The 141,282-nt window shown below is 37.6% G+C and overlaps 15 protein-coding genes, 5 long non-coding RNA genes and 1 other non-coding gene across 28 annotated transcripts; 7 read left to right on the forward strand and 14 right to left on the reverse strand.

Annotated features, from left to right (window-relative positions):
- Positions 1–3,347: 3,347 nt before the first annotated feature.
- On the reverse strand, positions 3,348–4,685 carry LOC106451476. 2 transcript variants are annotated; one of them, XR_001289587.3, is made up of 4 exons: positions 4,524–4,685; positions 4,178–4,293; positions 3,778–3,866; positions 3,348–3,556 (listed from the first exon to the last, which is right to left on the reverse strand). It is a non-coding gene; the product is annotated as an uncharacterized LOC106451476 (long non-coding RNA). The 2 variants fall into 2 exon arrangements; XR_002659396.2 differs by lacking the exon at positions 4,524–4,685 and having other exon boundaries at positions 4,178–4,449.
- A 1,818-nt stretch (positions 4,686–6,503) lies between these two features.
- Positions 6,504–11,090, forward strand: LOC106454914 (mechanosensitive ion channel protein 4-like). Its single transcript, XM_013896993.3, has 5 exons — positions 6,504–9,089; positions 9,174–9,297; positions 9,618–9,911; positions 10,001–10,203; positions 10,767–11,090. The coding sequence occupies exons 1-5, from the start codon at positions 7,465–7,467 to the stop codon at positions 11,071–11,073; spliced, it is 2,553 nt and encodes an 850-aa protein (XP_013752447.2). The 5' UTR covers positions 6,504–7,464; the 3' UTR covers positions 11,074–11,090.
- Positions 11,091–11,568: 478 nt separating this feature from the next.
- LOC106451478 (E3 ubiquitin-protein ligase CCNB1IP1 homolog) lies at positions 11,569–14,424 on the forward strand. 5 transcript variants are annotated; one of them, XM_022704853.2, is made up of 9 exons: positions 11,569–11,677; positions 12,392–12,499; positions 12,582–12,654; positions 12,749–12,794; positions 12,900–12,930; positions 13,110–13,365; positions 13,461–13,630; positions 13,746–14,040; positions 14,138–14,424. In XM_022704853.2, exons 2-9 carry the CDS (start codon positions 12,430–12,432, stop codon positions 14,142–14,144), a joined length of 948 nt encoding a protein of 315 aa, XP_022560574.1. In that variant the 5' UTR covers positions 11,569–11,677; positions 12,392–12,429; the 3' UTR covers positions 14,145–14,424. The 5 variants fall into 5 exon arrangements, with proteins under 5 accessions (XP_022560574.1, XP_022560576.1, XP_013748862.1 ...); XM_022704855.2 differs by having other exon boundaries at positions 13,776–14,040; XM_013893408.2 differs by lacking the exon at positions 14,138–14,424 and having other exon boundaries at positions 13,746–14,044.
- LOC106451477 (trifunctional UDP-glucose 4,6-dehydratase/UDP-4-keto-6-deoxy-D-glucose 3,5-epimerase/UDP-4-keto-L-rhamnose-reductase RHM2) lies at positions 14,277–16,967 on the reverse strand. 2 transcript variants are annotated; one of them, XM_013893406.3, is made up of 3 exons: positions 16,837–16,967; positions 14,992–16,560; positions 14,277–14,904 (listed from the first exon to the last, which is right to left on the reverse strand). In XM_013893406.3, exons 2-3 carry the CDS (start codon positions 16,543–16,545, stop codon positions 14,461–14,463), a joined length of 1,998 nt encoding a protein of 665 aa, XP_013748860.2. In that variant the 5' UTR covers positions 16,546–16,560; positions 16,837–16,967; the 3' UTR covers positions 14,277–14,460. The 2 variants fall into 2 exon arrangements, with proteins under 2 accessions (XP_013748860.2, XP_013748861.2); XM_013893407.3 differs by having other exon boundaries at positions 16,752–16,844.
- A 1,075-nt stretch (positions 16,968–18,042) lies between these two features.
- Positions 18,043–21,368, reverse strand: LOC106451480 (mitogen-activated protein kinase 18). Its single transcript, XM_013893409.3, has 10 exons — positions 21,065–21,368; positions 20,592–21,000; positions 20,385–20,512; positions 20,241–20,300; positions 19,761–19,910; positions 19,502–19,657; positions 19,213–19,424; positions 19,039–19,140; positions 18,801–18,955; positions 18,043–18,717 (listed from the first exon to the last, which is right to left on the reverse strand). Exons 1-10 carry the CDS (start codon positions 21,086–21,088, stop codon positions 18,296–18,298), a joined length of 1,818 nt encoding a protein of 605 aa, XP_013748863.2. The 5' UTR covers positions 21,089–21,368; the 3' UTR covers positions 18,043–18,295.
- A 1,721-nt stretch (positions 21,369–23,089) lies between these two features.
- Positions 23,090–24,753, reverse strand: LOC106451481 (fatty-acid-binding protein 3, chloroplastic). The gene is made up of 5 exons (XM_013893410.3): positions 24,433–24,753; positions 24,046–24,150; positions 23,761–23,916; positions 23,470–23,684; positions 23,090–23,382 (listed from the first exon to the last, which is right to left on the reverse strand). Exons 1-5 carry the CDS (start codon positions 24,674–24,676, stop codon positions 23,224–23,226), a joined length of 879 nt encoding a protein of 292 aa, XP_013748864.1. The 5' UTR covers positions 24,677–24,753; the 3' UTR covers positions 23,090–23,223.
- Positions 24,754–25,291: 538 nt separating this feature from the next.
- On the reverse strand, positions 25,292–29,234 carry LOC106451482 (heat shock 70 kDa protein 14). Its single transcript, XM_013893411.3, has 10 exons — positions 29,029–29,234; positions 27,570–28,769; positions 27,246–27,473; positions 27,069–27,164; positions 26,799–26,978; positions 26,519–26,713; positions 26,271–26,417; positions 26,035–26,178; positions 25,809–25,939; positions 25,292–25,716 (listed from the first exon to the last, which is right to left on the reverse strand). The coding sequence occupies exons 2-10, from the start codon at positions 28,737–28,739 to the stop codon at positions 25,557–25,559; spliced, it is 2,451 nt and encodes an 816-aa protein (XP_013748865.2). The 5' UTR covers positions 28,740–28,769; positions 29,029–29,234; the 3' UTR covers positions 25,292–25,556.
- Positions 29,235–34,631: 5,397 nt separating this feature from the next.
- On the reverse strand, positions 34,632–35,721 carry LOC106451484 (60S ribosomal protein L18a-like protein). Its single transcript, XM_013893414.3, has 4 exons — positions 35,365–35,721; positions 35,127–35,202; positions 34,914–35,028; positions 34,632–34,829 (listed from the first exon to the last, which is right to left on the reverse strand). The coding sequence occupies exons 1-4, from the start codon at positions 35,570–35,572 to the stop codon at positions 34,767–34,769; spliced, it is 462 nt and encodes a 153-aa protein (XP_013748868.1). The 5' UTR covers positions 35,573–35,721; the 3' UTR covers positions 34,632–34,766.
- Positions 35,720–37,756, reverse strand: LOC106451483 (persulfide dioxygenase ETHE1 homolog, mitochondrial-like). Its single transcript, XM_013893413.3, has 8 exons — positions 37,336–37,756; positions 37,011–37,139; positions 36,796–36,903; positions 36,573–36,707; positions 36,420–36,461; positions 36,263–36,322; positions 36,104–36,182; positions 35,720–36,022 (listed from the first exon to the last, which is right to left on the reverse strand). The coding sequence occupies exons 1-8, from the start codon at positions 37,573–37,575 to the stop codon at positions 35,928–35,930; spliced, it is 888 nt and encodes a 295-aa protein (XP_013748867.1). The 5' UTR covers positions 37,576–37,756; the 3' UTR covers positions 35,720–35,927.
- Positions 37,757–49,446: 11,690 nt separating this feature from the next.
- Positions 49,447–50,635, reverse strand: LOC125588754. Its single transcript, XR_007324888.1, has 2 exons — positions 50,059–50,635; positions 49,447–49,750 (listed from the first exon to the last, which is right to left on the reverse strand). It is a non-coding gene; the product is annotated as an uncharacterized LOC125588754 (long non-coding RNA).
- Positions 50,636–51,285: 650 nt separating this feature from the next.
- Positions 51,286–54,625, reverse strand: LOC125588755. The gene is made up of 2 exons (XR_007324889.1): positions 51,803–54,625; positions 51,286–51,585 (listed from the first exon to the last, which is right to left on the reverse strand). It is a non-coding gene; the product is annotated as an uncharacterized LOC125588755 (long non-coding RNA).
- An 883-nt stretch (positions 54,626–55,508) lies between these two features.
- Positions 55,509–58,593, forward strand: LOC106403754 (pentatricopeptide repeat-containing protein At1g53600, mitochondrial; the record flags this gene model as incomplete). Its single annotated transcript, XM_013844548.3, has 2 exons — positions 55,509–57,711; positions 57,926–58,593. A coding segment is annotated over one exon (2,163 nt), but the record flags the coding sequence as incomplete, so codon positions are not given.
- LOC106403756 (cold shock protein 2-like) lies at positions 57,961–58,305 on the forward strand. Its single transcript, XM_013844549.2, has one exon. The coding sequence runs from the start codon at positions 57,961–57,963 to the stop codon at positions 58,303–58,305; it is 345 nt and encodes a 114-aa protein (XP_013700003.2).
- A 1,775-nt stretch (positions 58,594–60,368) lies between the features above and the next one.
- On the reverse strand, positions 60,369–61,887 carry LOC106404594. Of its 2 annotated transcripts, XR_001281030.3 has the most exons (3): positions 61,436–61,731; positions 60,845–61,151; positions 60,369–60,737 (listed from the first exon to the last, which is right to left on the reverse strand). It is a non-coding gene; the product is annotated as an uncharacterized LOC106404594 (long non-coding RNA). The 2 variants fall into 2 exon arrangements; XR_001281029.3 differs by having other exon boundaries at positions 60,369–61,151; positions 61,436–61,887.
- Positions 61,888–85,115: 23,228 nt separating this feature from the next.
- On the reverse strand, positions 85,116–87,304 carry LOC106402808. The gene is made up of 2 exons (XR_001280839.3): positions 85,831–87,304; positions 85,116–85,415 (listed from the first exon to the last, which is right to left on the reverse strand). It is a non-coding gene; the product is annotated as an uncharacterized LOC106402808 (long non-coding RNA).
- Positions 87,305–95,228: 7,924 nt separating this feature from the next.
- On the reverse strand, positions 95,229–96,999 carry LOC125588756 (glycine-rich protein 2-like). Its single transcript, XM_048760493.1, has one exon. It carries the CDS (start codon positions 95,682–95,684, stop codon positions 95,385–95,387), a length of 300 nt encoding a protein of 99 aa, XP_048616450.1. The 5' UTR covers positions 95,685–96,999; the 3' UTR covers positions 95,229–95,384.
- Positions 97,000–101,894: 4,895 nt separating this feature from the next.
- LOC106403758 lies at positions 101,895–103,787 on the reverse strand. The gene has a single exon (XM_013844552.2). It carries the CDS (start codon positions 103,785–103,787, stop codon positions 101,895–101,897), a length of 1,893 nt encoding a protein of 630 aa, XP_013700006.2.
- An 8,094-nt stretch (positions 103,788–111,881) lies between these two features.
- On the forward strand, positions 111,882–115,724 carry LOC106403759. The gene is made up of 8 exons (XM_013844553.2): positions 111,882–112,070; positions 112,257–112,346; positions 112,439–112,645; positions 112,726–112,938; positions 113,050–113,562; positions 113,680–113,839; positions 113,905–114,541; positions 114,593–115,724. The coding sequence occupies exons 1-8, from the start codon at positions 111,882–111,884 to the stop codon at positions 115,722–115,724; spliced, it is 3,141 nt and encodes a 1,046-aa protein (XP_013700007.2).
- Positions 115,725–132,463: 16,739 nt separating this feature from the next.
- On the reverse strand, positions 132,464–132,570 carry LOC125589446. Its single transcript, XR_007325635.1, has one exon. It is a non-coding gene; the product is annotated as a small nucleolar RNA R71 (small nucleolar RNA).
- A 1,131-nt stretch (positions 132,571–133,701) lies between these two features.
- LOC106403333 lies at positions 133,702–134,214 on the forward strand. Its single transcript, XM_013844173.2, has one exon. It carries the CDS (start codon positions 133,702–133,704, stop codon positions 134,212–134,214), a length of 513 nt encoding a protein of 170 aa, XP_013699627.2.
- Positions 134,215–134,269: 55 nt separating this feature from the next.
- Positions 134,270–135,766, forward strand: LOC125588331. Its single transcript, XM_048759628.1, has 4 exons — positions 134,270–134,777; positions 134,964–135,041; positions 135,171–135,303; positions 135,406–135,766. The coding sequence occupies exons 1-4, from the start codon at positions 134,270–134,272 to the stop codon at positions 135,764–135,766; spliced, it is 1,080 nt and encodes a 359-aa protein (XP_048615585.1).
- Positions 135,767–141,282: the final 5,516 nt, after the last annotated feature.

The raw sequence follows: 141,282 nt of genomic DNA on the forward strand, positions 1-141,282 counted from the left end.
TCATCATAGTATTCCTTTGATTCCACAAGCTTAACATCCCTTGAGACCATAACTCTTCTTGATTCAGGTATGTAGCACTTGTACCCCTTCTGCGCATGAGTATATCCTATGAACATGCCTTTGGCACTCTTGGCTTCAAGCTTGTTTCTCTGTTCCCCTGGTATCAAGGCATAGCACACACACCCAAAAACACGCAAGTGATCAATTGGAGGTTTTATTTTGTTTAATACCTGAAAGGGAGAGATATCTTGGAGAACTTTGGTGGGGATCATGTTGATCAAATAACATGCTGAGACCACATCATCTCCCCAGAACCTCTTTGGAACATTGGTATGGAACATCATGCTCCTTGCAACCTCCATAAGATGGTGATTCTTCCTTTCAGCAACTCCATTCTGTTGTGGTGTGTATGGGCAACTTGTTTGATGGATTATGCCATGTTTTTCTAAATGATGTTTGAAAGCAGTGCTTGTGTATTCCCCACCATTATCAGACCTAAAAATTTTGATCTTGGAATTGAAATGGTTAGATACATAGTTTTGGAAGTTAATAAAAGCTTCTAAAACTCTATCTTTAGTTTGAATCAAGGTGATCCATGTATATTTTGATTTTTCATCTATGAATGTAACAAAATATTTATGGTTCTCCCTAGACACACAAGGTGCTGTCCAAACATCAGAGTGCACAAGATCAAAGCAATTTTCATAAATAGTCTTAGAATTAGGGAAAACAGATCTCTGATGTTTACTAAGAATACCAATCTCACAACTTTCATTCTTTAAAGATAGATTAGGTAACATCAATCCTAATGCACGAGAATGAGGATGACCTAATCTAGCATGCCATAAAACATCACTAGCTAATACAGAAGCAGAATTGAAAGCACAAGATAAATCTGAAAGCTTGGTGTTTTCAAGCAAGTAAAGCTCTCCCTTGCTCACACCCTTTCCCAGCATCTTCCTGGTCTTAATATCCTGAAAGCACACATCATTAGAACTGAAAATAACATTGCAATTTAAATCATTGGTTGCTCTCTTGACAGATAATAAGTTGGATGTGAAAGTAGGCATATAAAAAGCTTGAGACTCCTTATCAAACAGTTTCAAGTTTCCTACTCCTTCAATTGGAATTCTATCACCATTAGCAATCACTACACTCCCTAGAGCAGGTTTAACATCAGTAATCAGTCTAGCATCCCTAATCATATGATGAGAAGCTCCAGAATCAATGATCAAAGTTCTAGTAGTATGTGAAGCACTGTGAATAGAATTTAAAGCATTGACACTGTGAATATAATTTAAAGCATTGACACTGATGTTACCAGAGTTTGCATTGATAGCCTTGATAAGCGCTTCAATGTCTGATTTGCGGATGAAGGCATCATCAGGGGATGGCTGAGACATGGCATGGGATGTGGATCCACCAGTGTGTGTGGTTGAGATCATAGCTCTTCCATCTTCTCCTATGTGCATGGAGCCTGATACTGTGGTTTCATGAGCTCTTGCTTCATGTGCTTTGGCCTGGTTGTATCTGTTGGTTGAAGCAGGTCTGAGGTGAGGATGGAGGATCCAACAATTGGTTTTGGAATGTCCTAGATTCTTGCAGTGCTCACAAGTCACAGACTTATCTCCTCCTCTTCTTGATTTGAAGTGTGCTTTGTTGCCAGAAGCACTCTCCATCTTCTCAGCTTTGTTTGCCATAGACAGCTCCTCTTTTCCACCAAAGAGACCATCTGAGCCTAGCTCCTTCCAAAGTTGAGCACACACATCATCATAGCTTGGAAGCTCTTTAGCTCTCAATATGTGTTTAAGTACATCATTGAAGCTTGGGTTGAGTGTGAGAAGCAATCCAAAGACCTTGTCTTGCTCACGCCTCTCTTCTAGTGTACTAGGATCAGTGGTACTTGGTCTCAACATCTCAAGTTCAGACCACAGCTGGCTGTACTTTCCAAGGTGTTTGGTGAAGTCCATCTCCTCTTGCTGCAAGTTGTTGATTGCCCTCTTAACCTCAAATATTCTGGCGAGGTTTGAAGTGTTGCCATATACCTTGTATAAGGTATCCCCATAGCTTCTTTGCAGTCTCACAGTGTGAGTAAGACTCCATGATAGGAGTATCAAGTGAGCCTTGCAAGATAGACAGCACCATGAGATCCTCCTGACCTCATTTGCCTTCATCTACCACTACAACCTCCTTGTCATCTTCTCCTTGGGTGATTTTTCTTGGGGCCTCACTTGTGGCGATGTGCTCCCATAGACCTCTTCCTCCAAGAGCTATCCTGGTCAATCTCGACCAAGTAATGTAGTTAGGACCCTTCAGGGTGACTGGAATCCTCACTAGTTTGTGTTGCTCCATCTTTGCTTGCTATTGTTCAGCGGGTAAAAAAAAATGCACCAAGAAGAAATTTGAATTTCTGAGGCTAGAGAATAGAGAAAACAAGAGAAGTCAAGATATGTTCTCTAGAAATGAAGCAAGATGGACAGAACAGAGGGAGGTAGAAAAAAAAAATTGTCAAGAACAATTTCTATTACCCACTGGGTAAAAGAATATGAAAGAGATTCTGAAGAAAGTAAACCAAACAAGTGAAAAAGTAAAGTGAATAGAATAGATTTGCGGAAACAGTTTGGTGTTCAAGAGCTTTGGGGCTCTGATACCATGTTAGAAATTAAAGAACATAGTGAAGAACTAGAAAGAGAGAGAGAGAGAGAGAGAGTAAAGAAAGATGATCTTATTCACTTGATTGATTTGCTTATGAGAACATCTCATATATATAGTGGTTACAAGTATGGTAAATGGTAGATGAGATATGATAAATTAATAATCCATTGTTTTGAGACCTTAACCCACCATGCATGCTTGTCCCTTGTAGTGGCATCTCCATTGTCTTGAGACCTTAACCAACCATGCATGTTTGTCCCTTGTAGTGGTATCTCCATTGTCTTGAGACCTTAACCCACCGTCTTGTTTCTTATTGCTTCATTTTTACACCTCTTTCCCCCAAAAAAGAAGCTTTTGAGAAAACAAAAACATTTAAAAAAACAGAGAAAGAAAGAGGATTTTGATACCTTTCGGCTGAGAGAAAGGGAGACGGCGGCGAGATGGTCGTTTACTTTGGGAATCAGAATCACGGCCGATAGCTTCGTCATCGCCGTGCATAGGGATGTTGTGTTCAGGGTTAGGGTTAAGCCCTCCTTTGTGTAATATAAACTCAGTCCTATTTTAACCCAACCCTATTTTAACCCTACTTTTATTTAAGGGTTAGGACTGGTACAAGGTTAGCCCATTTATTTTTTTCTTGCAAATCAGTAATACTCTTTTATATCAATTTTTGTCTTTAATTAAGCATGACATTAAAAACCCAAAGCTTATATATTTTTTTATTTATAACTGTAAAAGTTTATCATGAAATTAAAAACCCAAAGTTTACATATTTTTATTCATAATTGTATAATATATCATAAAATTTAAAACCAAAAGTTGCACTCTTCCAAGACTCCAAGTCTCCAACACGTTGCTCTCCTTTCGAGGCTCCAACATTCGCTCTCTCACGAACTCCACTCTGCAACCACAAAATAAGAGAACTTAATCACTTGACGAAGCCAAAGAACACACTCAGAAACTCTAAACTGCAGTCACACATTCAAATGACACAGCTTCACAACGAGAACACAAACAACAAACGAGAACACAAATCAGCTTAAGATCACAGAGAGGAAGCTACTCATAGACTGAGAACACAAGCACAAACGAGAACACAAACAACAATAAGCTGAGCACTACTTCCAAAAACAGCTTAAGTTCTGCTGTTAACTTCCAAGCTATAACTTCACAACCGCAGACAGCTGTCCAGTCAGATTCTGCAGCTTGTTCTGTGAATAAAAAAACATATAACAATTACAACAATTCAACTCAAACATACTTGTTCTGGAGCACGAAGCCACACTCCTAAGCTACGGAACGTCATTGTAAACTCAGGAAAACGAAATCCCGAAATCGAACATTCCTTTAAGCATAAAAACTTCACCTAGAGATTTCAACAAACCCACATATCCTAGAGATCGATTTCAGCAAACCCACAAACCCTAGCGATCGATTTCGACAAACCCACATACCTAGAGATCGATTTCAACAAACCCAGAAAGTGCTCCAATCGTCACAGAAAAGACCTAGAAGAACGTACCTCATAGAGTCGCATGATCAAGCTCAGGAGTCAGGATCAAATTCGCAACTCGTTTCTAGTTTCTCTCGATTTGGAATCGTGTTTAAGTGAAGCTCAAGAGATCGTGTTTCTCGTTTCTGAATCGAAACAGCCAAAAGATGGAGAAGAATGAAAACAACGTCGTTTAAGTGATTTTGTTTTCATAAAAAAAAGTAACGGGCTTAGGGTTAGCCCGAGTCTTATTTTAGCCGGCCCTTTTTTAACCCATACAAAAAGTAACGGGTTTAGGGTTAAAAAATTAGATGCGGCCTGGGCTAACCCTATTGACAAAAGCCCATATTAACAACCCTAGTCGTGCATGAAGTACCTCCCGATTACAAACATGATCTTGTTTTCTATCGGTTGTATTAGAATATGAGCGAGGGAGAAGGGGACGGGAAGTTGCTCTCCGGCAAGTATGTTTAGTTAGTTAGTGTCTCCATGGTTCAGAAACTGATTATTATTATTATTTTCTTGACGGAAAGGAGAATGGGATTATCTGATGTGAGATCGTTGGAAGTGGACTTTTTATAACAACGAAAATCAAAACAGAAACGGCTACTTTTCAAACGGCTAACACGAATTTTCTTTTTCACTTTAATTAAAAGAAACGGCTAATTTTCATAAAAACAAAAAAAATATAAAAAAAGGAAATTTTCCTTTTCACTGTAATTAAAGAAAGAGCGGTTACTTCCCACGAAAACCAAAAAAGAAATTAAAAAAGGAAATATTAACATTTTTTAAATTTGAATGTTAATTTTTGATATATTTTTAAAAAATAGTTTGCATAAGAGATATTGAATTACATTTGGGATTTGAAATATATACCTTCTCACGTAGTAGTTCCACAATTCGTGCGTAGGTAAGATCATGGAAATGTTTTTAAAATAATGATTTACAATTAAATAAAAGCCGTTATGGTTAAGGTTGGACAAATAAACCAAACCCGAAAATCCGAACCGGATTTGATCCGATAAAAATAAATCTGAACCGATCCAAACCTGACATAAATACCAAATGGATCTTGTTTTATGATATTTCGGATTATGAGTATTATCCGAACCGAACCCAGACTTAAATAGATATCCAATAGAACCTGAAACATCCAAAATCTTAAAAAGAAATTGTACCATACATGATCTCAATTCTTAATATGTATCCAAAATACATTAAAATATTATTGAACATTTAGAATAATATAATATATTAATTTAGAATCATTTTTTTATCTACTAATAACAAGTCATAGTATGGCCACTTAAAATGTTGGTTAATATGACATATTTGATTATTTACATTAATAATAAACTAACTATAAATTTAATTTTTTTAATTACAACAAAATCCGTTTATAATGAATCTAACAAAATCGGAAGTCTTTGAAGTTTGAATCACATGCATGAAACAACTTTCCTTTCAATTTTTATCTTCACAATCACATGTATCAAACTTTTTTCTTCTGATAATGCAAATATAATTCAAAAGATAAAATAATATTAATAACAACTAGATTCTCACCCGCTCTTAAAGTGGGTATATTTTTTGTTTTACATTTTTTTAGAAACTAATTTTCTATTTGTGTTTTAATCATATTTGTGTTTTTATAATCATATTTCTGTAAAATATTTTTTCTTAAATAATTATTAAGAGGTTTTAATAATCGTATCAAAATAGTAGGACTAAACCTATATTAATAGGCCATGTTCCTAATTTAATATAATAGATGAGTTAATATGTTTGTTTAAATAATTTATTAGTTGATGAATATTTTGCATGTTCCTTGAAGTAACCTTCAAAAATTTTGTAATCACAAAAATATTTAATGTCTGATTTAAGCTTAATAAAATTCTAAGGATATTTTTTTTTTGTATAATTTATTACAGTTAATTTTCTTTCTAATAAAAGGCTAAAAATAAAAATAAAATTTTTTTATTTTCTTTAGATGACATCGTATTGGGTTTAAGATGGAACGATGGTGTTCTGAAGACATATCATTATCTTCATTATTGCAATTGAAATGTTTTTTATTGGGTAGTTTTTTTTTTGTGAAATGATATAACATAGTTGTATCGTAAAAGAGCGTGGACTGTAGAAAACTATTATCTATATAGAACCCGTAACTTGTGGAATTAAAGTCACTCGGCAGTTTTAGCTTACAAAAAAATGGGTCCGATTATTTAGGAGTATAATGGAAGTTACTCAAATATGAACCAAGCGTACAAACTACAAAGTAGTTATTGTTATATTTATATAACTAAATAAATATATTTAAAAATAGGTTCAATGGTAAAAATAATTTGGTGTGATATTTTAAAGGGCAATTCTTTCAGATATTCATTTTTAATTTTTGTCACAAAAATAGTTCTTAAGAAATAAAATTACCAAAATAACCTTTTTTATTTTGAAATTTTTAATTTTTAATTTTTTAAAAATTTGAAGTCATATCTCCAAAACTTCACCCCTTAACTATAAAACTTAAGTCTAAACTAGTTAAACCTAGGATAAAATACGTTTTTACTTTTTAATAAAATTTATTTTGGTCATTTTTTTTATTAAAAGCTATTTTGTGACAAAAACTTGAAAATAACTATCCTAGAGAATTTTTCTATTTTTAAATATATAAAACTATAAGATAACAAAAAACAAATTCTTCTGTAGCCAATCTGGATGAACAATGCCGGTAGCTAGCTGCAATTGAATTTGTATTCTAATCGTCGTGCCGTTTTCATCAACAACGTGTCATTTTCTTTTCCGGTTAGTATTAAGCAGACTTTCAGACCAAACCTAAACCAACCACGTCTGGCTCATATTCTGCCTTCTGGTATCAACTTCTGCCCCGTTATATCTCACCACGTCACAAAACCTGAGTATTATTATGGGACAAACAATTTTTATTACGTATTCAACTGCTGCGTGTCTGAACATTTTTGAACATGGCCTCCATTTTTCTTGGGTATTGACAAACAATTGTATGTTTTAAATGGTATAAACTGTTGACTTTAATTTGTATACTAATTTTCTTTCACTTTCATTAACAAGATGAAGACACGAGTCTATGTATTGGTAGATAAAATGTTTTTCAATGATTCAGATGCGTAAACTAAAATATTTAATGATAATTATCACCAGCTGCATTACTCCATAATTGTACAATTTTTTTTTTAAAAATAGTAATATTTTTCATCATCTACGATTCATTATTGTCAATAAGCACCAACAAGATCATAACATTTCACATGGTTCAAACATAATCATAAACCTAATCAATTATGGCCGTTGATCCGACGAATGATCGGCGTGACTTCATTGTCAAGATCGACGATGAAGAGAAAGATCAGTTAATCAACAAAGGCGAAGGAGGAAAGTTCTCGAGAGAATCAAGCTACAACTTCTTGAACGGTGACGAGAAAGAGAAGAGCGGTTATACGACCGGTGGCGAAGACTTAGACGACGGAGAAGGTTTTGACTTCACGCCGCGGAGAAACGAGCCAGTAGATCCACCGTCAAAGCTCATATACCAGTTTCTCAACAAACAAAAAGCTTCAGGAGATGAAATCTCACTCGACATGGAACCGAACATGCCTGAGCTTCGAACCCACACGATTTCCCCGTCGCAAGTCACGGCGACGATGGGTAACCGTAACGAAACTATTGACGCGGTTAGACGGAGACATGTTAAAGATAGTGACGACAGTAGCGAAAGTGAGGAAGAGGACAGAGTTGATGAGACAGAGGTTGTGAAGTGTAGTTCGAATAGAACGACCAAGACTTTGATGAAGACAAAAACAAGATCAAGATTGATGGATCCTATAACCCCGGGTCACCCGGATATGCATTCGGGTCGGACTCCAAAGTCCGGGAATTTGAAACCCGGGTTTGGCGGGAAAACCGCTAAACCTGGAAATCCAAACCCGGATTTGGAAGAAGAGGAGGATCCGTTCTCCGAAGAGGATTTTCCTGAAGGTTACCAGAAGGATAAGCTTTCTCTTTGGGTTATCATGGAATGGATCTTTCTGATTCTGATCATAGCCGGTTTGATTTGTAGCCTAGTGATACCTTTCTTGCGCGGCAAGGAACTATGGAACCTAGCTTTGTGGAAATGGGAAGTGATGGTTCTTGTCTTGATCTGTGGGAGACTGGTGTCGAGTTGGATAGTGAGGCTACTCGTGTACTTCGTCGAGAGCAACTTCCTTCTGAGAAAGAAGGTTTTGTATTTCGTTTACGGGATTCGAAAGGCGGTACAGAACTGTCTCTGGCTAGGGCTTGTGTTGATCGCGTGGCATTTCTTGTTCGACAAGAAAGTACAAAGAGAGACTGGTAGCCACGTGCTTAAGTATGTGAATAAAGTTTTGGTCTGCTTACTCGTTGCTGTTATCATCTGGCTCATAAAGACCTTACTGGTGAAAGTTCTCGCCTCTTCGTTTCATATGAGTACTTACTTCGATCGGATTCATGAGTCTTTGTTTACACAATACGTTATTGAGACACTCTCTGGACCTCCTCGTGTGGTTCATGTAGAAGAGGAGATGGCTGGAGCTAAGCTCTCTCCTCCAGATCCGGGTCCAAAAGTGACCATTGGAAGTGCAAGGCTGAAGAAGAGTCCAACCATAATTGGTAAGAGTCAAGTACTGTCGAGGAGTGGTTCCAAGAAAGAAAGAGAGGACGAAGGGATAAGGATCGATCATTTGCAGAGGATGAACACTAAGAACGTATCTGCTTGGAAAATGAAGAGACTGATGAATGTAATAAGGAAGGGAGCACTTTCTACTTTGGATGAACAGATACAAGACACATCAACTCATAAAGATGACAAAGCTACACAGATTCAAAGTGAAAACGAAGCAAAACAGGCAGCAAGGAAGATTTTCCAGAATGTTGCTATGCCTGGTTCCAGGTATCACATATCATCATGACCTTATGAACAACTTTGATGTTCTCAAGTACAAGACTTAAAACAGAGGATTTTTCGGGTTAATAGGTACATATATATGGAAGATTTCATGCGTTTTCTGACTGAAGATGAGTCTGAAAGAGCTATGAATCTCTTTGAAGAAGCTTCTGAGAGTCACAGAATCAGCAAATCTTGTCTCAAGAATTGGGTGGTAAGTGTTTGTTTTTAAAAGTACTCTTAAATAGCAACTATAATCACATTTTTATTCAAAAAATAGCACACACAAAAATATTTAGGGTTTAGTGATTAGAGTTTAAGGTTTAGGATTTAAAAGGTGGAATCAGTCTTAGGGTTTAGGATGTAAGGTAGTTTAATAAATGCTGTTTTGGAAAATTTTCATTTTGATAAAAACTAAAAAAAATGTTATTTATGAGATTTGCCAGTGTTTTTTTTTTTGGTCAAACCAGTGTTTTTATCTCAAAAAGCTTTCTTTCATACAAGGATGCTAAAGTCTTGTAATAATTTATCTAGGTTAATGCCTTTAGAGAACGAAGAGCACTAGCTTTAACCTTAAACGACACAAAAACAGCTGTGAACAGGCTTCACCGAATCATCAATATTTTGATCAGCATTGTGATCATAATCATTTGGCTTCTCATTCTCGGAATCGCTACAACTAAGTTCTTGCTTGTCATAAGCTCTCAGCTTCTTCTTGTAGTCTTTGTGTTTGGAAACTCATGCAAGAACTTGTTCGAAGCTGTCATCTTCGTCTTTGTCAATCATCCATTTGATGTCGGTGACAGGTGTGAAATAGACGGTGTTCAGGTTTGTTCCTTGACACTCTCTTCCTCAAATTTCCAATAACTTGGTACGCACGTAAAGCACTAATCCTCTGTTTTTTGTATGTTGTATAGATGGTTGTGGAAGAGATGAACATTTTGACTACTGTGTTTCTTAGATTTGATAATCAGAAGATTGTATACCCCAATAGTCTTCTCGGCAACAAACCTATAGCTAATTATTACCGTAGTCCTGATATGCAAGAAATCGTTGACTTCTTCGTCCATATAGCAACTCCAACTGAGAAGATAACCGCCTTGAAACAGAGGATACTCAGGTTACAAACTAAACCCTAAACCTCTTTATCGTTTTTTGAATGCCTATGAGATTCTGGATCCGAAGGCCGGTATATCACTATAAGGCGAGGCCTAAACCATGTTATATTAACTTCTCTTAGGAAAACAAACCCCTCCCAACAAAAATCGAACTTGTAACCCCTTAGATCCCTATTAAGTGATATAAGAACAGCTCCAACAAGAGTTTTTCACAAAATTTCTAACAACTAATATATATTAAAATAATGAAATAGGAAGAGAGAAAGTGGGATAAAGTTCTGGAAAAAGAACCTGCAAAAAACTCTGTAGAAACTCAATTGATATATGTCACATTTTCACTTGTTCACATGTCTAATGAAAAAACAAATTTAATTGAAAAATTATGTCATATTAAAATATTTCTATTTTTAGGTTGAGAAACCCATTTTTATATACCAACCATTAAGGTTGCTCTAAGAATTTTAGCCAGTAAGCAAACTCTTCTTTAGTCTAAACCTTCTATATTTTAAAAACCATACATAGTCTAACATGAAGTTATTATATTCAATGATTTTTCTTTATGCAGCTATGTAGATAACAAGAAGGATCTTTGGTATCCATCGCCGAGGATTGCATTTAGAGAAATGTGCGGACTGAGCAGTATGAAAATCACGATATGGGCAACTCATAAGATGAACCATCATAACATGGGAGAGAGATTTGTGAGGAGAGGTCAATTACTTGAAGAGATTGGTAAATCTTGCAGAGAAACGGATATCGAATATCGGTTATATCCTCTTAATATCAACGTCAAAAGCCTTCCTCCTGCTGCTGCTCCGATCATTTCGGATCGCATGCCTATGAGCTGGAACAACCAACAACGCAATGCTTAAAGATTGCAAGTTTTTGAGTTTTTTTTTTTTTATTGTTTGTATTTGTAGAAAGTGGTTGAAAGAGAGATTTTGTTCTTGTTCCTTGATTTTTACTCTCTCTTAGTGGTGTTTGAGACTTTGATGATTCATTATATTTGTATTGTGAAGCAGGAACATGTTCTTGTGTATAATCTGTTTTGAGTGGTTATAGTCATGAAATAAAAGCTTACAATCTCATAAACTTCAGAAAAATCAATGACAAACAAATGTTCTCTCCATTTTGCCTCGTTCTATTTCTTATGCTTTTGGTATACTCTCTTTTATTGTTCGGGAGCTTGACGACTATTCATATTTACTAGTATGTGTTTGGGTGGTTAAAGTCATCATGAATATAATAAGGCTGCAGCATTTTAATTTAAATAAACTGAGCAGATGACAGTTTGATTCTATCATTCTACATAAACCTTGAAAACCTCCGCGACGTCGTTTTACACTAGACCTTATATCCGCGACGTCGTTTTGCAATCATCTACGTAACGGTCCCCTCTTGCCTAATTTACTTTTTATTATTTCTGGAAAATTTTCAAATCTTCGTTTCTGGCGCCGACATCGAAATCAACGAGAGGTAACGATCCTTGCTCAGTCTTCTCTCGAATTCGTATCTGCTTCTTCTTCTTCGATTCTCGATTTGAGATCTTCTTCTGCAGATTCCGTCAGATCGGTTTAGCTTAAACGCTGATTGTTGTTCTTCCTCACTTGCCTTCTCTCGCTTCTTCAATCTAGATCTTATATCGTTCGATTCTCCCAGGATTGCGTCAGTTTTCGAGTTACACAGAGTAGTAAAACCAATTTTTCGATCGAACTGTCTCGTTTAGGTTGATCGGTGTGATGAGTAGACCCTAATTTTCGATCGTAATCTCTATTTCGAGATGTTTGTCAGATCTCTGGAGCCTGTGTGCTGTTTATGCAGATTCTCTAGGGTTTTCATTCCTGAAATTCGTTTTTAATCAACGATTATCACAGAAACGTAACTTTATACATCATCGATTACTATAAACAGCATCCTACTGAAGCTGAACAGATTCTATTGCTTAGATTGTGTTTCCAGCAACCTGTTTATACAATTTCGTGTTTGCATTTCAACAATTTGCAGCAGTTAGAATCAGAATCTGTATTGGTAGTGCCTCTTTGACTGGTGATTTCAACGAGTTTAGTTCTTAGTCCATAGTTTTTCAAACGCTTGAGGTTGGATTCTGGCTCGTGGTGTAGATATATTGAATAATGGAACTCAAAGTCACGAAGACTATGAAGTAAGTAAAGTTTCGTTTACATGTTGCAGGTGCCTAGCAGCTTGAGATTCTTGTCTTTGAGGTTGAAATGAGGTGCAACGCCTGTTGGAGGGAACTGGAAGGCCGAGCCATTTCCACCACATGTGGCCACTTATTATGTACTACTTTTCTTTCTTCAGCCTTGTCTTGATGAATAATTTAGTTGTGAGCTTGATATGATGAATTTAACATTATGAGAAGGTACTGAAGATGCTAGCAAGATTCTCAGTAATGATGGGGCGTGTCCCGTTTGTGATCAAGTACTCTCCAAGAGGTAGAAAGTTCCCTAAGCTGCTTGCCTAGCTTCAGTTTAGCTGTAATGGCATTATTTCCTTACTTGACAGTTTATCTTTTGTTTTCCATTTTAGTCTGATGAAGCCTGTGGATACCAATCCAAATGAAGAATGGGTCAATGTAAGTGGTTGAGCTGTACTACGCAAGGATGCTATAGCTTTTCTTCCTTTCCAGTTTTGTAACGTTCCCATCTTACATCTTCCCGTCGTTTACTTTTGTTATCAGATGGCGATGGCTGGGATTTCTCCACAAATACGTATCCTTTTCGTAAATGTAGTCCTTTTCACTCTTGGCATCAGTTGTAGTTATGTTCTGCAGTTGAACAGTGTTCCTCTGTGTTTGAAATCTAAACTCAATTGCGATAACTTTTTCCATCAACTGACTGTGTCTTATGCGTTCAACGATCCTCCTTTTGTTTTCCTTAATTGAATCTAGTGATGAAGAGTGCATACCGAAGTATTATGTTTTACGTTTCTCAAAGGGACTTAGAGATGCAGTGCAAGATGAATAGAGTTGTTGCGCAGTGTCGTCAGAAATGTGAGGGTGTGCAAGCAATGTTAAGCGAGAAAATGGAGAAGGCGCATGCAGCATACCAGAAGATGAGCAAGAGGTGTCAGATGATGGAGCAAGAGGTAGAAAACCTGACCAAGGATAAACAAGAGCTTCAAGAGAAGTTCTCCGAGAAATCAAGGTCAGCAATTAAACATACGTTTTGTTTCCCTGGTCTGATCCTTATCTGAAACTCAATTGTATTAACAAGCTATATTAATTGTGTTTAAACATCAGACAGAAGAGGAAGCTTGATGAGATGTATGACCAGCTACGAAGTGAGTATGAGTCAGTCAAACGCACAGCCATTCAACCAGCAAATAACTTCTATCCACGACACCAGGAACCTGACTTTTTCTCAAACGCACCAGTCAATATGATGGAGAACAGAGAGCCCACTCGCAGAGGTTACTTAACAACACTGTTTTAATTCTCCAACGTATCTAGAGCTTAGTGCTTCTTACGATTCTAAGTCTACTGTTGCATAAATATCTCCAAGTCAAGTTAACTTATTTGGTGCAGACCGGTCGTTTTTCTCTCCTGCAACACCAGGACCTAGAGATGAGATATGGCCAGCAAGACAGAACAGTGCAAACTCGGGTCCATTCGACATCTCCAACGACTCACCCGCAATTCCATCTGATCTTGGAAACAGAAGAGCAGGAGGAGGACATCCTCTATTTGGTGGTGGTTCAGGAGGAGGAAATGCTGTATTTGGTGGTGGTGGCAATGCTAATCCGCAGTCGACTCTACGAAACCTTATTCTCTCCCCTATTAAACGCTCTCAGCTCTCTCGTTCTCGCCCGCAACTGTTCACGTAAGCAAACTCTATCCCTAAATGTTGACAAAGTTCACATCACGTACTTGGGTTTATTTATTTATAAAGGAAAAAAACTTGTTGCTTCTCTTCTTAGGCTATAGCTTAAGGATCAAGTTCAAGTGTTTGAACCTGCCTTGGTGGAAGTGGAAACCATAATGGTCACACCCAGTAAGTGACTCTTCGTTACTGTCTTAGCAAGTAACATCTGAGAGGAAAACGTAGGATTTGAGAAAAAGAAAAGCTCTCGTCTCTATAAATATTAAATAAGAATGATAAAATCATATTTTAGTAGAATCAATATAGTGAAACTACCTACAAGGATGTAAGATGACGAGCAAACATAAAAAGACATTTTAATATAAAAAAAACAGTTATAGATAAGCACTTGTGGCGTCTTGTGTGTTGTTTATTGAGGGCTCAGGTTCTCTTGTTTGGTTCAAAGACGTATTTGATCAGTGCCTCTTTAATGGGTAACATCTCTGGGAACTCCTTGCTTAGTTTAGCACCATCCATTTCATTGTTGCTTCGAGGAGCAACAATGACCTTTGCTTGTTCTTCCACTGTGAAGTTGGACCATTTAAAACCTGGCTCGATGTAGCTCTTGTACATCTCGAGTATCTCGTTGTGACTCACCACCCCTGGGTTGGTGAAGTTCCATATCCCTCTCAGGTTTCTCTTGGCCATCTCGATGGAGATTGGGAGAAGCTCGTCCAGTATGGTCATACTGTTGGGGATGTTCACCACTTTGTTGTAGCGCGAAATCTTGGTGATGAAGTTTCGTGGGTTGTTTAGGTCTGATGAGATGGGCATCCGCACTCTCAAGGTACATACATTGTCAAACTCTCTCAAAAGCTCCTCAACCTGGTGACAAGACGAAGAAGAAACAAAACAGAGCAGTTATGAACAAAGACACTTCTTTGTTCTGTCTAGAGTTAGATAGAATATTACCATGGCTTTGGTCTTTGAGTAGAAAGAACCGGTGAAGTTAGGTTTGTCTTCTTCCTTGAAACCTATACCCGAACCCTCAGGATGTGCAGCGTCATACTCAAAGATGCAACCAGTGGCGAAGTTCATCATCAAGAGACCGTTCTCTCTGCAAACATCTGCTAGAGTCAAAGTACCAGCTACATTGACACGAATAGTCTCTGGTTTGTGAGATTCACACCAGTCCACGTTAGGTCTCCCAGTTAAACCAGCAGCGTTAAAGACATGAGTAGGTTTGATGCTACGAATATCCGCCACAAGAGAAGCTCTATCCTCCAAACGTCCTTTCCCATACTCATATGTAATCCCTTGCTTCTCACATAGTTTCCCTAGAAGACCACCGATCCAACCAGTCTTGCCATAGATCAGAAACTTCAACGAGGCTTTGTCTTTAGGATCACTAGTCTTGTTGTTTGGTGTTACAACTGTAAATGTCTGGACAGTGTTGCTTGATGCGTCTTTCTTCTCGTCAGAAACTCTACCACCGGGCATCATAAGCATCCTCGGGTGAGGAAGCAAAGCTCCAGAGACATCACCCCACCACTCAGGGTTCTGAGTGTACCATTCCATTGTCTTCTTCAATCCATCTTCCCACCCGGTTCGCTCAGACCATCCAAGATTCTTAAGCTTCTGATCATCAAGGAAGTATCGTTGATCATTAAAGGGTCGATTCTCTACAAACTGAATGCTTGCTTCAGGATCTTTCCCTAAGAGTTTGCAGATGTCTCTCGCCACATCGATCACTCTTCTTTCTCTCTTTGTTCCAATATTGTAGACGTGACCGACTTCTCCTTTGTGAAGAACAACCTCAAAGGCTTCAGCAACGTCTTCACAGTATAAGTAACTCCTGACATTAGATCCATCTCCATGGATCGGAAGCGGCTTCCCACTCATAGCCAACAACATGAACTTAGGAATCATCTTCTCAGGAAACTGGTTAGGCCCATAAACATTGTTGCCACGAGTTGTGATAACCGGTAAACCATATGATCTACCATAAGCCATCACCAGCATCTCCGCGCCAGCCTTAGTAGCTGAGTATGGATTCGTCGGTAAAAGCTGAGAAGCTTCATGGTTTCCAACAGCAGCATCCTCATCTGTTTCTCCATAGACTTCATCGGTACTCACATGGATAAACCTCTTGATCTGTCCAGTTACTTTGCAGGCTTCCAAAAGAACATGAGTACCGTAAATATTGTTCTTGGTAAACTCAAAGCTGTTACCGAAAGAGTTATCGACATGGGTTTGAGCAGCAAAGTGCATGATCGTATCGATGTTTTCAGTGATGAGAAGGTAGTTAACGAGGTCATCACTAGCGATATCTCCTTTCACGAACCTGAAATTTGGGGAAGAAAACGAAGGATCGAGGTTCTTCAGATCTGAGCAGTAATCAAGCTTGTCCAAGACGACGATCTTGTAATCCGGGTAGCTACGGATGAGTCTGTTGGCAACATGAGAAGCAATGAATCCAGCAGCTCCCGTAATGAGAATGTTCTTGGGCTTATATTCAGTAGCCATTTTGATATCAAGTACCTGCAAAAGAAAAACGTGACAGCATTAAATGGAATTTAGAACGGATCATATGAAAAGAACGACAGATCTAGATCCAATGGCCAAAGACGAATCAATTCACTAGCCAGATCTTAGAGAACAATATGATATGGGATCATATGAACAGACAACATCTAAAAACTAGATCAATCATCGTATGTTATGTCACTCACGTTACATCATTTCGCAAACTAGGAGTAAAAAGGCGTTAAAGAAATATCAGAAGAAGAAACAGAAAGAGAGGAACATTTCACGTACCGACAAAATTCAGGTAACCTTAGGACGAAAAATCCTAAGAGAGATGGAGAGATCCAAAAAAATAACAGTACAGAAGAAAATAAGAAGAAGAGGGAATCTACGGTCTACGGAGCGTCTCTGAACACTGGGCCTCTTATATTTTGAGACAGCTGCGGAGAACCGTCGGAGCAAATTGACGGTTTTACCCTTACCTGTCGTACATATTACGGTTCTCACGTGATCTCAGCGTCCGACATTAAAAAACTGATTGTCTTTTTTTTTTTTTCGTTTGTTTCCCCCCCACAGAAATAGAAGATTTAAAACATGTTGACAAAAAAGGAAAATTCGAATTTAATAAAAAAATTGAATGTAATTTGTATACTTTATTCATTACTAAAAAGAAAGAAGTTAAAGAAATTAATTTGCATTATTTCTCTTATTGATAATTAATATGTAAATTGTTTTAATTTAACGAATAAAAGTTCTTTGATTTGAAGGTTAATATTGGGGGATTTTAATTAAAATCCTTGATTTGATCATGGTTTAGGTATAACGTACACAATGTCAGTTTAAATATTTAATGGTAGATTGAAAAAAACCTCCATGTCTTCAACATCAGTTATTAAAAACCCGAGAAGCATAATGGACCATTCAATACGGATGCTTAATGAGTTAATGTCACGTAACTGAATAATTGATTTCATTCCCTATTAATAAAATTAAATAAGACGAAAAACCACACTTCCATCATTCCATGCTTAATTAACAGGAAAAGAGGACCAGAAGTCGTTATTAGTAAATTGAAGACCATTGTCCCTTTGTCATTTATTAATCTCCCATAACTCCTCTTATGAGTTGGTCATAAAAATTAGATCCTAAAATCTGAAACGGAACTGATTGGAAATAACCCGGTTCGATTTTAGTTTTAGCCATACGTTTAATCTTTAATTGCTTTGTGGTCAGCCATTCAATTAAATATGAGTAATTATGATGCTGAGAAGATTGATTTACGGAGGAGAAAGACCTAAGGACCAATGAGGTTTCTTGACTCCCACGTTTTCCAGCTTAATGACTATATATTGGCCATTTAGATTCAACGTTTCCCATAACCAAAAGAGGCAGATCTCATCGTTGAATAACCAACCCATAAGGTGTAGTAATGGGACTGATCAAAAAGTTCAAGAAGTATATAATCACAACAACTGATCAAAAAGTTCAAGAAGTATATAATCACAACAATCTTCTTCTCTTCAATGAACTACGCTTATAACAAATTCAAAGACTACGGAGCCAACCAGATAACCAAAACGATAACCGGTAACAACCCTGGATCAGACTGATCTAAACCGTATCTTGTTCTTTGTGAGTTACTACTACATCTGAATGTCTTTTATTACACCACTGCAATTAAATCAGAGCCTGCCTGAAACAATACTTTACATAAAAAGCTAATGTCTCAAATGCTGTTTGCTTGATGAGTCTAAGACGCTGCTGCGCCGTAACTAACAGTGCCTACGTTTCGATGTGCTGCCACTGCAACCGCTGCGGCTCCAGCTGGACCAAACTGTGATTGTGCTTGCAACAGGGTAGCATCAATGGCCATTTGTGTGTTGTTGCTTGATTGATCTGTCTTGGGGAGCTGTGACTGGAAATAAGGGTTTGGTCGGTTCACAATCTCGACGTTTGGTTGGTTAGTCCTAGCGGCTGGTGGCGGCACGGTGGGACTGTATTGGTGGACGAACTTTTGAGGTTTTGGCTGAGACGAAGCTTTATCTAGGTTCATCATGGTGTTTGATTTGAAGTAACAGTGTGGAGATGATACTGTGCTTCTGAAATAAGCTTCTTTGAGGTTCCTCCCATTCTCATAAGATGCAGATGGTTCCACAACACGACCTGATCTACCTGTAAAGCGCGCACACACAGCGATTAAACTAGTTTCTAAATTTAGGAGATAAATATTTGGTAATGTGATAAAAGGTTTTTACCAGATGATGGTGGTACTCTTGGTGGAGGTCCTAAAGCTCTAGTTGAAGAAACTGCTCCATTTCTTGAAGGCTGCTCGAAATGAACACGTCTACTCTCCGTAGCACACAAGTTGGGTTGACTAGTGGAATGGACTGCACTTGAGTGTACTGCAGACCTGTGGAGAGAGAGTACAAGAGGTAGAATAAACGATGAAACTGTGATTACAAAAATGCTATGAAGCAACCGAAGAAAACATACCGAGGAAGTGATACGTGCTTCCTCTCAGGAGGTATGACCGGCCCATTCCTACTGCTATTCTCCTCTAAGTAATTGAACTGCTTCCTAAGATGTCCTATGGCGCTGCAACCAAGAAGTCAAGAAAATTAGCAAACCAGATTAGATGAAGTGAATGATTAGTCAAAATATACAAACCTAGGATATACAAAACTTGATCCCTCAGATCCGCTCATGTAGTCCTTGAGCAACTGAGGATGGTACTCTAATATCTCCCTGTAAATAAGTTCCCTAATGTCATCCTTTGTCAACCTTCTTCTCTCAAACTCAAACTCCATCTTCGAGATTGGCTGACACGATGGTTCTCTTTCCACTTTAGAAAGACCCTTAAAGTAAGGATCAGCCAGTGCCTATCAGGAAACCAAAAAAAAAAACAAATAAGCAGAGAGATACCCACAAAGAAGTTAAAGATGAGAAGAAGAGAGACCTCTGCAGCAGTAGGTCTGTCCTTTGGATCAAAAGCCAACAGCCTCTGCAAAAGTCTGACAGCTAAAGGATCTGCTTTGGAGAATTTTTGAGAGAAGGTGACTGGATCTTTCTTCCTCATTTCACTCAAGTATTTTCTAGCTTTATCATTTCGTACCTGTAATCATATAATATAGATGTTTTAATAAGCATGTATGGTGTCTTGTGCAAGTGTGAATTGTAAAGCAGAAGAACAAAAAAGGCAATTAATCAAATCATACTCCAGAGATGGTTTCTGACTTTGGTGAGCCAAGAAGATCAGTAATCAACTCCAACTGATGAGCAACGCTTTTCCCAGGAAACAATGGCTTCCCTGTTAGCACCTCTGCAAATATGCACCCAATGCTCCATATGTCTATAGCTGGAGTGTACTGCAAAAAAAAAAAAAAAAGATAGTAACAATAAATTAGACTAAAATGAGAGAAAATTAATAAAATGAAATTCAGAAAAAATGTGAAGTGTATATTCTGCAGGAGAATGCAAAAGAAACCACTCAATGGACATAATAACCTGATACAAAAGTTACCTGATTCACAGGTTTTTCAACTTCCGGGAGAGTATAAAGTCATCCCTGAACAAGAACTCTATTTCAATACACTGGGACACTCACACAACACTATACAACTACTTCTACACTAATCATATCTACTACACAAGACATGAGCATAGACAAGTGCATAGAAGAAAAGAGTTTTTAATACCTTAGAAAAGAATGATCCACAGAGCTCAGGCGCTCTGTACCATCTTGTTGCAACATAGTCCTGCATTGAAGCAAAAGGGAAAAAGTCAAAAACGGAACAGGAGAAAGTTAACAAACACACAAAGTGTCCCAAGAGGATACAAACCGTCCAAAAGACTGTGGTTGGAGTATCATTAAACGCCACTCTAGCCAATCCAAAGTCACAAACTTTCAACTTGCAGTTCGCATTAGCCAGTATATTCTTCGGCTTAAGATCACGATGATACACATTAGCTGCACCCAAAACAAAACAAACAAAATTCATTAAACCATAGATTAAAAACAAAACATGCTTCCAGAAAGAGAACCGTACCTGTGTGCATGAACTTCAAGGCACGGAGCATCTGATAAAGAAAAAACTGATGATGCTCCTTAGTCAAATCATCGTTCGCCTTAATAACCTGATGAAGATCAGACTCCATGAGCTCGAACACGACGTAGATGTCTCTGAACTCCCTTTTGGAAGGCGGGAGCAAGATGCTTTTGATCTCCACTATATCAGGATGCCTCAGGAGCCTCAGAAGCTTCACCTCGCGGAGCATCCGGAGCGCGTCGGAGATGTGTTCGAAGACGTTGTTGATCTTCTTGATAGCGACTTTCTCTCCCGTGTGCGTGTCGACGGCTGCGCATACGACCCCGTAGCTTCCTTTGCCGATCACTTCGAGGATTCGGTATCGGTTGGCGTCGCCGTACTCTGTGAAAAAGTCCATCTCTTTCGCGTCCTGGTGAAGACACATAGCGTGATTAGGACAAAGGAGACAACTTTAGAGAGAGAGAGAGAGTAACCTTCTTCACTTGGTTTTGTTGCATCTTCTTCAAAGTTATCGACTTTAATCTTGCCCTGATTGATTCTGATCGATACGAACAAACCCAGAAACTCAAAATCTCAGAGATCACTGGAGTGATCGAAGAAAGTTAAGATCTTTGAATCTCTAGAGAGAGATAATTTTCAGAAACCCTAAAACTCTCGGAACCAGACGAGTTCTGCTATAAGCCGTGACAGTGAAGAAGACGAAGAGAGGAGAGAGAAGAAACAAAAACCCTAGATCCAGAGATCGGAGAAGACGATGCGAGAGAGAGAAAGAAGGATTTATAATGAAATTTAAAAATGAGTGGCAGTTTCGTTATTATTAGGAACTCTGAGGGTGAAATTTTAAATTGTTTTTTTGTTTCGGCGACCTTTTTTGAAATATGACTCCATTGGTTTAAAGCCAGCTGTTTGCTAGATTTGGACCGTTTATTAATTCTCTATCTTAGATTTTGACCCCTATCCGATATTTTAGTTTAAACTGTATCCAATCTTTTTGCAATGTGGTCGATTTAACCCCACGTGATGCTCTCTTGTATCAATTTGGTTGGAAAATAAATTTATCTTCTAGATTTTCTTATGATAATAATACAAATATTTTATTTTGGTAGATTATAAATCAATTAATTCCTCCATCCTTTTGAAGAAACAACCATCCATTTGACTTATTACATGTACAGAAATATTTGATTTTAGGATATTGGTTTCAGATTTGGAATTAATTATTAACTCGTTTTAGAGATTTTACTAGTTCAAAGAGGAGGATATACACAACTTGAATATATTAGGATAAAGATACCAACAAACATTCCATGTATAATTCAAACCAACAGCAAGAAAACGACCTTCCATATATAATCAAGTTGTTGGATTGATATCTGATTATCTGTCGCCTTGTGTTTAGTCAATTTCTTATTTTTGATAATAATAAAACTCAAAAGAAAATCTGATGCTATTGTAAGAATAAAATAATAAAAAGAGTAACAATATTATAAAACATGTGAAGCTAGATGAACTGATATTATTCACATATCAATTTACACAAATTGGCGTTTGTAATTATTGTAAAGACCAGCTTTTAGTGTCTGGCTCAAATTGAAAGTTTTATTTCACAAAGGGGGCAATTCATTAAAAGGTTTAAATATCATCTGACCTAAATATAATATTAACAAATTAAAATCTACATTATTGTTCTTGTTGTATTTGAGACATTCAAACATCTTAGTGAGTTGCAAAGTTGGTCCATTACTAAAAGCATGAAAAAGACAGTTTCACATATATAAAAACCATATTAATAACTTTTATAAAAATGAATAGAAACTCAATTTCATATTAGATAACTAATACTATTCTCTATAAGATGTCAATTAAATGATTATATATCTTATATTTGAAAGCGTTAAAACTTAAGTGGAATGATACTTTTGTGCATATCTTTATTGCCTTTTCATTGTTTTCTAACCATATTTAACTAAACTAAGAATGAATTGGTCATGATATAGGACTGACCAAAGATAAGAATCAATCAATGATGTCCTATCTCTTTAGACTAGGCTCTGTATCATACGGTATATGATACTAAAATCAGCAAACATTGAATAATAATAAAAAACGAAGATATGGAGAAAGAAACTGCATGAGTCACAATTCAACAGGGGGGGGGGGCATAATCACCATCATTCACCACATGAATCATGCTTTTTGTAACCATTCACAATTACTTTATAGAGTTTTGACTGAAGTAGCCAAACTATCCCCACCAGGCCACCACCACCAAGCAGATTTGTTTTTGTTGTTTTCTTATATATGTTAAATATGATTAAAATCCTACCAACCAAAACATTTCTTACTTGGTCCATTATAGTAATAGTGAGAAATATAATAATGCATCACACAATAAAACTCCAAATATAACATGAATAATGTGGTCCAAGTGAGAGTGACACAGGAAGTTGCATGTGGTCAAGGGCTCGCTTGCTCAACTTGGCCAAACCCATATAATCTCTGTCACAATCATTCTTTTTTAATTTCCAATATTAGGAACTCCAGTATTAAGTCTAAGCTCAAACATGATGTCTTAACACATCACAAGTTCCAAAATATTCATATTACAAAATGATATGTTACATTTACAGTTTTACTTGAGGACCATAGCTAATTGGTTAGCCACTGAGGATTTCAATGTAGGAGAAACTGGAGAGTCCCCAAAGAACACATCAAACAGAGCAGATGTAACACTACCTGACTCAACCGCTGCATCAACATCCTTTGGCAACCCTCCAGACGAAACAGAAACCTAACAGAAGAGCAAACAAAACATAAGCAATCTCATGTGTGTAAGTAATTCAAATAAACACAAAGCCTGAGGAAAGATTGTGCTTACAAGCATTTTAGAAGGACTGGTCCAAGTCAAGAGAATGACACTTCCTTTGTTGAGAGGTCTGTTTTGGAAGATCCCTTGGAACGTAGAGAGAGCGGTTTTATCATCAGGAGAAGGAGATTTGAGTCTAGGCGAAATGGCTTCGTCCAATGCATCCCAGAAGGTTTTGCCATCAACATCTCTCACAAGAACAATCTGTAATGACTTCTCTGCTTGATCTGCATCAAAGAGAGCAACAAAGACTCAAAGAGAGATATAAATGTGAACAAAGAAAGCTATATAATTCATCATTACCTTGAAAAATGGAGTTAAACAGTGATGAATCTCTCTGAATCGCATCAGCAGACCTCCCTTTCCAAGTGGTTAACCCGGTCAAGATAGATTCATTCACGTATAAACCAGCAGCATAGACTTTGACACCGATGATGGCAAACTTCTTCTCCCTAAACCCTGAGAAAGATTGACGCATATTCACATATAGATACATCAAAAGAAGTTTCAGAGCAAGAAGTCTAGAAGCATTTCATCTATATACATTATAAAACCGTTGCTAAAGAATGAAGATATGGTGAAACTGACCAGTGCCGAGCAAGGAGAGCGTTGTAGAACAACCAGGTAATGCCACTGATCTCTGAAACTTCACACTTGTAGCCGGTTCTTCCACGTTCTCATCTGCATTTCCAACTACATAAACCACAAAGATCAAGATGAAACAGGGGTTAAACCCTAAAATGCATTTTTTTTTCCGACACTCTTTCTTCAAGTTCAAGCTGTAAGAGAAAGAAACACAAAGATCTTATCTTCTTTTTTTTTTAAAGTTTCTAGTTATCTGTCTTGGAGATCCCATGATTTAATTAACGCTAAATTCCAATAATTCCAGCAAAGACACAATGCACTATACAGTTTCCAGAGATCAAGCTCGGTTTCTCTGTTCTTAACAAGAACAATAAAGGTGCAACCTCTTACCTGAAGAAGCTGCGGCTTTCACCACAATGCGAGAAGTTGCAACACAATTTCGCTTTCGAAGGAAGGAACTGCCTTTTTGAGGAGGGTGAATTGAGAGAGATGAAACGCAATTCACAGTTCGAAGCACTGAAACTGGATTCGGAGAATGGTATCTGGATCCAGCATTAACTCTGTTCAGACAGACACTGCGCAGAGAGAGACCACATATTACAGATGGAACCGATGTAAGAACAACTCCGTCCATGTTCGAATCTCCGGCGATGAATCCTAAGTGGTTGATCTTTTGAACAAGAGTTTTAATTGCCTCTGCAATTTAATTTACCTGTGGGGTTGAGGCGTTGGTTTTTCCGACAGTTGGAAGCTGTAACGTCTGTCGTTTTCAGTTTACGCGCATCCACTACATGCAGTTTTTAGAGATTTTGACTTGGTGTCGTTTAGAGTCTGAACTAATTAACTGTGTGTCGTTGGTTTTTCACAGTTGCAAGCTGTATCTGTGATCAAGAACATCTGTCGTTTTTGGTTAACGCGCATCTGCTACATGAAGTTTTAGAGATTTTAAAAAGGTGTCGTTTAGTGCCTGAAATAATCAACTGTGCGTCGTTTTTGTGTAATTCTTTTTCCTGACCAGTACGAGCTTTTGACCTTTGGTGAAGTGTTGTATCACATCAAATGCTTCATGATATTCGTCTCTTTAGATGTAGAAAGCAGCAGAACTATTCTTATCAGATCTTTCATTGTATTAAGATGTGCACATCTCTCATCGCAGATGTGTTCATAGAACAAGTATTACGCATGCTTCCAGAAGCTACATCAAAGCAAACTGAACTTCGCAATCTTAAGAAAGTTAAAGAGTGCTGTCGATAGAAATGCATATTTCATTTGCTCTGTTAAAAAACAGCACAGTAACAAGGAGATAACAGCTAACAAGTAGAACAAATCCTCATCTCACACACGATAAAATAGTTTATAAAGAAAACACAAAGGGACAACAATACTTCCTGAAAATTGTAATCGCGAAGTAAGAGTTTCAATAATATAGAATCTTAAAGGGAGAGTAGTAATACCGAAAACAAGAACTAAGAAGAAAAGGTAAAAACAAAATCGATACACAGCACCATCATCTCTTAGGCACTATCTTCGGTAGGCTTCTCAGTCTCCATTGGTTCTTCACCGGAGGCCGCTTCTGGCTGTGGCTCACTCTTCTCCTCATCAGCCGCCGCCTTGGCTGGTGGTGCTTCTGGTTTAACAACAGGCTTTGGTTTGGTCATTATAGGCCTGCAGAACCTGCCAAACCAAATCCAAAAGGATGTTTCAGTCACTTCTACAATTTAAGTACAATTCCTACTACAAGTGAAACAAGTTCCAACAAGGCTTACTTGTCCAATGCCTCAGCCTTCCTTGTAACATCAGCTGACAAGAAAGCTGGTGTTGCGTACTTGGGAAGCGCCTCCTGCTGCTGCTGCTTCTCCCTCATCCATGCCTCTGCTTCCACACACTCGTTCAACACCTTCATTTGCATTGCACAATAACACATTAAAAAACACATCTCAACATTCAAATAATAATAATCATGAAAACTCTCAGAGCTCTTGTTATTTATACCTTTTGCTTCTCTTCTAGTTCAATGTGGTTGGAATCATTAGACACAGCTGCCTCTCTGTAGCTGTTAACACAATGACCAAGCTGTCCAATGACTGTCCCTCTCTCCTGTGACTCCTTGTACCTCATTTCAACAGGGTCACCCACCTGCATCAAAGTCCAATCACCAAGCTCTGTTAAAACATTATTTTCTTGAAGTAAAACACAATAAAGTAGCCATCAGTCATGCGTATATTTACCTTCTTGAGCTCCTCGAGCTTTGCAACATAGACACCTTTAGTCTCATCTTCTCCATCTTCATACAACCAATCCTCCACTTCCTGCAGCTTCGCCAGGAAAGCTTCCCTCTCTGACTCAGTGATATACTCATGGAGTTTGTCACTCAGCTGAGAAAAGAAAACATGTGATGTTATTCGCCAACTATTTTTAAATGAATGCATACAATCCAATACAGACAATAAAAGGAGTGAAAGAGAAGGTATCTTACTTTGTTTCGCATATCATAAACATATGACTCAACAGCATTCTTCTTGTCCTTGGTCTCCTCCATAACTCTGTCTTGCAGAGCCATCTCATATTCTTTCTCCACAGCCTTTTGCACATCCACAGATTGCAAGGCACCGTAGACCAACTCTGACAAAGGCACATTGGTTTTCTTCACCTTCTTCTTTGGAGCCTCAGCCTGAACATACCATACCAATTGATTAAATCAAGTTCACGAGTGAAGAAAATAAATCAAGGACCGTCAACTCGGTAGAGAAATTAACCTTTGAATCAGTTTCCATTTGCACTGGCTTATCAGCAGGCTCAGTAACACCATTGTCAGCACCAGCTGCATCACTGGTTTCCTTGGCGTCTTGCATGTTAACATCAGTTTCACCGGAAGCTTTGTCAGTGTCCATCTGCTCTGTTGTGACCGGAACTTCAACTTCTTCCTCCTCCAAAAGCTGTAATGAGGGAGAGAAAAAAATTAGCATAAACTAAACGATCTTAAGTTCGCAATGAATGATCAGTTTAGTATAACAACAGAAACTTACAGTGGCTGATTCAACAGAGACAATTCCGTGAAGGGTCAATCTCACTTTCACCTTAACCTTTGCCCTCTCGCCTTTGGATGACTGGAAGGGACCAATCTGCAAAAAAGGAGAACAATAATGAGAAACAAGAGCGTTACAGTCTTAAGCATATACACGACATTGGGCAAAGAATCAAACCGTGTATGTGCTGATTTTAGCAGGTGCTTGCAAGTCAGTCACATCACTGTACTGCACATCCACAGAGAATGTTCCAGAGCGGTAAAACGTTAGGGCCTTGACACTAGGGATTGGGTTTCCTTTGGGGAAAACAACGGTGCTCTGCTGATTCTCAGCTCCTCCGTTTTGAGCATCAGCAGCTGCTCCTTTCCACGCCAGCGAAACTGAGAAGGGGAAGCTCTCATGAACCTTATAAGAATTAATAACATGAATTGTTAGATAATCTGGAGTACTATACTAGACGATAAAACACACATGTTCTAAGCAAAGATACGCAGTCATTACCTGGAACTCACGGACTTTGAATGTGGGACTGAGAATTGCACACTGCAAGGCACATCCCCTCGACACACACTCACTAGCATTCATTGTACGCCTCGGCTCCTTACCGAAAAACTCGGTTAGGATCTTGATAATGGCAGGGACACGAGATCCAGAGCCAACAACCTCGACCATATGTACATCTTCAACTGAGAGCCCAGCATCAGCGAGAGCTTTCTCTAGAGGCCTCTTGACACGCTCCAAGATAGGTACGCTGATTTCTTCAAACTCCTCCCTCTTGATGACACCCCTAACATCCTTCTCATCCATCAAACACTCAATATTCAACGGCGCCACGGGGTTAGCGCTCAGCACCTTCTTCAGCTTCTCGCAGGCAGCCCTGAGCCTGAGACTAGCCTTAGCGTTCTGAGTGACATCAATCTTGTACTCCTCCTTGAACTTGGTAGCAAAGTGATTGAAAAGAACTTCATCGAAGTCCCTCCCTCCCAAAGACCGATCAAAACCGTGAGACAAGACCTTGAGCTGTCCCTTCTTGAACCCAGCGATGCAGACTTGCATACTCGCATGGCCAATGTCAATGAACGCAACGTTAAGCGGCTCACTCTCCGGCAAATCCGTCTTGTAGATACCATAAGCCAAAGCCGTCGCTGTAGTCTCATGAATCAAATGCAAAGGGTGAAGGCCAGCAATGGTCGCAGCATCAAGAACAGCTCTCCGTTGCAGATCTGTAAAGTAAACCGGAATGCCAATACAGCAGTCCACCACAGCTGCATTCAGATTCTTCTCAGCAATCCCTTTCAAGTTAGACAACATCATCCCCATAACCTGAGTGGGAGTAAACGCCCTCTTCTCTCCCAGATAGCTAGCGTGGATCAAAGGGTACCCGTCTGGTCCCTCCGTGACGGAGAAAGGCAGAGACTTGATGTCTCTCTGCAGCTCAGGATCCGAGAACTGACGACCCACGAGGCGCTTGATCTGGGAAATAGAGTTTTTAGGGTTCATCATGGTGGAAGCCGCTCCGGCGGTTCCAATGAAACGCTGCTTCTCGCCAAAGCACACAATGGCGGGAGTCTCGCGGTTCGACTCATCGTTGAGGACAACGTCGATCCCTCTTTGTCTCGCGACAGCCACAAGACAGTTCTCGTTACCGAAATCAAACCCGACTACACTCATTCTATCAAGCTTCGGTCTTGATTCAAAACCCTAATAATAAACACGTAAAGTTTCAACCTTTAGAAACCCTAATTCAATCGGAAATCAATTGAGAAACAAACAGTTCAGAAGCTCCAAAGAGAAACTAGATTCAACAATTCGAATTATGAGTAGAGAGAAACTAACATTGATTGATGTGAATATACCGTAAAAAGTGAGAGATCCGAAAAATACAAGATTCAGATCTAATCTGAAGCTAAATGTTAGAGAGGAGGAGGAGGAGGATGTAGGGAGAGGATCGGGAGCGTACCTGAGGATCGCGAGAGGGGATTGGGTTGTGAGAGCTTTGTTTTAGGTTTAGCAGCTGAGAATCTGAAAAGAGCAAAGAGGGCAAGGGAAGAGAGAGAGGGTTTTATGGAGCAGGGTTCGGGATTCGCAGGTTCCTTCTCGATCTTTCCTTTTCCCCTTTTTTTTCTTTGTTTACATTTTCTATTCGGTAATATTTTATGTTTTAATAACATCGAAACTTTTTTAAAAAAACGCCAAAGATCAACTTTAATGTTCAAATTTTTGAATATAAATCTCCATATAATAAAAGATGCAAACTGAAAATATGAATTTTACAAAAACAATAGTATAAAATTGATTTTTATATACAAATATATAAAAACAATCTTAAACATATTGGACACATAAAAATGCCACAACTTATTATCCAAGGATGATATGTGTATCCATAATATAATTGATAAAACATAAACAGATTTATATCCAAAATAGATCAAATAGGTTAATGTCGTTTTCTATAGGAACAAAAGCAAGTTTAAAGAAAACTATCAATGATTTCACAATTACTTTTAATTTTCATTATTTTTTTTAGTCTTTAATTAGTAATATTTATTTCAATTTTTAAAATTAAAAAATCTTTCAAATATTTTTTATTATTAACTTCATTTTTTAAATATTATTAGTACATTAAATTAATTATATTATGCTAGAAGTAAATGAATGCCAAATAAAAATTTCAAACAATATGTAACAAAAGAAAATTATGGTTATTATTTGATTATAGCAGTACATTACTAAAATGATAAAATAAATTTATTATCAAAAAAAAAGATAAAATAAATTTATTAGTTTTTTGTCAGCAATCTATCTATCTATATATATAAAATAGACATTTTCTCTTCTTCTGGCAAGTGGCAGGAGGAGTTTGCTGCCACGTATCCTCTTTTATTTTTCCATCAAAATTCACATGTTTGTTATATTAAAAAATTACCCATAGAACTTGAATAATGAAAAACTCATAAATTAGAATAAATAAACAGATAACAAAAGAAAGCGAAATTTACGAATCTAATAGAATTTTTGATAATTTTAGTTATCTAATCGTTCTCGCACAAAGAATCATTATATGAAATTTGATAATTATTTTATAGGTCAATGAATAAAGAAATAAATAAAATAATATAAATAATTTTAAATATTTAATTTATGAACAACTAAAAATAGTATTAACTTTCACTATTTACTTTTTTTACTATTTTCTATTTTTTTAATTTGCAAATTAAATATTTATTTATTTATTAAAATCATAAAATAACTAAATTAAGAAGAAGAAACTAGCGCACAACATATGGTCTAAACCTAAAACCTCCACAACCATAGAAAAAACGCAAAATTCCATAATAATACTAACTCAATAAAAGTCCGAAGCTGAAAAGAGATTAAGAATGAAGACTAAATTACCTCATCTTACCATAGAGTGTTTTAGCTAAAATAATCAGAAGTCAGAAAAAAACAAAAAGATAAAATCTGAGACAAAGCAATCCTCCGAACACAAATGTGTGTGATAGAGTACCAACGCAAAGAGCCAAGAAAGCGAGTCAGAAGAAAAATAATGACCAAAACGCCAAAGTCAACACGAAGTAGGAAGACACATGCCTAAAGCCCCAAAAGCCCAACCACCAGCTAAGAGGTAAGAAACACCTTACAAAGTAAAGCAAGACGCCCATGCCAGCGAAGAACCACAAAACTTTTGATAAAAAGGACCAAAGCTCCATGAGATTAACTCCGTACACCTATACCATAGGAAACATGGAAAGAAAAGAAACAACCTGAGGGAGTGAGAATGGAAGCCAACCACCGAGAAACCAGAGCTCAAGCTTGATACCATAAACAACCTTCCAAGCCCACTGAGCATACACAGAGGAAAACACTATCCAAACCTGGAGTGACAAACATGGTAGAAATGAGAGTTACTAGAGACGCAAACAACAATGAAACTTGCAACGAGATGAGAGAACAACGAGAGAATGGAAAACAAAATGAAATTAGCAAACCGTAGAGTTGTACTCAAGCTATGAAAGAGAGAAAAGAAGTTAGATCACCAAAAAAAACAAAATTCAAAACCAAGACGAGCAGAGACTATCGACGTCAAGCCAACGACGAGGAAAAAAACATCAACGACGCCTAAACTCTGACCTAGCCCAAGAAGATGTAGTCTCCAACATCAGCCAAAATTTAAAGAAGAAGAGGAGCAATCAATATTGACCGGAACAACCTACAATGCAGTGAGAAACAACCACTCAACTTGGAACTCATAGACCTGATCTACAACAAATGCGAGATAATCTCGCAGGACAAGACGGACAATAAGAACTCTACTCCAAAACATAACAATCATTCCTGGGAGAAGCACCGGTGAGGTAAACGAAATACAAAGATGGTGATAGGTAAGGTCAAAATATGGAGATATGGCAAAAAACATCTAAAAAAAAATAATGTTCAAAATTTTGAAAATAAAATAAAATATAATTTTGACTCTGAAATCGTTAATCTTAGAATCAACAAATACATAAATGCAAAGTTATTGAAATTAAATATGCTTTATATGAGAGGGTCACGTCACCACTAACAAATGCTACTATATACACAACAACACATTATTGTAAAAACAAACACAAAATATATTAACATATCACCTACTACTACATAATACAGTAAAATTACCAAATAATGCTTTTAACAAATAAAGACGACTACATAATTACATCATCCAGAAAATTCATACTTATCAATAATAAAACAATATTTCGCGCGAAGCGTGGTCACCCCCTAGTTTGCTATTACTATGTTTTTAACCTCCAACCAATCAATTAAAATTTAAATGATTATAAGCTTGATTCATTTATGCAACTAATCTAGCTTAAAATATATTCGAGAGAGAAAATCGCTTCTCATTTAGTCATTTTCCTAATCGATTTGCTTTAGTTTCCACTCTTCATAAACACACTTTAAACTTTGTTCTTCATCCACTATAATCAAAGTTAAAATCGATCTGAGATTTTCATTCTTCATTGATTATAGATTAAGGTATGTCAAATCATTTTTTCTGTCTTTCTCATTTTCATCGGTGAAGTTTGACTTTATTTTGTAAACATGTAAATTGTGTTGTTTGATACAATCATTATTATGAGTTAGTTATTTTGTAGATATTTTGTGCATAAATTTTAATAAGATTACTAGTAATGTTTGATAATGCAACACTCTGTTCATTAACCTTTTACTTTTGTTTCCTACTGTTCCAATGTGTGGTGGCCTATAAAACAAAAGAAAACTGTAAGAGCTCAAGTAGAAAAAAACATTCAACTTAAATTTCAAAATAAACTTACCTCATTGTCGAGAGTTTCATATGAATTAACATTTTTGTTTTTTTTCTATTTATGATTTATGACACATAACTTTAAGTTCTTTGTTTCTTTTTCCATCAAAAACAAACGAGAATTCATGGTCTTGAAATTATTTTCCTTCTTCTCGCTGAGTCATTTAAGCTTTGAAATCACAAATTCCTCATTTGAAGAAGATGATTGGCCAATCTTCAAATGAGGAATTTGTAATAACATCATAAACGTCTATTGACCTATATCTCCAATCTTTAAATGTAAATTTATATCATTTCTTAGATAAATTTGTCATTGCATCTAGATCGTCATCAAGATTGTTTTTTTGTTTTTTCAAAACAACATATCTGAAATTAAAAAATATATCTACAAATATAAAGGATTAACAAAACTAAGAGTAACTAAAAATATGATTATGTTGTTTTGAAAAAAAAAACAATTGATATAATAGATGAAATTCAGTATATTCAAAATGAATAATTGAACTGATCTAGACTATTATTTTTAAAGTCACATATACTCATGTTCTGCTTACTTATATTTATAACATAATTATATATAGTAAAATGTTCAAAATAGTAATTGTATATATTAAAACATAATTATATAATAATCCAACATAACAACATAATTATATATACTAAAATGTTATGCTTACTTATATTTATATAACAAAACAATTTATAATATGTATAAATGAGATCGAAACATTGACAATTATTATGGTTTGATAATTTATAAATGTTTATACTCATGCACAAGCATGGAACAGTCAAATAGTCTAGCTTGAAATCTATATGAGAGAGACAATCACTTCTCATTTAGTAATTTCCTAATCGATTTTGTTTCAGTTTTGACTCTTCTTAAACGGACTTTAAAACTTTATTCTTCATCCACTATAATAAGAACTAAAATCGATTTTGGATCTTCGTTCTTCAATGATTATAAACTAAGGTATGTCAAATAGTTTTTATATGTTTTTGTGATTTTCATCTATAAAATTTGATTTTGTTTTGTAAAACATGAAAATTGTGTTGTGGAATACAATCATTATTTTTAAAAACATATACAGTATAACCTCTATAAATTAATAATGTTGGGACTTTGAAATTTTATTAATTTATGGAGATATTAATTTATAAAAAATTTCTTATTTAGATTTTTTACTTTATGATATATTTATTTTAAGATAAAAAAATATTTGATTTTAGTGCATAAACATTAATTGTTTTTTTTTGAAATTTGACATTTAGATTCATTTTATTATATTATTTGGTGTATATAATATATATTACATAGAACTTAAATGTGGTTTTAGATAGAATATTACTAAATCTCATCAAAAATATCTTAAGTGTTAAGAAAATATGAAGATAATTCCCTTGTGAATATAAAACAAACCTAATAATAATAGGTTCATACTTATATAAAATATGTATATATATAAATATTAATTTATAATTTTAATGTGACCATATATTTACATATAATTTTCTAAGAAAGTATTATCTTATTATTTTATCGATTTGTGTCAAATTTTGAATCGGCTCAAGTTGGGACCATCAAAATTTATTAATTTGTAGAAATTATTAATTTATCGAGTATTAATTTGTAGAGGTACTACTGTAGAATGTTTACTAAAGATAATTATATCTGTGATTTATTATCTAAACCATGCCAAATCATGGCTGATCTTAATTTTTTTTTAGAATAGCTGACTGATCATAATTATATTTAAGTTTGGTCCTATTTTGATATGGTTCTATCTAGGTTTAGATTATTGATGTAAAAAAAAAGTTTCGTTTAAACAAGTTTGTTTCAATTTATACACACAAAATTTGTTCTGCCTAACTCTTATTTGAATACTTGCAATGAAATCAAATTTGGATAAAATGAAACTAGAGAAGACTCTTGTTTAAGAGATACTTGTCTGTAACATGCTTGAAATATTGTCACTTTTCTGGTGAGATCTAAAGAGTATTGGAATGTCGTAGGGAACACGTTTGACATATGTTAAACGGGAGAATTGGCCGTTGAAAATTAAGCATGAATTATTCAAACAAGGCTGAAGTTTTTGTTGAGAACTTGCTCAGTTGTTTCTGGAACTTTGCAAAGTGAAAGAAAAGTACTTTTGACCTTTATTTAGTCATCTAGCCTAACCACAACTCGTCTTACAAGTCTATGCAAGTACAGCATGAGACCGTTAGGTAATGAAATATTCAGTCTTCTGTAAAGGCAAACACATGCTTTTTGATTATTGTGCAAACTAGCAAACAGAGTGAATTAAAATGTTGTTAATTACAAAAGAATAACGACTTGATGAACATTTGTATAGTTTTCTCGTTTGATCATTGATGATACACTCTCAGGACCAGACTTCTCTTCCTCCCATGAAACCAAACACTATGGCAATAGTAGCAAGAACAGCCTATGAAAACCAAAGAAAGTTTACTTATACCACAAGATTCTGAAGATTGAATCTTATGCGCACAATATACAGTGGAAGACTTACAGCTATGGCGCAAGCTATGTATCCTGGTTTCTCTCGTGGGTTGATCTTAGCACATACTAGAATGAATACTCCTATGTACCATGGGACTGAACCAAGGAGGAAACCGGTTATGAACCTTCAAGAAAACAAAACCAAGTTCTTTCGGATTCAAACCAAATGTTATGTATAATAATAACTCCAAGGACTACTCTAAGAATGCTAAAAAGAACTTACAAGAACCAACCGATTCCAATACCACAACAAGGAAGACGTTCTTGTCTACCATGTCTCCTTTCAGCAACATCATATCCTGCCGTTTAAAGATTTGTGACATATTTGTAGAAACAGAGAGAAAGCTTCAGGTAATATGATTCAGCTGAAGTATATTTAGTAACTTGGTTATACTCATTCGGTTCATAAAGAAGAGGCTATAGATTCAACTTTGAGGTTTGAACTTGGAAAGTTACTTTACCAGGAACGGTTTGATGTTCTTGAATGTATTGATGTACGGAAAGGTCGTGATGAGTTGCTCCGGGAGGCTGAGACGGCTGAGGGAATCCGGAGACAAGATGATGCTGCGGAGGACGAGGATGCAACGGTGGTGGATAAGTAGGGACACCTTGAAACGTGCCGTAAGATGTAGGAGAAGCTACTCTCTCCTTGTCTTTTTCTTTGCTCATTTTCTCTACTCTTCACAAATTATTTGTTCTCTCTCTCTCTATACATCTCAGTTGTTTGATTATATTTTAACGGTTTTAGCAGTTTCTACACGTGTCAGCAAACACATGGACGAGTAGTTGTTGTTGAATTATCGTAGACGACAGATGAATCAGCAAACCAAACAAAAGTTGAATACGTAATATATGTTCTCATCTCCAATACAAATTCCACATGTTCAACGTAACTTACACAATCTTCTAATGATCTTATCTAATACGACAAGACCTTATTGGACAAATAAACTCTCAAGAGCTGTGGTAAAATATAGAATGATGAAGGAGTGACAGAGAGAGAGGGAGATTTGTGTAGAGAGTTTTATAAGTTGGCTTGAGGAGGCAAATCTTGTAATCCACACACCATGTTTGCTGGAACTGCAACATCAATCATCTTCGGATACGCTAGATTCAGATCTGTAAGGGGTAAAGACCATGGTTAACATGGGACTCAATACTTGAAAAAAACATATACTAATAAGGAGAAAGAAAACTTACTAGACATGATGGATTTGAATGTTTCTTTATCTTTGGTTAAACGTGGGTTGTGTTGCATCTCTTCTCCAACTGTACTTACCTGAATATATCAGCACAAAGATAAGTAGTGTAAAGCCACTGTAAAACCACAATATGAATGAGTGTTTCGTTTTGCATTACCTCGTAACCTTTGTAGTCATGAGCTGGATAGATCAATGTATCCTTTGGCAATGTAAATATCTGGTTATAGATTAAACAAGAACGTTTTAGATAAAAAACCATTGAATAGTATGAATTAATTGGCAAGTGGAGTGACAAGATTAGCGTGAAAACTTGCCTGTGAGTGCACAGACTCATAGAGTTGATCCGAGCTTCCACCCTGCAACACCAAGTAAAACATCATTAGTCTAGTTACAAAATATGGAGCTTATACATCCTCTCTATTGCGGTTTACGGTTCTCTATAACCATTTTCCTCTGTTTTGTGTTACCTGAAAGTCGGTTCTCCCACAACCACGGATAAGGACAGCATCCCCTGTAAAGGCCATTCTTGGTTGGGGCTGATCAGCTTCCTCTCCAGTCACATATGTAACACATCCTGCAGTATGTCCAGGTGTAGCACGAACCTAACATCCAAAATGAAACGTATCATTACTCTCTCTTGACTCTCTTGTTTCTCGTTGATTGTACATGCTTGAAATTTGGCTGTCATACCTCGAGGTATATATCACCAATCGATACTCTGTCACCAGGCTCAAGAAACATATCTGCTTTGGAACCACTTGCTTTTGAAATTACAGACTTCACACCTGGTACCTTTGTCTATATATAATAGCAAACAAAGAGACATCACTGAATCATCAAAATCTAAATTAAAAAAAAAAAAAAAAAATGGTACAAGTTAATATCATCAATAAACAGAAAGAGACCTTAAGAAGTCCAGTGCCAGTGACATGATCAGCATGAACATGAGTGTTCATAGCATAGACAAGCTTCAAGCCTAGCTCATTGATCAGCTTCAAGTCTCTATCAACAGTCTTGTCCACCGGATCAATCAACTGCTCATCAGTCACAACAATCAGATGATGAAAAAGTATGATCTTTTTCTAAACTAATTCAATTTATAACCAATTGGGCTGATAACCCTATCAAGCAAAACTATATATTATACAAGTCCCCAATCGTTACGTATCTGATCACATTCATCAAAACCCATGTTGAAAGATTCAATCTTTGTGAAAGCAGATAACTCACCAGAGCAGGTTTAACCGGATTAGACACGTCAGCGAGGAGATACGTGAAAGTAGAAGACTCTTTCTCGAAGAGCTGACGGAAGAGAAGCTTCGAGGAGGAGGAAGAGGAAGATGAACCCATCACTGATCTGATGACTGTTAGAGTTCTGATTAGAGGATGTTGGAGAGCACGTGATTGATGAGAAGAGAGTAATCTTGGTTGGAGAAGAAGATGCTGGAATCGTGAGAAATGAGTCACCATTGCTGTTGTTTAAAAGGAGGCTCCTTTTTGTTGTTTGCTTATTATCCCCACCACGTCCACGGAACTGTCGACGACAAAAGGAAAAGAGATTGGTGGGACCCCCGATTCGATGGATGGGTGTTCTGTTGTCGTTGTGTGATTTGACTGGAGTAACAACGATAATGGATTTGGTCTGATTGTGACAAATGTTGCAAGATTCATGCATGAATGGGATTTTAGATTGAATTGATGACGGAGTGATTAGTTAAGGGCCTTATCTTTTAATCTTCTATTGGGCTAATTATCGTGGGCCCAATTTAAAGCAAATAAGCTTTTGTAAGAACGAGAAGTGTTTTTTTTTATTTTGCCGACAAGTTAATCTGCTCAACCTCAACCGACAAGTTAATACAATTTTATTTTACGTAAACTCTATTTTATCACACTAAATTTTGTCCTAACCCTCTCTTTGTTTTTAGTTTTTACCTTTAAGAAGACTATCTATAATGTATTTCTCTGTTCTTTCTTTTACAATTTTTTTTTAAAGTAAAGTTGAATTTATGTGTATCTAAACTAGTACTTTATTCTATATTGCCCATGTTTATTCGAATATGTCCCTTATAAATCTAATTTCTTTTTTTTTATTTTCTTTTTTAATCAAAACAAAGTAAAAGACACAAAAGAGTTTAATGAATTTGATAATTTACAGACCCAAACCCAATTAAAACGGATCATATCCCATTAATTTATTAAAAAATTGAAAACCACAAGACGAAAACAAAAACAAAAAACAAAATCCCTTCCCCTTTTTCGTTATCTTCTTCTTTCTTCAAATTCAACTTTCAAATCTCATTTTAGAGAATTCTATCAATAATATATATATATATATATATATATATATATATATATATATTTATATTAAAATCATCCCGGAAAAACCAAGGCATTCAGTTCGGGTTACAAGTTTGATCAGAACAAAATCTCTCACATCATTGTATTACAACCTAACTTCGCCCACCCACTAAACCCGACACATTCCGCTATGTTGATTTTAAAATCCTTAGGAATCGAAAGCTGTTCTCAACCATCAACGTTGACCACGGGACCGTGAGGTTCACCTCGTTGCCTCGGATGCCGGGAACTCCCGTGACGCCTCCGGAGTAGCTGGCTCCCGATGAACTTTTCAAACTTATAACCGTTACCGCCATTAAACACGCAAGCAATGAAGAAGAAGGGTTATGAGAACAAACCAAGGGGGAAAACGCTCATGAACCGCCTGTACAATCTTCAACACGCCAAGACAACTCGGGGACTCAAAGTCAATGGAGACCCTAATTCCACGAACAAAGCAAGAAAGTGGGCACGGAACAATAGAAGCCAGCTGAACAAGAAAAATGCTCCGAGACCTGCCACAGTATTAGTTAGACAACACTACCGCAGGCACAACGCGCCCATGATACTGGGATGTGCCGAAGAACCGATTGCGCCACCAAGAGAAAGAGAGCTCCTCAAACCACAAGAAGCCTCCTAACACCTTGACAATCGCCCATTTCCGAGAACCGGAGACAGGTGAACTTTAGCTGTCCCAAAATGAATCTGTGGCTCGATCCATAACAACAATAACAAACCGGAGCAAGAAACCAAAAGAACTACGTCGACATAGCTCCACTGGAATACTGATCACAAGCAGCCGAGAAGAGGGAGAGAGATTGAGAGGAGCATCCAAGCAACGCGACGAACAGGCCATAGACGACACTCCGCCAATGCACCACTACGATACTTCCCGCACCAAACACCACAACACCAACACACGCCGGAGTCGAGGCTAAGCGCGACTTTGAGTTAAACGGAACCTCCAAAGTACTCTAGGAGCAGAGAAAACAGAGTACGCCTTTCCGAGACTCCAAGGAGAAAACGAAAGCCCTGAACCCTACGCCACTCACCCTCCGACCGAACCAAAGACCAAGGACCGCAGCTCAGGCGCGAACAATGAGCCAATCGCCCTCCTCTATGCGCCTTTGTTCCTCCAAGGAGCTTAAGGAACTCCCTGCAAAACCCTAAGAGCCGACTCCACCGGACGCAAACTGACCAACCCCGTGTCGTAACTCCACCACCCAGCTGTACTACATCGACGCCGGAGCTTCTCACGTGCGAAGACGACGCCGACAAGACTCCAGGAACAGAGCAACGGACAAGACGGAGAGGGTAAAGAGCACGACGATGAAGCAAATGAGAAAAGAGAGGCAAGGAAGAGAGGGGAAACCCTCTGACGCCAGCACGCGCGCGGACGCGCCGCCGAACATCGGAAGAGAAGCTCAGATCTGAAAAGTTTGGTTGGTCGCGAAGAGAGAAGGGAGAGGATAAGGGAGAGAGAAGCTCTAAAAATTCTTTGGCAAACCTAATTCGAGTGTATCAATCAATAACATTTCCTTCTCCAATTCATTCCTTCTTCAATTTCATTCATATTGATTGATTCGTTTGTCTTCTCCTTTCTCGTTTTAGATCCAATCAGTTTCTAGGGTTCTCAATAAAAACCAACAATTGATCTGAGATGGCTGATATCATGAAGCAAATCTTAGCGAAGCCGATCCAATTGTCTGAAAGCGGCTGATGAGGCAGGAGTGCGTGGAACTCAATGCGAAGACTGAGAAGCTTGCTGGTCTTCTCCGCCAGGTTGCCCGCGCTAGTTCTGATCTATACGAGCGTCCCACTCACCGTATCATCGATGACACGGAGCAGATACTGGACCAGGCTTTCTTCCTCGTCTGCAAGTGTCGAGCCAGCGACATCATGAAGCACGTCTTCCGCAAGATGTCTGCTCAGTTGGAGAACTCTATCAGTGACGTTTCTTGGCTCCTCTGTGTCTCCGCTCCCGTTGAGGATCACGGTGACGCTGGTTACCTTGGTATTCCTCCTATCGCCGCCAACGAGCCCATCCTCTGCCTCATCTGGGAGCATATTGCTCTTCTCCACACCGGACCCCTTGAAGACAGCTCCAATGCTGCCGCTTCCCTCGTTTCTATTGCCCGCGATAGCGATCACTACACTGAGCTTATCATCGCGGAAGGAGGCATAAGGCCTCTCCTTGTAGCAGGGGAACAAGTCAGAGTTTTAGCTCACTTATCGATTCCAATCCGCAGTTAAGAGGATTCCTATCAAGTCGAGGGATTGGCGTAAGATGTTCTGTTTCGCTCAATAGAGATACTCCCATTACTGAATCCTTCTCTTCTCACCGGAGTATGTATTATCCTTCTAAGTTTTCATTTTTATTTACTGTTAGTGTTGCTTTGTTGGTTTACTGAGTGATTATTGGTCTTGGTTTAACAGATTTCTTCACTCGAGCTAAACAAGTGAAGAGAATTGAGATCAGTGATCAACATAGGTAATGCTTGTGTAAGTGTGGTTTAAGTAGTCTTGTTTATTTCTCAATTGGGCCTGAGGTTATGGAAGCATAGAAGATTGATTACATCTATTGCGTACATTTTGTTGTGGGTTTTCAGTGATGTTTAGTGACATAACGTGAGAAGAGACATTCTTACATGTACTTGGCGTATTTTGCTACTGGTGGAGCTCTCTAGCTGTATATTTATTTGGTCATGTTCCTGAGTTATGTTAGTGGAACGAACATAAGAGCTTTATTTTGTTTCTAAATTCTTAAACCAACTTTTTTTTTTTTCAGCTTGGCTACTCAAAAGAAAGATATGTATGGTCTTTGAACTTATGTAGGATGATATGTAAGTTTTGCTTGTGTTGAATCCATGTAGGATGATATATAAGACTATTGCTTGTGTTGTTGCCGGTTTGGATTACTAGAATATTAGGTATTATTGTGTGCTAAAAACAAAAATTTGAACTATTAGGTTTGATAGGTATTATTAAAAAGACAAATTTTTTTGTCTAAAACGTGTTAAAAATTTCAATAAAAAAAACACATCCAAAACCTATTGAAAAGGAGATAATACATGTTTGAATATTTACACTTAGTAGTACTCAAGGTAGTAGTAATATTTCCTTCTTAATAGTAATATTTTTGCAAAATACAACATTTTTTAGTAATACAACATAAAAAAAAAATCAATTTATTAGTAATACCAATTTATTTAGACAGTTTTAGATTGTATATAACACATTGCCAGAAAAAATTTCAAAAAATGTATATTTTCTGTTATTCATCTCATTATGACATTCCCATCAAGACATTAGTATGGAACTATAAGGATGTTTTCTATGGAAATGAAAAGTTTTTTTATCAACTTGAGAAATTAAGAGTATTTTAGTCTAATTTGACAAATAAACACTTATAAGGACATATTATCACGTAATATATGATATACATCTTCTAAGAATAAACAATAAGACGAAAATTAAGATTCTTATAAACATGCATAATACATAGTAATTCAAAATATTTTAAGGTAGTTTAAGGTAGTTCACAATAATACCTAGTAGTTCATTTAGTAGTACTAGTAATTCAAGTAATTCCTAGAATTTTAATTTTCATCGATTTAACATTTTTAACCCATCACGAGGGTGTTATTCCCACCATTGTAGTGTATTATTCTGCTTCAAAAGAGTGCAAATAAGTAGAAATATACAAAATCGTCTTTAAACATCATTTTCGTATTTGTTTTATACCAATACACCTAAGACTTTAGTTTTTCATCACTTTAGGTGTTTTTAAATGACCAAGAACGTGTTACACAACCCAAATTATTGTCTAACACCATTTTAATGTTTTTTTCCTCAAAACAATGTTAAATTTAAAGAAATATACATAATTTTCTTTAAACTTTATTTATATATTTCTTTAAAAATTCCAGTATTCTTAAAAATTTTGTATAAAAAATAATTTATATAAGTATTTTATTTAATTTATTTTTGAAATTAATTCTTGGTTAAAGTATTATTGAAATACATTTTTATTACATTGTATTTTTGAAATATTATTGTAATAATATTTATAGATATTTCTGAAATTAATTGTTGATTAAATATGAAATAATTTATTTTAAATTTGATAATTTTAATATAAAAGAGATAAAATTTAGTTTAAACAAAAATAATTTATATAAGTATTTTATTAAATTTATTTTGTAACTAATTGTTCATTAAAATATAATTGAAATACATATTTTATTAAATTTTTGTTTTTAAAAATATTTTTATATAACAAATTTTTTATAAATATTTAAAAAGAATTATTTTAAAATTAATTTTTGATTAAAATATTATTTAAATACATATTTTATTATATTTGTATTTTTGAATGTTTTAAAATATACAAATATTTTTAAAATTAATAATTGATTAAAATATAAATTATATTATTTTAAATTTTATCACTTTATGTGAAAGAGACAAATTTTGTTTTAGAAAATTTCATTTATATATGTATTTTATTAAATCTATTTTTGAAATTTATTTTTTATTAAAATAATATTAAAATATTTTATTTTGTTATTTTGTTTTTTACAAAAATATTATCTTAAAATAAATAGAATTTGTTTTATTTCTAAAAATTTTAGTTATATTATTCATTAAATAATTAAAACATAAATTTGGTTTGAGAATAAAAAAGAAGATAGACACATGTCGGAAGGAGAATGAACCTCTAAAAATGGGGACTACATGTAAATTTAGATTTAATACATCAATTTTATTAAAAAGAAGGGGGGGGGTCCGCAAAATATTAACATATTGGAACAAAGCGGGGTCCGCGAGCATGATGGAGTGGGCTCTGCGGATAACTTAAAAAATATTATTAAAAAAAAAGGTAATAGGAGAAGGGGAAAAGGGGTGGGATAGTGAGAAAAATAATGGGGTAGTTAGAATAGTTTTTTTCTAGCTGGAGCGTTTTAGATTACTTTCCACTAAACTATACAATTACTATTTTTACTCTAAAAAATGAAGATGCTATAAAAGTAGAATTGACAATATTTTATATGTAAAGTTAAAATAGAAGTGTTGAAAAAATAATCTATTAATTATAGGAGTTCCAATAAATATTAAAAGGTTGTGTCTTTTTATTTATAAAATGAAATTAGTTGTTGAAAAATTGTCAAATTATGAAATATGTGTGTGTTTTCAACATGTCAGCAATTGAAAAAGGTTATGAAAATGTGTACAGATGTGTCTCTTCATCGTAAGAATGAGTTTACATCCTACGAATGTGTTTTTCATGTTAAAAACACATTACAATTTAAAAGATTGTGAAATTGTATAAGAATTAGTTTTATCATTTGAAACGTGTGTCTTGTTATTCTTTAAAATGTATTAGTTTTATAGAGTTGTGTCTTTTCATTATAAAAATGTACTAATTTTAAAGAGGTTGTCATATTGTAATGTACCATCCAAAAATAACTATATCAAATCTGAAAAGTTGTAACTATTCGTATAGAAATCTGAAAAAAAAAAATATTCCCATAAGTATTTCATTGTAAGAAAGTTGTCAAATGATGAAATGATGTGTGTTTCTGTAATTACATGTGTCTTTTAAACATGAAACGATTGGAAAAAGTTATGAAAAATGTGTATAAATGTATTTTTTTCATCCTAAGAATTTGACTTTACATCCTAAGAATGTATATTTTCATGCTAAAAATGCAATGAAATTTAAAAGTTTGTGAACATATTTAAGAAAAAGTCATCTCAACTTAATGTGTTTTTTATTCTTTAATTTTAAGAGTTTGTCATATTGAAAATGTACTATCTAAAAATAACAACATCAAATTTGAAAAGTTGGTTCTATTCATATAGATCACTGGAAATCTATAAATAATAAACTTTCATAAGTATCTTATTGTGTTTCTTTCACAATTTATTAAAATTATTAATAATATAAAGCCCAAAACAACAAATATTGTTCATTTTGATAAATGAAATTAGTTTTTAAGAAGTTATCAAATTATGAAATGATGTGTGCTTTTCTAACTATATGTATCTTTCTAACATGCATTATTGGAAAAGACTGTGAAATTGTGTATATATGTGTATTTTCATGTATCCATACAATAGTTTTCTTTTGTTGATACTTAAATCTTCTCACTTTTTTGCTTGATTCTGTGAAACGATAAAGTTTTCGCCACTCTTCAAACTCTCGCCGTGTTGAAGAGGTTTCCACATGCTAGACTGGCAAAGTTGGGAAGGAGGATTGCATCATTCCAATAAAGAGCCTTAAGGAAGATAGATGTTTCTGCCCAATTTAGTGATGATGAGTGTATGATTGTGGTTTCAAGGTTACTCAGCTGCCTTCTGTATGTACCGCTTATAATAGCGGGTTTCCAGATGTAGAGAACTTTTGTTATGAGAGAACAATTAGTTTTAAAGGAGTGAAGTAGAGAGAATAATATACCACGTAGTTTTGGAAGATGTATGTGAGTCAAAATTCTGTCATTTATTTTTGGAAGAGGTTGTCATATTGTAATGTACCATCCAAAAATAACTATATCAAATCTGAAATGTTGTAACTATTCGTATAGAAATCTGAAAAACAAATAATATATTCCCATAAGTATTTCATTGTAAGAAAGTTTTCAAATGATGAAGTGATGTGTGTTAATATAATTTAATGTGTCTTTTAAACATGAAACGATTGGAAAAAGTTATGAAAAATGTGTATAAATGTGTTTTTTATCCTAAGAATTTGACTTTACATCCTAAGAATGTGTATTTTCATGCTAAAAATGCAATGAAAACTAAAAGTTTGTGAACATATTAAGAAAAAGTCTTCTCATCATAAAATGTGCTTTTTTATTCATTAAAACCTATTAGTTTAAAGAGTTTGTTGTATTGAAAATGTACTATCTAAAAATAACAACATCAAATTTGAAAAGTTGGTTCTATTCATATAGATCACTGGAAATCTATAAATAATATACTTTCATAAGTATCTTATTGTATTTATTTCGCAATTTATTTAAACTATTAATAATACGAAGCCCAAAACAACAATATTGTTCATTTTGATAAATGAAGTTAGTTTTTAAGAAGTTATCAAATTATGAAATGATGTGTGCTTTTAAAAAAATATCCTACAGATCGTGTGGGAAATTACTCCTACACCAGGATTCAGATAGATGTTCAGAGAAGCTTCAGACAATATTCCCTTATCGTCTTTGTAGAAACACTTGAGGCCAATGCGCTCAAAATAACTCTCATCATTATTTTCCTCTTCTACATGACCTAGATGACCTTCAAGAACCTCATAAAAACTCGTTGGCATCAATTCATTGCACGGTGGCAAGTGAAGTGCATGATCTATGTCCTCAGAAGTCTTCCATTGATGTAAGAAATACTGAGGAATGGATTCTTCCTTGTAGTTGAAATTGAAATACAGTACTTTTTTACCTAATAAAAGAGAAAAACACAAACAGTCAGTTTAATAAATTACAAATATAGAACAAACAAGTGCGGTAAAAAATACCTTCTTCTGTGAATGGTTTTGACAAAAAAATATATCCTCATATTCTTGGTAACGAAATTACCAAGCATTTCCTTGAAAGCTTTCTCATCACCAAAGCCATATAGAAAATCAAGAGAGATTGCTTTTATCACGGGGAACTTCAGCATATTCACTGGAATAAAAAAAAAGCAAAATCATAAGAAAATTAAAAATTGTTTCAACCAAAAAGGAAGGTTTGGTGAGAAACCTGCAAGAGTAAGAGAGAACTGAGATGGATCACAAAGCTGTTCACTATCGAAATCCAAGCACCCAAACTTCATTCTCGTTAGAGATTTGACCTCTTTAATATGCGTTGAGAGGGGTTCATAACCATCAATGGTTTTCAAAAGATTAAAGTACTGATAAACGTAAGAGACCATATCATATCTCTGCAAATTAAAACAACAAAAAGAGTTCAAAGAAAAAAAATAAAAGAAACCATAACATAAATGCATATTCAACTGTAAACAAGATACATACATGTTGCCAACCGATGTCTGTGATATCGATGGAAATCTGAAAGAGTTGACCTGCTAATGTAGAGGAATACGTTGAATCCGAAACATTAGAAAAATCTGAATCATATCCAACAAAAGCAACAAGGGATGTTATCCATCCCTTAGACTTGAAGAAACAGCTTAGCGACCCTTGTCTCTCTGCCGAAAACAAATAAACATTCAGGAATTATTAAATTGGTCAAGACCCAAAAAGACTAAAAAAAATATTCACGGAAACTAACCGTCAGATATAAGATGATGTATCAACTCCTCTGGCCTCTTCTCAATGTGTGACATAGAGACAAGCGGAAGGATCCATGAAAGTTCCATTTTTTGGGAACCTTCCAACGATTCAACAACGTATGCAACACCGGGATTCCACAGGTCGTGCTTCCATTTATACGCATCATATTTTGGAAACGTCAAATTGATCTCTGGTCTATCTCCAAGACCAGAAAATAGCTCCTGACCCATGCTTCAAGTTCATCGACTTGATATGTAAAGGAAAAATAAAGAGTTGAGGTTATAATTTAAACATATCTTAGAAGTGCAAAACTAAAAACCAAAAATCAAAGAGAAAGTTTCATATCTGCAGCAACAATGGCAAGTTTCATACATGAACCAACAAAGTGTTTTCCAAACTGATCCAAGGCAGCCAAACGAATACTTTGTAATGTACCATCCAAAGATAACTATATCAAATCTGAAAAGTAACTATTCGTATAGAAATCTGAGAAACAAATAATATATTCCCATAAGTATTTCATTGTAAGAAAGTTGTCAAATGATGAAATGATGTGTGTTTCTATAATTACATGCGTCTTTTAAACATGAAACGATTGGAAAAAGTTACGAAAAATGTGTGTAAATGTGTTTTTTCATCCTAAGAATTTGACTTTACATCCTAAGAATGTGTAGTTTCATGCTAAAAATGCAATGAAATTTAAAAGTTTTGTGAACATATTTAAGAAAAAGCGTTTTCATCTTAAAAATGTGTTTTTATTCTTTAAAACCTATTAGTTTTAAGAATGTCATATTGAAAATGTACTATCTAAAAATAACAACATCAAATTTGAAAAGTTGGTTCTATTCATATAGATCACTGGAAATCTATAAATAATATAGTTTCATAAGTATCTTATTGTAGTTCTTTCACAATTTATTAAAACTATTAATAATATGAAGCCCAAAACAACAAATATTGTTCATTTTAGTTTTTAAGAAGTTATCAAATTATGAAATGATGTGTGCTTCTCTAACTATATGTATCTTTTTAATATGCATTGATTGGAAAAGACTGTAAAATTGTGTATAGATATGTCTTTTCATGTATCGATACAATAGTTTTTTTTTGTTGATACTTAAATCTTCTCACTTTTTTTGCTTGATTATGTGAAACGATAAAGCTTTCGCTACTCTTCCAACTCTCGCAGTGTTGAAGAGGCTTCCACATGCTAGACTGACAAAGTTGGAAAGGAGGATTGCATCATTCCAATAAAGAGCCCTAAGGAAGATAGATGTTTCTGTCCAATTTAGTGATGATGTGTATGTTTGTGGTTTCAAGGTTACTCAGTTGTCTTCTGTATGTACCGCTTATAGTATCGGGTTTCCAGATGTGGAGGACTTTTGTTATGAGAGAACAATTAGTTTTAAAGGAGTGAAGTAGAGAGAATAGTATATCACGTAGTTTTGGAATATGTATGTGAGTCAAAATTCTGTCATTTAGTTTTGGAAGAGGTTGTCATATTGTAATGTAACATCCAAAAATAACTATATCAATTCTGAAAAGTTGTAACTATTCGTATAGAAATCTGAAATTAAATAATATATTCCCATAAGTATTTCATTGTAAGAAAGTTTTCAAATGATGAAGTGATGTGTGTTTCTATAATTACATGTGTCTTTTAAACATGAAACGATTGGAAAAAGTTATGAAAAATGTGTATTTTCATGCTGAAAATGCAACGAAATTTAAAAGTTTGTGAACATATTTAAGAAAAAGTCTTCTCATCTTAAAAATGTGTTTTTTTATTCTTTAAAACCTATTAGTTTTAAGAGTTTGTCATATTTAAAATATACTATATAAAAATAACAACATCAAATTTGAAAAGTTGGTTCTATTCATATAGATCACTGGAAATCTATAAATAATATACTTTCATAAGTATCTTATTGTAATTTTTACGCAATTTAATAAAACTATTAATAATACGAAGCCCAAAACAACAAATATTGTTCATTTTGATAAATGAAATTAGTTTTTTAAGAAGTTATCAAATTATGAAATGATGTGTGCTTCTCGAAAAATATCCTACAGATCGTGTGGAAAATTACTCCTACACCAGGATTCAGATAGATGTTCAGAGAAGCTTCAGACAATATTCCCTTATCGTCTTTGTAGAAACACTTGAGGCCAATGCGCTCAAAATAACTCTCATCATTATTTTCCTCTTCTACATGACCTAGATGACCTTCAAGAACCTCATAAAAACTCGTTGGCATCAATTCGTTGCACGGTGGCAAGTAAAGTGCAGGATCTATGTCCTCAGAAGTCTTCCATTGATGTAAGAAATACTGAGGAATGAATTCTTCCTTGTAGTTGAAATTTAAATAAGGTACTTTTTTACCTAATAAAAGAGAAAAACACAAACAGTCACACTACAGGAAATGTGGGTATTAATAGCTGGCGTTAAACGCTATTAGTTTGTTTTAATACGTTCCCTAAAACGCTCTGACATCGCCCGTTATCGTAGGTCCGACACTTTTAATAGCGGATCTTTCGAATGCTATAGTTTAATAAACAACAATAGCAAATGTTACGTGTTATTAATTTATTTTTAATTATCCAAAAATTTATTAAAAATAATTATCAAACCAAACAAAATTAAAAAATAAAATTAAAAACTACACCTAAACATAATTCATAATTAAATAATTCAAAATTAAATGAAAAATTAATTCATAATTAAATATTAAATTTTATTTATTAATTAAGATCAGTATACAAATAATTGGTTTACAATTAATAATCAGTTGATTTCCTAACATTGGTTTATACACAAACCCGGTTTATTGAACTAACCATGTCTAAAGCAAACCTAATAAACCAACCAATACTAAACCTAATCTACGCCACTCTGTCGTCGCCTTCCTCTTCCATCTTCTCGTCTTCCCTCTTACGTCTCTGTCTTCTCCCTCTTTCTCTTTTTCTTCTTCTTGCTCGGCTCATCTACACCAGCACAACTTCATATCCGGCTTTTTCCTGTAACAAGAACAAACAAATCAAAAATCAAATTAACTTCCAAATCTAAAACTTAAACTCCAAACTTTTACACTATCAGAAAATGATTACATTGAAACTCAGATCCTAAACAGCTCAGATTAATTTCGAATTGTCTTAAACTTAACAGTATCAATTGAAATAAGATCAATCATAGACAGAAACAAATTAATCAATCTTCTCAAACCCAAACAGAAACATATAAGACATATTCTACAAAAGCAAACACAGATCTGATTTTTCTGCAAGAATATGATAACTCTAAACTCAGAAAGTTTCAGACTTTTTACCCTTCCGTTGGAAGAAGCTTCGCAGCGGACGACGAACAGACGATGCTCAAGCCTCAGCGTGAGCCTCACGCTCTGGTTCAGTTTCAGTGATGAGAGAAAGAAGGAAACTTTCGAGAAGGAGACGACCATAATCATCATAGAGAAGAGGAGATCTTTACTTTCGAGAAGGAGTCGATATGCATATGCATCGCTTACTTTTCTCTCTCTCTCTCTCTCTCTCTCTCTCTCTCTCTCTCTCTCTCAAACACGAGATCTGCTCAAATCTCTGGAAAATAATTGAAAAATAATAAATGAACAATTAATCTCAGTCGTTGGATCATTATCATCCAAGAGTGCAAATGGTGATCCATGCGAAACCAATAGAAATAAAGGGTGAGGATAGATAGAAGATTGATTTTGGGCCTTTAATTTTGAATCAATCAATGGCTGAAACTAAAAACAATATAAAATTGTCGTTTTTGTATTTATAATTATTGTAAAATTATTGAAAGTTTAAAATTTATATTATAGTATATGGAAAATTTATGTATATATGGTATTAAATGTTTGAAAATAGTATTTAGGGTTAAGATGAATGGTGTTAAAATTTAGATTTACGGTTAAAATAAATGATTTAAAATGTTGAATAGTTCAATATCTAGAAGATTAATTAAAACTTTTATTTCATTAAGAAATTAAGTTATACATTTAAATTTATAAAAATAATGATATCAGATTAATAAAATTATTAGTTTTCACTTTGTAAAGCAATTTTAAATTAAGTAAAAGTAATGATGTGAGATTGATAAAATTAAGTAAGTTTAGGGTTTGGAAAATAGTGTTTTGGGTTTAGAATAAGAGTTATGTATATGGTTTGAGTTTTAGAATAGACTTGGAGATTAAGTATAAAATTTATATTATAAGTTTGAAAAGATTAGATTTATGACTTAGTATGTAGGGTTTAAGTTTGGGGTTTAGGGTATTAGATTTAGGGTGTAGATTTAAAATTTAGTGTTTGAGGTTTAAAATAGGAATTTGAGATTAAATTTTTAGAATTATTAAATTTTGAGTTTAAGTTTAAGATTGAAGTTTTAAAAATTTATGTTTACCAAAAAAAAAGAGTGATATATATATATATCACTCTTTTAGGGTTTGAAATTTATAATGAAATTTGAGGATAAAACTTTAACAGATTAGACTTTTGGTCTTTGGGGTTTGGAGTTTATATTCTAATAAAACACAAATAAATAATAAAATACCATATGTTTTTCATTAAAAATCCAAAACATACAAGGATTTGAGATAACTAGTATGACAATATTTCTAAGTACATTTTTGTATGGCTAACTCTACATTCAACATCTCAAGAGCTGCATATGCTAACATTCAATCTCAAACTCTAATCTCTGCTCCCATGTCATCTTCTCCAACCAAGCTTCTCATCTTCTTCAACATCAAAACTCAAATTAGTTCATACGGACCATCATCCTCAATAATGAGCTTCACCATTTAAATTTTCACGAGCTCCTATGCCTCGTGTTCATCTCCCTGTGAACAAAACCAAAGCATGTACACATTATTATAACTCTATATAAGGCAAAGCCATAAGTCAAAAGCAAGAACAAATATGGAAGTCCACCTGCAGTCTTTGAGCAGACACGAGACACAAACGCATTATCTATCTATAATAATTAAGATAAACACCAAACTTCAAACTCACCACAACACAAACATGGAGAAACATAGGAGTCTTAGTGATAGATACCTTTGATAGTTTACCTGAACTTGTCTCAGAGTAGCTTTCTTGATCAAAGCTTGATTCATAACCGTCTGAGACATTAGTAAAAACATGAAGAGAACCAATCATGCGAGAGAGAAAGAAGAAAGGAGAAGCCATATCGAACTCAACAATCTCCATCAAACTCTGTTTCACTTTGAGTAAACACACATGCTCCACTTCTCTTTATCTAGAGCAACTGCAAGAGGCTCCAAGTAACTGAAAACATTAGTAAACAAACAAAATAAACCCAAGAATGTAGATAGATTGGTGATCATAAGATGAGAAAACTCATGAAAATCCATTAAGTTTATTAAGAATCAAGTCAAAGCTTACAACTTTAACTTACTAATCCCATGTTCCTGATGAATCAATGTTATTGCATCGTTCAGAACAGAGAAACGAAACAACTAACCTGGAACTGAGATTGAAATGACACAAACAAACACAGAATCAGCAGATTACAGAACTTAACCATCGAAGCCTCTTCTCCTCCTCCACCATCTCTGTTTGTAGCTCAAATCTGACTCGAGTAGCGTTGTTGATGAAGCTTTCATCATGGCTGAGAGAGATAGACAGAGAGAGGATTGAACTGAGACAGTTTGAATCGGGAGAGGCTGATTCGAGCCAATCTTTGTGCGTTGATCTGATGATTTTGTGATTTTAGGTTAATCACAATCGTGAGAGAGATGTTTGAATGGATAGATGAAGAAGATTGATTTTAGGCCACAAGATCAAAAACAATCAATGGCCACAAATTGTAATTCTAATTTTGATTGACTAACAAATAAAGAGAAAGTGAGAGGATTAACTAAAATAGACTTGTGACCTTTGGATTAAAACCAATCAATGGTCCAAAATTAATCAATCAAAAACAATTTTTTTTATTATAGTTGTTTTAGGAATTTAAAATTTTATGTTTAACTAATTTTATTTATATAAAAACTAAATTATATTCTAATTACTGATCATATTTATTTTGTATTTAAAAATCAGAGTTTAAAATTTTGAGTTTATAGTATATGTGATATGATTTAGGGTATATGATTTGTGTTATGATATACATTTAGAGTTTAGGTTTATGGTATTAGATTTAAAATTTGAAACTAAAATGTTTTAAAATAAGAAAAAGATTAGAATTTTAAGATTTCTAGTAAGAGTTTAGGATATATAATTAATTTAGGATATGATATGATATGATATATATATAATATTCATAGACAAAAAGATTTCTAATTAGATCTTATGGTATATGATTATTTTAAAAAATAATAAAAAGATTAGAATTTAAATATTTTTAGTTATAGTTTAGGGTATATGATTAATTTTTAAAATTAGTTTTCAAGTTTGGAGTTTAGAATAAGGTTTGAGTAGAGAGTTTGAAAGTTAAAGGTTTGGGGTATTGATTTAAGATTTTAGGTTAATTTCAAAAAATATTAATTTTTGAGTTTATATTTAAGATTGAAGTTAAATTTGAGATTTGATATTAAAATATTAGCGTTTAAAATTTTTGTTAGAATTTAAGGGTTGTGTTTAAAATTTTGGTTTTAGTGTTTAGGATTTTTGGAGGCAAATAAAATGGAGTGAGAGGAAAAATGAAACAAGGGTGAGAGGGAAAATCAATTATTTTCCGCTTTAGTTTTGCATAGCGTTTGTATTTTCGCAAACGCTATCTAAAAGTAAGAGGTATGTCAACCATAGCATAATCGAAAAAAACGCTATCATATTCTGCTATTAATACTCACATTTCTTGTAGTGTCAGATTACTAAATTACAAATATAGAACAAACAAGTGCGGTAAAAAAAAATACCTTCTTCTGTGAATGGTTTTGACAAAAAAAATATCTTCATATTCTTGGTAACAAAATTACCAAGTATTTCCTTGAAAGCTTTCTCATCACCAAAGCCATATAGAAAATCAAGAAAGATTGCTTTTGTCACGGAGAACTTTAATATATTCACTGGAATAAAGAAAAAGCAAAATCATAAGAAAATTAAAAATTGATTCAACCAAAAAAGAAGGTTTGGTGAGAAACCTGCAAGAGCAAGAGAGAACTGAGATGAATCACAAAGCTGTTCACTATCGAAATCCAAGCACCCAAACTTCATTCTCGTTAGAGATTTGACCTTTTTAATATGCGTTTGAGAGGGGTGGGGTTCATAACCATCAATGGTTTTCAAAAGCTTGAAGTACTGATAAACGTAAGAGGCCATATCATATCTCTGCAAATTAAAACAACAAAAAGAGTTTAAAGCAAAAAAATAAAAGAAACCATAACATAAATGTTTCTGCCCATTTTAGTGATGATGAATGTATCATTGTGGTTTCAAGGTTACTCAGCTTCCTTCTGTATGTACCGCTTATAGTAGCGGGATTCCAGATGTGGAGGACTTTTGTTATGAGAAAACAATTAGTTTTAAATGAGTGAAGTAGAGAGAATAGTGTACCACATAGTTTTGGAAGATGTATGTGAGTCAAAATTCTGTCATTTAGTTTATTATAAATTCTGCTCTCTTTTTGCTTATTTTTCGCTTATTTTTCTCTTGTCAAAACTTTTTTTGTTTTTCATATAATCAAAGTTAAAATTGATTTTGAATCTTCGTTCATCATTGATTATTCACTAAAATATGTCAAATCGTATTTATCTGTTTTTATGCTTTTCATCATTGAATTTGACTTTATTTTGCAAAACATGAAAATCGTTTACAAAAACACTTCTTTTATTCTATAAAGAGAAAAGTTTAAGGAATTTTTTCACAAAGATAATTTTTTTTTGCTTTGTATGAATTGTCCATTACTTAATAATACTTATTCTAACTTTCAAGATTATTAATTGAGCTTATTGAATTATTATTGGTTTACCTCTATTAAAATTGATATTTAGAGAAAATTATTCATTTTATGATGCAAAATTGTTTTTTCTTAATGTGTATTAATATGTATGAATAATTGAGAAATATCATCTTCGTGGAAAAGAAAGAGTAGAATTTGTTATCTAAACCATATGAAATCCCGTTTGATCATAGTTATGGTCTTATTTGGATATGGTTTTATCTAGGTCTAGATTATCGATGTAAAACAAAAGTTTGTTTGGATTTGTAAAGCCAATTCGATTCATAGACATATACTTTGTTTTGACTTGCTCTTATTTGATTACTTGCCTTGGGATCAAATATGAATAAAATGAAACCATAGAAGCAAACTCTCTTGCTTTAGGGACAATTTATTTGTAAAAAGTTTCATTGAAATAAATTTGTTTGTTTATTATTATTTTATCCCATTCATCTTTAAGCGATGCCAATTTTTATTAAAATTTTGTTTTGAATATACGATGTATAATTATACAAAAATCATGCTAATTTTTAATATGGTTTTTACATTATTAACGAAAGAAATAAAACATTACATAAGAACTAATTTAAAAATAAACTTAAATTGATTTTTTTAAAAGTTTATTTTCTGAATATTTTTAAATGATATACGCAAGTGTTGTTATTGTTATCCCCAATTGGAAATATTAAATAAAATAATTACGGTGAAATATTCTCAAAATCTATCTACAGATTTCTTTTACCAAAAAAAGAAAAGAAAATATTTAACTAAGGCAAAAAATGCTACATTCGACGAAATTAAATAATTAATATTTGTTTTTCCCGGCGTTTTTCTTCGTTTATCTCCGTTGTAAATCGCTAAACAATTGTGATGAGGCCGATTTCGAAAAACTGCTTAATCTACAGACACAGCCTTTATCTCAGGCGTAACTCCACGCTTGCTCTCTCTAACTACAAACCCAATCCACCGACGACAACAACAAGCACATCTATCTTCCAATGCAATTCTCAAATCTCGAAGCTCGCGAGAAACGGCAACCTCCAAGAAGCCGAAGCCATCTTCAAAACAATGCCTCAGAGAAGCATAGTCTCGTGGAACGCGATGATCTCTGCCTACGCGGCGAATGGCAAAATGAGCAAAGCGCGCCAAGTGTTCGACGAAATGCCTGCGAGAGCCACGACTACTTACAACGCGATGATTACTGCTATGGTTAAGAACAAGTGCGATATGGTGAAAGCTCACGACTTGTTTCGCGAGATACCCGAGAAGAACGCTGTCTCTTACGCGGCGATGATCACTGGTTTTGTTAAGGCAGGGATGTTCGATGAGGCGGAGAGTTTGTACGGTGAGACGCCCCTTGAGTTTCGTGATCCCGTTGCTTCGAACGTTCTGTTGAGTGGGTACTTGAGGGGAGGGAAGTTAAAGGAGGCTGTTCGTGTGTTTGAAGGTATGGTGGTGAAGGAGGTGGTGTCGTGTAGCTCGATGGTTGATGGGTTTTGCAAAATGGGGAAGCTTGTTGAGGCTAGAAGACTCTTTGATGAGATGTCTGAGAGGAATGTGGTGACTTGGACTGCTATGATTGATGGGTATTTTAAAGGCGGGTTTTTTGAAGATGGGTTTGCTCTGTTTCTGAAGATGAGGCGAGAGGGAGATGTTAGTGTTAATGCCAACACTTTGGCTGTTATGTTTAAAGCTTGTAGAGACTTTGACAGATACATAGAGGGGAGTCAGATTCATGGGTTGGTTTCAAGGATGCCTCTGGAGTTTGATCTGTTTCTAGGGAACTCCATGATCTCAATGTACTCTAAGCTTGGTTTTACGGACGAGGCTAAAGAAGTGTTTGGTGTGATGAAAAGCAAAGACACTGTCTCTTGGAACTCGTTGATCACGGGTCTTGTCCAGCGGGGACAAGTCTCTGAAGCTTATGAGCTTTTCGAGAAGATGCCGAGTAAAGACATTGTATCTTGGACAGATATGATCAAAGTGTTTTCCGGAATAGGAGAGATCTCCAAATGTGTAGAGTTGTTTAGGATGATGCCTGAGAAGGACGACGTAACATGGACTGCTATGATATCTGCTTTCGTGAGCAATGGATGTTACTCGGAAGCGGTTAGCTGGTTTCGTGAGATGCTCCGAGGAAAGGCTTTTCCGAACTCCTACACTTTCAGTAGCGTCCTCAGCGCAGCAGCTAGTTTGGCGGCGTTGGTTGAAGGACTACAGATCCACGCTGAAGTAGTTAAAATGAACATGGGGCATGACTTGTCGGTTCAGAACTCGCTGGTGTCTATGTATTCAAAAACCGGAAACGCGGATGATGCTTACAAGATCTTCTTACGCATCGGTGACCCCAATATTGTTTCTTACAACGCGATGATCAGCGGGTTTTCTTACAATGGGTTCGGTAAGGAAGCGGTTAAACTGTTTTCGGTACTGGAAAGTACAGGAACAGAGCCGAACAGTGTTACCTTTCTTGCTCTGTTATCAGCTTGTGCTCACGTTGGATACGTAGACTTAGGATGGAGATACTTCAGCTCCATGAAATCTTCTTACGGCATTGAGCCAGGACCTGATCATTACGCGTGTATGGCTGACCTTCTTGGAAGAAGTGGAATGCTTGATGAAGCATATCGCTTGATCTCTTCAATGCCTTTTGAGCCTCACTCTGGTGTTTGGGGAAGCCTGCTTGGTGCTAGCAAGGCTTGTCTGCGTGTGGATCTTGCAGAGATTGCTGCTAAGAAACTAATCGAGCTTGAGCCTGATAGCGCAACACCTTACGTTGTGTTGTCCCAGCTGTATTCACTTGTTGGGAAAAACAGAGATGGTGATCGGATAAGGAGTATCAAGAAGTCAAAAAGAATAAAGAAGGATCCTGGTTCTAGCTGGATTATAATAAAGGGTGAAGTACACAACTTTCTTGCGGGAGATGAATCTCATTTGAGTCTGGAAGAGATAACGTTCACTCTGAAGATGATTGAAAAGGAAGTGGAGAGTGTATTCATCACAATGAAGCCTGTAAGCTGGTAGAGAGGAAGTATCCATACCTGAACCAAGCTCTGTTATTGAGGTATGAGTTGATTTAAATAGATAAACATAACATTAGTTATCAATCGTGTTATTTATTTACTTCTTAATATTATTATATTTTTTTGTGTGGATAATTATTTACTTAATTACTTATCCTAGTCCAAACAAAAAACAAACAAATAATATGACTATAAATACTAGATCATGGGAAGGTTATTTGATTGTTTATACGATTGTGACTTTTGTTATTGCAGAGAGAGAGATTATGGAAACTTATTTGATTGTTTTGATGGTCTGTTGTGGTGTCTTTTTTGCGTTGGCTTTATTGGTGCCATGTTGTTTGGAGGAGAAGAAGAAAACAGGCACTGATGGTTCTGTGCTAAAGCCCAACAACCAGAGAGGCAGGGCTGTAACAAGCAGCAATGGTGACTTCATGTTTTATCCAGCTGCGGCAGCGTCTCTTCCTACTATCTCTGGTTCTGGACCTTCTGGTCACCATCACAGCGCTCATCATCACGGTGGTGGTGGTGGTTGTGGCGGCGGAGGGCATCATGGTGGTGGAGGAGGATGTGGTGGCGGTGGAGGAGGTGGATGTGGTGGCGGTGGAGGAGGTGGATGTGGTGGCGGGGGATGAAGTTAGTTATGTATAACGATGAGTAGAGTTAGATGATGCTGCTATGATTTTGGTAGTTATCTTGAAGTTATTATTTCTTTTTGATTTGTGTGTGTTTCCGTGGTCTTGAATTTGTGTTTTTGTTTTCTTTTTCTTTTTAAATTTCTACTGGATTAAATCTCACATTTTCTGATTTGATTAATATTATCTAAAGAGTGTTAATCTACTTCAAGACAATGTGAGACTGTAATAATATAATATATAATTTATGATAATTAATATACTAAAGTATAAATGGTATGAATAAATTAATATAATTTCATAATTTATAAATTATGATATTCAATATATATACTATATCTATTTAGCATTATTATGATTTGTAATCGTTCAAGTCTAACTAATAAATTTACTTCCGATTAACCGTATTATGTGTCATGTTGAATCACCGTCCGAACACTTCCTTTGAACAATGAATCTGAATAACATTCTTTTTTTTGAATAACCAAAAGCTTATATTAAAATTAAAGGCCAAAAGGGCTAATTGGTTAGAACCGAAGAGATCTTCAACGGGGAACTGATAAACGAAAATAACTAAGACATAACGAAAGATAGATGTTGCTAAGAAAAGAAGAAACTCATAGAGTGAATAACATTATCTAAGTTGCAATAAATGTAACTACTTGATGTGATATAAGAAATGACTTGATATAAATAGTATAATTTTAGATGGTTTTAAAAAAATGCTAACGGTTTTGGATTAACGTATATATTGTCTAAATAGCCGTTTCGAACGTTTTCTAAAACACTGACTAAGCATTATTTTTAATCAACGTTCTACAATTGAAACTTATGTATTTCACTGAAAAATTACACATCAAATTTGTGATAATTTACATCATCGAAGATGAAACAAGTTTAAATTATTAAGAAATCCCTTGATAGTTGTATATGTAAATAATATTCCGAATTTGCAATATTTGAAGCACCTACTGAAACCATTGGTTGTGGATGGGGATGATACATTTGAGACTGTCCACACTTAACTATTGGACATTTGAAAGCAAGATATGATTTATCGTTTTATCTTTCTTTTTTTAACTGAATTTTTATCGTTTTTATCTTTGCAGAACATAAAGAACATCCTTTCATACAATCATACATACGGGTATTGAGCGCTCCAAGACTCAGTTCAAAACTTTCCATAGGAATATTTTGATCTTCAGTATAGCCTTAATTCTTAACTTTCTATATCCTTTCAAATACGGGATTCAGAGATGTAACGTTTCTGCTTTTGGAGATAAGCCATTTTGAGTCTTTGTATTTGCCTATTTGGTATCGCAAAATAAAATACAAGAAGTCTTTGGCTTTTAAGTTTTAACTTTCTCTTTAAACACATTTTTTTGAATATTTTAAAGGTTTGGCAAAATATTTATCAAAAGAAAACATGAAGTCAACTAGCATAAATAAATGTTTTAATTGGTATACACTTGATTAAAATGGTATTATATACGGTATTATTTATACAATATTGTCATATCTATCAATCTATATGTATTTTGTTCTCTTCACAATTACCTATACAACTATATGTATTTTTATTATTTATAGTTTAGTTATTTTCGAAAATAACACCATGTGGACATAAAATATGTGATTTATTTATACGACCAACTAAAAAAGTTATTAAAGTATGGTAAATGTAGATCAGATGTTTTTCTTCCAACAATATATATTATGCAAGTTTATGTCCGGATGATAACGCACTAATGCAAATAACACACTACTAAAACTATACGTCATGGTTTATAAGTCAAAATTTACACTGTTCATCTATCATCTAACCTGTTATGTTACCTAAGACCATAATTTTTACACGGTTCTTAGTTTTTCTTAGTTAAAAAAAAGCTAAGAACCGTCCGTTAAATAAGAGATATAACCCAAACATTTCTTTAGGGTCTCTTAATTATTTTTTAATAATTTTAAGTAGTAAATGTGAGTTAAGAAACTTAGTTAAAAGACCCGAATATTTATATCCGAATATTTATATGCTCCAATGCAAGTTTCTGTTGTTAAAAAAAAAATTATGAAACATTTTTTTATTAAACTTAAAATTTATTGTTATATCACCAAAAACTTAAACACTTTGCAACTCCATGAAAGCAAAGAAGAAGAAGATGATGATGATGTTTTGAGTACCTCCTCCCAGCCAATATTTTAGCCATATTGCCATTGTTGTTGGTTACAAAAACGTCACTTTCATCACACAAAAGGATGTTTTCCATCTCCTTCTGATTGCTGCAAGTTCTCTCCTTTCCTTATCACCACCACCATAATAGAATCCCGAGAAGGCAATCATATCAGGCTCAAACCAGACCGTAAAGCCATTATCGCTTTGCCTCAAGACATTCTCTAGATTTATACTTTCAACATGTGAACACATGTTTATGCATCTGATTCCACGATGCAACTTCCTTCTATTAATTAGGATAAACATTGAATTTGAAGACCAACTAGGTCAACCAATGAAGGGATGCTAAAGGGTTTAAGGTAGGGTTACCTTAGATGTAAAGCAATGAAGTGTTTGCTCCTCTGTATAGGATCAGTGAACTTGAGAGCATGGTAATTTACTCTACATCTTAGCTCCCTAGTCAACGTAGTGTCGTCTCGACAATTCCCACGGCTCAACCAACACCACTCATGGGAATGATGAAAAGAACATTTTTGAATGAAGCTCCTGTTAACAAACCTGCCATTTAGCTGTTCTCAAAGCTGCTTGTAGTTCATTGCAAAGCTGGTCCGATTCTATGGAGACTCAAGAACCTTCTCTCTTCTCTTTAATCCACATCCTATAGGCAGATTCCATTCTGGAAACACAAGGAATCATATACACATAAGTCCTCACTTAGATGATGCTAGAACCAACCAATCTCAAAAACGAAACCATCTTTCAACATCAAAAGCTATACGGAAACCAAACGAATCATCAATAAAAAAGACATCCTTTTGATAAGAAACAATCAAGGTTAATGAACAAACCTAGTGTATGAATTTGCAAAAACAGTGTCATCACCGATAGGAGCCAATCAATTTTAATAACAAACAAACGAAGATTTGATAAGTCTAACGAATCAAAGAGATAAGAACAAACTCCTTCGCCGCCACGTGTCTGTAGTATATAAACGCGAATCCACGGGACGAATACGCCGTGACTCTGTCGATATCGCCGAACCTTCCACACAGCTCCGTCAGATCTTACTCCGTCGTATCCATCGTGATGCATACATTGTGAGATGAATCAATAGAGTGGGGAAGAAATTGCGAGGATGAAAAGGCTATAGAGAGAGGACCAAACTTCAATGGAGAAGAAAGGATTCAAGAGACGTTTTTTGTGACCCTTTGATTAAGAAACTTCTCTTCTATTATGCTCTAATTTTTTTTTTTTACACTAAAAAACCCACCTGAGAAACAACTTCAATCATAACCGTTTCTTAACCAAAAAAATGTAAAAAAAAACAACAAATCCCCTATATATTAATTGAGAATCATTTGAAAAATTAGAACATTAATTTTGTATTAATTAAAAAAACCCCAAATCCTAGGTGGCACTCTAAATGCCTTCTAAATTTCATTTCAAAGAATTCTAGAGCATCTAATATAAAGTATAGTTTAATCTAATAGTGTCACATTATTCTATAATTATATAATACTAAAGAACATTATATTAACCTAAAATATATGAAGTGTGTATTATTTCCTTAAATAAAAGCTACGGAAATACCTAATATGATTTACATATATACGGGAATTAATGATTATGAATAATAAAGATTTGATAACAATTTTTGCATCCTTCTTCATTTTTGTTTAAATTTATATTATTAAAAAAACTTAAACAATCACATTAACCATATAATAAAAAAAATTAGATTTTTTTCTTATATGTTATATTTTGAATTTTTTTAAAATGACTTTAAATTACAAAAATGAGGAAACCTTTATATGTTATATTTTTTTAAACGACTTTAAAATACAAAAATGAGGACACCATATATGTTATATTTTTCTTATATGTTAGAATTTTCTTATATGTTATATTTTGAATTTTTTTAAAAAGACTTTAAATTACAAAAATGTAAGTTTTCCTTAAGTATACGACTAAAAACATTAAAATGACATGTATCAATTCGATGGTTGATTTGAAAGCTTTCAAAACCATATGGAAGATAAAGTCAAAATAATTCAACTGTGAAAACAATACTGTTCACTTTGTTCAAGAATGTGTTCGCTGGAAAAAATAAGGTTTTTATGTCATATTTTGTTTAATGTCCACTAGAGAACATTATATTAACCTAAAATATAAGAAGTGTGTATTCTTTCCTTAAATAAAAGCTACAGAATTACCTAATATGATTTACATATATATGACAATTAATGATTATGAATAATAAAGATTTGATAACAATTTTTGCATCCTTCTTCATTTTTGTTTAATTTATATTATTAAAAAAATAAACAATCACATTAACCATATAATAAAAAATTAGATTTTTTCTTATATGTTATATTTTGAATTTTTTAAAAAGACTTTAAATTACAAAAATGAGGAAACCTTATATGTTATTTTTTTTTAAAACGACTTTAAAATACAAAAATGAGGACACCTTATATGTTAGATTTTTTCTTATATGTTATATTTTGAATTTTTTAAAACAACTTTAAATTACAAAAATGTAAGTTTTCCTTAAGTATACGACTAAAAACATTAAAATGACATGTATCATTTCGATGGTTGATTTGAAAGCTTTCAAAACCATATGTAAGTTAAAAGTCAAAATAATTCAACTGTGAAAACAATACTATTCACTTTTTTCAAGAATGTGTTCGATGAAAAAAATAAGGTTTTTATGTCATAATTTGTTTAATGTCCACTAGAGAACATTATATTAACCTAAAATATAAGAAGTGTGTATTCGTTCTCTAAATAAAAGCTACGAAATTACCTAATATGATTTACATATATATGGCAATTAATGATTATGAATAATAAAGATTTGATAACAATTTTTGCATCCTCCTTCATTTTGTTTAATTTTATATTATTAAAAAAAATAAACAATCACATTAACCATATAATAAAAAATCTATTTTTTCTTATATGTAATATTTTGAATTTTTTAAAATGACTTTAAAATACAAAAATGAGGAAACCTTATATGTTATTTTTTTTTAAAACGACTTTAAAATACAAAAATGAGGACACCTTATATGTTAGATTTTTCTTATATGTTAGATTTTTTCTTAGATGTTATATTTTGAATTTTTTAAAACGACTTTAAATTACAAAAATGTAAGTTTTCCTTAAGTATACGACTAAAAACATTAAAATGACATGTATCAATTCGATGGTTGATTTGAAAGCTTTCAAAACCATATGGAAGATAAAAGTCAAAATAATTCAACTGTGAAAACAATACTGTTCACTTTTTTCAAGAATGTGTTCGATGAAAAAAATAAGGTTTTTATGTTATAATTTGTTTAATGTCCAATCCGATCAACCCATGATGTATTAATTATAGTTTTGTTCCATTATTTTTAATAAAAATTGATCCGATCCATCGGAAAAAAATTATATAATAACAACAAAAAATATTTTATATATATAAATAAAATGATCACATATATAAAAAAAACTATCGATAATATATATATAAATAAACTCACTCTGCGCAAGGCGCATCTCTTATCCTAGTTTCAAATTAAAAGACAGAGTTAATCATGCCTTGAGAGACTTGTTTCCCAATCAATTTTTCTTATTTGAAAATAACAAAAATCTATACATAGTTTAATAGACACGTACCTTATGCATACACATATTGCATAATTACTTATAACAATTTTTTTATTCTTTGAAATCAATCAAAACTTAAAAAAAAAAAGGAATTGGATGGGAATCTTATTACATGCCAACAAATTCGTTTTAACCACCGAAATCGCCGCCATAACCACTGCCTAGACATGCGATGCTTTCTTTGCCATCTTTCTTAGCTTTGTGGTAGAGAAAGTGAGTTAGCCATAAGAGGAACATGAACAAGAGAAGCCCTCCAAACGCTATAAACAAAATCCCCACAGGGTTCATCTTTAATTCTTCTTGCTCGTAGTGATTTTACCTTCACTTTTCATATAGGGGAATAAGAAGAGGTGTATTTATATAGAGAGATGATGAGCCTATCACTGACTTAATTTTATAAACCAACTCGTTCATTTTGTATTAAGGTTTGTTTGATTTCCATACGGAACCGAATATTTGTTTTAGTTGTTGTTACGTTTAGGTTTATTCAAACCCAAATTGAAAGGAATCTTGATTAATATAGTAAGCTTGTATTGGTCAGATCACGGATAACCGAGATTTCTTGCTTATATATATATAAAATAATTCTCTAAAAAATTCTACTAATTAAATATTTGTTTCAGTTTGATTTTCGTTTGTTTATTTTATCTTTGACTATTTGTAGTTGTAGATTTTTGGAATTATTATCTGGACATCAAGTATCTGGCCAAAGCCCATCTGGATCACAATCAACCGGTACATGTGAAGCTTTTATAACCTTAGTTCATGTCAACTAAATAAAACTCCAACGAAGGATATAATTTGAAAATGTTGCAATTTCTTTGATTTCACTTACCGGGCAGTTAATATACGTTAACGTTACAACTTGGTTATGTATCAAAGAAACTAACAACTCTGCTTGTCCTTAGTTTTAAATTTGATTATTCGTTAATAGATATAAAATCTAATTTATAGCAATATTCTTGAAGATTTTATCATTAAAAATGATGTCAGCCAACATAAATTCAAAATTTTAAAGATTATATGACCGTTCTAGTATGGAAATTATATCCATTGACTATAAAAAGTCTTGTTATCATTTATACCAAACCGGAATATCAATCAAATATGCTCTAAAATGATGAAGTTGAAGTATTCGTACACATGATCCGCTTCATATTCCAAATTCGAAGTTGCCCTTTTTGGTTGGGTTCCCCGGCTAACCTACATGGACGCTTGTTTCTGACTTTGTTTCCACAATGGTTAGTGTAGAAGTAAACCTACAACCTCATAATGTGTGTTGTTTGCCTTATCATGAAAATATCGAATTTTTTTTTTTATCTTACATGAAAATATTGAAATATAGCCACGGGAAAAATATTCATATTGCATAATTTGGACGTATACGTTATTTACTTGATAATTCTATACAAATCCGACATCATCAACTACAATATATTGGGTAAAATATTTATTAGATTTGAACCAATACAATGTACACATAGATTTATCCACATATCCTCCAGCTCTTTCTGGGCTTTATCTGATAAGAACTATGAGTTCTCCTGGATGTTCAGATCGATATTCTCTCTGAGCCATAAAGCTTTACCCTTTATTAGTATAGAGATCAAGAATGGAGATTCAACCTTCTTCTAGTGGGATCCTTGGACACCATATGGCATCTTACGAGACTTTTTAGGTTCTGATACCTCCCTTGGTATCCCTCTAAGTGCAACTGTTGCAGATCTCCACCATGGTAATGGTTGGGCGCTTCCTAATGCAAGATCAGAGAATCAGGTTTTGCTTCTGTCCTATATCTCTACGCTGCATTTGTCTGCTGGCTCTGATCAAGCAGTCTGGTCAGTAAATGGAGCAAAAAACAAAGAGTTCTCCTCTAAGCAAATTTTCAACGCTATCAGAAGATCAGTGCCTTGCAAAATCTGGGCTCCTTTGGTGTGGCATAAGGCCTCTATTCCTAGGCATTCAACCACTACATGGTTATTTATTCTCAATAGAAACCCCACTTTCGATCGCCTTCTATCTTGGATGTTGATGTGGAACCCATTTGTTTGCTGTGAGGGGAGGGTGATGAATCTCGAAATCACATTTTCTTCGAATGCTCTTTCTCCTCAGTGGTGTGGCGATCCTTACTAAGGATATTTCGCTTCTCTTCACTGCCTTTATTGTGGTCTGATATATTGTTGTGGCTGCCTATTGCTCATCCTGACGCTATGGTTAAATTGGGAATTCTTCAGGTGTGGCAGGCCTCCATATATGAGCTCTGGAAAGAGAGGAACAGACGTTCGCATGAGGGTCTAACTCAGCCGCCTGCTAGTATCATGAGATACATATCTGAAACTCTGAGGGATAAATGCTCTGCGCTGTTATCTCTCGGCCACCCACTAGGCCCCGCCTTGCAAGGTTCTGGTTTGACCCCCCATAATTGTTGGTTTTACTTGCTAATCTGTTTCCTCCTCCTATCAGTGATGTCCCTGATCCCTCTTCCTTCTTCTGTATTATGTAAAATGGTGCTTGCTTGTCTATGTTATAGACTATTGAACCACACTAAGAATTCCTTCTCTTATTATCAAGCTCAAACTCACAAAGCACAATATCAAAATCACACGTTATGCATCACAATATGCATCACTATATATAAGACTAGATAACTCCTAATTTTAATAGATTTAACACAATCAATATTTCCTAATCCTAACATCCAAAGCTTGGTAGGATTATGATTGCTTCACTTTCAAGCTATCTTCAAGCTGGTTCCAACATTCTCCCTCCTAAGCTTGAACTCACTCTCACACACATCATAGACACCAATAAGAATCCTCATCTCCACGAACTTAGTCCTTGCAAGTGATTTGGTGAGGATGTCGGCTCTTTGCTCGTTTCCGGGGACATGTTCCACTTCCACTTGATCATTCTCAACACATTCTCTTATGAAGTGAAATCTCCTGTGTATATGTTTACTTCGCCCATGAAACACCAGATTTTTTTGTTAAAGCGATCGCAGACTTATTATCGACCCTTATGGTCACTCGTTTTGCACTCTTTCCCAATGATCTCACTAAAAAGTTCTTGAAGCCAGATTGCTTGTTTTGCAGCTTCTGTAGCGGCCATAAACTCAGCTTCACATGATGACAATGCAACTATCTCTTGCTTCTGCGAGCACCAGGTTATAGGACTTTCACCGAGATAGAAAACGTGGCCAGTGGTGCTCTTCCCATCATCAATGTCGACATTATGTGAGCTATCACTATAGCCTACCAAATCCAGGTTCTTGCTGTGCTTAAACCGAAGACCAAGGGAGCAGGTTCCACGCAGATATCTCAGCACTTGTTTCAGCGCAGCAGCATGTGTTTCCTTAGGTTCTTGCATGTACCTGCTAAGAACTCCCACAGAGAATGAAAGGTCGGGGCGTGTATGTAGCAAATACCATAAGTAGCCAATGTTTCTCCTATACTCTTTCTCATCGACATTCTTTTCCTTTGGTGACTTGGCCAACTTCACATTCAAGTCCATGGGTATATGTGTTAAGTTACACGAACTCATGCTTGTCTCCTCTAGTATCTTCAAGGCGTACTTCTCTTGGCTTAACACAATGAACCCTTCATGTTGTTGTACCTCTATTCCCAAGTAATATGTTAATCTCCCAAGATCGCTCATCTCAAAGTTTTTCGACATCTCTTTCTTAAATTCAAGTATCATTGCAAGGGATGATCCCGTGACCAACAAATCATCAACATACACTACCACTATCAACAAGCCTCGTTTCTCTTCCTTCCTGTACAGAGAGGGTTCTTTTGAACACTTTGTGAAACTTAAACCGCGAAGAATCTGGTTCAATTTAGCGTTCCACGCTCTAGACGCTTGCTTTAGACCATAAAGTGCTTTCTTTAGCTTATAAACCATATTCTCCTTTCCTGCAACAACAAATCCCTCTGGTTGAGTAACAAACACTTCCTCTTTCAACCCCCCATGAAGGAATGCTGTTTTTACGTCAAGATAATGAACTTCCCAATCCTTTGAAGCCGCAAGCGCAATCACTAAACGTATGGTCTCAATCCTTGCCACTGGAGCGAACACTTCGTCATAGTCTATACCATGTCTTTGAACATACCCTTTTGCTACTAAACGTGATTTGTACTTGATGATACTCCCATCAGCATTACGCTTTATCTTGAATACCCATTTAAGGCCAATAGGTTTCACACCAGCGGGTAGTTTGACTAGGTCCCAAGTGTGGTTCTCCTCTATAGATAAGATCTCATCCTTGCAAGCATCAATCCAAACCTTTAACTCCTTAGCTTCCATGAAATCCCATGGCTCATCATTAATTATCATTAGTAAACGTTCACACTCAGCCTCAGCGAGCAAGACATAATCATCAAGGTACGTCGGTTTTGTGGTGGCTCTTGTCGATTGTCTTAGTTGTGGTTGTATGTTATCATCATCATGATCATCGTCGCTGTTAGTATCATCGGGAGCTTCTTCTTTGATGTCGTGGTCACCACTTGCCGTGTCATCAGCCACTATAGAGTCACCGTTTGATCCTTTTATCACCACGGAGAAATCCTCTGTTTCATCGTTTGTCTTGTTGTCCCAACTCCATTCTTTCTCTTCTAGAAACAAGACATCTCGGCTAACGACTATACGCTTCTTTGATGGATCAAACAGGCGATAAGCCTTGGAACCAGGTTCGGTTCCGAGGTGTACCAATGCTCTCGACCTATCATCAAGTTTCTTCCTCCCCACGTTATCTGTTTTCGCGTAGCAGACACAACCGAACACTCTGAGATGGCTGAGGTTTGGCTTTCGGCAACAAAGAAATTCGTAAGGTGTTCTTCCTTTTAGCGATCTCGTTGCTACCCTATTGATCAGATAGGTAGCATGTCTCACGGCTTCTCCCCACAGATAGTTTGGTAGGTTCATGTGCTTCAATAAACTTCTTGTCATCTCTAGAAGAGTTCGGTTTCGTCGCTCAACTACTCTATTCTGTTGAGGTGAATAGGGTGCCGTTAGGTGCCTGTTGATGCCGTGTTTATCGCAGTAAGCTTGAAACTCAAGTGATACGAACTCTCCACCCCTATCAGTACTAAATGTTTTGATCGTTGTCTGAGTTTCTTGTTCAGCAATCATTATGAAATTCTTAAATTTCTCAAACGATTCATTCTTTTCCTTTAGCAGAACAGTCCACATAGGTCTCCATGGACGAGCTCGAGAGGTTTTGATGCTCGATATGTTATTTCTTGAGGAAATGGTAGTCAAGTCTGCTTTCCGCGGAGGCAAGACGTATATGTTTCCTTATCAAACGTGAGCTTGGGAATACCCATAACCAGTTCTCTACTCACCATCAACTTCATTGACTCCGTATTAATGTGTTAAAGCCGAGCGTGCCACTTAGAGGCTTCACTTGTTATCATTTGCAGGCAACGTACTTGATCATCTTGCAAGATAACTTTATAGAGACGGTTTCTTGATCTCGTGGTTCTCAACATCAGCTCACCGGATCGATCAAGTAACATAAGTGTATCATCGCACATTTGAACTTCACAGCCGGCTTCGGTTGCTTGTCCCAAGCTAACTATGTTACTTCTTAGTCCTGGTATGTAATACACGTTGTTGAGAATCTTTTTATCTCCTCCTGAATGTAAAACGTATTGAACCTCTTCCCACTATATCAATGCGCGAGTCGTATCCAAACCTAACTTGCCCCGTAATTGTTTCATCAAGCTCTTGAAAGAAAGATCGATTCCCACTCATATGATTACTTGCGCCATTGTCGAGATACCATACGTTCTCCAAGTCGTTCTCAAAGTTCTTAGGGTTTACCTTGTTCTCACTAAGGTAAACTACTTCATTCATCAACAATTCATCAGCCTCTTGTGTATCTTACTCCTTCTTCTTAGTTGTTTCTTGCAGTTTTAATTCCTTATCCGAACAGTCAGAGGCATAGTGACCAAGTTTGTCACACTTGAAACACGTAATGTGAGAGATGTCTCTGTTTTCTCTGTTTTGACCTTGTTTATATGCCTCTCTATGGCGTTCAAAGTTGCTAGAACGACCGCGACCTCGTCCTCTCCATGATGATCGTCCACCACAGCCTCTACTGCGATTGCCACTGTAATTGTTTCCGTAGCCCTCTTGACTTGCTTCCAAGTTAGCATACATCAGCTTTCCTTGATCCTCGACTGTATCTTCCTCCTCCGCACATGCTCTTTCTTAATAAGCTTTTAATCTGCCCACTATGTCTTCGAAACTTGTTGTGTTCAAGTCGAGGACTTGTTCGGGAGAAGCGACAATATGAATATACCTATTCCTCGGTAAGCTTTTCAGGAATTTTTTCACAAGTTTTGGCTCTTCCAATATCTCACCAAACGATGCAGACTTTGAAGATATCTCAGATAGTTTTCCAGCAAACATATCAATGGTTTCTTCATCCTTCATCTTTAATCTATCGAATTCAGCCATAAAAGTCTGTAGTCTAGCTTCTCTTACCCGCTCAGCTCCAACGTAACGCGCTATGATTGCATCCAATACGGCTTTTGCTGTATCGAGATCACCTACTTGTAAAGTTAACGCCTCAGGTATGGATTGGAATAGGAGCAGCATGTGTTTCCTTAGGTTCTTGCATGTACCTGCTAAGAACTCCCACAGAGAATGAAAGGTCGGGGTGTGTATGTAGCAAATACCATAAGCAGCCAATGTTTCTCCTGTACTCTTTCTCATCGACATTCTTTTCCTTTGGTGACTTGGCCAACTTCACATTCAAGTCCATGGGTATATGTGTTAAGTTACACGAACTCATGCTTGTCTCCTCTAGTATCTTCAAGGCGTACTTCTCTTGGCTTAACACAATGAACCCTTCATGTTGTTGTACCTCTATTCCCAAGTAATATGTTAATCTCCCAAGATCGCTCATCTCAAAGTTTTTCGACATCTCTTTCTTAAATTCAAGTATCATTGCAAGGGATGATCCCGTGACCAACAAATCATCAACATACACTACCACTATCAACAAGCCTCGTTTCTCTTCCTTCCTGTACAGAGAGGGTTCTTTTGAACACTTTGTGAAACTTAAACCGCGAAGAATCTGGTTCAATTTAGCGTTCCACGCTCTAGACGCTTGCTTTAGACCATAAAGTGCTTTCTTTAGCTTATAAACCATATTCTCCTTTCCTGCAACAACAAATCCCTTTGGTTGAGTAACAAACACTTCCTCTTTCAACTCCCCATGAAGGAATGCTGTTTTTACGTCAAGATGATGAACTTCCCAATCCTTTGAAGCCGCAAGCGCAATCACTAAACGTATGGTCTCAATCCTTGCCACTGGAGCGAACACTTCGTCATAGTCTATACCATGTCTTTGAACATACCCTTTTGCTACTAAACGTGATTTGTACTTGATGATACTCCCATCAACATTACGCTTTATCTTGAATACCCATTTAAGGCCAATAGGTTTCACACCAGCGGGTAGTTTGACTAGGTCCCAAGTGTGGTTCTCCTCTATAGATAAGATCTCATCCTTGCAAGCATCAATCCAAACCTTTAACTCCTTAGCTTCCATGAAATCCCATGGCTCATCATTAATTATCATTAGTAAACGTTCACACTCAGCCTCAGCGAGCAAGACATAATCATCAAGGTACGTCGGTTTTGTGGTGGCTCTTGTCGATTGTCTTAGCTGTGGTTGTATGTTATCATCATCATGATCATCGTCGCTGTTAGTATCATCGGGAGCTTCTTCTTTGATGTCGTGGTCACCACTTGCCGTGTCATCAGCCACTATAGAGTCACCGTTTGATCCTTTTATCACCACGGAGAAATCCTCTGTTTCATCGTTTGTCTTGTTGTCCCAACTCCATTCTTTCTCTTCTAGAAACAAGACATCTCGGCTAACGACTATACGCTTCTTTGATGGATCAAACAGGCGATAAGCCTTGGAACCAGGTTCGGTTCCGAGGTGTACCAATGCTCTCGACCTATCATCAAGTTTCTTCCTCCCCACGTTATCTGTTTTCGCGTAGCAGACACAACCGAACACTCTGAGATGGCTGAGGTTTGGCTTTCGGCAATGAAGAAATTCGTAAGGTGTTCTTCCTTTAAGCGATCTCGTTGCTACCCTATTGATCAGATAGGTAGCATGTCTCACGGCTTCTCCCCACAGATAGTTTGGTAGGTTCATGTGCTTCAATAAACTTCTTGTCATCTCTAGAAGAGTTCGGTTTCGTCGCTCAACTACTCTATTCTGTTGAGGTGAATAGGGTGCCGTTAGGTGCCTGTTGATGCCGTGTTTATCGCAGTAAGCTTGAAACTCAAGTGATACGAACTCTCCACCCCTATCAGTACTAAATGTTTTGATCGTTGCCTGAGTTTCTTGTTCAGCAATCATTATGAAATTCTTAAATTTCTCAAACGATTCATTCTTTTCCTTTAGCAGAACAGTCCACATAGGTCTCCATGGACGAGCTCGAGAGGTTTTGATGCTCGATATGTTGTTTCTTGAGGAAACGGTAGTCAAGTCTGCTTTCCGCGGAGGCAAGACGTATATGTTTCCTTATCAAACGTGAGCTTGGGAATACCCATAACCAGTTCTCTACTCACCATCAACTTCATTGACTCCGTATTAATGTGTTAAAGCCGAGCGTGCCACTTAGAGGCTTCACTTGTTATCATTTGCAGGCAACGTACTTGATCATCTTGCAAGATAACTTTATAGAGACGGTTTATTGATCTCGTGGTTCTCAACATCAGCTCACCGGATCGATCAAGTAACATAAGTGTATCATCGCGCATTTGAACTTCACAGCCGGCTTCGGTTGCTTGTCCCAATCTAACTATGTTACTTCTTAGTCCTGGTATGTAATACACGTTGTTGAGAATCTTTTTATCTCCTCCTGAATGTAAAACGTATTGAACCTCTTCCCACTATATCAATGCGCGAGTCGTATCCAAACCTAACTTGCCCCGTAATTGTTTCATCAAGCTCTTGAAAGAAAGATCGATTCCCACTCATATGATTACTTGCGCCATTGTCGAGATACCATACGTTCTCCAAGTCGTTCTCAAAGTTCTTAGGGTTTACCTTGTTCTCACTAAGGTAAACTACTTCATTCATCAACAATTCATCAGCCTCTTGTGTATCTTACTCCTTCTTCTTAGTTGTTTCTTGCAGTTTTAATTCCTTATCCGAACAGTCAGAGGCATAGTGACCAAGTTTGTCACACTTGAAACACGTAATGTGAGAGATGTCTCTGTTTTCTCTGTTTTGACCTTGTTTATATGCCTCTCTATGGCGTTCAAAGTTGCTAGAACGACCGCGACCTCGTCCTCTCCATGATGATCGTCCACCACGGCCTCTACTGCGATTGCCACTGTAATTGTTTCCGTAGCCCTCTTGACTTGCTTCCAAGTTAGCATACATCAGCTTTCCTTGATCCTCGACTGTATCTTCCTCCTCCGCACATGCTCTTTCTTAATAAGCTTTTAATCTGCCCACTATGTCTTCGAAACTTGTTGTGTTCAAGTCGAGGACTTGTTCGGGAGAAGCGACAATATGAATATACCTATTCCTCGGTAAGCTTTTCAGGAATTTTTTCACAAGTTTTGGCTCTTCCAATATCTCACCAAACGATGCAGACTTTGAAGATATCTCAGATAGTTTTCCAGCAAACATATCAATGGTTCCCGTGTCAAATCTGTTTCATCTTCGTCAAAGGTTCTGTTGTTTCAGCCACACTACGGTGTTGGAAGCCAACTGAGCTCTTCTTACCTTCTCTTCCGGTGTTGATATTGTCGGGTGCTAAAGAGGCTTTCATGGTCTTAGCAGTCCGAGCTGTGTTTACCAGATCTGAAATCGTTATCGGGGGTTCCCGAGGAGTTTTCTCCATTGTTATCGTGTATCGTCATGGTCTCCACTCATGTGCTACTCCTTGGCCTAGATCTACAAGCTTTTATGGCTCTGAACTCTGTGTCTCAACCTCCCCAGCGAAGAAGCTCACGATTGAGGGTTCTGTGTATTCTACACCAACCTTCATGATGTTGTCACCGCCGTTTGAAGATCCGCAGACCCATTCTTTTTAACTGCCACTACTTTGCAGGCCTGCAATTTCCGGCTACTGCTCTTACCTTCTCAGTTGGACAGATTCATCCGACCAGTGGTGTAAGTATGACTTCAGCAAAAATCTTTGGCTCCGACGCGGTAACGTTGTTGACCGAAGCCTCTGCTTGTCCTCAGCTTTAGCCTCCTTGTCAAATCTTGTCAAGCTCATCTACCTCAATGACAGTGTTAAGGTGGTTCGTCCTTCTCTTGCCACCGCTATCCACACCCAGCAGCTCCTAAATTTGCTATATTCACTAGTCCCGTGCTCTCATCTGTCAAATGTTGTTATGGACTCAAAGATGGAAATTCCATCAAAGAAATATCTGGGAAAAGATGGACGGTTTTATCTTTTTGGTACAGTCAATGGTGCTATGCCACCTATGTCAAGCAAGAGTCGTCATCATCGTTCAGAAAACCCAACAAGTGCAAATGCTAGACAAATTCAAAGTGTAGCTTGGAGTCTTTTAATGCTTGAAGATTGCAGTCATGTAGCCTTAATAGAAAAGGCTAATCAAACCTCCTCATGCTGGGGCCATGAGAGATCGTTCCACTCCTTCATTCTCTTTGTAGAAGTGAACCTTTCCATCAAAACTCCTCTTCATAAGAGATACTTTTCTCTTGGTTTCAAAGCCAAAGAGTATTATAGTTTTCCTAGCCGCTTGATATCTTGTGTAATGGTTCGTTTGGGACCAGAAGATACAATGAGACTCATACCAATGAGATCCGAGGTTCTGGAGCTTTCAACGTCACGATTTATAGTGACTATTTCTGAGTTTGAAAAGTTTGAAGGGCGATGTATTTACTCCATGAGTGTACTTGCGTGTGGCACCTTTGAAATCAATTTGGGCTTCCTATCAAACTTAATCAAGTTTGTGTCTCTATCTTTGTATTGCTTTGTCTTTGAACTTTTAAAAAGGATCGCACATCATATGCGATGTTGCCTTTATCCATGTAATCGGTTAAGATATGAATGAAAGAACATGTGTTACCAAAAAAAAAAGTGTCCTTTTTATATTGAAGTTTATGGAATACTCTTATTTAGTTTCTTCAAATTACACGAAATTGCAAAGGACCTTTCAAGCAAAAATCGCCCAAGACATTTTCTTCTTGATTACTTTTTCTTTTCAACAAAATTTCATAAGTTATAAAGTTCAAAAAAAAAAAAATTTCATAAGTTACTTCAACTTGTTATTAGGTTTTTCACATACACAAAAGTAGATGTTTCTGCTCATACAGTATATCATTTTTTATTTCCATTTATCTAATATTACTTAACACTATGATTATATAGAGTTTTTGTTTTTTACTCAAATGTTTCTCCAGATTTTGTGTGCTTATTGGACTCGATTATTTTTTTTCCTCTTCATATATACATATTTTGTTGAAGGATTTATTGTGTGATGTTTATGGTTTAGCTTGTGTCTTAACGTTTCCGAAAGTGTCGGCTTGTGGCTCCGGTTGGTATCCGGCATAGTCTCTCCTAAAGGCGTTGTGTAGCCTTGGTTTTTGATCAATCCATCCTAGTATAGGATGTGATGATTATGTATTAAACTCTTGATCCTTGTTAAATTTAAATCCAAAAGATGACAAGAGGGATATACATATTTTGTAATGAGCACAGTTTATACTTAAATAAAAATATCATTTAAAAATAGAGATGAATAGTTTTGAATAAAAGTAAAGTTTTTGTATCCTTTTTACTTTCTAGAGATCTGTCAACGATCCATGGAGCTATCTACACTTGGTCTCTGTTTAAACATAGTATCATACAGTCAGATATACCATAATAGGTCGAACTTGAATATTAGAAACATGATTCTACACATATATGGAGTGATTATACTTTTTGTCAATACAAAAGCGTGTGACTACCCTTACGGCCACATCAGACGCGCGACAAATCTTAAGCACGTCATTTTCACAATGATTGTTTAAACGTGTATAATACATGTATCTTTTTTTTGTCAACTAATACATGTATCTTGTCGTCACAATATAAGTATGACTGGATAGACATGTTAGAGTAAATGTTCTGGAGTAAAAGTATTTTACTCTGAATTCAGCTAAAAGTTTACTAATCAGACAAAAAATCATTTTTTACCATTTAAAAAAAAAATAATTTTAAATTTATTCACTTCAAAAACATTTGTACAACCTAATGCTATCTTTGTGTAAAGAGTAACCCTATAAACTGTTTATAAAGAAGGAAAAAAAAAAGATTATCTACTCCCGAACTATATCTCCATGACCTTTTCATATTTGTTTCCAGCTTTCCTTCTCAATGAAGAGATTTTGTTTCAGTTTAGCTTATCCAAAGAGGAGCATGCGGGCAACAGACTGAGGAGTCTCACTCACTACTCCCAAAAATCATCTTTTAGTTTTACTCTAGGCATTATTGATAAAGTGGAAAATGTATATTAAACTTTACTCTTGGGTTGGCAGATAGAATAGAGTTGTTCACACTCAGGGTCACTTTGTAACTTTTAATTACACCATAAGTCACTTGTTGCTCCTAGGGTAGTTTTGAGCAACTTTTACTTACTTTTCCCTAACTAAACGCAACTACGAAAAGATTTCAGTTACCTTTTTGTTTCTTTTTGTGTTAATTACTTTTATTAACTTTCTGACTTTTTACTTTCTTCTTTTTTTCATGAAAGATTTACACCTAGAGGCAGTTTATGAGTTTTATTAACACAATGGGGCAGTTCTCACTACTAAGGTAGTTTTATTTAATGAAACTCAACTTCTGGTTAAAAATTAACTAAATAACTTTGTAACCAAGTGTTATACGATATCTAAATGTAACATCTATCTCATTTTTTGGCGGGATTTAACTATAGCCATTCATTTATTTTTTAATCTAATGGTTAAGATTCTTCAGAGACCAAGCGGGTCCTCTTACCTTTATTCTTCGTCATCTTCCTCCCAAATTCTCCATTTCTCTACTCCCATATTCTCCATTTTTCTAAATTGAAACATGCTTCTTTATATATTTTTTTAAAGAAAACTTGTATTTAATCATTATCTCTATTACTTAATCTATCTTTTGAAATATGTCAAGGTGTATCTCCGATGGTGATTTAGTGGTGCTATATACTACAACAACAATAACGGAGGAGATGTTGGCGACTTTGACGAAGACATGGCGGAGGCATAGTCGACGGCAAACACAACGTAGAAGACTCATCCCCCACCATAAACCAGACTGTAAAAATCAAGAAATTCATCCACCATGGCGCTTTCACATGGGACACCGCCAAAGTTTAGGTTCTTCCACAATAGCACCTTCACATGGGACGCCACCAAGAAATTCATCCCCATCGCCGCATCTTCTACCTCACAATTTTTACACACAGTCCTCCTTTGCTGAGTTGGACAGAACTGAAAGGTCATAAGCTTCACGGTGTTGTTGTTTCTGTCCGAAGGTTCTTACGGTTTTAGAAAGATTTCAGTCTTTTGTAAGTTGCTTTGGCCATTTGTAAAATTTTATGTGAAACAATTTCGGAAAAAAGCTAAATCATTTCCAAGTTAATGGTAACTTTAGTTGTGAACATGATGAATTTAGTTTGATGGTATATGCTTCACTTTACGGCTAGTTCGTGCTTTTTGTGGATGAGTTTTGTTTTGTTAATAATTAATATAATTTTTTAGTTGGTTCCTTTGTATATATTGAAAGTCTTATAGATGATGCTATTTGTTTTTTTCTTTTACATGATGTTAGATCTTGGCTTGAAAAGATAAACTTTAGGAGCTACATCTAGATTTTTCAAAATAAAGAGTTTTTAGAGAGGTAATGGTAGTAGTCTTTGTGGTATCCTTTGTTCTTTATTTATTTCTTTTTTTTATTAGATTTGAGAATTTGTTATGTCTTTGGTTAGATTGAGCTTGAGAATCCAATTGAGAACATTGGAGCTATGATAGTGAGACAAGCTGCTTTCAAACTAATGACATGGCTGGTGATGAAACAATGACTTTGGTTGTTCTTGGCTAGGTCTTATGCTGAAAGTGTAAAAATTTGCAATGTCGATGTTTTGTAATCGGTGTACACGTTGTTTTTTTTAAACAGATGTACATGTCGAGCCAAGATCGTGTACATGTGGCCAGTCAGTCTTCATGTACATTATGTACATAAAAATGTTAATAAATGTTATCAACTATTGCAACACCAAAACATTATTTATCTTTGTTTGTACACCCGTTCTCAGTGTCAATCTTTAAATTTTATGTACACCAAACCTATCAGTGTCCATTCGTGATGTACATAAAAGTTAATCAGCAGTGATGTACATAAAATTTAATCAGTACACCGTTGTACACGTGGACAGTCAATCATCATGTACATTATGTACACATAAATGTTATCAGCTATTGCAACGCCAAAACATTATTCATCTTTGTACACCGGTTCTCAATGTCAATCTTTAACTTTTATGTACACCAAACCTATCAGTGTTTCTTACAGTACATTAACTTTTATGTACACCAAACCTACCAGTTTCCATTTTTCACTTTCTTCATTTTAGTTTAGTGTTCCATTTTTAGATTAGTATATTCGTGAAAGTGGATGTCGTTTGACACTAAAACATAGGCCTGGGCATCCGGGTCTTCGGGTCGGGTATTGTCGGGTCCGGGTCCTTCGGGTCCTAGCAATTTAGACCCATATAGGTACCTATAACTTTTCGGGTCGGTTCCGGATCGGGTCTTGTCGGGTCCGGGTCGGTTCGGGTCGGTTCGGGTCTATAATTTCAATACCCATAAAATACCCAAAATTTTTGGGTATATTTCGGATCCGGGTCGGTTCGGGTATTTAGGACCCGAAATAGACCCGAAATACCCGAAATGGACCCGAAAATTCTAAAAATACCCGAAGAACCGCAAAAATACCCAAAAATTTTATCCAAAATCAGATCCGAAAACCCATAAAAAACCCGAATTTTACCTGAATACCCAAATTATATTTTCTAAAAATCTAAAATTTCACCAAAAACCTACTATTATACCCGAAAATCCAAACCCGGAACTTTAAAAAAAAATCCGAAATACCAAAAATATACCCAATCACCCAAATATACCTAGTATATACAATTATTTGCGGGTACTTCGGGTACCTGAACGGATCTCGGGTAGGACCCGGACCCGAACCGAGACCCGCGGGTCCAAAAAAAAATACCCAATAGGTACTTAGCATGGACCCGGACCCGGACCCGAACATGTATTTTCGGGTCGGTTCCGGTTCGGGTTTTCGGGTCCGGGTAAAATGCCTAGGCCTACTAAAACATATCAAAGATGTTCAGTTTGAAATGCTTGGGCTTATGGGATTGAACTTATCAGTGAAATATAGTTCAAGTATATATGTACACAAATAATATATAATGTTGTACATGTGTACACCAACAATTGTACGTCACAGAGACAAGGTCATTAACTTATCAACACCTATATCAAGATCTAAAATAAATCTTCATCTTTTCGACTAGCATCAAGAGTGATGAGACAAGTTGATTGATAGATAGCTTGACTTGCCACACCAACCACCTTAGCTTTAGAAGGCCGGAAGTAACATAAGATTCTTATAGTAGCATTTGATGTGTCACCTTCCCTCCCTTCACTGAAAACAACATAAACAGAGTGTTCAAAATCAAAGATGTCAACTTACTTAGTTGCAAAACGCCTCTCTGTTTCATTCGCTCGTCTAGTTCTTCCACAACCGAAGGCTCTGATTTTAGGTACCAAACAGATTGTAAGAAACATGATTCAAGTAATACCGACTAAAACATGGCGCATTTCATGTAACAGGATTATATGGTCCTGGAATATGGGTATCCGACCCTTATGGACTAACCGGAAAGGTCCAACCCGTAAATCCGGCGTGGGGCGTGGAGGGTTTTGAATATTATATTTTTTGATAAAAAAAAAATTGCTGAAACAAAATCGAAAAGATAGAATTTACCGCCAGCTCTCTCTTTCATGTGTGTTTTCGTCTAGTCGTCATCTTTTTCGGCATTATCTCTATCGTCGAAACAAACTTCTGTCGATAGTAAGTTTCTCAAGCTTCTTTCTTTTTTTTCACTTTGGGAATCCTAAATCTTGATTAAAAATATTATATCCAAAAGTAAAAGGCAAGTGAGCTAATTATTAAAATCAGTTAAATCTGGTTTCGGGTCCACCAATTCAATTTATTCAAAATTCGAAAAACAAACTAAAAATAAAAAGCAACGAGGGAATTAGTTTCTGGTTTGCTTTTTTAGGGTCATGATGGTCTTTCATTCCAATAAACTACTCAAGTAGTGCTATGTGACCTGTAGTGTAATTAAAACCCAGAAACTGTCTCTGAGTGTAAATCACTCTTTTTTTCATTCACCGTAAGTCATCTTCTTCTCCCACAAACACCATAGCTTAGGGCCAAATCACCTTCTTCTTCTTCTTCTTCTTGACCTTCATCCTCCGAAAAGCACCACCGCGAAAACAAGATTAAAAATCGATCGGAAAACGTCTTCGTCTCAATCTCAGTTTGTGCCTTATATGAAAGTAGATAGAGAAATCTGATGAAGTTCCGCCGCAGGCTCAATCTCTGGCTCCGTTTCCGATCTCCTCCTTCGCGGCGAGTCTGAAATCGGTCGTCACTGGGTCGTAACTCTCCGCGCCGTCTCGTCTCGTCTTCCTCTGCGTCTTCAAATCGTTGGCTCGTCAAGCTCTGTCGTGCCTCCCTCCCTGACCTCTCCTCCTCTCCAAACGTTGACAAACCAAACCGGGGTCGATCCGATCTGTCGAAACCTCAAAGGGATCGATTCCTAAACCAAGTTTCTTATATTTGCACGACTGGTCCTTAAACTTTTGTCTATTGGTAATTTGGCCCTAAAAGTTGCAAATTTGCACAACTGCTTTTCAATTAGGGTCCACAGTTCTAAGTATGCAATATAACCCCTTTTTTTATGAAGATTGGTATGCAAATCCAATCCAATCTTAAAATGAAAAGCTAAAACCATGAAATACATTATTATCTTTTAAATATTAAGCCATAGGTACGACGATTCTTGTATATTTTATATGTACATGACAATGACAATCGATGTACACAATTTTTTTATTATCCATATGTAAAAGAATTCATATGTACACTAGTTTTTATATTATTATAGAAAGATATGTTAATAATGTGTTAACTTATTATATAAAATAACATACACTGTATATATAAGTATATAAAATAACGTGTTATCTTAACTAAATAAAAGGTTAAAATTCTAAAAAAAAAATTTATTTAAACATCGAATAATAAAAATAAAAATAAAATAAAAATATATGGTAACAAAATGTATTTTTAATGTCGAGCTTTAATTTTAACCTTTATAAGAGTTTATATTTTTATGGTACATGACCAATTGTACAAGGGTGTTTTCGTATAACACATTTGTTGCCATATATAAGGGTTTATACTTTTATTTAAATATTAGCCACATGTATGATGATTCGTGTATATTTATATGTACATGACAATCGATGTACACAAAATTTTCAATATCCACATGTACAAGAATTTATATGTACACTAGTTAACTTTTGCAAAAATTCATATGTACACCTGATAAATTTGTTAGATATTTTTTTGTAATTTACAATATGTGGACAATAAAAAATAGTCAAGATGTACACATATTTTTCATTGTCCACATATACAATGTTTCATAAAACATCGCATGTACACTAGTTCGATTTTGTATTGCACAATCAATGCCTGGTAAATTTGTGACATACATTTACAAGTTTTATTGTCCATATGAACACATGATAAATTTGTTATATATATATATACCTGTTCAAACATCATCATTGTGTACACATATATTTTATTGTCCACGTGAACGATGTTTTAACAAACAGTCTCATGTACACTGGTTTTTGTGCAATTTTCCGGCTTCAGTTCATTTGTGTACATCAGTTCATTTGAGTATCTTGTTTGAGTTCATTTAAATCATTTTAGGTTTCATTTTAGTGTATATATAGCATTTGTTTGTTCATCGTATATTATAGAAGATAAAAATGCAAATTTGGAAATTTTAGGATAAAAAATGAGATGATGCAAAATCTGAGGGACCACACCACATTCGAAAATGCAAGTTCACCATCAAAACATGGGCTAAATTTGCATGTTTAAAAATTCGGGGTCAACTAAGCTGAAGTTTTAAAAGTTCTGGAGTTTGTTTATATAATTGACCCTTCGAAATAGAATATTTAAGTGTCAGTGGCTTAATGGTTAAAGCTACCCCATTTCAGCCAATGAGTCAGAGGTTCGAATAGCATCAATGCATGTTTTCCGATCAATTTTATGAAGTAAGGGTAAAATTGTAATTTCATGATCTTCTTCTTCCTTAACCTAAATTTCTTTTTCCTGCGTAGCCACCATTTTTACGACGACAGATTTGACTGATTTCTCACACAATCAACCGATTTATGTACAAAATTAACCCGGTTTCTTTATAGAACTCTAAATCATGTTATAGATACACTTTTTTGACCCCAAAAACAACAAATCTGAGATTTTTTTTTTCTTCTCTGTGTGTTTTTTCTTTCGATTTGGATAAAATCTCTTCGATTCATCACCGTTAATCGTGTAACCGCCGAGTCTAGGGCCACTAAAGCCGCGTTTTAGAACAGAAGTGAATGAGTTTTGAGCAATAGTGAGAGAGAGATAGAGTTATCCAATGGCCTTGAAGAGATGATGAAGAAGACATGGGTGGTTTGGATGGTTAGATGATTTTCTAAAAAATTTTAAGACTTAAATGGAAGTTTAGTTACGTGATATTTCTTAAATGCCTAGCTAGAATAGTTAGGAAACAAAGAGAAGTTAAAGAAAAGTGTCTGAGTAGTGGAAATTGTCTTATCTTGTAATAAAGAAAGTGAAATGTGATCTATAGTGTAAATGTTTCTATATTCTATCGAAAGATTTACAATTTGGGTCACTTTTAGACTTATTAATAACACTCTGAGTCACTTATTACTACCCGGACACTTTTTCTAACAGATTTACATTTTGGGTCACTTTTAGACTTATTAATAACACTCTGAGTCACTTCTTACTACTCGGACACTTTTTCTAACTTTATCCCATTGTCAATTAGATGTACTAGTTAAAAGATAACCACGTTAAAAGTGAATCTCGTCTCTATCTCTCGTCTTTATCTCTTGAATTTTTTTTTCTTTTTAAAAAAAAATTAAACCTAAAATTAAATCATACCATCTCTATCTCTCTTCTTCTTTCTTATCTTTTTTTTTTTAGTGTCGTCTTCCTTATCTCTCTTTCATTTCCCACCACACAAACCAATCACTCGAGCTCTTCTTTATATTGGTTTTGCACCTCCAAGAATCATTCTTTCACCATTGAAGCCCAGCTCTAACGTCAGTAGCACGATGGTGAAGAAGGTCGCAGCGTCGGAGGTGGTGGTTTGGGCGGAGGAATTAATTGGAGATATTTTGTCAAGTTATGGATTTGTGGGGAGAGGATTTAGTTACGGTAGACGAAAATGTCGAGAATTTCCGGTCAAGGTATGGTAATCGCCAATGGGGTTAGTGTTTCCGATCAGCTAGGCAAAAAAAAGTTGCTGGAGGCTCTGGAATATCTCCTTCCCCTTGCACCGACTTTGATGTCATCTATTTTCTTCTTATGCTCATGTAAGTCACGTCAGGATTCACGAAGAAGATGTGAACAAGAGAATTTTGAGTTTTGGGATGTCCCGAGTGGAGAAAGTCATAAGTTCTTGCAATACGGGTTTGGAACGAGAATGTAAATATTCTGGAAGTCCATAGCAGGTGATAGAAAGAGATAGGAAGTTTTGTCTAAAAGTAGTAGTAGTTTCCTGTTCTCATTTCAAAAATACACAGTTGGTATACAAAGGTTTTTTGATGAATAATAAATTTAACATTCATTCAAAAAAAAAAGTCATAAGCTTTTGTCCTAAAGCTTTTTCAGACATTTTGTTGAAACTGTTTTTAGTTGTATAGTTTCTAAATGGTTGAACTTTCTTCTTTGTGACACTTGTGGGTCTAAAGCTTGTTGCTTTGTTATGTTTTGCAGCGTATATCTATTGTTTGTAATGATATTATGTTACCTTGTTTGAAAAATTTCATATATATCCTTGTAGTTCAAAGATAAAGCTCAGACTTATGAAGTTCTATTGAGATTAGTTCTACGTTTGGGGCTCATGATTAAAAAAGAAGATTATTTTTGCATGGAGATCAAAAGAAATGATACAAACATGACACTAAGAACCACTCCGATTTGAGGTTGCAAAGGGCCTTTGTCGTTGGTAGGTTGACTTTGAAGTTTGAAGAATGGCACCACTTAAAAGTTGACTTTGAAGGTGTACATGTAGATAACCCTTCATAGTGTACATGTGGATCTCGTCAAAACATGGACACCTGGATATAGTTTTCTCATACACACAATTGAAACACGTAAATGTGCATACTAGCTTTGTAATTGTCTAGGTGGTCATTGTATCGCGTGGTAAGGTGCTCATTTGATCTTTCTGGATATTTTTAGTGTCAACGCTTCAAGCACTGATAGATGTTAATATTCTACTCTATTTCAGTTTGTACACACGGATAGTTCATAGAAGAACCGTGACAGTGTACATGTGGACATGTCTAGACGGTGTACACCTTCGTTAAGTGTTAAGCCAATAAGAAAAAATATCATTTTGTCATCTTGTTCATTCATCTTTTTAAGAGTCTCCTATTTGTAAGAGCATGTGTTAATGCTTGTTTTAAAGGAAGAGTTTCATGTCCATGTGTACATCGTTTTGCTGCTATTCTTGTGTACATTGTTTTAACGATGTCCACGTGTACGTACCAATGTATATTTTTCTAATGATGAAGATCATAACTGAATAACCGAATAACATGCACAAATCTCTTTAAAAAATTTCAGGTGTACAACATTATAGCACTATCACACATATTTTGATGTTTCAACATTTGTACAGGCTAAGTAGCATTCATATGTACATGTTCTTTCACTATCCACATGGACTCCGATTAAAGAAATCCATAAGTACATGTTGTCAAACTGAGTGTGAAGATGCTCCCCAGACATATGAATCTGTCACTATCTCTGTCATCTTCCTTTTCTTCAAGTCTTTGTTCTCTGCAACAGTCTTTAAGAGTCCGGCGACAACACATATTGCAAATCTAAATCAATAGAAAAAACAAGATGCTGATCAAAGAGAAAAGAGGAAAACAAGATAACAACTTTGAACATAGTGGAGTAACATAATCAATGGTTATAGTCAAAAAGAGAATAAGCAAGTAATATTGTGGAACGTTGCCAATTAAAACCTCCATAGTTGGTTGGTCCGTGGACTAAATTAAACATATCAGACCACTTGTAAACATTAACCCGTAAGACTAAATTCCCAAGATACGAAACCCCTAAACTGAAACCCTTTGCCGAATCCAACAAGTCGAAACCAAAAATCCCAAAACCAGGAATCCCGGAAACAATTCGCCCATCTTAGATCACTCCCAAATTGGAGCCCTTTCGCGAACCCAACCCCAAATCCGAGACTCATACCCGGACGCTTTCGAAACCAGAAAAAGATCTAACCTTTGTATTTCCCCTTTCATGCTCGCTTCACGACATCGTCCTCTACGTCGGTCTCCTTCTACGTCAGTTGGAAAATTCGTTCGTCGACTTCTACGCCAGAACCGTCTCTCCGTTTTCTTTTCGGTGAAAATAATTTTACCAAAATAGATCTACTTTTTAACGGGCCCAAGGATAAAAATTAAACATATTTGAACTTCATCTCGAGTCCATCACCAAAAAACCAATATTTTCAAATTTAAATTTTCTTAACCAGCCTAACTAGAAATAAAATGGAAATTTACCTTAATGCCCATATCTGGTTTAACTTTTCTGAGGCTAATTAAGTTTTCAGCCACAGTAAAACTACCTCAGTAGCGCATTGTGCTCTCCTGTGTAATAAAAACACAAACTGTGACTGTTTCTGTAATAAACTCTACTTTATTTACTCTCATTTACTCCCTGGTTTACCAATCACACCTAATATGCATCACAAAATGTATGGTATGATCGGTTAGAAATAGCGTAATTTGGAGTAACTAAGCAAAGAGGAAATGAGTGGAAAACTATAGCGTAAATAGAGTAATAGAAAAAAATAAAAAGTCAAAACACACCGCAACACAGTGCAACGCTTCTTTTACTCTACTCAGACCAAGTGGAAAAAATATAAACCATTTTTCACTTTTTAAACCATTACCAGCGATAAAGAAATTCAACCATGTTTCACTCGATTGGTTAATAATGGCAGAAGTTAGAGTAAATAATTTTTTCACCAAAAATTATGACCTTTTCCCGAAAAAGAAACAAATTATGGCTTTTAATGTTCTTTATATCTCAGCTAGAAAATGAATACTCCATATGTTCCTGAAAAATCTATATTCTAGTTTTTTCACACATTTTAATAAAACACATTAAATTTACATAATTTTTTGTGTTTATCTTTTGTCTACAATTTTAAACCAATAAAAAATTAATTAGTGCAATTAAGATTTTTGAAGTTTACAATTAGTTAATAAAACATGCATTGAAAATGTAAAAAATGAATCTTTTAGAAGCAAAATTTTTTTCTAGAATATGTATTTTTAAGGAACGGAGGGAGTATAAAAGATTATCAGAAAATGTAAACATTTTTAATTGGTCTATGAAAGGTAGAAGAAATTGCAAAGGAATTTTCAAATGTACTAGGAAAATGAATAAATGTGACATTTCCTTCTTGATTTCTTTTTCTTTCCTTTTTTTTAAGGGGACTTTGAGAGACCTCACTGTGTTGTTACAAAGGAGTTGACTTCTTTCTGGGAGATGTTGGGAGTTCATGTCGAAGCTGAGTCATCTACTCAGGAGATAATAACAGCATTTGAGAGATGCGAAGGGTGGTCCCGGGATGATCGCAAGCGGCTCGCGTACCTTGCCATCTTCACTGGATACATTGAAGGGAGAAAATATTTAACCCCTACACGGGTTAGTCTGGCAAGGCTAGTGATGGAGCTAGAACGGTTTGAGAATTATCCATGGGGAGAGTCGCGTTTAAGGTGCTGATGGACTCTGTGAAGGGCAGAGATATTTCGGGTTGTTACACTATTAATGGGTTTGTGCAAGCTCTCCAGGTCTGGGTGTACACAGCTCTGCCGGAATTGGGTGCTAATTATGGTAATCCTCTCCCAAACAATCTGTCTCCACCGATACTGGCTTACAAGGGTCGCAAATGACGCAGACAGTTTAAAGAGGCTATCCTCAGTCAGGTATTTACTGCAATCTGGACGACTTCGCAGAAAACTTATAATTAAGTCGTCTGATAAGTCTTCCAACTGGACGACTTAGTAGAAGACTTATAATTAAGTCGTCTGGACAGTCTTCCAGCTGGATGACTTAGTATAAGACTTATAATTAAGTCGTCTGGGAAGACTATCCAGACTACTTAATTATAAGTCTTTTACTAAGTCTTCCAGCAGGAAGACTTTCCAGACGACTTAATTATAAGTCGTCTACTAAGTCGTCCAACTGGAAGACTTTTCAGACGACTTAATTATAAGTCGTCTGCGAAGTCTTTTCTTTCCATTTTTCTTAATCCGTCAAATATCTAAGTTCATATCTTCTATTTACTGCATACTAGGGTGATAAACTTTGTTCAGAAGGACATTGGTGAAATGTTTCCAAAATGGGAGGTTGATGTTGAGGACATGCCCGCAGAGAACATAATTAAACTCATGTTTGTGAAGAAACCGTGGAAGTGGACCATGGATTGCTGGGAAGTCACCGGTACTTGGGTCAATACAAATCCGGCGGTTGTGAGTCCAGCGAAGAAAAAGGTAGTGAAGGAAGACAGTCCAAGACCTCGGAAGAAAGCTTGTAAAGAGGCTAGTGAAGAGGTTCATACGACTAGCTGCAGTGACTAGTGAAAAGGCAGCTGCAGAGGCTAGTGAAGAGGTTCATACGACTGTTGGTGGGTTGACGAAAGAGGATATTAAAACCATGTTCAAGGACATAGTTGATGCCATAAGGGAAGGGTTTGGGATGTGCCTTAAGGAGATCAAGTATCTGTCGGAAAGGGTGGAAGCTGTGGAGAAGAAGGTTGGTATCACCACAAAACGGAAAGGGACATCAGCTCAAAACACTACCCCTCCACCTAAACCGACGCTCGAACCCGGGGTTAGTAACGAATCCTCTCCCAACAAGAGATAGACTAGACAAAGTCTTAAGAATAAGAACTGAAAAGTTGCATTTGCTTTGTTTCTTGTATGTCAGAACATGTGTGCTTTGTTTATAGTGTATTAAATGGATCTTTGGACAAAGTCATTGGTTATTATTGTTTGAAATGGATCTTTGGTTATTATTGTATAAACTCATCTTGTATATTGCAGAGTAAAAGTGTTAATGGGACGAACGCGGGAAGGAAGAGCTTGCCGGAGGATAAAGGTCCAGATGTGCCTGCAGATGCTAGTTCCTCGAAAGATAAAGCTCCAGAACCGAACCTTGTTCTATTGGACAAAAATCAATCCACTGTTTCGGATTTACAGAAGGAGGATGCTAGATATCTGGAAAAGAGGGATGCTGCTTTGGCACTTTGCCGTGCAAAGAGTGATCGAACAAGGAAACTTGCTGCCTCACAGCAATCTCCTTATACGGCAAACAACACGGCCAAAGTGACCATTCCAAACAAAAAGCTTTATCCAAGCTATAATCCTTTTGCACCAATTGACAAGAAGAAGTTGAAGGAGCTCGCTGATTGGTTGAAAACTTGTCCGTAAGTGTTTGCTTTTCCCATAATAGCTTGCTTTAGTCTACAAAAACTTATTGCTTTTCAACATTTTGTGTTTGCAGTCATTATAGAACACCTCTCGATAAAAAACCACGTACAAGTAGAACTTGGTGGTATCAAATCCTCCGGACCTCCTTAGAGTGGTTGGAGGACTGTGTAAGTCTTCTGCTATGACTCATATGACTTACTGATAAGTTTTCTTTGTAGACGACTTACCAATAAGTCGTCTGGTAAGTCGTCTGATATCTTCTGACTTGTACCTTATTTTATATGCAGCATATTGATGCTTGGATTAATGTGCTGAGGAAGAGGTACAACGCTAACCCACAACATTTCAGGAGCGAGAGAATGTGCTTCCTTGATCATCTCTTTGCTCAGCAATGGAGATTCAACTACAAGGATTTTAAGGACTCGGAGCCCGATCAGAACGGTTTAGGAAGAAGACTCCCTGGTGGGGCGTGGAATTATTATGCAGGCACTATACCATCATTTTGCCAATCGAACAAGGTTTGGGGGACGGATATTGATGATGTCTATGCACCAGTGAACTACAACGACCCTCATTGGATTGCTATATGGATATCGATCCCTAAGAGGCACATAGTCGTCTGGGACAACATTTGTTCAAGTATCTCCCCAGAAGAACTCGATGTGGTAATGAAGCCTTTTCTCTACATGGTCCCTTATCTGCTTGTTGAGTGCGCTTCCTCAGACGAACAATGTGCCCAATACAGCCTGGAGCCATTCACATATGAGAGACTGACCAATATACCTCCGGCCCGAGCTGGTGATTGTGGCGTGTACACTCTTAAGTACATTGAATGTCATGCTCTTGGGATATAGTTTAGTAAAAAAGACTTTGCTAATGCCAACGGGAAGACTATGAGGGATAAGATGGCGGTGGATATATTTCAAGAGCTTCCTGACGCACATGAGTTCGAAAACAAGGACAATGATGCAAACCTGGGTGCGTATGAACGGTGATAAATAGGCTTCATTTGATTATTTTGTACGATAGATTAGGCTGATGTGTGTATTTGAACTTGATACCTATTTTGTATTTGAACTTGATCCCTATTTTGTAACTATATTCTGCGCAGAAGACTTACAGTTAAGTCATCTGGAATGTTGGACGACTTAACTATAAGTAGTCTGGAAAGTCTTCAGAGCAGTGACCTTTTGTAACTATATTTCGGATAATATAAATGGCAAGACCATCTCAAATTTGTTTGGTAGTGCAATTTGACAAAAAAGTTGACACATATAAGTTCATAACACAAATTTTTAATAAATAGACTAAACACTGGACGACTAACTGGACGACCTTTTGGACGACTTAATTGAAGGTCTTCTGGAAGACTAAACACTGGACGACTAACTTGAAGGTCTTCTGGAAGAAAAAACCCTGGACGACTAACTGGACGACCTTCTGGACGACTTAATTGAAGGTCTTCTGGAAGACTAAACACTGGACGACTAACTTGAAGGTCTTCTGGAAGAAAAAACCTGGACGACCTTCTAGACGACCTTCTAGACGACCTTCTGGACGACTTAATTGAAGGTCTTCTGGAAGACTAAACACTGGACGACTAACTTGAAGGTCTTCTGGAAGAAAAAACCCTGGACGACTAACTGGACGACCTTCTGGACGACTTAATTGAAGGTCTTCTGGAAGACTAAACACTGGACGTCTAACTTGAAGGTCTTCTGGAAGAAAAAACCCTGGACGACTAACTGGACGACCTTCTGGACAACTTACTTGAAGGTCGTCCACGTCATTTCTTACATTGTGGTTTCGTATTGCCAGTTTCCTTGCATTTTGAACATCTATAAACCCTGTGTTGCTTCCGGGGTTTGCGTCCTCTCATCCTGGATAGCTCCAACCAAGATTGCCATCTTGATTTCTTCTGTCTTCTCGGACCACGCTTTTCATCCGGAGGAAAGCATGTGCGTTCCTCAACTTATTGTCCAACACAAGGATATATATTCTCCGAGTATCCTGCAAACAGAAAATCCTTTGAGTACACTGGACATAAAAGTGTGGAGATATGCAAACCAGCAGATGTTCCAGCAGCTATAGCATGAGAGCAAGGTATTTTCTCCACTGCATAAACACCACAATCACACTTTTCATGTTCCAAATCAACCACACAGTCCATTTTGCCACTTTTCACAAAGAATCGCCATCCATCAATTGGTTGTACTGTCATCGTATCCGCTATCTACGATCGAACAACTAGAAAGTATTTAACACCTCGACTATATTGAGTTGGGAGACTCAAAGCATCTTCTCTCCTTTCCAAAACCACTTTCCTAGCTTCTCCCTTATGAACTCCAACAGGAACTGAACCGGAAATCCTCTAGCTCGCTTCAGAGCGGAATTAATAGATTCAGCGATGTTGCTTGTATTTATGTTGTACATGTCCCCCTGACAATAAACCATTGACCATAGGCTGACGTCGGCATTCTCCAAATACTTTGCAAGGTCCGAGTTTGCACTCCGTATCTCAGCCATGTACCAGTCAAAATCTGAAACCGTATGAGCATAAGCAGCACCTTTCACCAAGTACAAGAGATGTTTCCCTTTATACTTTTTGATAATGTTATCTTGAAGGTGATAATAACTTATTCCTCGGGTTGCCCAAGGAAACACCTTATCACACACACTTTTAATGGCCGCGTGCCGGTCGGAGACTATCTCAAGAGGCTGCTCATTAGATACACAACTAGCCAATTTTGTGAAAAACCATTCCCAAGAAGGTTCATCTTCAGCATCTACGATCCCAAAAGACAATGGAAATATCTGAAAATTCCCATCTTGTGCGGCTGCAACTAACATAACACCTTTATACTTCTCACTTAGGTGAGTCCCACCCACCACAATGACCCTTCTCTGATACTTAAAACCTTTGATAGAAGCTCCAAAAGAGAGAAATAGATACTTAAATCTATTGATAGAATCAAGTTCTATAGCCGTGATAGAATCGAGATTTGCTAAGGAGATTTGCTCGAGATATGATGGCAGACACGAATACCCATCTTCTGCTGATCCTCTCACCAATGTTTGTGCATATAAAAGTGCTCTGTATGAAGTGGTGTAACCAAGCGTCATGCCAAACATGTTCTTCATTGCATCAGTGATATGCTGCGGATTCAACCCATCAATGATTCCAACACGATCAATGAAAAGCTTACCAACATATTTCGGAGTACAGTGTCTCCGCTGAGCGAGTCGGTCTCCCACTGAGCATGTATGTTTTTCCACATATTTTGTTACCCAAAACGTGTTTGTCCCATGTTTCACACTCGCTCTGACCTTCCATTGACAACCACTAACCGGACATGTTGTCGCAAGGAGAGTTTTCGTTGACTTGTATATTCTGAAGGAGAACCTAAACCTCACTGCTGTCAACCGCAGCTCTGAAAGCAGTGCATCCTTGCTAACAAAACTCTGGTTGACATAGATACTGTTACCATTCAATCTTCCTCCTTCAATCTTTTTGATATCTTCAAAACACATATCATCATCTTCCTCATCCTCATCTTCAACCTTTCCATAAACACTGTAATCCTCACCATTCTCGTCTGCTTCAGCAACAATAGAGATACCATCATCCTCCTCCCCATCGTCCTCCTCCCCATCATCCTCCAAATCATCATCATCATCTTCAAAACATTCATCAGCTTCATCAGCTTCATCATCTTCTTCCATGAACTCTGACACCGTGTCCACCTTGCTACGGCTTGATACACAAAGCTGTACTCCATGCGTTTTGGTTATCTCGAGCAAGTTTCGAACTTGTCTATCACTTGTAACATGAATAAGAGGGGTGTCTGGAGCCTGCATCATTTCTGCTGTTAATGAGTAGGTTATCTCCACAGATTCTGTGCTCATGTCTAGGTTATAATCTTCTTGAGCCATTGCAAGAAGTTCAGCATGTGTCGAACCTTCCCCCAAAAAAATGATTCTCGCTCCTTTGACATTATCAACCACAAAATCCCAACGACAATCTTTCAACAACCATTCTCCATACACTGCATGTAACTGACACATCATCTACAAAAATTCAAAATAAAACGCATTAGTAAACATAGAGAAAATGAAAGTTTACTAAACATTGACGCAGACGACATACCAGTAAGTCGTCTGGAAGACTTACCAGTAAGTCGTCCAAACATGTCATTTTTGCAATTGAATTTTAAATAGGACGACTTACCAAGTAAGTCGTTCAGCTTTGTTTGCTAAAAAAAACCCTAGACGACTTACCAGTAATATTTTATTAAAGCTAGACAACTTATTTGTAAGTCTTCTCAGGTTAGTTTGCAATTCGAAAAAGAAACTTAAATATTTAACTTTACCCGGACGACTTACTTGAAAGTCGTCCAGGTAGACGACGTACGAGAAAGTCGCCTGAGATAAGCAAGGTTTGACCAGAATCTAGGAAATAAATCTAGACGACTTTGCTTATCCTGGACGACTTTCAAGTAAGTCGTCTTACTTGACGACTTCCGCGTAAGTCGTCTGGGAAAAGTTAAATATTTAAGTTTTATTTTCCAATTGCAAAAGTAACCTGAGACGACTTACAGATAAGTCGTCCAGCTTTTATAAAATATTGAAATTTTTGTTTTCCCGGAGACGACTTACTTGTAAGTCGTCCAGGAAAAGTCAAATATCTGACACAATTTGGTCAAATGTAAAACTAACCCGTTTATCCTAGACGACTTATCAGTAAGTCGTCTAGGGTATTCTTTAGATTTTTTTTTTAACAAACAAAGATGACGACTTACAAGTAAGTCGTCCGTTTGACCAGAAGACTTACCCGTAAGTCTTCTACAGCCAGACTACTTACGGGTAAGTCTTCTACACGAAAAGATCTGGAAAAAATTCCAATTTCATACCTTTAAATAGTGAGATGACTTCCTTAACACACATAGTCTTCTCCAACCACCCAGAATCTCAAACGAAAGTAACCCACCAAGAATAGTATGCTTGAATGGCTCTATCAACCATAAATAAATTTTGAATCAAAAGCTTGAGTTTTTTGAATGAATATTGAGGCAAAGTGAAAGATATGTTGTTTTTAGTTCATAACAAGTGAGAAAGAGAAAGTGTAAATCGATTTTAGGTGCATTAAGAGCTTCAAATTGGTTGTTCATGGTGGTTGGGGTATTGATGACAATGACAATTTTGTAATTACTTGAAGATGATGAGGGTGATAGAGTAAAAATGTCATTTTCGGAAAAAAAAAAATTGATGGCATTTTCGTGAATTATATGAACTTGTGGGGTGAATATGACAAAAGAAAAATTCAAAAAAAGCATGGACTAATTTTAGGTTTGATTTTAAGTTTTGAGTCAATTTTGCAAAAAACACTTTAATGTTTTTTATATCTCGGTTAGAAAAATGAATATAGAAGATTATCGGATAACGTAAACATTTTTAATTGGTCTATGAAAGGTAGAAGAAATTGCAAAGGAATTTTCAAATGTACTAGGAAAATGAATAAATGTGACATTTCCTTCTTGATTTCTTTTTCTTTCCAAGAAAACAAAAACGTTCGGTAACTTAATCGCTTTGTTAGCCCTTTTTCAAAAAAAAAAAAAAAATAACTTAATCGCTTTGTTTCTTTGACCGTAAAACTCAAACATCATGTTAACCTTTGATAAGTCAACTATTTGGGGTCTGCGGGTATATAAGATGTACAAGCAGTAAAATGAAATGTACAATGATATCGGCATAACTAGTTTGGATATTTGAAAGTCCACAGATGATCTATATTCGATCGATCATTTCAAAACGCGTTACATTCTCTCTTTATATCATTTCTACTTTCCATACACTATTTTAAACTCTCGATAAACCATATGTAGAAGGAAAAAAAAAGAAGAAAAAGTTTTATAATACAGTTAATTATTGAAAATGTTCTTTTGATTAATTTGGTAAAGCTTAACTTTTTTTTTACTTAAAACTTCTTAGTATTTTTAATATTTTAGCAGCTTATTATTATTTAACTAGTCTACTTGAGTAAATGTAAATTGTTTAGAAGAAACTGATATTCTTTCATTAAATATGAGAAATCACAGTCTTTTTAAATATCGATGCCCAGAGCTTTGTGTCTTCGCATATAACCAATTCATTTACATCTACATAAATGAATATCCTAAATTATAAAGTAAAGTTTCATATAAGAAAAATAAATACATGATGCCTTATATATTATGTTACATTACGTTAAAATAAATTTTACATTACATATAATAAAATAAATAAACCACAAACACAAGAATTTATCATTACAAAGAGTTGCCGAATTCTCATCTATTAACCGCCTCCACCTCCACCTCCGCAACCTCCACCGCCGCCTCCACATCCACCACCACCTCCACCATCTCCACCGCCGCCGTCTCCACCTCCTCCATCTCCACCTCCGCCATCTCCGCCAAAGCAGCAGCATAGGTCTGCGCATCCACTTACATCTACTGGTTCATTGCGACGTTTCTTAGGCTTAGTCGGCTTCACAACAACAAGTCCTCCATCTTTCTTTTCTTTTTTGCCCTTTTTCACATCTCTTGGCTTTTTCTTCTTGCGGCAGAAGCAACAACATAATATTCGACAACACATCGTGCTCTAGAATAGCAAACACAATCAGAGAGATGTTTGATATATGTCAATGCGAAATGTATCAATCTTATGCTTTCAAATGTTTATGAATACTGATGCAAAATATATGCGATGTAAAAGCCCTTTTATACACCCCCAAATTGTCATGGACTTTGACAAATATATATTCCCTTACCACGTAAACTATTTGCTTATGAAGGATACAAGAAATTGCATAAGAAAAGTCAATCCTGCTAGAAGAAAAGTATGACTTCGCTTCTTGATTGATACGGTCAAATAGAGAATGGGATAGTTGTTTAAACTGAGACTGTCAATAAACTAATAAAGAGAAGGGACGAGTTCTCGTCGGTGGGTCAAGACAAAGACGTGTTTTATTAGATCAGTGAGTCGAAACAGAGTTACAAAAGGGGAAGAGAACAGAGGAAAAAGTCCGGCGAAGACAAATTCGTCGGACCGTACAAGTCGGCGAGATGTAAGATGTAAAACCCTAATTCTATCTGAAAGTGAGTGTAGTAATTTGCGGATCCCCTCCTTGTTGCCTTGTCTCCTCCTTTTATAGGTGAACGCTCGTTGACCTAATGTGTCTTGTCTCAATGGGCCTCCTTTAGTAATTGGGCCGACTCATCGGGCCGTTGTGTCAGGTCGGCGAGCCGATGATGTTCAGTCAATCATCTCATCGACCAAAAGTAGTATGGAGCCGAGCCGAACACCGGCTTTCAAGTCGACGAGCCGATCTTCTTTGCTGTAATCATGTGTCTGGGTAATTGTCTTGCGGGCCTTTTGGGAGGGCTAGGCCCATACCCAACAGTAAGTCCCCCCAGTTCGCTGGTGAGTAGCGTAGCCGACTCAGCGAATTTGATAGTAGGGTTTGCGAGACAATTATCTCAAATTTGTGATTTCAATCGACTCCTCGACTATCCAATCGACTCCTCGACTGTGCAGTGGACTTTGTATGCTCGCGTTCGAGGATCTGACTGATTTGATTTTGATGATGATTTTTTTTTTATTTAAACCGGTGGTCAGTTCCGGTTTTGATTTGAACCGATTTCGGTTCTCCTCGAGAAGCTGAAAAGTCGCGACGTTTGGTGAGCTCCACGCGCCTTAATGGCCGACTCTAGGCCCATCTAGGTCTAATGATGGCGCCTCGGGGTGCGATGTGCTCCTCTCTCTATAAATACCCCTCTTCCTTCTCGTTTTCTCCACTCTTCATCCGGCTCAGGTACTTTCTCTCTCTAACTCTCCGCTTCTCTCTCTAACTTTGTAGTCTTTGATCTGAGAATGTCGTCGGGCGGTAGAGGTAAACTTTCTAAGGCCCAGAAAAGGAAAGCCGCGGTGAATGCGACCGAATCGAGTCCTGCACGTGTCGTCGAGTCGAATCCCTCGCCCGATTTTGAAACGATTCATCGTGAAGCCATGATGGATACAGAGAATATGGACACGCCCCAGCGAGTCCTCGTTGCTGATTCGGCACGGCAGCTCCGCGAGGAGAGAGAAAATGTAACATTAATTTCGAGAGACGGTTAGGGTGGAGCTGATGTCGGAGAGACTTCCCTCCCCGATTTCGTTCCGTGTTGTTACCATCCGGGGGGAATCTTCGAGGATCTTCCGGCTTTGGCAGTTGAGCAGATGCGTCCTTCTGTCGTAGAGGGACAGTAATGGGAGAATATCGAGGAGACTCGTTCGACTCCTAGTAGCGTGAAAGCTTTATTGAGGGAATGTGAAGGAACCGGGGTGACCTTTTTGATCCCAGCTAAATCTCAGAGGCCGTGGTCCCCTCCTTTGGGATTTCAGTGCGTCTATGAATCATACTTTCAGGATGAGACCAAACTTTGGTTTCCAATTCCTCGACTCATTACATCTTATGTGAGACGTCGTGACGCGGTGATAAGTCAATTTTTCAATGGTGCGTTCCGTACCTCGGTGGCATTGATGGTGACTGCGGCGGAGATCGACGTTTCGATGAGTGTTCGGACACTCAAGGAGTTGACCTATACGAAGTCCTTGGGCGATGGTTTATTCTCGATCCAGATGAGGCCCAACTACAACGTGATCGTCGATTATCCGTGTAGGACGGCGCACTTGCAGCGTTTCTACTTTTACATCAAGTCGGACGGTTTTGCCTTCGAGGAGCCGCCCAACGTTTCCTTTCGATTTTTGTGGAATCATAAACTCGGTAGAACGCTGTTGTCAGCTCATCGACTGTCTTTTTTCCTTGTTTTCTGACGAGTTTTCGTTTATTTGCAGTTGATCACCCGGACACGGCCTCTTATCCGGAAGATTTCGTCTCTGATGCTCGTGCAGTCGTTTCGCGCGTCCAAGTGAGCTGGAAGGATATCACCATCGAGAGGATTCGACGAGTGCTTGACAGAATCTCGAGGAGTAAGTTTCCTCTTGCGATCACATGTTTTTTTCCAACTCATGCCAGTTCCGAGATTTATCTGAACCAGCTTGCTGATCTTTTTCAAGGGATTGGAGGTCTGATCTACTGCCTTTGATTACCGGTAACAAGCGGCGGTTTTCGATATTCAGTAGCGCCGAGCAAAAGATCATCAACGCGGTCAGGGAAATGAAAGAGCTTCCAGACTTGAGTGCATTAATCAAGAAAAAACTGAGCGAGGCGAAAAAGGCATCCTCTGCGACTCCTAGCGACACAACTCTTAGTGGGACGACTCCTCGCGAAGAGACTCCTCGCGTGAAGACTCCTCGTGGAGCAATTCCTCCCGCTCCTCTTCCTCTTGTGATTTCCCCCGGACCGTCTACAGGCCCGGATAACGTCGACTCTTCGAGGGAGGATCTCACATTGATCTCTGAACGAGAGACTGCTGAACCATCGGTGACTGGTGGTAATAAGAAGAGATCTGCTCCTGACTCCTCTGCATCGGCTGCTTCTCAAGCGAGGACCGAATCTGATGGTCCTCCAAAAAAGAAAAAGAAAAAAGAGAGGAAGAAGAAGAAATCAGTTGAGGAACAGTCGGAGCCTGCTGAAGGCGCCGAGAATTGTGAGACCATTATCGAGAAAGGTTCTTCTCGCGATGCTGCAGCTCGGGGAGTTGTCGACTCGGATAACTCCCCGTCCATCTCTCTGAAGAAGAAGAAGACTGCCTGCAGTCATGAGTCGTCTACTCCGGCTGCGTCTACTTCTGCTGCGAAGATTCCTCCAGCTGCACCTCGGACTCTCGTTGAAGGCGGTTCGGCCTCTGAGGATCGTCGGGTCAAATTTCATGATCGCGTGGAGTTCAAGTACGTCGGCGAGACTCCCCTTTCCTTTGCCCCGACTGACTGCGCTGAGCTTGTTCGACAAATTAAGGGTGGTCGTAAGGGCTTGCCCGCTGTCAAGGACCTTATTTTCAAGGACGCAAACGTCTATGCGGCGAGGACTAAAATTCTGGTAAGAATTATTCTCCTTATTTTATCTTTTTCATGTTCCTGGTTCTGATCTTTTCTTTCGTTCATGTAAAGCGACGGGAGCATGAACTACGTCGTCGAGTTATACGACTCAGCCCTTAAGGAGGCCACGTCCAAGTTAAAGCAAGCCGACAAGCTCGCTCGAGCGAAGGATGTAGCTATTGACCGCAAGACGAAGGAATTTAAAGCGACAATTGATAAGGTCGCGGAGGACCGGGCTCAACTGATTGAGAGGAAGAAGGCTCAGAAGGCTCATTTCCTGGAGAAATTCGGGGAGTTGAAGGATAAATTTGAGGCTGCGGGTGCAAAGATACGAGGCCTCGAGGAGGAGAAGAAGGCTTGGTTAAGAGAGAAGGCAGCCATGGAGGATAAGATGGTGTCCACCGCGCTGAGACACTTGAAAGAGGTCAACAGATTGAGGGACTCTCGAAGTTATGAGGTTACTCACGAGCGGTTTCGTGTACAAAAGGCCATGATTGCTAAGAGCAATAAGCGTTTCTCCCAAATTCGAGATCTCGAGAAGCGTCGTAGTGAGTTCGAAACAGCCAGATCCTTGCAGAGCCAAGCTTTTGGGACAAAGAAATGTCTCGAAGCGCTTAAGGAGAGCGGGATCGACATTCTGCAGGAGACGACTGACTTGTTCGCCGAACAAGAGAAGGAGTGCGAGGTTGCGGCTGAACGCCTAGCTGTCGGAGGGATCCCCGAGGAGCTTCTCTGTCTATCTCCTCTTCATCTTCGATCTCCTTTTCTAAACGAGAATGTGTGGGCGACGATCGACCCATATGGATCGAATGCGGGCCTGATTGATGCTGGGACCGCTGCTTTCCTTCAAATTCCCAGTAGTTCTCAAGGAGATCATGCGAACGTAGGATCTGTAGAACCGACTGGAAGAGAGCTCGGGAATTGCGTCTTCAAGAAGGTGGGATCGTTGGCGAGGTCGTAAGGCTCGAGGATACGACCGTTGCATCTGCTTCGGATCCGACTACGCTCTCCACCAGCCTCGTTGTGAATGAAGATCCGCTGGTCCCGGTTCTTGGGACTAGTGTCGAGATGGAGACAGAGCCTGTTAATCTACTTGAACTCTCAGACTCTTCGACTGAAGAAGAGGGTGGCGAACAATTGGAGGAGACCGAATCCGGCTCAGTTGGTAACCCGCAAAATGAAGAGGGAGCGGTTGACGGAACTGATAATCTGCCAGTTCTGCCAGCGGACGTGACTGGGGAGGCTTCGGATCGGCTCACTACTCAGGTCGTCGAGGGGGGCTCCGACCGTGTCGAGGACTAGTTTGATATGTTGTTGTTGTTTCCTTTAGACTTTTGGTTTTTAGCCCTCGGAGGCTTTTGTTGATGTAATATCTGGATTTATTTTTCTTTTGCGGCTATCCGTTGTTTCAGACTTTCAGTAAGTTTATCTTCCTTAGAAGTTATTTCTGAAACAGAGTTTGCCTTAGTCGCGAGGTGTAGTTTCGTGGACTCGAGAATGCGAGTTAGCCTTCGACGAGTCGCTGAAATCTATTTTGAATGTTGAGTTTAAACGATTTTGGTTTGGCAATCTGGTCGATGTCTTGAATTAAACCGCATAGTCGATGACTCGGCTTTATCAAATTTTGACACATCATGCCATCAGTTCGAGTCCTCGATAACAACATAAATTTTTGAGTTTCGAAGACAATCATTTATACTTTCGAGCGACAACGGTTTTCAAATCGATCCTTAACTAATCCAAAAAAGAATATTAGGTTGGCCAAGCCCGGCTTTAGAGGATTATAAGATGATTGAAAGTTGCCGTCTCGATCGCACGGGTCGGGACCGCGATACGACCGAAGAATCCCTCGAGCATGTGTCTGATCAGGACATGCCCGTTAGTGGGTGCGAGTGCTAGTACGTTTTTCCGAGAGACAAGGTCGTGCCCGTGTGTAAGCATCGCTTAAATCAATTCGCGCTCCTACTTGTTGGGAGATTGTTTTTGTTATAGCTAGACCCAATAAAGGGCTGCCTACGTACCTCTAGGAGAGGATCAAGAAATTCGTAGTTCGTTTTGGTTAGTGAAAGTGGCATTGGATGCGCATTCACTTGTTTTGTTTTTTTTTTTTTTTTTTTGGGGAGTGAAAGTGACAAGGGTGTCATTCACTCGTTGATTGAGCAAGACTCCTTGAGTGTTCGATCTTCGGGCTTAGGCCTAAGAGTAGTATCGTCGGAGGTGCATTGAGTTCCACGCTCTGGGGACGGGTTCGCCGGTCGACGTCTCGAGTCGGTAGACTCCTGGTTTGACGACTTGAGAAATTTTGTACAGCCCTTCCCAGTTAGTTCCGAGCTTGCCTGCAATCAGCTCCTTGGTGTTTTCGAACACTTTGCGTAGTACTATGTCGCCCAGTTCGAGAGGTCGAGACTTGACCTTCTTGTTGTAGTAACCTTCGATCTGATGCTGATAGTTCTGGATGCGGAGTAGTGCTTGGTCGCGGCGTTCTTCTATAGCGTCAAGGGCATCGAAGAGCATACCGCTGTTGAGCTCGACGTTTTGTGGCATCCTCGACCTTCGCAGACTGGTTACGTTGACTTCGGCGGGAGCCATGGCTTCGACTCCGTGTGCCATCGAGAAAGGAGTTGATTTCGTTGCTCCTCGAGGAGTTGTTCGATGTGACCAGAGGACACCGTCGAGTTCATCTGCCCAACATCCTTTTTTGAGATCGAGGCGCTTTTTCAAACCGTCTATTATGATTTTGTTGGTCGCCTCGGCTTGGCCGTTGCTCTGGGGGTATCGCGGACTTGATGTGTTGAGTCGGATTCTCCATCTCTCGCAGAACTCTCAAAATTTGTTCGATATGAATTGGGAGCCGTTGTCAGTCACTATCTCGTAAGGTAAGCCGTGGCGACAGATGATGTTCTTCCACACAAATCGTTGGACCTCTTTTTCTGTAATGCTTGTGAACACTTCCGCCTCAATCCACTTCCTGAAGTAATCTGTCATGACCAGGACGAAGCGTTTCTGTCGAGAACTCGACATCGGGCCGATTATGTCCATTCCCCATCGCATGAAAGGGTATGGAGCTGTCATCGTTCGTAGCAACTGTGTCGGGGAGTGGATCGTTGAGGCATGTCGCTGGCACTGATCACATCGCTGGGCGTAAGCTTCGCAGTCTGCATTCATCGCTGGCCAGTAGAAACCGAGACTCTTTACTTTTAAAGCAAGTGCTCGACCTCCAGAATGATTTCCTGCAGTACCTTCGTGCGTTTCAGCCATGACTAAATGCGTCTCTTCGCCATTGATGCACTTCAGAAGTACCTTGGTTGCGGTCCATCGGTGGAGTTCTCCGTCGAGGATGACATAGTGGGCACTCCGCGTCTTGAGTCGTCGTGCAATCCATTTCTCGGGAGGTAGCTTTCCATCGACCAGATAGTCGATAAATTCTGTTCTCCAGTCGTTGGTGTCGTTTGACACCTCTTCGAGGACTTGGTTCGCGGGTGTGGCTTCGGTTATTGGTGCTACGATGGCGGTCTCGATGGGAGTCAGGTCGATGCTTGGTTTGTCGATCTTGTGGATAGGGATGGTACGTTTCACCTGATCGCGCAACCTGCTACCTAATGCAGCGAGAGCATCAGCGCATACGTTCTCTCCTCTGGGGACTTTAGTGAGTTCAAAGAATTCGAAATCTTTGGCAAGTGTTTGAACGATCTTAAGGTATGCGTCCATTCGTTCGTTGCGGGCGTCGTAGTCACCACTAAACTGACTAGTTACGAGTTGCGAGTCGCAGTATGCGCTGAGGCGTTTTGCCTTGACTGCCTTGGCGAGTCTTAGTCCTGCGATCAACGACTCGTACTCTGCTTCATTGTTTGAAGCGGCGAAGCCGAAGCTGAACGACTGTCTGATCAGTTCTCCTGTCGGGGATTGCAGCTGCACTCCTGCTCCTGATCCTTTGTTTGTCGACGACCCGTCGACGTGGAGTATCCAATTTTGACTCGGGAGGATTAGATCTTGCTCGAGCTCTGGTGCGAGCTCGATGAGAAAGTCTGCGAGGACTTGAGATTTCGCAGCTGTTCGATTCTTGAAGACAATGTCGTGCTCACTGAGTTCGATAGCCCACTTCGATAACCGTCCGGATTGATTTGTATTCTGCATTACCGTTCGCAATGGTTGATTTGTCAATACTTCGATTGTGTGCGACTGGAAGTAGGGACGCAGTTTTCTCGCCGATGTTACAACGGCGAGAGCCATCTTCTCAAGGGTGGGGTATCGAATCTCTGGATCAGCCATGCGCTTGCTCGTGTAGAAGATAGGTTTCTGTTCTCCTCGATCCTCTCGGATGAGGACGCTGCTGACCGCGGTTGAGGATACGGCGATATAAAGTGAGAGTGTATCGCCAGTTTCGGGTTTGGATAATACGGGAGGAGTTGTAAGATACTCCTTGAGTTGTTTGAACGCCTCTTCGCACTTTTCGTCCCAGATGAAGCGTTTGTTTCCTCGTAACAACTCGTAGAAAGGAAGGCATTTGTCCGTGGATCTGGAAATGAAACGGTTCAGGGCCGCGATCCTTCCTGTAAGTCGCTGGACTTCTCTACTGGTTTTTGGGCTGGGAAGATCAGGTATGGCAGAGATCTGTTTAGTATTTGCCTCGATTCCTCGCTGGGTGACGATGTACCCTAAAAACTCTCCTGAGGTGACGCCGAAAGTATATCGTATTCGTTCAACGTCTTGAAGCATTCTTTAAGATGATCCAGATGGTCCGTTGCGCGGAGTGATTTTACCAGCATGTCGTCGATGTAGACTTCCATCGTGTTCCCTAATTTGTCGGAGAACATTCGATTGACGAGTCTTTAATAAGTTGCACCCACGTTCTTGAGACCGAATGGCATTACTTTGTAACAGTACGTCCCTCTATCGGTGATGAACGCCGTCTTCTCTTGATCATTCAGATGCATCATGATCTGATTGTAACCAGAGAATGCGTCCATGAAAGTCAGGAGTTCATTCCCAGCAGTCGACTCGACGAGTCTGTCGATATGCGGGAGGGGGTAACTGTCTTTTGGACAAGCTCTGTTCAAATCGGTAAAATTGACGCAAACGCGCCACTTCCCGTTCTTCTTCTTTACGACGACCGGGTTAGCTAGCCATTTGGGGTATCGCACCTCGGTGATTGAGCCAGATGCGAGGAGTCGCTCAACTTCTTCGTTGATAGCTTTGCTTCGGTCGTGACCTAGCTTTCGTCTCTTCTGGCGAATGGGTTTGATGGTTGGATCGACATTCAACTCGTGGGATGTGATGGCGGGGTTTATTCCTTTCATATCCGATGTTGCCCAAGCAAACGTTGAAGCGTTCTCCTTGAGAAAGTCGATGATTGCGTTTTGCATCTCTTCGTTGAGGAAGGCTCCGACTCGGATTACTTTGCTCTTATCAGAGTCGTCGATGGTGACTTCTAAAATCTCGTCTTTCTGAGGTTGAATTTGCTTTGCTATCGCGTTGATGCGAGGAGTTGATTGTTGCATTTTCACAGTTGTGATGAGTAGTTCGCAAGCGGCCTGCTGGTCTCCGCGAAGCGTCTGCACTTCACCGTTTGGTCCTGGAAACTTCACGCACTGATGATATGTCGAAGACACTGCCTTAACAGAATGTAACCAGGGGGTTCCGAGGATCGCGTTGTAAGGAGCTTTCGTTCGGATGACTGAGAATTTGACCGTGCGTATCACTCCGCAGGCATAGACGGGGAGTTTGATTGTACCAATCATTGTCTCAGAAGCACCGTTGAATCCTGTAAGGGAGCGAGATGATGGTTTCATGTCGCGCAGGTCGACTCCCATCTTATCGAGCGTATCTCGAAAGATTAAATCGACTGAACTGCCTGTGTCAATCAACACTTTAGCGACGTCACACTTCGCAATTCCTACCTCGACTAGCAGTGGGTCGTTGTGAGGTAAATGGATGCCGATGGCATCGTCTGGCGAGAAAGTGATTGAGGAATCGTTCTCGGGTTTCGATGGCCATTTCTTCGAGGTTACTGCCTGTCGTCGATGGTCCTTTACAGACCGGACGGAATCACCGCAAGGAGGTGAGCCACCCATGATTACATTTAGGAAGTTAGACTCGACGACTCGTTTATTTCTCAGTCGAGTCCTCAAGTCGCTAGGCGAGTCTTCGATGATAGGTGAATTTTTGACGTTGGGCGAGTCCTCGACAATGGGTGAGTCCTCGACAACAGATTTGTGTCCGTCCTCATTCTTGGACCTCACCTCCTCGATTCTTCGTCGCAAGTCTGAATGTTTTGGTCGGTTGAGCTTGATTCTGAGGTCTTCCGACTTTGAGTTGAGCTTCTCACAAAGATCGATGACTCGTGGCCTGAGACGGGATCGAGCACTCGAGTCCTCGATTTTCCTAGCCTTGGATTTTTTGATGATTGAGCGGAGATCTCCGCGTGAGTCGTATGCACGATCAGATGTCTGCGACTTTCACCTGAGCTTGTTTCTTAAGTCGTTTGACCCTTCTGATCCTATGCTCTCATTTGTTCGTTTGCTGGAATACTCGCGTGAGTCATGGACCTGTTTATCCTCTTCTTCATCGGAGGAGGAAATGGGTCGTGCAAGGATGACTTGTACACGTCGACGATTACGCGGTTGCTCCTCGTCGACTTGTGCATCGCCGTCTTCTTCTTCATGCTCTTCTGGCTTGTCATCCTCAGTATGCTTCGGCCGGTTTCCAGACTTATCCTGATTCTTGTGAGTTTTCTTTTCTTTGTTTTTGCTCCAGCTCTTGGTGCCGTTGGGCCTAGGCTTAGGGAGTTCGACGTTTGACGTTCCCTTTTCGTACGACGAGAAGAGGGCGTCTAAAAAATGCCTGCAGTTCCTTGTATCATGTGCCTTAGACTTGTGGAAGCTACACCACATGTTTGGCTCAGCTGGTCCAGGACTTGACGCCGGAGGTGTCGAAGAGGTTTGCGGCTTTTCGTCATTTTCCCAGACATTCCAACCTTTTTCGCGTACAACGACAGTGGGCTGTGGGGACGCGTTTTTGTCTTCAACCACGTAGGCGAAACTTTTTGGCTGGTTAGGTTTACTGTCTGAGGCGTGCTGACGAGGTTCCTGGCGTGCCTCGGGAGCTTTGGGGACAGTTGCCGGTTTGGTTGCCGTGTTCAGTTTCTTAAGTATCGCCGCTGGCGATTGCGTCCTGGAGCGAAGTGGTTGGATTTCTGTAAAGATCCTCGCCAAACAAGGACTTGAAATAGAGAGTGTTCATCAGTGCGTCGACGGCAACACTGTCGGGGACTTGGACTTTCGAAGCGACTGCTTTGAATTTTTCCATGAAGTCGCGGAGGCTTTGGTTCGATCCTTGAGATAGATTCCATAAATCGGACAGAGCTGCTCCTTGTCTTGTAAACATGATGTAGTGCTTGAGGAACGCAGTCGTCAGACCGTGGAAATCGTTGATGGAGTCGCGCTCCAATCCAGTGAACCATTCGAGAGCTGGTCCTTGAAGACTTTCCACGAAGAGACGACAGTAGCCAGCGTCTCTTTCTTCCTCAGAGAAGTTGGTTCGTCCCATCGTGATGTTGAAAGCAGTGATGTGGTCGGTTGGGTCCGCCTTTCCGGCGTAAGTCGGAAGGCGAATTTTCTCGGTCGGCCGGTAACGTACGTCGGTGATCTTCCGGGAAAATGGGGTTTTTAGGGTTTCGGCGAGGACACGTTCGATCAGCGGCGCTGAAATAGGTCCTTCGAGCATCCGGTCTTTCATGTCCAGGACTGATTGCTTAAGCTCAGCGAGTTCCCGGACGGTAACGAGGTCGACGCCGCCGGGAGTTTGGACCTGTACGGCACTCGTGTTTGCGGGGTTTCCGGCACTGGCTGTTCGGTAAGTGTCGAACAGTTGTTTTCGGACCGTCGTAGCCGGATCTCCTGAGCCTCCAGCCAGCGGAGCTAGAATGGCGGCGATGGCGACGAGTTGCTCGGTCGTCGCCTTTTGGGCGGCGTCTTGCTGCGCCATCCTCTCGAGTATGGTTTCTGCAAAGGCCGCTGCTGTTGGAGCGCCTTCGGTCACAGGCGACTTGTCGTCGGACGGCGAGTCGGGTCGAGTCATGATCTTTTGCTGACGCTACTCTGTCTGCCCCACGGTGGGCGCCAACTGTTTAAACTGAGACTGTCAATAAACTAGTAAAGAGAAGAGACGAGTTCTCGTCGGTGGGTCAAGAGAAAGGCGTGTTTTATTAGATCAGTGAGTCGAAATAGAGTTACAAAAGGGGAAGAGAACATAGGAAAAAGTCCGGCGAAGACAAATTCGTCGGACCGTACAAGTCGGCGAGATGTAAGATGTAGAACCCTAATTCTAGCCGAAAGTGAGTGTAGTAATTTGCGGATCCCCTCTTTGTTGCTTTGTCTCCTCCTTTTATAGGTGAACGCTCGTTGACCTAATGTGTCTTGTTTCGATGGGCCTCCTCGAGTAATTGGGCCGACTCATCGGGCCGTTGTGTCAGGTCGGCGAGCCGATGTTGTTCAGTCAATCATCTCATCGACCAAAAGTAGTCTGGAGCCGAACCGAACACCGGCTTTCAAGTCGACGAGCCGATCTTCTTTGTTGTAATCATGTGTCTGGGTAATTGTTTTGCGGGCTTTTTGGGAGGGCTAGGCCCATACCCAACAATAGTTATGTCCAACATGTATAGTTCGGTGTTGGAAAAATAAGTGTCAGATATACCAAATAAATCCGTTATATAAAACTACACATTTACACTATATCGATATATTCGTATTATACTTAAAATCTGATACATAATCATGGGTATCATAAAACAGAAAACAGAAAACAGAAAAATGCTTGGTATAGTATAGCTATATCTTTTGACAAATGTACATTATGTTTTAAAAAGATAATTGCATAAGAAAAGTCAATTCTGCTAGCAGGAAAGTAGGACTTCTCTTCTTGATTAATAAGGTCAAAAAGATAATGAGCTAGATAGCTTATTACGATTATAGTTATACCAAATGAGTCATTTAATATGTGTATGTAAATTTAGACTGCTCTAGGACTAAGTATTATTTTGGATAAGTGTCAATAGTTTAACGGTAACTAGAATTTGACTTGCATGCAGTGCGGGTACTTATTTTTATTTTTATATACATGAATATTATTTAAATGTTTATTAGCTAATATTTCAAATATTTATCATATTTAAAAATATTTATAAACACAATGATTAAATAGTTTAGATGCTGTACAAAATTATTGATGGTGCGCCATACTAAACCATCGACAAATATTTGATTCATTGATATGTTTGAATAATATTTATTTTAACACAAAATCATTTCAAAAATGTAATATATTTTAAATATTTTGATTAGATATGGGCCATATGGCGAGATTTATGCACATCAAAAAATAATATTTAATTATAAACATTAAATATTATTCTACAATTAATTTAATGATATTTAAATCTTAATATAAATAGATTTTCGTGTTGCAAATAATTAATAGTAACTGAAATGGTTAAAAATATATTTTATAAATATTTGAAATATAAATATTTTAATAGTAACCATAATGGTTAAATATATATTTTGTAATATTCAAAATACATATATTTTAGACCTTACAAGCTAAATGTGCGGAGATTATATGATATTTGGGAAATATTGCATAATATTATTAAAATAGGTTTTAAACTTGAGTTTTCATAAAATTTAGCTAAATCATTTTAGGAAATATGTTGTACACAAAACTATGGCTAAACTTGATTTAGAAAATGATTTAGTAAAATAGAAAAAGACAAAGGAAACATAAATATAGGCTCAGTTAATACATCAGTCACATGGGATTGTAAATAACTTGCAAAACTAAAGGGTAATTCAAATTTGTACTCCTCTTTTAATAGATTAATTATGGTGAAATTCAGTAACAACTTTCAAAACCACTTTTATATTAAAACAGAAAAGTATACAAATCATTCAGAAAGAAATTTAACTGAGATAAAAAAAACCCTAGTCGTCAAGAGAGAAAGAGACAGATTTTTTATAGCTTCAAGCCAATGGTAAGAGGCTTCTATAGCTCCGACATCGACTTGTTTGATTCATTTTGCTTCTTTTTCTTTGATTTGCTTTACTTTTTGTCATTTGGTTTGCTTGATTGCCAATTTATTTTTAATTTGGTAAAGTTTTTTATTGTTCTTTTGTATGTTTATTCCAATGGATTTGGTAAGACAAAAACTTCGGTGAACCGTTTAGAAAAGGTAATTGACATTTCTACTGCGGATGATGGCGCCGGGTCTTATCGGCTTCAATCATTGATGGTTCTTCATTTGATGGTGATGGAGTTCTTGCTACAAACTATATGGTTACTTCGAAAGGCAGCAAGAAATTCAATGGAAATCTCTTTGACTTTGTTATTATCAATAGAGGAATATAAAGAATTGTCTTGTCTCGGTGACTCCTACCGGAGTATTAAAAGAGAGTGGTAATGTTTCTTAATTCATTTTGAAGCGTTGTGTTTTTGGATTAATTACGATTATACAAAGATTATCTCCTTTGAGATTCAACTATTCGAGAAGCAAATATGGAGTTTGTATATGAAAAATCTTTAGTCATTCATACGCAAGATGGATGTGTGTTAGTTTATTTTGGATCCCTACTAATATATATATTTTCTACATTTGTTTTGCTAGTTTTAATTGTTTAGAATTTTTTGCCTGCTTAATAATACAATCCAGTGGACAAAAAAAAGTTGCACGGTTGAATGAGCACATAAAGAATATGAATTTATCCATTATCAATTTTTATTCATTCTAAATTTTGAATATACTCTAAACATAGACCACATCAATGCTAAAATTCAATTTCGTAGTGATATATTTATAAATCATTGTTCAACAATATCTTGTTGTTCTTTCATATACATGAATGAAAATAATTTTGTATAATACCACCTAAGAAATAATGTCAAATGTTCTTGGTTTTGACCAATTTCTTTTAAATCTATTGCATACTGAAGTTATTTATTAGGAATATAAATTAGATGGAGACAATTTTTTTGTTTTTCTCCAAGGTATATGAATGAGATGAGAAATCTATGTAAACTATAAAATATAATTGACATAGCTTTCTCTATCTTCTTCGTGGATAATAAATTGCTTCATTGTTGTGCTTTGATACTTAGATCACTAGAATTATTTTAATCGTGAAGAGAGTTTCAAGTTTCTGTTATCTGATGTCGCTATGTCTGCTAAGAAGAAAAAGTTTCGCTCTCCGTTCGGTGTGTCCTCTAAAGCTGCCAAGTTCGTCGGATCTGCTCGTTTAGCTTCTCTGGCCAAATCGAAAAACAAATCTATCTCTACAGTCGGTATCAGAAGTGCTGATGTTGTAGCTTCCGGATCTGCGGGTCCATTGGATAAAGTTTTCCTGTTGCCAACCAAGCTATGCCTTTGACTAGGTCTGAAGTTTCTCCGGCTCTCTCTGCTGGTGCGGGTATCGTCTTCGGAAATCTACCACCTGGATCTACTGGTTCACTTGGAGCGGTCTCTGTTATTGGTTGTTCTGTTAACCCCCACAAGTCTCTACCTTTTTCTCCCGCCCTCGTGGCTGGTGTTGTGTCCCCGTCGCTGGTTATGGATTCGTCTTTGTCGGGTCCAATACCTCCATCAGCATCCTTGGAAATGGGTTCCCAACCTATTGATGGTAACTCTGCTCCTTTGCCTTCGGTTGTTGCTGCTCCGGCTCTCGAGCCAGTTAGGAATTATGCCTCTGTTCTTAAGAGTTCATCTGATCTCAAAGAGCTTGGAACCCCCACTGAGCACGTTTCTGGTGCCCCCTTCGTGCTTATCCCAGATGAAAATATCGCTGCAGCTAAGGAGGAGTTCAAAGACTACTTGTTTGCTTGGTTTCATAGCGATGTCCCACCAATGGGTAGGATCATCAGGGTAATAAATGCTGCATGGGCCAAGTCTGGTCCGAGAATCTATGTCCATAGCATTGGTCAAGGCTTATTCCTTCTGAAGGTTACAAATCCTAAAACCCGCGAAACACTGGTCTCGCGATCTTGCTGGAATATTGCAGGAGTGCCAATGTTTGTCTCTCCCTGGTCTCCTGATTTCACCCTGAGGAAGCGCCGTTAACTACTGCAGTGGTTCCGGTTGAGATGAGGAACGTCCCATACCTCCTATTCAATACTGAAAGTTTGAGTAGATTGGCTACTGCTGTGGGTAGACCGGTCTGTGTCGCTCCCAAAACTCAAAGGAAGGAGAATTTTAAAGTCGCAAAGTTATATGTGAAAGTCGATCTAACGAGTAGATTGCCTGATACTATTGTTTCTGGGTTCTCTAACGGGAGAGAGGTCCTAATTGATGTATCTTATCCATGGCTTCCATTGAAGTGTGACAATTGTGGGAAGTATGGGCATAAGAAGGAGGACTGTAAAGTTGGAGCTGCTACAACTAACCATGAGGGACCACCTCCAAAGAAAAATGTCCAGGAATCCTCCCGTAGACGCTCTAAGTCCAGACCGAGTCGTTCACGAGCGGTTAAATCTCAAGAAGATGATACAAATATTGTCGCATTAGGACAAGTTACCTCTCAGGATGTTCAATGTGAAGCAGAAGTAGCTTCTCTTGCTAGTCACGCGAGCTCTGATAATGATAAGATTGTTGACTCTAAGGTAGAGCCCGAGTCTGATGGTAGCCTTGTTGCTGGTGAGGGTGGTGATGATGGCTTGGTTACGTCAGAGACGGTCGCTGCTGGAACGATTCCATGTGCTACTGAAGAAAGTTCTAAGTCTTCTCATGGGGTTACGGGTGATGTGACTATAGAACCCTAAGAAGCTACGATGGTTGAGCCTGCGGTCTGTAATGTGGCTGAGAATCAAGAGGAGGAAGGTGAAGTAATAGAGCGTGCCGAGAATATTGAATTAGGTCAGTCCATCAGCTTAGGCAGTGTTCAAGCTGAGGGTACTGGTCATTCTGAAGAAGCTGAGAAACCTTTCTTCCTAGTCAATAATAGGAAGTGTGACCGCAAGGTCACAAAAGCCTAAACCCCAACATTAATAATGTTTTTTGAGTGGAATGTTCGCGGACTGAATAGTGATAGACGCCACACCATGACTAAGGATTGGATTAATATCCATAAACCTTTTTTCGGAGCTTTTTTAGAGACACATATTTTGGAAGCTAATAAGGAGCGTATAATGCGTGCAATTCCTCAGGGATGGAAGTTTTTTGGAAACTATGAGGAGAATGATGCAGGACGGATTGTTCTTGTTTGGGATCCTCGTGTTATGGTTTTTGTTTATCAAGTAACAGACCAGTCTATGACTTGTGGTATTTCTATTCCTTCTGAAAATGTTAACATCACGGTCACTTTGTTTACGGGTTCAACTTATTGGAGGACCGCAGTTCTCTTCTCTCGGGTCTTGTGGCCTTAAATGCCTCTACTCCGGTTTCTCGTTGTCCGTGGGCTGTTCTTGGAGACTTTAACCAGATTCTGCGTATTAGTCACCATTCTAACCACTTATCTGCTCGGGTTGACACTTTGGAAATAGAGGATATAAATCTTGCGCTTCAGGAAGCTGATTTGTTGAAGAACAAGCGAAAGGTGTTCCCTTTACTTGGAGAAATAATCAGGATGATGACCCTATCTCTACAAAGATTGATCACGCTTTCATTAATCAGCAGTGGTCTGATTCTTTTCCTGATGCGTATGCGGACTTCTTGGACCCAAGTCAATCTGATCATGCCCCCTGCTTATTCCGCGTCCCATCTCTCAGAAGACGAGTTTGTAAGCCTTTTAAATTCTTCCACCACGTCATTGATCATCCTCAGTACGCTGACTTGGTTAGGGAAGGATGGCAATTTAATCAGATTGTGGGCACAAATCAGTTCAAACTGGTTAGATCCTTCAAGCTCCTCAAACCAGTGCTTCGTGGTCTGAATAATCGCCACTATAGTGGTATCTCTCAGCGAGTTCGTGAGTAACCAGCAGTGGTTGATTCGCTGCAGCGTGCGTTGCTTACTTCTCCTGATACTGTTACATCAAGGGAGGAGCATTCTCAGAGGGCTGAATTGAATATTCTACTTACAGCAGAAGGAAAATTCTACAGAGAACGCTCTAGGGTGCAATGGGCTGATGTCGGGGATAGGAACACTGTGTTTTATCACCGAACTGTATCACAGCATGTGACCAGAAACCACATTCACTTCTTGAAAGATCAGAATGACCAGCTCATCTTCACTGCAGATGACATAAAGTCCCATTCTGCTTCGTACTTTCAGTCCATCCTAGGCACCACTGATCTCCCTGTCTCTATGGCCCCTCTATCAGAGTTACAAGATCTTCTTCCATTCCGCTGCACGGATATCCAGCAAGCATACCTATCTAGAAGTGTGCTCGAGGCTGAGATAAAAGCAACAATATTTTCTATGCCATTGAATAAGAGCCCTGGCCTTGACGGCTATTCTATGGAGTTCATAAGATCATCTTGGGACATTGTTGGTGGGGATGTTATTGCAGCGGTATCGGAATTCTTTTACTAAAGGATATGAATAATACCACTATAACTTTGATCCCGAAGAAGAGCGTGTGTTTTGGGTGATTACAGACCGATCAGTTGCTGTAATATTGTATACAAGGTTATCTCAAAGATCATCGCAAACAGACTCAAGCCTATTCTTCAGAAGTGTGTAAGTCCAAACCAAGCGGCTTTCTTGAAAGGCCGTCACCTAGGTGAGAATGTCTTACTTGCTTCAGAGCTGATCTGTGACTACAACAAAGCTTCTTGTAATCGAAGTGGTATGTTGAAAGTATCCGTAAGGCGTTCGACACTGTTTGCTGGAATTTTGTTCTGAAAATTCTAGAGGCACAAAATTTCCCTCCTCTCTTCATCTCTTGGATCAGAGAATGTATTACTTCTCCTCGGTTCTCTGTGGCAATTAACGGGGAGTTAGCGGGGTTTTTCGAAGGAAGAAAAGGGTTAAGGCAGGGTGATTGTATCTCGCCCTACCTCTTTATTATGGTCATGGAGGTGCTCTCTATTTTGCTGAACAGGGCGGACCAGCAGGGTGAGTTACGTCTTGATCCCCTGTGCACTTCACCGCGTCTCACTCACTTGCTCTTTGCTGATGATCTCTTGGTATTTTCTGATGGCTCTCGGATTAAATCAGTAATGGCTTCTTTCAAGTTGTGGTCGGGCCTTGATATGAATGAAGCCAAATCTGAAATATTCTTTGGTGGTTATACTGATATTCAAGCATCGGTGCTTGCTGATTTGTCGGGTTTTAAGCGGGGATCATTTCCCACTCGGTATCTCGGTCTCCCTCTTGACCCAAAGAGGATCACAATGGCTACGCTGCAGCCGTTTCTGGAACATATCACTTCAAAGCTACACTCATGGAATGTGAAGTGTCTCTCCTTTTCGGGAAAGATACAGCTCATATACTCAGTGATCTATGGAATGGTCAACTTCTGGAGTTCCGTCTTCGTTCTCCCTAAGCGGTTCTATGAAAAGGTAGACTCTCTTTGTTCAGTTTTTCTCTAGAAAAATAGGACTTCTTCTGCCTCTGGAGCTCGCGTCTCGTGGTCTGATATCTGTAAAGCGAAAAAAGAAGGTGGTTTAGGGTTGAGAAAGTTAGAAGAGTTTGAGTTATTCTTCAGATTGAAGCAGTTATGGAACTTTTTCTCCAACTCCGGCTCCTTGTGGGTAGCCTGGCTGTCTCATAATCGCTTCGGTGATAAAAACTTTTGGCTGGTTAGGGATTCTCAGCATTTTTCTGCGACGATCATAAGTATGTTGCAACTAAAAAACATCCTTCCTCAGTTTCTGCGTTGTGCTGTTGGTGATGGGCAAAGAGCCTCCTTTTGGTATGATTATTGGACAGACTTGGGTCCGCTATATCTGCTATTCTCATCAGGTCCTAGGCAGCTTCAAGTTCATGACTCTGCCTCTGTTTCTGATGCTGTCTGGAATGGTGAATGGTTCCTGCCTCCAGCAAGTTCTGAGAATGCAGTCACCCTACAAATTGTCTTATCTTCTACTGCAGTTCCATTGGTTGAAAAGGGAGGTGATACCTACCTGTGGCGGATTCAATCTGGTGGTTTTGCTAATAAATTTTCGTCTCAAATAACTTGGGATAGATTGAGAACTTCATCAGCTGAAGTAGTATGGCATGATGAAATTTGGTTCAAGGAAGAAGTTCCACGTTGCTCTTTCGTTGCGTGGATGTCTATGCTTGGCAGGCACCCTACTGGGGATCACCTGATTTCTTGGGGTCTCTCTGTCCCTGCAAACTGTGTCTTATGCGCTAATGGCATCGAGTCCCACAACCATCTTTTCTTTGGCTGTCCTTACGCCGTTGCTATCTGGACCCGTTACTGCGGAAGGTTTATCTCTGTTCCACCTTTGGACCTTCCAGCTGCGGTCAACATCATCTCGCAATATCAGGGACAGTTCTCTTCGCAGGTTAGACCCATCATGAAGTTGATTCTCCAGGCTGTGATCTATAGCCTTTGGCGTGAGCGCAATGCTCGGATTTTCAGGGATGTCTCTTTACCGGCGGGGCCTTTCTTCAAGCAAGTGGACCGGGGGCTTCGTGACAGGCTGCTCTCTCTTCCTCCTTCCCCGACTGATGCTCACTCTCTCTTAGAGTTGTACTTTTGGTTCACTGATCCTTATAGTTAATCGCTCCTTGTTGTTGCTTGTTTCTTATTGTCTGTTTTCTCCTTCTCTCGTCTCTTTTCTTTTTGTGTTGTAATAAGTTGCTCTGCAACATTGTAAAAAACAGAAAATCGGTATGGAATTTAACATTTGTACAAAAAAAAAAAATTTATTTTAATCGCTAAAATTGTTCTTATTTGATACTTTTACATGGTGTAACTCATCCAATTGCTTTCCGTTGAACAAAACTTGGTTAAAAAGAAAACCAAATATATATAAAGAACAAATCTAGAAATTGATGATGTATGCATTGACGGACCAAATTGTAATCTTGAATAGGTGATAAGTTATTGCAAAGCAGATAATAAAAATTCCCCTACCACCAAATTACCTATAAAGAGAGTACAAACATAAAGTTTGTTGTATGATATGTGTATGTAAATTTATACTACTCTAGGACTAAAAGTTAGGCAATTCTAAGCAGGCCTACATGGTTCATAAAAGCATAAAATAATGGTTAACTATCATTTTATATGTCAAATTCACTTTACATATATTTATAAGTTTTGATTTAACAATTACATAGTAATCAAAACTGAAGTAATTTACTTGATATGAAAATATTGTTTGTGTTATCATCTTTGATGTATCTATTGCTATTTGCTAGGGTGCCTTGTGGTTGTGATTATGATCTTGCTTTCTACGGTCTTCTAGTCGTTTCTATATTGTTCGGTTTTTTTGGTCTTTGAGAATCGTTGGATCTGCTAACTCTTGGTTCCAGTTGTAGTTCGTTGCTGGCATTTGTCTCTCGGGGGTTACTTAGAGCATCATTATCCAGAATTTCTTAGGGCGGAATTCTTAGAAAAATATAAGAAATGTTTCTTAATTTTTAACTAAAAAATTAAGAAACTGTTTTTTAAGGTAGTATTTTAAGAAACAGTTTCTTAACTTTTTAGTTAAAAATTAAGAAACAATTTCTTATATTTCCCCAAGAAACCCTGGATAATGATGCGTTTAGTACTGGCCGCCTTTGTATCCCAAACAATATATCTCTCTTTTGAAATCTTTAGTATTAAAAAAAATCATCTTGTTAATAATTTATTTAGATGTGCAGGACGTTTTATGACTACTATTGTGGAGGGAAATTGATTACATAGTCGATGCTCCTTAATAATTTAATTATAATTTAAATAACTTGCGATACAAGTTAGACATTGGACTTTTCACTACATGCATAAGCTTGTTTCATTATACACATTCAATTTCATTCTCACAAGAGATCACACGTTAAGATCTTACAGACGCATATGTTACACAACACATACACAAGAAATATTTACGTAGCTACGGAATTGGTTAAACATCTGTAGCGACCCTGATATTGTTTTGGGGGAGCCTTTTTGGTTTTATTAAAACTAAAGCCCAATTCTCTCTTTTTATTTTGTCCCACATTGGAAGTTTAGAAAATCTACCTCTTTTTCCTCCCTCTATATAAGAAACTCAACCCTTCTCTTTATTCTCATCAAGTCAAAGTATTTCTTTGCATGTGACGAGTTGTTGTTGAATTATTCGACGACCAGTCATTAGTGAATTTTTCCGGTGGAATTTCCGGGTGAGCTTTCGGCGAGATTTCTAAGCGAGCTTCCGGCGGGATTTCTGGATGAGCTTCCGGCTGGTTTTTCTAGTAAGTTTGTCGCTTCCATATTTCTAGTTTTAGGAATCTATTTTAGGGAAGTTACTATTTTAGGAAAGTTTCTTATTTAAGAAATAAGTATATTATGGAAGTTTCTATTTTAGGAACATTGCTATTTTAGGAAAGTTTCCACTTTTGGAAACTTTATTTCCTGAGACTCTGAGCCTAAGTCGTTGATCTCGTGATGCAGTTGACCATCTCCGTCGATCATTCCAGCCAGTGACTAAGGTGAGGGTCTATTCCGTAAATCCCGTACCAGTGTAGAATTCTCTCTATCGTAGTTTAGATTTCGAATCATGATCCGTCTGTTTGAACTGAGTCTTGATTGTTAGTTAGTTCATTCATTGTAAACTGGAACTAGGGGTCTAGAGGATTCAAACTTTGATGGGATTGTGTGATGTTAAGAGATGCGATATATATATGTATGTATACATAGTTATTAGTAGGGACTATGTGCGCGGGCGGGGGCTCAGAGATGTCTGGGCTAGCGACGCTACTTTGATTGTGCGGGTAGGGGTTCAGAGACGTCTGGACTTGCGATGCTACTGGTGCTGGCGTGTGGTGCAGAGACGTTTGTACCATGGACGCTACTTGAGAGGGCGGGGGTACAGAGACAGACTGTACTAGCGACGCTACGTATTATATATCCATATGAGGAGATGTGGGGTGTATGGACAAGCTATATGCTATCATCGCATTGTTTGGTTTGTGTGATGCGCTAGGCGTCGTGTGTGTTCATGTTAGAGTTAAACTTCCATAGTGGGAGTTCTATTTACTCAAGTCAGTGGTTTGCGTGTTTAGCATCCCATACCTCACGGAGTAACTTCCCTGTTGCTCACCCCCTCTTTCTTCCCTTGCAGGTGAGCTTGATGAGTAGTTGGATATCTGGACTGTTTGGTGTTTTGGGATGATCGTATTTTATTTCGGTTTTAACTAATGATTTATACAAATTTTACATTCGATTTATTTGATATATTTTTATACTTCAATTCAAAAATGTATTCCTTTTGAAATTCTTTTATTAAATGTTATGTTATTTTGTTCGATTTTGAATAATTTTGTTTAATTCGATATTTTACCGTAAGTAACACACCGTTCTCCATATAGGAGGTGACGGGTGTTTCAACATCATCTTAAATTTGTTATTTGTTAACATCCACCACCACCTCCACACCCACCGCCGAAACCGCCAAAGCCACCACCTGCTTTTGATTTTTTTTTTCCGGAGCGCTTCTTACTCGACTTCAAAACAGCTAGCGATCCATCTTTCTTTCCTTTTTCACCCTTCTTCAGATCTTTGGATCTTTCTCCTTGCGGCTGAGGAAACAACATAACATTCGAATCATCACAGATTGTAATTAAGGTGAAAACTGTAAGCTTTTGTCAAATCTTTTGTTGTCTGATTTTAATTCTGACCAGTGTTACAAGTTTTAAGTATGATATTATGTCGCTTTATATACTGTATTCCCAAATAACCGTACACTCTGAAAACATATATATGATTTGAAAACATACATATTCAGCTTCCGGTTTGGGTCACTCCCTCGGAAGGTCCTCATTTTCAAATACACTTCGTCCCCTACTGCAAACTCTAGCTTCTTTCTGTGTTTGTCGGCGTAACTCTTCTGGCGGTCGTGTGCTATTTTCAATCTTTTCTTGAGGAGTTCTACTTGCTCGATCGTTTCTCCGACTAGTTCTGGAGTCATATCTCGTTTCTCCCCCACTTCGGTCCAACATAAGGGGGTCCTACAGGGTCGCCCGTACAGTGCTTCGTAAGGAGACATTTCAATGCTCGCGTGGTAGCTGTTGTTATAAGAAGACTCCACTAATGGTAGATACTCGCCTCATTTACCTCCCCATTCCAAGACGCTCGACCTCAGCATATCTTCGAGTGTCTGGATGGTCCTCTCGGATTGTCCATCCGTCTAGGGGTGGTAGGCGGTGCTAAGGCGAACCTTTGTTCCCAATGCCTTCTGAAAAGCCTGCCAAAAGTTTGAGGTAAACTTTGGGTCCCGGTAAGATACTATGCTTGCAGGTACCCCATGTAGCTTCACTATCGTGCTAAGATATTTTCGAGCTAAGTCTTCGGTCTTATCAGTAGTTCGTATAGGCAGGAAATGAGTCGTCTTTGTCAGATGGTCTACTATAACCCAAATGGCGTCCCTGTTCTCCATGGTCCGTGGTAGTCCTGCGACGAAATCCATTGTCACCATATCCCATTTCCATTGGGGTAGGGGCAGTTCTTGCAACAGTCCTCCCGGGACTCCGCGTTCTGCCTTAACTAACTGACAGGTATGACACCGGGCTATCCACATTGTAACATCTCTCTTCATTACTTCCAAGTGGTAGTACCGTTTCAGGTCCTGGTACATCTTCGTCCGTCCCAGGTGAATCGAGAATCGCGACTGGTGGGCCTGCGCCAGTAACTCATCCCTTAAGTTTCCTCTCTGAGGTACGCACACTCGGCCTTTAAACATGATAGTACCATTCCCGGTCGTGCGGTACCCACTCACCTCCTTGTCGACCATCCCTTGGAGAGTGGACTCCGTTTGTTGGGCCTTACTGATGCGACTCATTAGATCAGCTTGTTCCACGACTTCCAACCCGGCGCCCTCCTCATTTACTGTCGTCGCACAGAGGTGTAGTTTTGCTAGGGCTGTGGCAAGTTCCTGAGTTTCCCTGGCTCCGGAAACATCTGATTTCCTCCGGCTTAAGGCATCTGCCACCAGATTTGCCTTCCCGGGGTGGTAATCGATGACCAGGTCGTTATCTGCTAGCAGCTCCATCCATCTGCGTTGTTGTAGGTTGAATTTTCCTTGAGTGAAGACGTATTTCAAACTCTTGTGATCCGTGAAAATCTGCACTTTTTCTCCGTACAGGTACGATCGCCAGATCTTGAGGGCGAATACCACCGCTGCTAACTCCAGGTCATGCTTTGGGTAGTTAGTCTCGTGCTTCCGCAGTTGTCTGGACGCGTAGGCGATCACCCTCCCATCCTGCATGAGCACACATCCCACTCCTACTGCGGATACGTCGGTGTAGACCACAAATGGCACCCCAGGTTTGGGTAGAACTAGTACTGGGGCTCTAGTCAGCATCTCCTTTAGTTGTTTGAATCCCTCCTCGCAAGCCTCTATCCATTCAAACCTAACCTCCTTACCCGTAAGTCGGGTGAGTGGCCTTGCTATTGTGGTGAACCCTAAAACGAACTTTTGGTAGTATCCTCCCAATCTGAGGAAGCTTCGAACTTCGGTGGCGTTACATGGTGTTGACCATTTCGTGATTGCTGCGATCTTCTCTGGGTCCACTGCTATCCCTGCCTCAGAAATCACATGCCCTAGGAATTTGATCTTATGTTGCCAGAAATTGCACTTGCTAAGCTTAGCATATAATCCATGCTCTCTTAACTTGTCCAGCACTATACTCAAATGGCGTCTGTGGTCCTCCCGGTTCTTGGAGTAAATCAAGATATCGTCGATGAAGACGATCACGCATTGGTCCAGGTAATCTCAGAAAATGTCATTCATTAGCCCCATGAAAGCTGCCGACGCATTAGTCAGCCCAAAGGGCATTACTACGAATTCGTAATGTCCGTACCGGGTACGGAAAGCCGTTTTCTTAATATCTCCTTCGTGAATAGGAATTTGGTGATTACCTGAAGCAAGATCGATCTTCGAAAACCATGTGGCCCCCTCCAACTGATCCATGAGTTCGTCTATACAGGGTAGGGGGTACTTGTTTTTGACGGTTACCTTGTTTAATCCTCGGTAGTCGATGCACAGTCGAAGGCTCCCATCCTTTTTTTTTGACAAAGAGCACGGGCGCACCCCATGGCGAGCTACTCGGGCGTATGAATCCCTTCTCCAATAGTTCTTCCAGTTGTTTCTTAAGTTCGGCCATCTCTGCCGGCCAATCGGTAGGGGGCCCTGGAAACCGGGGCGGTTCCGGGCTCTAGCTCAATCGTAAAGGCATTATTTCGGTGAGATGGGGGTCCACGTAGTTGTTCGAACACATCTGAATACTCCGCCGCTACAGGAATACTTCTCAGTTCTGGTGCTTCGGTCTACCCCACCATTTCTATAGTGGCTAGGAAGGCTTCTCCTCCTTTCCGGATTGCTTCTTCGGCATGAACCATTGATACCACGGATATCCTGGTCCTAGTTCTCATTCCTTTGTACACGATTTGCCTCCCATCTAACGGAATTCTAACGCATGCCTTGGCACATTCGACTACAGCTCTGTGTTGTGCTAGCCAATCCATTCCCAACATCACTTCGTAACGCCCCAGTTCTAGCTCCAGTAAGTCCCCGGGTAGGCTCACTCCTGCGAGGATCACTGGCACCTCTTCATACCTTCCCCTCGTGGCCATTTTCTCTGTTCCTGCAGTCTCGACTCCCGTCACCGTGGTGTTGAAGTTCCCCTTAAAGTTCCACTCACGTGTAAGTCTGGGGCTTACAAAACTGTGAGTTGCCCCAGTATCGAAGAGAGTGAATGCTGTCACTCCTCCGACCGCGACAGACCCTACACGATACTAATGCTAAGCTATGCGACTTCTAACGGTTCTTTTCATAATACATACTCGTAGGGTCAAAACAAGGACATACCCGCGATTGGTTCGGCTCCTTCGCGACCTTCGACTGTGCACGCTCGTGGCCTTGCAGCTTGTCCTCTCTGTTGTTGGGGTTGCGCCCCTCCCACATTCCCTCCTTGATGTAATGGACAATCCCACGACATGTGTCCTTCCTGGCCACAGCGGTAACAGCGTCGGCGATGGGCTTGTCTCTCCTTCGGGCACTCCTTCGCCACATGGCCGAGCTCACCACAGTTGTAGCATGCTCCAGCCCTGTACTCTCCCATATGGAATCGTCCACACTTTTCGCATGGGGGCCTTGCCGGGGCAGGCTCGGTCGGGGGCAGTGCATCCCGGGGGCAGTGCATCCCGGGGCTGTTTGGTACCCCGATTCTTGGAGGTCTGGTTCTGTTGCCGCTCCTCCTCGAGTCCTGTTTCTTGTTCAGCGGCTTTCTCGATCAGTTCATGGACATCACGGTAGTCCCGCACGTTGCAGCTGTTCCTCAGTTCTATCCAAATTCCTTTAAGGAACCAGCGGACTAAGTCGTGGTCACTCAAGTAGTGGCCCGCAAATCTCCGAAGTTGGTTGAACTTAGAGATGGCAATTGGGTTGTACCGACCCGCCTTGTCCCGCCCCGCCGCGGTACACGGTCAATGCGGGTCTTGGCGGTACAGGCCCGCGCGGGATGCGGTCTCTAGATGTGCTGCCCAATCCCGACCCGCGACTTGCACAAGCCTTGGCGGTACAGGCCCGCGGGATTCCGATCTTCATCAACACATGCGCTAGTGATGGCAATTTGGCTGTACCGACCCGCTGTGTCCCGTCCCGCTATCTCTAACCTGAGCATAGCACCTGCAAGAAGAAGAGACCAATAGAGATGAGAACACAACATAAGTCCTATGAATAGATTAGTGATTCAGAAGTACGTATATAACACAACATAATTCCTATGAATAGATTAGTCCTGTCCAAGCCACAGCAGCGACACCCGCTCTTCTCCTTCTGTTTGTTGTTATCAAAATGCCTCCAAGAATAGCTCTCTTGAACTAGCTTCCATGAACAACAAAAGGTTGGACGAAGAAGTCAAAAAGCTGGCTGAATATCAGAAGGTTTGGTGTCTTTCCTCTTCTTATTCTCCCTTAACAAAGGCTTTTGTTGTTCATTAGTGCTTGTGTGATGACCTCTCAGACGCAAAAGGAGGAGCTCCATGAGAAAATCATGACTAGAAAGACAAAGAGATCAGAAACAAGCGATCGAGCTAGAGATCGAGCAGTTGAAAGGAGAGCTAAACGTGAAGAAGCACATGCGATCAGATGGCGACGCTGAGATTGTGAAAGAAGTGGAAAAAATCTATAAAGGTTTAACTGAGAAGGAAGAAGAGCTCGCAGACCGCGACAAGTTTAACCAAACTCTTCTACTCAGAGAGCGCAGAACCAACTGTTAGTTTGTAATTGAGTTCATATTTTCGATCCCACGGGAGTGATATTCGTCCATCTCCTTTGCTCAACTAGCGCTCTCGGCGGAACTGCAAAGGTACCGAGACGCCTATGGGGGACAACTGCCCAATGGTGAAGCCGCAGCAGGGGCGGGGGACGTCCCCATACCACCTGGGGCGGGCCAGAATCCGCCACCACCCCCGGCGGCGCCTGCAGTGGTGCACGCCCCAGGCCCCAACTATTGGGACATGATGAGACATATGAAGAATATGCAGATGGAGTTTTTCAACGGAAATGCAGATGCAATTGCCGCGGATAACTGGAGGCGCCAACTCGAGAGGAATTTCGTTTCTGCAAGGTGCCCACCCGAGTTCCGTAGGGATCTGGCTGTCCACCACCTTAAGGACGACGCGCTAGTGTGGTGGGAGGAAGTGGTTGAAAGAGCACACGGGATACGACTGACTTGGGACGACTTCCTGGAAGCATTCAATTGGAAGTATTTCCCCTTAGAAGCTATGGACGCAATGGAAAGCAAGTTTCAGGACATCCGTCAAGGGACAAGGAACGTGAGAGACTATGGGGACGGATGTCCTGAAACTTGCTTTCCATTGCGTCCATAGCTTCTAAGGGGAAATACTTCCAATTGAATGCTTCCAGGAAGTCGTCCCAGGTCAGTCGTATCCCGTGTGCTCTTTCAACCACTTCCTCCGACCACACTAGCGCGTCGTCCTTAAAGTGGTGGACGGCCAGATCCCTGCGGAACTCGGGTGGGCACCTTGCAGAAACGAAATTCCTCTCGAGTTGGCGCCTCCAGTTATCCGCGGCAATTGCATCGGCCTTTCCGTTGAAAAACTCCATCTGCATATTCTTCATATGTCTCATCATGTCCCAATAGTTGGGGCCTAGGGCGTGCACCACTGCAGGCGCCGCCGGGGGTGGTGGCGGATTCTGGCCCGCCCTAGGTGGTATGGGGACGTCCCCCGCCCCTGCTGCGGCTTCACCATTGGGCAGTTGTCCCCCATAGGCGTCTCGGTACTTTTGCAGTTCCGCCGAGAGCGCTAGTTGAGCAAAGGAGATGGACGAATATCACTCCCGTGGGATCGAAAATATGCCTCCTATTTCCCGAACATTAACAAGAGACTCTTAGTGAGATAGAGTCTTAACCTAAATAATGAACACAGCCGTATGTGCAACAAGCTTGGTTTCATTGACGGTAAACCTCGTGATAGTGATCGTCGCTGTAACGATCTTGCTACTTGGGAAATACTAACATAAGATGTGTTATACAACCAGAGTAAAAGAAGATGAAGAATCCAAGTAAGACACGCTTTTAACATTTTCGACATGTTTAAAATATATATTGTCATTAATTGATAAGAATTCAAACTGCATTATTTTTTTCTAGATTTGACTTTTCGAAAAATCTATACTATATAAAAGTTAAGGATATATATAAAAGTTAAGGATATAAGCCATCGAGGGCGTCCACGTATGATTTAAAACCACCAGTCGTGTTTTGACACATCAGATCTTTAATTTGCTATTTTTAAATATGTCAATGTTTCCAAAAAACTGTTTATTTCGTAATAGAATAAAAATCAATTTAAATAAGGCAAACTTACAAAATTCAAAGAATTATATATAATTTAACTTAATATATAATATATTTTTGGAAGTTACGTAAAATATCTTACAAATATAATAATTAAGTTAAAATACAAGATATTTTAACAATAAGAACTATATAAATTTAAGACACATGATTTTTAAATTTAAGACACATGAAAATATTCAATAATATGATTTAAAACAAGGATTTAAAACAACTAATCATAAAATGACAAATCATTATTTTAGTTTAATATTTTCAAAACTGTCAATATTTTCAAAAATTTGTTTATTTCAAAATAACATAGAAATCAATATAAAAGAAGGAAACCTAACAAAAGTACAAAGATTATATACAAGTTAACTGAATATATAATAAAATTTTCGATTTTTTTTTAAAAAAATGCAAGGCTTTCAAACAATTATAACTATAAAAATTCAAAATAGGTAATATTAATTGTTAATAAATTAACAAAATTTATAACTAATATCAAACAAGGTAAGTTAACAAAAGTAAAATATTAATAATAAATTAACTTAATATAAAAAAATATTTTTAACATAAAAATAAAATACAATATAATAATAATTAATTAAAAATGCAAGACTTTCAAAAAATTATAAGTAAATTAATTTAACTCATGATTTCCAAAGTTTAGGCTATATGCTAATGAAAATCTATGCTATATAAAAGTTGAGCCTATAAGCCATTGGGGACGTTCACATAGAATTTTAAACAGCGAGATATATTTTGACAAATCATTTGTTTTCATTTATTATTTTTAAAATTGTTAATATTTTCAAATATTGTTCATTTCAAAATAGAACATAAACCAATATCAAATTAGTTAAGTTAACAAAAGTAGAACATTATAAATAAGTTAACTTAATATATAAAAAAATATTCAAAATTTAACATCTATACTATATAAAAGTTGAGGCTATAAGATACTGAGAGAATATACGTAGGATTTAAAACCACCAATCTTATTCTGACACATCAGCATTTTAGTTTGCTATCTCTAAAAATGTCAATGTTACCAAAAATCGTTTATTTCATAATAAAATATAAATCAATTTAAATATAGTAAATTTACAAAATTCAAAGAATTATATATATGTTAACTTAATATATAATGTATTTTCGAAAATCAACATAAAATATCTTACAAATATAATAATTAACTTAAAATGCAATATATTTAAACAATTAGAACCATAAAAATTAAAAACACTTGATTTTTATATTTAGGTTATATGCTATGAAAAATAATCAATAATATGATTTAAAACACATAGGGTTTAAAACAACTAATCATAAAATGACAAATCATTATTTTAGTTTAATATTTTCAAAATTGTCTATATTTCCAAAAAAAAAATTATTTCAAAATAACATAGAAATCAATATAAAATAAGGAAACCTAATAAAAGTACAAAGATTATATACAAGTTAAACGAATATATAATAAATTTTCGATTTGTTTTTTTTTTTTAAATGCAAGGCATTCAAACAATTATAACTATAGAAATTCAAAACAGGTAATATTAATTGCTATTAATAAATTTACAAAATTTATAACCAATATCAAACAAGGTAAGTTAATAAAAATAAAATATTAATAATAAATTAACTTAGAAAAATCGGCATTTTAGTTTACTATTTCTAAAAATGTAAATATTACCCAAAGGCTTATAATCTCAACTTTTATATAGCATAGATTTTCATTAGCATATATCCTAAACTTTGAAAATCATGAGTTAAATTAATTTACTTATAATTTTTGAAAGTCTTGCATTTTTAATTAATTATTATTATATTGTATTTTATTTTTATGTTAAAATTCGAAAAATAATTTTTATATTAAGTTAATTTATTATTAATATTTTACTTTTGTTAACTTACCTTGGTTGATATTACTTATAAATTTTGTTAATTTATTAATAACAATTAATATTACCTATTTTGAATTTTTATAGTTATAATTGTTTCAAAGCCTTGCATTTTTTTTTTAAAAAATCAAAAATTTATTATATATTTGGTTAACTTGTATATAATCTTTGTACTTTTGTTAGGTTTCCTTATTTTATATTGATTTCTATGTTATTTTGAAATAAACAAAATTTTGAAAATATTTACATTTTTGAAAATATTAAAATAAAATAATGATTTGTCATTTTATGATTAATTGTTTTAAATCCTATGTGTTTTAAATCATATTATTGAATATTTTCAATAGCATATAACATAAATTTAAAAAAATCATGTGTCTTAAATTTATATAGTTCTTATTGTTAAAATATCTTGCATTTTAACTTAATTATTATATTTGTAAGATATTTTATGTAACTTCCAAAAATATATTATATATTAAGTTAAATTATATATAATTCTTTGAATTTTGTAAGTTTGCCTTATTTAAATTGATTTCTATTCTATTACGAAATAAACAGTTTTTTGGAAATATTGACATATTTAAAAATAGCAAATTAAATATTTAAGTTAATTTAGAAAATGCAAGACTTTCAAAACATTATAAATAAATAAATTGTACTCATTATTTTCATTTTTAGGCTATATGCTAATGAAAATATTCACAAATAACATATACTATGTATAACTTGAAGGCATAAATAATTAAAAATGTTCACATAATATTTTTAAAACACCAAAAATATGCTAAACATCATTGTATTTGCTATATAAAATTGAGGTTATAAGTCATTAAGAGTATACACATAGGATTATAAACAACCAATCAAAATATTAAAAATCATATTTACTATTTTAAAAATATTAAAATTACCAAAACTTATTATTTCAATACACAATAGAATTCAACATCAAATAAGGAAAACTAATAAATAAGTCATTAAAATGGAAATGACTCATATATATACTAAATAAATTATAAAGAATATATGATTTTTAACTTGCATGAACATAAAATAAAATATAATATTCAAAATAAAATTTCAAAAAGTGTATTTTCAAAATAAATTAAAAATCAATATCAAATGTATTTTCTTTAATAATATCCAACTCAAAGAATCGCATAATCCCAATGAACAAGGAACACATAAAAATATAGGGTTTGAAGTGAATGAAGAATAATAGTGAATGAAAACAAAAAAAAACTCCGCCAGAGAAAGTAAATCTTACAAGTCGAAGACAAAATCCGATAGACAGAAAATGCATAACACCAGAAAGTACCGGATATACTAGAGAATAATTTCAAACTACATGATGAATTCTTATAATCATTAGTCTGATTCACTTCATATACATATAAAATTTAAGAAGCTCTATGTTGAGTTATATCGAAGAAAATATTTAGAGAATAATATTTATAAGATAGATGAAAAATTAAAGATCCTAAGAAAACATGTCAAATAAGTTAGTTAAGATTTTTAAGAAAACTTATAACGAAGATCAAAAATAAATTCGCATGAAAAATAACATAAGAGAATAATAGAAAGAAAAATCAATATGAATTTACCAATACAAATATAATATCTAAGTATTATAATCAACCAACTAAAAACATAGAAATTTACAAATTTTAGACATTTAGAAAAAAAAGTCTCAAGATTACAATGAATACGCTATCTAAGACTTTTGCTATCTTATCGTTAGCATTTAGCAGCTAGAATTTTTTTTTTTTTTTATCAAGATTATGTAATTGTTTCTAGAGGATCTAAATCTTCATGTAAACTCCAAAAACAAATTAAATAATAACTATTATTCCAAAAATAAATTATAATATATTGTAATACATTATACACTCATACAAACTTAACTACAATACAAATAATTAATTGAATAAAGTAGAAGATAAATCTAATACTTTAGATACTAAATATTATTAATTCAATAAATAAAAATATTACATAACATTAGTTAAATTCATTATATTTACTTTACTTTTTATATTATCTTATAAAGGCTATTTAATATTAACTGGAGTTCATCAAAATATTCATAGTGAATAAATTTTAAATCTAAATAATAAACTATCTCACACACACACACATATATATATATATATATATGACAATCACACATTAATTGTAAAGTTTTTCTCACTACAAAGCAAAATTAGATATTATGAATATAGTTCAGTCGTTTATGTTATTCAAATAAAATATATGTAAAATGTATGATAAAATATTATAATGTATTAACAGTTCACATGCATCAAGTAATTTATATAATATTTCAAAATACAATTTAATATTTTTCAAAAATTATGAATATGTTTATAAACATAACTATTACATTTATAAATACAAATAACTAAATAGAGGATATAATTATAAATAAACATATATAATAAAATCAACAAACATATTTCAAATAAAAAAATACATAAATCAATTAAATAATTAGTTTAAAAATTATTATAAAATTAAACTAAATTATTAATACAGACTCAGGCGTAGCGCGAATATAACATATACTCTATACTATATAATAGTTGAGGCTATAAGCCATTGAGGCGTCAATCTAGGATGTTAAACGGCCAATTAAAATACGACAAATTATATTTTTAATTTGTTATTTATAAAAATATCAATATTTCCAAAAAAATGTTTATTTCAAAACAGAACAAAACAGAAACTAATATCATATAAGGTAAATTTAAAAAAAGTAAAATATTATAAATAAGTTAACTTAATGTATTTTTTTCGAAATTTAACAAAAAAATATAAATACAAAATAATAATCAATTTTGAAAAATGCACGACTTTCAAAACAATATAAGTAGATAAATTAAACTCATGATTTTCAAATTTTAGGCTATAAGCTGATGAAAAAACAAGTGTTTCAAAAAAAACAATATAAACTAATGAAACTATTCACAAATAACATATACAGTAGAACATCTATAAATTAATATTCGATAAATTAATAATCTCTACAAATTAATAAATTTCACTGGTCTCCACTTGGGCCGGTGTAAAATATGACACAAATCGATAAAATAATAAGATAATAATATTTTTAAAACTCCCATGTAAATACATAGGCCCACTAAAATCATAAATTAATAATTTATCTCTATATATATTTTATAAACATTATATTGTTGATTTTATATTCACAATAAAAATGCATAGGATTCACAATATATTTTGATAATATTTAGTAAAATTATATCAAAAATCACATAACAATTCTATGAAACATAAAAATATACTTCAAATAAGATAATAAAACAATATAAAAATAAAACTTATAAAATTTTTGTATTTTATAAATAAACATATTTAAAAATAGAAAAGAATCTAAAAAGGAAAACTTTTGTAAATTAATATCTCTATAAATTAATAAAATTTTAAAGTCCCAACATTATTAATTTATAGAGGTTTTACTGTACTATGAATAAGTTTAAGGCATAAACAATTGAGAATGTTCATATAATATTTTTAAAACACCAAAAATATGTTTTTTTTGTCATCAACTTATACAGACGCATACTGACTCTGTGAACCAAACTGAGAGATCTTAATCTATGTGAACGACGTACGACATTTGCTTCCCGACACTGCGTGCTAAACTATCCGCCTTCGAGAATAGGCGAGTTCCCACGCTTTCAAACATTTCTCTCGGTTCTTGGTACTTGTTTTATTTGAGGACAAACAAAAATTTAAGTCTGGGAGAGTTGATATATTGTGTTTTTGGCACATTGTACATATGTCTTACTAATAGTTTTCAAGGTTTTATCAAGTCTTTTTAGTCTTTTTTGAGTCATAACAGGTCTAGAGTTGCATTGGGTGGGAAATGGACCATCTAGAGAAAACGAAGAGAGAAAAGTATGATTTGGAGTCTTTCGCGCGGAATAGCCAACCGGAGCAGTCTGAGTGCATGTTACAGCGACAGAGATAAAAAAAGGAAATTTCCAAATATTTCGGGATTTGCCCTAAATTTCCTATTTCCTTCCTCTAGCCGCATGTGGCTCCTATATATATAGTTTCCTATTTATTATTTTAGACCTACCTTAGTTTTTACGCAAGAAAGACCTGAGAGAGCTTTGTGAATTGCGATTTGCTACTTGTAAGGGAGACGGCTCCATCTATCTCCTAGAGAAGATTATCCTGAACCCTCTGATTCATATTATTTATTATATGCAGTATTATTCAGAAATCATGCTTCTCTGTTCTTGTGTTATGTCTGAGTAGTCACCGAGTTAGTTTAGGGTTCTAGGGTGTTGGATTCGTAAACTGAGCATAGATAAGTCATCTTAAGATTGTCTACATTCATATATGTTCTTATTGTTTGCATTGAACTGATCACTTAATGCATGAATTAGGGTTAATCGATTTAGCTAACCGTTGATTGATAACCAGATATGATCTGAATGAGCTTTGCATCCCTAGTTAGCGAGAGTAGATATTAGGGTGTGTTGTGAACATATCGGACTTGACCTCTAAAGCTTGCTGGCGCGTCTTGATCCAAACGAGAGTTTAGGCATCAAGACCGACCTGCAAAGGAATCGATACCACGAGAGTGGGTTGACTTAACTAACGTCTTTAATCAATTCGAAAACAACATAATCTTGTTACTTGTTCATTATGTTATTTACATCTTTTTAAAACACCTACTTCGTTTTAGCATAATTCTGATCCCATAAAGATAAAGTGTGAACTGGTCCTCTGGAATTGAATCTAAACATATTACAACTACACTGTTAACTTGACAGTAGATAAAGATCCAATTTCAGTGTATCAAGTTTTGGCGCCGTTGCGACGGGTACCAGCTTTTTACCTTTATTTTTTGGTTATTTATTTAGTCTAAAACTTCTAACTTGTTTAAATCCTTTTTGCAGTTAATGACCCAGGTGCATGACCAGTAGACATACTCGGAGCAATACACAAGGTGACTTAATTTCGCGTACAAATCAGGAACTCGCAAGCTTAGAAAGAACCAACCGTCAACAAAAATCAATCACTGCAACAATGGCCGACTTCGGCACTCCAGAAAAAATGGCTGCGTCTATGCTACAGATGCAACAACAGATGCAACAGATGCAAGAGTTACAGCAAACAATCGCAGCGCAGCAACTGGCTGCACAGCGGGAACCACCTGTCCCAATTGGTGAGAGAAACCTACCACGTAACATCCCTGCCACGTGCTCTGCTATCGCTCCACCACCATGTCAAAGGTTAGACTTTGAAATAAAACCCGGCAAGATCAATCTTGTCCAGAGAAAAATGTTCCATTGACTGTTAGCTGTAATACCGATGGAACACATTGAAGCTTTTGAAGAGATATGCAGTTTCACTCGTGCAAACAGCGTTCCACCCGACTACATCAAATGCATGATGTTCCCATTCTCTATAGCAGACAAGGCTTCACGATGGCTTAAGTCATTACCTACAGGTTCCATAACTTCTTGGGAACAGGTTAGAGCGGCTTTCTTGGGACACTTCTATACGAAAGCCAAAACAGCTGCCCTAAGGAACAAGATTTCCTCCTTCAAGCAACTCGCTAGTGAACCTTTCAACGAAGCTTGGGAACTGTTCAATGATACCCTCAGAGAGTGTCCTCATCACGGGTTCGACGATGACCATGTTCTAGGAATCTTCTACGATGGAGTGGAATGGGAGTTCTGCAATGCTCTGAATGCAGCGAGCAATGGAGATTTCATGACTCAAACCACAGAAGGAGCTCACGCGCTAATAGAGAACATGGCAGCTAGTTTGTCCAACAAAAACGAGGAAACTGACTGTTCCAAAAAGTTGAACAGCATGGACACTAGGAAGATTGATGACCTCGCCTAAGGCCGATCTACTGCTCAAGAACAATCAGAATCAGATCTATGTCATGGAAGAAACCAATTTGGAACTAGGTACTACAGATGCTGCAGCAGAAACCGAGACATCAGAAGACGATCAGCAAGAGGTCAGTTATGTCAATGGACAGGTTTGGCAGTTCAAAAACTACCATCCAAATCCTAATGTGAGGAACAACCCGCCTCTGTTCTCATACAAGACCAATCCAGATAACCCCAACGACAGATCTCAGGGAAATCAGTTCCAAAACACTGGATATCAGAAGCCATACTTCCAGAATCAGAATCAGAATCAGAATGGGAAGATGTTCATCCTCAACCAGGCTCAGAATCAATTTCAGAACCGGCAGAATAATCCACAGGCTGCTCCTGCAACCGTGAGCGGTCCGCCAGATGAGCTTAAGGGAATGATGCAACAACTTCTGCAAATTCAACAGATTCAAGGAAAAGCACTGAACCAGGTTACATCCGAGATAAACACTCGGATGGACAACATGTCACGGAATTGAATTCCAAATACGATGTTGTACCAAGCCACATAAGGCTGATGGACGTTCAGATTGCTCAAACTACTGAAACAATAAAAAGGCAACAGGGAACACTCCCAGGGAAAACAGACAAGAATCCAAAGGACTGTAACGCAGTCGAGCTGAGAAGTGGAAGACATCTATCAGATCCTGTCCCCAAGAAGCTCACTGCTCAAGAGAAGGGAAAACACAAAGAGGGTGAACCACCTTCGCTTGAGGATGTCCACGATGACGATCATGAACCGGAATAGCCAAGAACTGCAGAACAGTAGCCCCCACGACGCAAGATCAACCTGTTCCAACTAGCGTCTACATCCCAAAGGTTCCCTATCCAGTCCCTGCTAAGAAATCATGCAAGGATTGCGAAGAGATGAAGTGCAAAAAGATGCTTGAAGAGTTGAACGTTAAGTTCTCTCTCATGGATGCTATTCAGATGATTCATTCAATGCACAGTCTTGTGAAAGGGCTGATCTCCGGGAAGACTTCTGCAGACAGCGACATCATGATGGTCTCGAAAGAATGCAACGCAGTCCTTCAAAACAGAACAGTCGGGAAATTGGAAGATCCTAGAAAATTTGTCCTATATGTTCAGATTGGAGAAACAGTCTTCGCTTGTTCTCTGTGCGATTTGTGTTCCAGTGTGAATCTCATGCCCTACTCAGTTGCAAAACGTATGGGACTAACCAACTTCAAGCCAACCAGGATTTCTTTGGTGTTCGCAGACAGATCAGTCAAGTTGCCAGTAGGTGTTCTTGAAGATCTACAAGTTCAAATTGGTGACACCACTGTTCCTGCAGACTTCGTGGTTCTAGAGCTCGAAGATGAACCAAAAAACCCTCTTTCTGGGCCGTCCTTTCCTGTGCACAGCTGGTGCAATCATTGACATCCGCAATGGGACGATTGATCTCCAACTGGGAGATATTGTGACGAAGTTCGAGATGGATAAGCTTCTCAAACGACCTATGCTAGATGGTCAGAGATTCACGATTAGCGACGAGAATGCCGCCTTGACCCCTCAACAAGGGATGATCGAAGAAATCCTCGCAGATGATCCTTTGGAAGTAGCCCTGATACGAGTAGAGTCTGAGCAGAACACATGCAACGTTGATGCTGACGGATACGAAAAGATGCTAGACTCGTGCGAAAGCATCGAGAAGATAGTCACTTTTCTAAGTCTGGGGGAAACGAGCAATCAGATTTCACCAAAAGGAGCAACTGCTTCTAAGAAACCAACCAGTCAGCTCGATGATTCGTGGAGCGAACTCAAGGCTCCAAAGATTGAATTAAAGTCTCTTCCAGCGGGACTCAGGTATGCGTTTCTTGGACCTAATTCAACATACCCTGTCATCGTGAACTCTAAGCTTAATAATGTGAAAACTGCTAAACTATTGTGTGAATTGAGAAAATACCGCAAGGCAATAGGATATTCATTAGCTGATATTCCCGGTATTTCACCTGATTTATGCATGCATAGAATACACCTAGAAGATGAATCGATGACTTCAATAGAACATCAGAGGCGGTTAAACCCAAATCTAAAAGATGTTGTTAAGAAAGAGATAATGAAACTTCTAGAAGCTGGTGTAATTTATGATATTTCTGATAGTAAGTGGGTTAGTCATGTTCATGTAGTTTCTAAGAAAGGGGGGATAACTGTGGTTGCTAATGAAAAGAATGAATTGATACCCACTAGGACAGTAACCGGTCACCGTATGTTTATTGATTTTTGAAAATTAAATACGGCTATATGAAAGGACCACTTCCCGCTCCCATTTATTGATCAAATGCAAGAGATATTGGCTAACCACCCATACTACTACTTCTTAGATGGTTATTCAGGTTTCTTACAAATTCCCATTCACCCAGACGATCAGGAGAAGACGACCTTCACGTGTCCTTACGGCACCTTTGCCTACAGGAGAATGCCGTTTGGTTTGTGCAACGCTCCTGCGACATTCCAGCGTTGCATGATGTCTATTTTCACTGACCTAATTGAGGATATAATGGAAGTTTTCATGGACGATTTTAGCGTCTATGGGAACTCCTTTTCTGTGTGTTTGTCAAACTTGTGAAGGGTCGTTCAGCGCTGCGAGGAAAAGCATCTCGTTTTGAATTGGGAGAAGTGTCACTTCATGGTGCGAGATGAGATTGTTCTCGATCACAAATTCTCAGAAAAGGGGATCGAAGTGGACAAAGCAAAGATAGAAGTGATGATGAGCTTACAACCTCCAAAATCTGTCAAAGGAATCATGAGTTTCCTCGGACATGTTGGCTTTTACAGAAGATTCATCAAGGACTTCTCCAAAATCGCAATGCCACTCACTTGCCTGCTCTGCAAGGAGACAATATTTAAGTTCGATAGCGATTGTTTGTCAGCTTTCCACACGATCAAAGGAGCTCTAGTCAGTGCACCCATCGTGCAACCACCAGACTAGGAGCTCCCATTCGAGATCATGACAGACGCAAGCGATTTTGCAGTTGGAGCTGTGCTGGGACAACGAAAAGATAAGAAGCTCCACGTGATCTATCACGCTATCAGGACATTAGATGAAGCTCAGTGTCGCTATGTAACTACAGAAAAGGAACTTATAGCAATTGTCTACGGCTTTGAAAAGTTCAGATCCTACTTAGTGGGATCTAAGGTGATAGTGCACACAGACCATGCAGCATTGAGGTACTTGCTGACGAAGAAGGATGCGAAACCAAGGCTACTCCGATGGATCTTATTGCTTCAGGAATTTGACCTGGAAATCAAAGACAAAAAGGGCATTGAGAATGGCGTTGCAGACCACCTGTCCAGAATGAAAATAGATGAAAAACCAGCACTTGATGACAACCTTCCAATCGAGCATGTCTACTCGATCAGTCTGGGAAGCGTCACAGAACAACCGCTCCGTCTAGTTTGCTCCAGCGTTCTGAAATACCTTGTCTGTGCAATCAAAAAGTAACATCCCAATCTTCCATGGTTTGCTGAGATCGCCAACTATATGGCTGCTGAGAAAGAACCTGTCAAATTCACTAGCAATGATAAACAGAAATTTCTGAGAGGAGCATGACATTACTATTGGGATGAACCCTATCTGTACCGTAGCTGCAAGGACGGAGTATTCCGACGATGTGTAACTGTATCTGAGATTCCAGGAATCCTCTATCACTGTCATGGTTCCTCTTATGCAGGGCATTTTGCGACCTTTAAAACCGTGTCTAAGATCCTTCAAGCCAGTTTTTGGTGGCCAACAATGTTTCAAGACGCCCATTCCTACATCTCTAGATGCGACTCATGCCAGCGACAAGGGAATATCAGTAAACGGAATGAGATGCCTCAGAACTTCATCTTGGAGGTTGAAGTATTCGATTGTTGGGGAATCGACTTCATGGGACCATTCCCACCATCCTTCAAGAATGAGTACATCTTGGTAGCAGTTGACTGCGTTTCTAAATGGGTGGAAGCGATTGCCAGTCCCACAAACGACGCAAGGGTGGTCACTAAGATGTTCAAAACCATAATCTTTCAAAGATTTGGGGTACCACGTGTGGTCATCAGTGATGGGGGTAGTCATTTCATCAACAAGATCTTTGCAGGTCTATTGAAGAAGAACGGTGTGCAACACAAGGTAGCCACGCCATATCACCCTCAAACTAGTGGGCAAGTGGAAGTTTCAAACAGAGAGATCAAGAGCATCATGCAGAAAACAGTTAACACAAGTCGCAAGGATTGGTCGCTCAAGCTAGACAACTCTCTCTGGGCTTACAGAACAGCTTACAAAACACCAATCGGGACCACTCCTTACAATCTGTTGTACGGTAAAGCTTGTCACCTACCGGTTGAGTTGGAGTATAAGGCAGCTTGGGCTGTGAAACTACTCAACTTTGACATCAAACCAGTAGCAGAGAAACGATCCATGCAGATTCACGAACTGGAAGAAATTAGGCATCTCGCCTATGAAAGCTCTAAAATCTACAAGGAGCGAACTAAGGCTTACCATGACAAGAGGATCATCAACCGCAACTTTCAACCTAAGGACGGATCATCAACCGCAACTTTCAACCTAAGGACCAGGTGCTCTTGTTCAACTCAAGGCTACGATTGTTCCATGGAAAGCTGCGATCTAAGTGGTCCGTACCATTCACCATTAAAGAGGTCCGCCCCCACGGAGCTGTTGCGTTGCTGAACACGAAAGGGGAAGAATTTGTTGTCAATGGCCAATGCATAAAGCCATACCTAGCCGAGACAACAATCGCAGAGGGTGAAGAAATTCCCCTAAGCGATCCTCCATTAGCCTAATAGGCGAACCAAGCCAAACTAGTGACTTAAACCAAGCGCTTGGTGGGAGGCAACCCACTGGTGAGTGTAAATATTTCTTTTAGATTTCGTTTTTTGTGCAATTTTTTTACTTTTCTGCAGGATAAAAATCAAAAACCCCGAGTTACTAAAAAAAAAAAAAAAAAAATGGAACAGTCTCTGATTTTTCGGAGCAGCTGCTCCGTGAAGGTAAGTCTCTCGGGACCAAAAAAAAAAGAGTTTTAATTATATTTGAATTAATTTTGTAAAATAGAGGAAAACCCTAGGAAATAGAAAGTGGGGCACGAAGTGGGCCTATAAAAGGGAAACTTTCCCCATCTCTTTCCCACTTCCACAAAAACCGCCCCCAATCGTCCCTCTCCCCTCTCCTTTAAAAACCTTAAACTCTTTCAGTTTTTCGGTTTCTATTTGCTTGGATTTCGAACTATTTGGCTAATTTGGAGGACTCTACTATCACCAATCGAACGGTAAGAGGCGAAATCACACTGTGATTCTCGGCCTAAAAATCTCTTTCCCTTCTCTTCTTTGCGGTTGAATAGATCGATTTTAGGATTTATCACAATCAAAATCGACCTCTCCTTTTACTTCTAGGATTGTTAATAGAAGTTGAGATGAGAATGGTTAAATCAATTAGGTTAGATGGAAAGTCATCACCTTTGGGCCAATGTTCTTAAATTACACATGCATTGATTTCTAGATACGATTTTGGGATCTATTGAATCGATATTTGATTGGCGAGTTGAATGATATTATCTTCTAAAGTGATTGTACCTGGTTTGCCATTGTCAATCTCTTGTTATCTCTACATTGGGTTATAGAATAGTTTTGAAAGAGAAACTAAAATCGTAAAAGCTGCCAACTTTTTCCATTCAAACCCAATCGAACGGTACTAAGAACTTCTCCTTTGGTTTTGTTTTGCAGATGGCTCCCAAGCGAACCAAGGCAGCATCCAGGATCAAGCCACCATACGCTCTGGGTGAACCGGAGGATTACACTGTTCCCCCAACCTACCCATGGCCACGAGAAGAGGGAACATAGATCTCCATCACAGACCCGAACATCCTTAAGTCCTCAGAGACTAGATGGGATAAGGAAGCCTCACGCCGCTACAACACTCTGCTCAACACCAACATCCTCCCCACCCGTTTCGTTGACGCCGAGGCTTTGAGCGACCTAGGTCTCCATGAGGATTTACATGCGGTTCTCCAGGTGCTGGGAATAGCTGATCTCTGTCACAGATCTCACTCGCTGTATCCTGATTTGGTGTGGCAAGTCCTCGCCACCGTGGAGCTAACTTTCAAGAGGCACGGGTTCCCGATCTTTGAGGAAGCCTACTTCACTTTCTTTGCGAGTGGTGTTAAGCACTCCATCACCATGGAAGCGCTGACTGAGGTCTACAAGATGTCAGAGGAATACACTCAGACGTCCTTTCCAAGGAAGTTTGTTCCAGAGCAAGCATTCTGGAAATTCATCGTTTCAGGAGATTTCAAATCCCGATCAGCCAGTCAGTCTCACATCCGTAACCCTGTTCTGCGAATTACTGCTAAGGTCCTGAGCAATCTGCTCTTCACAAAGGACCAGACGTCAAAGGTGACACGTGGAGAGTTGCAGATGTTATGTGTCGGTGTTGAGGACGAGCTCAAATCCTCCGACATTGGGATTCCGACCGCGCCGATGACAACCAGTCCGGGGTGTGTGCTCGCTCAGATGTTTGTGGACAAGAAAGCCAGAGTGGTAAAGGGTTCTTTAAAGAAAGACCGTTATGGGAGTTTGCTTACTCCTCTTTTTCGCCACTTGGAGCTTGATCTCAGCGTATATCAGTGTAACGAGACAGCGGCGTTCATTGATATCCCTTACCTGATCAACTGCCAGATTCTCCGCGACGAGAACACCTACAACTTCCTCAGTCAGGACGGGAGAAACCTCTACTGCAAGCTGCCTCAACCGAACATCACCTCGCTAAGTGATGTGACCAACATCTGTTTCGTCCCTGATACTCGGTATCTCTGCGCCGACCCAAAGTCATCTTTTTGTGACGATACTATGGACGATGTTGAGTTTGTCCGCACAGATGGAGGCGACAATGTATATGACCTGGGTCCCCTTGATGACAACGCAGATGACGCCACCAACCGACGCTGGATGGTAGATTCTCAGCACAAGAACAACAGCCTCATGAAGAGGATACTGAAGGCGATCACTGGAGGTTGCATGGGAGCTCCGAGCACAGCTGAACCTCGTCAAGACCAGCCTACATCGCGCAGTCATCGTCCAGGGAAGGAGCCGGCAGGAACTGCAAGGGGTGACGAAGAGACTCCATGGGCTACTCCACGCAAAAGGAACAGGCGTTCCGCGGGCCAGTCCGAGAGCGATGATACTGACTAGGCAGTCTCCTAGTTCTATCTCAATTGTTATATCCGTTTGAACTATTTCTCTTTTTGTTTCCTGCACTTGTTTATTATTTTAGCATTTCCTTGAATTATTTTCTCACCAGGGATGGTGAGAAGTAAGTCTGGGGGAGGCGCTTATCTGCTACTAATGTTTACCTTTGGGTTTTATGTTTTAGAGTCAGTCCGCTTTGATGTTAAAATCGAGTCAGTCCAAACTTTGTGAGAATCAGGACCTTATTCTATGATGTGTATTAACCATCCTCGTGCTCTAATTCATCTTATTCAGTGACCTTAGCAGAAGCAACTGGCGCACATGTGGATCCAGATCACCCTGACATTACATCATCTTGTTCTCCAAAAGCTTTCAGCTTGTCGAGGTTACTCTGGAAAGACTTAACTTCATCTAACTCGAACTTAATCTTGACTGCAGTTCTTCTTGTTATGGGCGTTATAATAGGGTTTAACGTGATCAACACTCATGACTTCTTATTCTTTTTATCCATCTTGCTGATCCTAAGTGGCTAGCTCATCTTTAGCTATTACACACCTTAAAACCCTAAAGCCTTTGTTCCGCCCTCATGCATTTGTTATTCAGTATCTTATGTGCAGATATGTACAAAAGGGCCGGAGAGGAAAGGATCGACACAGTCTCTCACTCGTTGATGCAACATAATTTTTTGCTGAGGAATAGGCGGAAGCATATGGAGCAGCCGCTCCGCCGCCAATGATCTAACTAAGAAAAGAAGAGAGACAAGAATGAATGTGAGGTCAAGAACTCCAGTGGCATGTCACTATCACAATTGTTACCTCTTGCTTCGTCACCATCACCAATGTATTATCTCAAAAAAAAAAAATTTAAAAAAATATTTAGCTTTATGTACTTCAGAATAAGGTGAAGAAGAAGGAGAATATTCTAAAGAAAGACGCCACTGGTAAATTAGAAGAAGATTCTAAAGAAAAGAGATGAGAACCATGCAGATCAGAGCGATTGTTCCTAAAGAAGAACATGGAAAACCGAGTAGAGGCTGTGAACATCAATGGATCTATCCTCTCTTGCAATTTTGCGCGATATCCTGCATCCTCTACGAAATTTGGTAACCCCTAAACACTGATTAGCTCCACTTTAAACACAAAAGGCCTGTTTCATACCTAGACGGTTACCCTATCTAATGCCTATGATGAGAAGCTCACACTACTGTTAATTGAATATAAGGAGTTTTGTCTGGAAGGTTTTAACTTTGGCAGGTATGAGATACAG

The sequence above is a fragment of the Brassica napus genome, chromosome C6 (assembly GCF_020379485.1).
Source record: "Brassica napus cultivar Da-Ae chromosome C6, Da-Ae, whole genome shotgun sequence".
Lineage (NCBI taxonomy): Eukaryota > Viridiplantae > Streptophyta > Magnoliopsida > Brassicales > Brassicaceae > Brassica > Brassica napus.

Coding starts and splice junctions, on each gene's coding strand:
- LOC106451484 (XM_013893414.3), bottom strand. CDS start 35,572: ATGAGCAAAGAAAAAGACAAGGAGAGAGTAGCTTCTCCTACATCTTAC. Junction 35,203..35,364: donor AGAACATCAAACCGTTCCTG/GTAAAGTAACTT, acceptor TTTAAACGGCAG/GATATGATGTTGCTGAAAGG. Junction 34,830..34,913: donor ACATAGCTTGCGCCATAGCT/GTAAGTCTTCCA, acceptor TGGTTTTCATAG/GCTGTTCTTGCTACTATTGC.
- LOC106403756 (XM_013844549.2), top strand. CDS start 57,961: ATGGTCTGTTGTGGTGTCTTTTTTGCGTTGGCTTTATTGGTGCCATGT.
- LOC106403759 (XM_013844553.2), top strand. CDS start 111,882: ATGGTTGAGCCTGCGGTCTGTAATGTGGCTGAGAATCAAGAGGAGGAA. Junction 113,840..113,904: donor AGCTTCTTGTAATCGAAGTG/GTATGTTGAAAG, acceptor TGAAAATTCTAG/AGGCACAAAATTTCCCTCCT. Junction 114,542..114,592: donor GTCTTCGTTCTCCCTAAGCG/GTTCTATGAAAA, acceptor CTAGAAAAATAG/GACTTCTTCTGCCTCTGGAG.
- LOC106403758 (XM_013844552.2), bottom strand. CDS start 103,787: ATGCTTCAAGACGTTGAACGAATACGATATACTTTCGGCGTCACCTCA.
- LOC106451477 (XM_013893406.3), bottom strand. CDS start 16,545: ATGGCTACTGAATATAAGCCCAAGAACATTCTCATTACGGGAGCTGCT. Junction 14,905..14,991: donor ACTCAAAGACCAAAGCCATG/GTAATATTCTAT, acceptor TCTTGTCACCAG/GTTGAGGAGCTTTTGAGAGA.
- LOC125588756 (XM_048760493.1), bottom strand. CDS start 95,684: ATGTGTTGTCGAATATTATGTTGTTGCTTCTGCCGCAAGAAGAAAAAG.
- LOC106451482 (XM_013893411.3), bottom strand. CDS start 28,739: ATGAGTGTAGTCGGGTTTGATTTCGGTAACGAGAACTGTCTTGTGGCT. Junction 27,165..27,245: donor CTAAAATCAGCACATACACG/GTTTGATTCTTT, acceptor CCTTTTTTGCAG/ATTGGTCCCTTCCAGTCATC. Junction 25,717..25,808: donor AAGGCTGAGGCATTGGACAA/GTAAGCCTTGTT, acceptor TTGGTTTGGCAG/GTTCTGCAGGCCTATAATGA.
- LOC125588331 (XM_048759628.1), top strand. CDS start 134,270: ATGGATAAGCTTCTCAAACGACCTATGCTAGATGGTCAGAGATTCACG. Junction 134,778..134,963: donor TTCATTAGCTGATATTCCCG/GTATTTCACCTG, acceptor ATGTTCATGTAG/TTTCTAAGAAAGGGGGGATA. Junction 135,042..135,170: donor TAGGACAGTAACCGGTCACC/GTATGTTTATTG, acceptor ATGGTTATTCAG/GTTTCTTACAAATTCCCATT.
- LOC106403333 (XM_013844173.2), top strand. CDS start 133,702: ATGAAGTGCAAAAAGATGCTTGAAGAGTTGAACGTTAAGTTCTCTCTC.
- LOC106451481 (XM_013893410.3), bottom strand. CDS start 24,676: ATGGACGGAGTTGTTCTTACATCGGTTCCATCTGTAATATGTGGTCTC. Junction 24,151..24,432: donor GAAAGCCGCAGCTTCTTCAG/GTAAGAGGTTGC, acceptor TGGTTTATGTAG/TTGGAAATGCAGATGAGAAC. Junction 23,685..23,760: donor GTTTAACTCCATTTTTCAAG/GTAATGATGAAT, acceptor TCTTTGATGCAG/ATCAAGCAGAGAAGTCATTA.
- LOC106451483 (XM_013893413.3), bottom strand. CDS start 37,575: ATGGTGACTCATTTCTCACGATTCCAGCATCTTCTTCTCCAACCAAGA. Junction 36,462..36,572: donor GTGGGAGAACCGACTTTCAG/GTAACACAAAAC, acceptor TTGGTGTTGCAG/GGTGGAAGCTCGGATCAACT. Junction 36,323..36,419: donor ATGAGTCTGTGCACTCACAG/GCAAGTTTTCAC, acceptor ATCTATAACCAG/ATATTTACATTGCCAAAGGA.
- LOC106454914 (XM_013896993.3), top strand. CDS start 7,465: ATGGCCGTTGATCCGACGAATGATCGGCGTGACTTCATTGTCAAGATC. Junction 9,090..9,173: donor GTTGCTATGCCTGGTTCCAG/GTATCACATATC, acceptor TCGGGTTAATAG/GTACATATATATGGAAGATT. Junction 9,298..9,617: donor CTTGTCTCAAGAATTGGGTG/GTAAGTGTTTGT, acceptor TAATTTATCTAG/GTTAATGCCTTTAGAGAACG.
- LOC106451480 (XM_013893409.3), bottom strand. CDS start 21,088: ATGCAACAAAACCAAGTGAAGAAG. Junction 21,001..21,064: donor AACAAAACCAAGTGAAGAAG/GTTACTCTCTCT, acceptor TGTCTTCACCAG/GACGCGAAAGAGATGGACTT. Junction 19,658..19,760: donor AGTCAGAAACCATCTCTGGA/GTATGATTTGAT, acceptor ATATGATTACAG/GTACGAAATGATAAAGCTAG.
- LOC106451478 (XM_022704853.2), top strand. CDS start 12,430: ATGAGGTGCAACGCCTGTTGGAGGGAACTGGAAGGCCGAGCCATTTCC. Junction 12,931..13,109: donor TGGGATTTCTCCACAAATAC/GTATCCTTTTCG, acceptor AATTGAATCTAG/TGATGAAGAGTGCATACCGA. Junction 13,366..13,460: donor AAGTTCTCCGAGAAATCAAG/GTCAGCAATTAA, acceptor TTTAAACATCAG/ACAGAAGAGGAAGCTTGATG.